This window comes from Rhinopithecus roxellana, chromosome 16 (genome assembly GCF_007565055.1).
Source record: "Rhinopithecus roxellana isolate Shanxi Qingling chromosome 16, ASM756505v1, whole genome shotgun sequence".
In the NCBI taxonomy this organism is placed as follows: Eukaryota; Metazoa; Chordata; class Mammalia; order Primates; family Cercopithecidae; genus Rhinopithecus; species Rhinopithecus roxellana.
Window position 1 is genome coordinate 94,452,574 of NC_044564.1, and position 138,664 is coordinate 94,591,237.

Here is a 138,664-nt window from a genome sequence, read left to right on the forward strand (position 1 = left end):
TTCTTATATTGATCTCTTGACTTTGGTGAGCATCTTTATTACCTTTATTATTATTTTAGGTTTTTTTTTTGAGACAGAGTCCACTCTCTTGCCCAGGCTGGAGTGCAGTGGTGTGATCTTGGCTCACTACAGCCTCCACCTCCCAGTTTCAATGATTCTTGTGCCTCGGCCTCCCAAATAGCTGGGACTACAGGTACGTGCCACCACACCTGGCTATTTTTTTAAATTTTTTAAATTTTTGGTAGAGATGGGGTTTCACCATGTTGGCCAGGCTGGTCTCAAACTCCTAACCTCTAGTCATCCACTCACCTCAGCTTCCCAAAGTGCTGGGATTACAGGCATGAGCCACTACTCACAGCCTATCACCATTATTTTGAATTGCTATCAGGTCAAACAATATCTCCCATTTGCTTGGGTTAGTTTCTGTAGAATTATCTTGCTTTTCTATTTGTAATGTATTTTCCTGTTTCTTCATTTCCCTTGACTCTCTGTGTTGGTTTCTGTGCATTAGATAAGACAAATAACTCTTCCAGTCTTGTGAGGCTGACCTTATAGAGGAGAAGAATCTCACCTATCTGTTCAGCCACCTGCCTTGGCCTCCCAAAGTGCTGGGATTACAGGTGTGAGCCACTGTGCCCTGCCTACAGTATAAGTTCTTTCATGTTTTTGAAAGAAACTGGAACAAAAGATTTTATCATTTTTTTATATTCATAGGATTTTTCTCAAGTGTGAATCCTTTCATGTTTTTTTAAGGCACTTGATATATCTGAATGCTTTCCTTATTCCTTACAATGAACAGGTTTTCTATGCAGTTTGAGTTATTTCGTGTATCTGACAGTAACTGGAAAGGCCACATTTTTTATGCTTACAGGATCTTTCTCCATTTTGAATCTGTTCACGTGTTTGAAAGGAACTGGGATAATTGAATGCTTTCCTACATTCCTTTCCTTCATTGGATGACTTTTTTTTTTTTTTGTTTGTTTGTTTGTTTGAGACAGAGTCTTGCTGTGTCACCCAGGATAGAGTGCAGTGGCACACTACAGCCTTGAGCTCTTGGGCTCAAAAAGTCCTGCCTCTGTCTCTCTGTTAGCTGGAACAACAGGTGTGTACCACCATGCCTGGCTGATTTTTCGTTATTTTTTGTACAGATGAGATCTCACTACATTGCCCAGGCTGGTCTCAAACTCCTGGACTTAAGCGATCCTCCTGCCTCGGCCTCCCCAAGTGCTGGGATTAGAGGTATGAGCCACTGTACCTGGCATCTATTGCATTTTTCATTGCATTCATTGTATTTTTTCAATTCCAGAATCTTTTTATCCAACTAAATATATTTATTATATTGAGACTATACAGAATCATGGTTAAGAACACGGACTCTGTAGTCGGACTGCTTAGATTCAAAGCCCAGCTCTGCCCAGCCGTATAACCTTGGGCAGTTTTCTTAACTTCTCTGTGCAGTCATTGCCTCAACTGTGAAATGGGATAAAAATATCTAGCTCATAGGGTTCTTAAGGGAGTTCAATGAGTTAAAATATGTTCAGCAGTTAGAACTCATAGTAAGTATCATATATATTTTTGCCATTATTTTCATGTGGATACTTATCTATCATACACAAAAGGTAATTTTCCCCTATTTTTAACTGACATGTAATAATTATACATATTTACGGGATAAAGAATGGTATTTTGATGCATGTATACAATGCATAATGAGCAAATGAGATTCGTTTGCATATCTATCACCTCAAAAATTTGTCATTTCTTTGTGTTGGGAGCGTTCAAAATTCTCTCTTCTAGATTTTGAACATATACAGTAAATTATTGTCAGTCATATTCACCCTAGAGTGCTATAGAACACTATAACTTATTCCTCCTGTCTAGTTGTAATTTTGTGTCTGTTAACCAACCTCTCTATATCCTTGCTTCTCGCCTTTAATAACCATAATTCTTTTACAATTCAATTTTTTTTTTTTTTTTTGAGACAGAGTCTTGCTCTTTCGCCCAGGCTGGAGTGCAGTGGCATGATCTCGACTCACTGCAACCTCCGCCTCCTGGGTTCAAGCAATTCTTCTGCCCTAAGCCTCCTGAGTAGGTGGGATTACAGGCACCTGCCATCACGCCTGGCTAACTTTTGTATTTTTATAAAGACGGGGTTTCACCATGTTGCCCAGGCTGGTCTTGAACTCCTGACCTCAGCTGATCCACCTGCCTTGGCCTCCCAAACTTCTTGGATTACAGGCATGAGCCACTGCACCCAGCTTATAATTCTTATATTTCTATAAGCTCAATTTTGTGCTCCTTCCCACAAATGAATGAGAACATGTGGTTTTTATCTTTCTGTGCCTAAGTTACTTCACTTACCATAATGTCCTCCAGGCTTATCCATGTTGCTGAAAATGACAAAGATTTTTATCCTTTTTATGGCTGAATAGTATTTCACTGTGTATATATATCACATTTTCCTTTTCCATTCATCTGTTAATGGACATTTAGGTTTATTCCATATGTTAGCTATTGTGAATAGTGCTGCAGTATACATGAGGATACAGGTATCCTTTTGATACACTGATTTCTTTTCTTTGGATAAATACCCAACAGCGGGATTGCTGGATCATATGGTAGTTCTGTTTTTAGCTTTTTTCAGAACCTTTCAAACTGTTTTCCATAATGGCTATACTAATTTCCTTCCTGTGATAGTGCATTCCCTTTTTTTCTGCATCCTTGCTAGCATTTATTATTTTTTGTTTTTGTGATAATACCCATTATAACTGGGGTGAGATGATATTTCATTGTGGCTTTATTTTGCATTTCCTGGACACTTATTGCAGTTCCCAATTTTCTGGTTTTTAAAAAATAATTTCAGTCTCTGTCAAATTTCTTATTTTGATCACTTCCCCCCAATTTAATGAATTGTTTATCTACATCTTCTTGAAGTTTGCTGAGCTTTCTTAAGAGAAATATTTTGAATTCTTTGTCAGGTAGTTTGTTACCTTTGTTTCTTTGGGGTCAGCTACTGGGAGACAATTGTGTTCTTTGGTTGATGTATGTCTCCTTGTTTTGTCATGTTTCTTGTTGCTTTTATGATAATGTCTGCACATGAGATGGAACAGTCACCTCCTCCAGAATTTATAGGCTAGTTTCACTATGGAAAGACCGTCCCCTATGTAGAGGTGGCAAGGGCACTTGCTGAGTGGGGTGCAATGAGTGATGCCAATCCTCAGCTATGCCAATCTTATTAGCAATCCTTCCTATATTCTCTGTATTTTTTGTTTCATTGCGTTGCTGACTTTTTTGTTTTTGTTTTTGTTTTTGTTTTTTTTTTGAGACAGGGTCTCCGTCTGTCACCCAGGCTGGAGTGCAGTGCATGATCATGGCTCACTGTAGCTTCAACCTGCAGGGCTCAAGCAATCCTCCTGCCTCAGCCTTCTAAGTAGCTGGGACCATAGGTGTGTGTCACCATGCCAGGCTAATTAACCCTTTTTTTTTTTTTTTTTGAGTCAGAGTCTCACTCTGTCATCCAGGCTGGAGTGCAGTGGTGCAATCTCGGTTCACTGCAACTCAATCTCCCGGGTTCACACCATTCTCCTGCCTCAGCCTCCCGAGTAGCTGGGACTACAGGCGCCCACCACCACGCCCGGCGAATTTGTTGTATTTTTTTTAGTAGAGACGGGGTTTCACCATGTTAGCCAGGATGCTCTTGATCTCCTGTCCTCGTGATCCACCTGCCTCGGTCTCCCAAAGCACTGGGATTACAGGCGTGAGCCACCGCGCCCGGCCCCAACATGTTTTTTTTACTACAGGGTCTTGTTATGTTGCCCAGGTTGGTTTGCTGCAGATTCTTTAATGAACCTTGAGATCTTTCTGGGCTAGTTTGGTTTGTAAACAGCTGTCTATATTTGTTTGTTTTTGTGTTTTGTTTTTTTGTGGAAGGCTGAAGGTTGGTAACTCCTATCTTGCTATCTTGGTGATATCCCCTCTCAGGCTCTTTCAAGATATTCTCTTCATGGTCTCTCTCTCTTTTTTTTTTTTTCTTTAGGGCTAGAGAATATGTTTATATGCTTCCACATTAGGTTCAGATGCCCATGTCACACATGGATGATGGGGTGTCTCTGATGTTTCAATTTATTTTCAAGCATTTGATTCTAGCACCTTTTCACAAGCCTATAGAGCACAAACAGCCTTTCCCTATATGTCATTATATTTCGATAATGCTTTATTAAAGGACAAATGAATATGCAGCTTTATTGGGAAATGTTTACAAATATCAGAAAGGACTAATCAAGCATCCTATATAAAACTTTCCGAACCTCTGGGGACGCCTGCGGAGGAGGATAAAGTATACCATACCCAGAAATCTGTAGTACATTCAAGTATCTGATACCTGCTTGGGGATAATCTAATTATTCTACACACATAGACCAAGGTTGGTCATTCTGTCAGACGATGCTCTCAGGAGAGGCTGAGCAACTTACGGGCAGCAGGCTCTCACTAGTGTATATTCCAACTGAACCCTCAGCTCCAGAACTGGTTCTACATGGGGCCTAGACCTCCTAACATCTGGGTGTCCATGAACATATGGTCACTCTTCCTCCTCTTGTGTCCACCTGGAAGCCATCTACATCCCCAGCTCCAATCTGCCTCTCATGGCTGTGCTTCTTCAATGAATTTGGTGATACACATGCTGCCTGGGGGCTTCCTCTTCAGAAGATTGGTGACTCCTAGCTGGGCCATGGAAGGGACACTACCACTGTCCTCGCTGGGGGCCATCTCTGCTGTTCTCTGAAGCTCAGTGAGGTTGAAGAACTAGCAGAACTTGAATGAAAGACACCCTGATAATATCAGCTCCTATTTGCTTTTCCCACCCGCCTCCACGAAGAATCAGTCATATATTTCTCTGTCCTCTGCCCCTGCCTCCCAGCTCCTCACATCTGTTACCGTCAGATGCCCTTGGTACCTGGTATGATATAGGTGGGCAGTGGCATCCTAGCCCTCAGCACTCGTGGCACCTACACTACACTGGAGTGACCAGGCAGCAGGATCCCACCCTTCGACCAGAGAAAAAGGCTCCCAACATCCTCTGACTCTGCCAGCCACAACAAGGCTCTAAAATCCACAGGTGCATCCCAAAGGTCCAAACTACCTTCTGTGCCTAACTTATTGCCCTGGTGAAGTAGATTCAAATATTTGATACCTGTTTGAGGATAACCTAATCATTCCACATACATATACCTGGGTTGGTCAGTCTGCCAGGGATACTCCCTGTAGACTTTCTTCCATCAGATTCACATGACAGGGACTGACCAAGGGAAGAAAGGGCCTTATACACAGAGTACATTGTGGAAAAAAAGCATGTGTGTGTGTGTGATGTTTACATATCTACAACCAAGAAAAATGTAACCAAGTCTTATTTTGGTTTATAATTAGTGGACTTTTAAAAATCATTCCATGGTACTGTCATGACTCAGTGATGGTGGTGAATGCTCAGAATTAAAAGGAAAACCTTAAATAGGGGAATTTTTGTAATAAGATGTTATTCTTGGCCGGGTGTGGTAGCTCACTCCTGTAATCCCAGCACTTTAGGAGGCTGAGGCAGACATATCACCTGAGGTTGGGTGTTCGAGACCAGCCTGGCCAACATGGTGAAACCCCGTCTCTACTAAAAATACAAAAATTAGCCGGGCATGGTGGTGCACGTCTGTAATCCCAGTCACGAGGCTGAGACACAAAAATCGCTTGAACCCCGGAGGCAGAGGTTGTAGTGAGCCAAGATCGTACCACTGTACCCCAACCTGGGTGACAGAGCAACACTCTCCCTCAAAAAAAAAAAAAAATAGTTTCTTATCTGCAAGCAAGAAACATTTTAGTAATCTGGGTGGTAGAACTGCAAGTAACTTAAAACTATTAGCCCCCTAGTTTATATTAGCTTAAAACTTCACTAGCGTAAAGAGCTGGATGTCTAACTTTTGTCAAGTTCTACTTAGGCAGTATTTCACAGATGGGGTGCAACAAATTCACATTTCATGTCATGAAATATACCCTATATTCATTTCCTAGGGATACTATAATAAAGTATCACAAACTGGGTGACTCTCATGTTTTTGAGGCTAGAAGGCTGAAATCAAGGTGTCAGTGCCCTGTTCTCTCTGAAGCCAGTTGGGGAGTATCCTTGTTTCTCATAGCTTCTGCTGGTTGCCAGCAATCCTTGACGTTCTGTGGCTTGCAAACGTGTCATTTCAACCTCTACCTTCACCTTTACGTGGACTGCTGTGTGTCAGTAACCACACCATCTTCACACCTCTGTGTGTCTGTGTCCAAATTTCCCTCTTACAAGGACACTAGTCACTGGATTAGGGCCCGCCCTAATGTCATCATCTTAACTTGATTCCATCAGCAAAGATGCCCACCACCTCTCCATTTATTTATTTATTTATTTAGAGACAGAGTCTCGCTCTGTCACCCAGGCTGGGGTACAGTGGCGTGATCTTAGATCACTGCAACCTCCACCTCCCGGGTTCAAGCGATTCTCCTGCCTCAGCCTCCTGAATATCTGGGACTACAGGCATGTGCCACCATGCCCAGCTAATTTTTCTATGTTTAGTAGAGGTGGGGTTTCACCATGTTGGCCAGGCTGGTCTTGAACTCCTGTCCTCAGGTGATATACCTGCCTCGGCCTCCCAAAGTGCTGGGATTACAGGTGGGAGCCACTGCGCCTGGCTTCCTCCCCATTGAGGAATATGATCATGTTCACAGGTCCTGGGGGTACCTGAACTTGAAAACGTATTTTTGGGGAACACTATTCAACCCACAACACACACTTTCTGATTTCTCTTGTGTAATGATTAGATCAGTAGTTCCCATCCTGGGGCTCTTGAGATTTTAAGTTTAAGTCCCTGCCATGGCCCTTATTAGACCAGATTTTTTGATACGTTACTAAGTCATCCTGAGCCTGTTTTATGTACAAACTCAATCTTTGTGTGGTTTGATGGTCTACATATGTCGTGTTTGTCAATGGATTTGGTCCATAGTAAATGTTCACTAAGAGGAACAGGCAGTATTCAGGAACGTATGTTCTGTATTAAACAGCCTAGGTTGAAATGTTGACTCCTCTTATTTGCTATGTGATCTCACCCAAGTTCCTGAATTTTGTTGTGCCTTGGTTTTGTTATATAACTCCTGGAACTGTGAGGATGGCCACGTGAGTTAATACATGAAAACGTCTTAGCAAATGCTTGGGACACATTAAAAACTCAGTAACTGTTAGCTACTATTACCTTCAAATATAACCAAGTGACAAAAGGGGAGTACCATTAACCCTCAGAAAATCAGATTAATGTTCTAGCTTTGTGACCTGTACAAAGTACTTAATTTCCCAGTTTTAGTGCCTTTGTCTGTGAAATGATACTTAACTTTTATGGCTATGATAAAGTGAGAAAATGCATGCCAAGTGCCTAACATAAAATCAATGCTAAGAAATGGTAGCTATTATTAGTAATAAAGAATTTTGCAAAAATTTCCCTTTAAATCCTAGGCGTTAGTCATATTGAATTACTTGTAGTTTCTCAAACATGTTCTCATTTTCATGTGTACCTGCTGTCTTGCTTTGCGACTCCACTGTGTTCTTCACTTGACTGGCTCCTACAAGTTCTTCAAGATGCAGGTGTTTCCTTCCCTGGAAAACATTTCCTAAAGTCTGGGGACATGTTTTCTGTTTTCCTCTATTATTGTACTTCTTATACTCTCTTTCTATTGACCTATTTTCTTCCACTATAAGACACTTTCTTCTTGTGTGACTTTCAGATAAGCTACTGAAAGTCTTGGTTTCCTCATCTGTGAAACAGGGATGTAAAAGTTAAATGAGATGCACTTGGCACTTAGGCCAATGTCTAGCACTTTCCCCAATGCCAATAACATAATTGGCAGTCAACAGGTGTTTACTTATGAAATGAAAATGATTTACGTATTTTATTCAATCTAAAAAAAATGAGAATGTGTAGGCCACACATAGGAGGGCATCCCCCCAAACTCTGATGTTAAGTGAATAAAATCAATGTCATAAAGAAGAATAGTGGTTGCCAGAGGTTGTAGAAAAGAGGGAATAGACAGTTATTGTTTAATGAATACAGTTTCAATTGTATAAGATGAAAATAATTCTTAAGATGGATGGTGGTAATGGTTGTACAACATTATGAACATATTTAATATACTGAACTGTACACTTAAAATAGTTATGACAAATTTTATTGTATATATTGTACCACATTGAAAAAAAATCAACATCACAAATGAAATTAAAACAAAGGTCATTTTAAGAGAATATTTCTCAGGCCAGGAAAGACCTGGCTGTAGCCTAATTAGTAGTGATATTAACAGTAGGGGACTGGTCAGCACGGAAACACACAGAAAAAAGAGAGTCACGTTGCCAGGGGAGATGATCAATCTGGGGACTAGATAATTCCAGTCACTTTGAAATAATTTTGTTACAAAGCAGGGGTGGTTTATCAACTTCACCATGGCCTAAAAGAAATATGCTCGTGCGGCCGGGCGCGGTGGCTCAAGCCTGTAATCCCAGCACTTCGGGAGGCCGAGACAGGTGGATCACGAGGTCAGGAGATCGAGAGCATCCTGCCTAACACGGTGAAACCCCGTCTCTACTAAAAAATACAAAAAGCTAGCCGGGCGAGGTGGCGGGCGCCTGTAGTCCCAGCTACTCGGGAGGCTGAGGCAGGAGAATGGCGTAAACCCGGGAGGCGGAGCTTGCAGTGAGCTGAGATCCGGCCACTGCACTCCAGCCTGGGCGGCAGAGCGAGACTCCGTCTCAAAAAAAAAAAAAAAAAAAAAAAAAGAAATATGCTCGTGCATAAACCTCTGAACAGGTGATCTGGTGTGCAGAGTGCTTTGGCTTTGCTGTTTAGAGAGAAAAACACTGGAAAACAGGTGGGTGTAGGTGTTGTCAATGAAAAGAAAGATTATCCTTTGTAAATTAATGAGATGGTATCCTGATTTATGCAAATGTCCCTTCTGTTCTGGCTCTGTGTATTAGGAGTAAGTTTCTTTTTCTCTGATCGACTCAAGATTGACTTTATAGGTATGAAAAATCCAAAGCAAAACCCTCAACAATCATGACCTACCAATAAATGAAATGACAGTTTAGGAATCCTTCTGGTTAGCATGTTATCACTTTTCCTCCCCCAAAACCACAACAAGGTAAAATTCATTGGTAAGCAGCAAAAAAAATTACGTAAACACTATAAACATTTTTTAGAGATTTTTAAGTCATTTTTTCAAAGGAATAATAGTAACAAAAAAAGAGCTCATAAAAAGGATTCTGAGTATAGGGAATATAATTTTAATATTCCATACTACTTATTTTTCAAAGAATATATGCAAGACTTTGAAAGTGGAATCAGAAACGGAAAAAGGACCAAAAAGAAAAAAGAGATAGTGAAGAGAATCCAGAAATAATTTGGTGGCAGGTTTTTGTTTTATTTACTTATTTTTGAGACAGAGTCTTGCTGTGTTGCCCAGGCTGGTGTGCAGTGGCAAGATCTCAGCTCACTGCAACCTCTGCCTTCCAGGCTCAAGTGATTCTCATGCCTCAGCCTCCCGAGTAGCTGAGATCATAGGTGTGCACCATCATGCCTAATTTTTATATTTTTAGTAGAGACGGGGTTTTGCCATATTGGCCAGGATGGTCTTGAACTCCTAGACTCAAGTGATTTGTCCACCTTGGCAAAAAAGTGCTGGGATTACAGGCGTGTGCCACTGTGCCCAGCCCTGAAGCAGGCTTTTAAATAAGATTGTATGGGCCGGGCACGGTGGCTCACGCCTGTAATCCCAGCACTTTGGGAGGCCAAGACGGGCGGATCACGAGGTCGGGAGATCGAGACCATCCTGGCTAACACGGAGATCGAGACCATCCTGGCTAACACGGTGAAACCCCGTCTCTACTAAAAATATAAAAAATTAGCCGGGTGCAGTGGTGGGCGCCTGTAGTCCCAGCTACACGGGAGGCTGAGGCAGGAGAATGGCATGAACCCGGGAGGCAGAGCTTGCCGTGAGCCGAGATTGCGCCACTGCACTCCAGCCTGGGTGACAGAGCAAGACTCTGCCTCAAAAAAAAAAAAAAAAAAGATTGTATGTCCATGAAAATTTCGAGGGAAGAAAAAACTTCCATCTTGTTGCAAAGATTAAGGCAGTGAAAGGAATCTGAAAAACACTGGATTATGACCAAGCTTGCCTGCTCTTAATGCATTCCAAACTCCTAGTTCCACTTTGCATTTCAATGTAGAAACATAACAATGTTGGTAACAAAGTAACATCAGACAATCCATGATAATTCTTGGGGGATGGAAGTCTCTTTTGTGAAATATAGATGGAGTCAAATGCCTTAGGAGAAGTTTTGGTCAAAGCGTGGTCCTCTACATGAGACTCCAGAAGAAATCATTCGGCTCCTTCTACTGCTGTCGTGGAAACAGGTTTCACATAGTATGGACCTTCACTCAGGTAAGTTCTGAGCCTCAAATAATTTGGGTTCCCAAAGATTTCTGCAATTGTCTTGGAATTGGCAAGTGCTTTCACTAGTTCATATTTGGCATCCTTTGAAGCTTTGTCATGCTCCACAGAGCGGTCCACCACATATTCTACAAAACCTGGACTGTTAAACATAAGTTTCTGAGCCCAGGGTTGGTTTGCAATGGCCTGAAATGGAAGGCAGAAAGAATACAATTCCCCTGAGTCAGAGTTAAGTTTGTTAGTGAGATGTCACAATATTTACAAAGAAAGCTGGCAACATGAACTTTAAAAACGTTACCTTTTGTCTAAGTAAATTCCTTCCTGAGAATCTAACTTAATAATCTTAAATACAAAAAATCTTTGTATACAAAAATGTTCATAATAGTGTGAAAGTTATAATATAAATATCTAATAATGGGAGAATGGTTAAGTAAATTATGGTATATAGTAATAAAAAATAAACATTAACAGTGTTCACAAAGAATAGGAAATGACATAGGTAAACCTTTTTTAAAATTCTACTTCTAAATCTTTTTCAAATTTTAAGCTTAAGTTTTTCAAAACCTATTACATTTTAATGAAAAAGAAGTAACAATCAAGTTTATCGTCTAGTTTTTTCCTCTCAAAATGTGTTCCACAGACAAGTAGCATCACCATCACCTGCGAGCTTGTTAGACATTCAGGATCCTGGACTCTGCCCCACAACTCCTGAATTAGAATCTACATTTTAATAGGATTCCTAAGACAAATGTTTGAGAAACTTTGGCCTGCCTCACAACCAAGCATGAAGGTAGGCAGAAATAAAAATAGTTATCCCAACCAGAAAATAGAAAATTATTTCTACAATGGAACCAACTAAGCACAGGATAAGGTAGAAGAGCAAAACCAAAATAAACCAATAATGAAAATACTAAGCAGGAGCCAAAATGGCCATCTCATACAATGACTATTTACAAGAGTGAAGCAGTCTTAAAGAAATGTTTCTGGTCAGGTGCGGTGGCTCACGCCTGTAATCCCAGCACTTTGGGAGGCCGAGACGGGTGGATCATGAGGGCAGGAGATCAAGACCATCCTGGCTTACACAGTGAAACCCCGTCTCTACTAAAAATATGAAAAGAAATTAGCCGGGCGTAGTGGCGGGTGCCTGCAGTCCCAGCTGCTCAGGAGGCTGAGGCAGAAGAATGGCGTGAACCTGGGAGGTGGAGCTTGCAGTGAGCCAAGATCATGCCACTATACTCCAGCCTGGGAGACACAGCGAGAGACTCCATCTCAGGAAAAAAAAAGAAATGTTTCTGAAGATTATAGGAATACCTGTATCCTTCAAGACCCAGATCCTGTATAGCATCCTTAGGAAGCCTTCCCTCTTTTTTTTTTTTTTTTTTTTTTGAGGCGGAGTCTTGCTCTGTCGCCCGGACTGGAGTGCAGTGGCCAAATCTCAGCTCACTGCAAGCTCTGCCTCCCGAGTTTACGCCATTCTCCTGCCTCAGCCTCCCGAGTAGCTGGGACTACAGGCGCCCGCCACTTCGCCCGGATAGTTTTTGTATTTTTAGTAGAGACGGGGTTTCACCGTGTTAGCCAGGATGGTCTCGATCTCCTGACCTCGTGATCCGCCCGTCTCGGCCTCCCAAAGTGCTGGGATTACAGGCTTGAGCCACCGCGCCCGGCCGCCTTCCCTCTTTTGTCCCTGCCATTCTCCTTATTCCCTCCCAGTCTAGGCCATGTATGCTGTCTGAGACCCCATTATTGCTAAGATTACTAAAGCGATTACTACCTTTCTATGCTGTGGCTACAAAGATAAATCAGATATGCTTCCTGCTGTCAACCAACTCTACCTAATAGGTGAGACAGGTCAATAAATAAACATTTGCAAAATAATATAACAAATAGAACACAAAGGTATAATCCTTACCACAGCTGTAATAATGTAAGTAACTATACAATTATATTTACTGCCTCGCTCCTTCAATAGGCAGGAAACTACATGAAAGGAAGGTCTTTATATATTTTCTTCACTGTTGTATGCCCTTCACTGAGCAAAAACGGAAACTCAACAAATGTTTGCTGAAAAAATAAATGCAACATATGAGAGCCAACATTGTTTAACTCAACCTTGTTAATCTGGGCAAAGTGTGCTGAAGACATACCGGAGTTAGTCCTTGACGAATGAGTAAGAGGTTAAGAAGCAACGTTAAGGAAGAGTGTTAGATACAGAGACCCCAGAAAAGGTTCAGAGACACAAACAGTTTGGTACCACTGGAGCATTAGGTGCCAGAAGTCTTATTTTCTGCGGGGGAAATAAGGATTAGGAAGACCAGGGTTAGGTCAATAGAGGATGGCAGATAAAAAGTCTGGAATTAACTGTGTTATCCCATAGCATCCTGTTCAAACCTCAAACAGCACCTAGTATCTTTTACTGAAACAATATGTTTACACATCTATCTCCCTCCTTAGTCTCTAAGGTAGCAGAAGGTAGAAACTATACCATGCACTTGTGCATCCCCAGAGATGGCACAGGCTCTGGCTCACTGTAAGTACTCAAGTGTTGAACTGGCAGGCTCCCAGAAGGACCTATGGAAGTGAATACCTACTGTAAACACTTTTAAGGCAGCACAGTGTAGTTCAGGGAAGGGTTGACCACTAATGCCACGGAAGAGCTCCAGTGGATCCCGAGATAAAGCAGAAAACCAGGATTCTGTCATCCTCAGAAGGTCATCAGTCTGCTGCTCAGACTACAGGAAAGAAAAGGAAAATCTCATCACAAAATTAACTGATCTGGAGAAAAGCACTTATTTGGAAGCCAGACACCTGAGTACTAATGGCACTCTGTCATTAATTTGTTGTGTGATATTGTCTAAGTTTGGAGGACTCTTTCTCAAATCCAGCCCAGACCTTTCCCAGTTTTCTTTGAATGTGGTTGATAAAGCAATCTCTAGAGTCTCTTCAGTTCTAACACTCTATGATTCCATTTTAAATTAAAAATGTCACTAGTCATATAATGAGGGTTATCTCCTTGTATTAAGAGAAAAATGGCATTTACTTCATCACATTTATCATGTTGATTCATACAGATTTATTTTCCCAAACATATCCCACTGTCCTTCATTAATTTCCCAATCTACTTACTGGTAAGTACAGAAGAGATGAAATTGCATCCAAACATCTAATTTTTAGCTCCACTGGGGCGTTCTTTGATTGATGTCCTATTCTCATAAGCAAGCGTTCAAAGCGAGTTCCTTTGAAGGATAACAGTGAGATTCTTCTTTATTATGGTAAAATACACACAACATAAAATTTACCATTTTAACCATTTTTAGTGTATAGTTCAGCGCTATTAAGTACATTCACATTGTTGTGCAACCATCATAACCATCCTAGAACTTTTTCGTCAACCCAAACTGAAACTCTGTATCCATTAAACAATAATTCCCTTTCTTCTCTACCCTCATCCCCTGCCAACCACTATTCTACCTCCTGTGAACTGGACTTTTTTAGGTATCTCATCTAAGTGGAATTGTACAATATCTGTCCTTATGTGTCTTACTTCACTTAGCATAATGTTATCAATGGTGCAGATTCCTCCATGCTGTAGCATGTGCCAGAATCTCATTCTTTTTAAAGGCTGAGTAATATTCCATTGTATGTATATACCACATTTTGTTTATTGATTCATCTATCATTGTTCATTGGGTTGCTTGCACCTTTTTTTGGTTGTTGTGAATCAAATGCTGCTACGAATATGAGTGTACAAACATTTGTTTGAGTCTCTGCTTTCAATTTTTTTTGGTATATACCTGAAAGTGGAGCTGTTGGATGAAGGAAATGTAAAATGCACAAAGGTTACAATTTCTCCACATCCTAATACTTACTATTTTATAGGGGTTTTTTTTTTTTTTAAAGTAATAGCCATCCTAATGGATCTGAAGTGAAAAATGAGATTTTTTTTTTTAAAGTATGCTCTCATACACTATGACCTCTACCAACCTAAACCAATACAAAAATAAGCATGTAGTCAGAGAACCAGTGACAGGCCTAGAACACACAATTACACGCAACACAGCATATATAAGGCAGAGTTATAAAACTGGAGTCAAAGGACCTGGACTTGAGTAGCAGCTGCCCTAATTTGTATGACCTTAGAAATTTTCTTAACTCCTCTAAGTTTCACCTACCTTATCTGGAAAATGAAAATGACAATAGTATGTTCTTTACAGGATTGTAAAAAGATTGTCATAAGTAAAAGCACTTAGAAAACTATACGCAACAAAAATATTAGCCGTGATACACAACAGTTTATTTTCTTTTTCTATTCTCTAATTTTTATTTTTTTGAGATAGAGTCTCGCTGTGTCGCCCAGGCTAGAGTGCAATGGCGTGATCTCGGCTCACTGCCCAGGTTCAAGTGATTCTCCTGCCTCAACCTCCTGAGTAGCTGGGATTACAGGTGTCTGCCACCACACCCAGCTAATTTTCGTATTTTTAGTAGAGACTATGTTGGCCAGGCTGGTCTCGAACTCTTGACCTCAGGTGATCCACCCGCCTTGGCCTCCCAAAGTGTTGGGATTACAGGCATGAGCCACCTCGCCCGGCCTCTTTATAAATTTTTTTTGAGATGGAGTCTCACTCTGTCACCTAGGCTGCAGTGCAATGGAGTGATCAAGGCTCACGGTAGCCTTCATCTCCTGGGCTCAAATGATTCTCCCACCTCAGTCTCCCGAGTGGCTGGGACTATAGGCATGTGCCACCACACCTGGCCAATTTTTTGTTGTTGTTGCCAAGGCTAGTCTTGAATTCCTGGGCTCAAGCGATCCTCCCGCCTTGGCCTCCTAAAGTGCTGGGATTACAGGCGAGATAATTTTCAACATATGTGTCTCAAGAATTTTAATAATTGGGCTGCATATTATTTTGTGTGTATAATTTGTTGTGCTGTTGATTCTCATGGATGTTCCATAAGAGTATCTTTCTTTTTTTTGTTTTTTTCTTTTTACAGAGTCTCGCACTGTCACCCAGGCTGGAGTGCAGTGGTATGATCTTGGCTCACTGCAACCTTTGCCTTCTGGGTTCAAGCCATTCTCCTGCCTCGGCCTCCCGAGTAGCTGGGACTGCAGGCATGCGCCACCATGCTCAGCTGATTTTTGTAATTTCAGTAGAGATGGGGTTTCACCATGTTGGCCAGGCTGGTCTCGAACTCCTGACCTTAAGTGATCCACCTGCTTTGGCCTCCCAAAATGCTGGGATTACAGGCATGAGCCACCTTGCCTGGCCTTTTTTTTTTTTTTTGAAATAGAATCTCACTCTGTCACCCAGGCTGGAGTGTAGTAGCACCATCTCAGCTCACTGCAACCTTCACCTGCCAGGTTCAACCGATTCTCCTGCCTCAGCCTCTCAAGTAGCTGGGACTACAGTTGCACAGTATCATGCCTGACTAATTTTTGTATTCTTGAGTAGAGATAGGATTTTGCCATGTTGTCCAGCCTGGTCTTGAACTCCTGAGCTCAGGCAATCCACCCACCTTGGTCTCCCAAAGTGCTGGATTACAGGCATGAGCTACTGTATCTCGTAACACACCAAAAGTATCTCTTAACATGAAATCGTATAACAAACTTTTATTTTCCTTTCTTGACATTACAAAAAAACCCAAAATTTTGTAAATACTCCCAACAACCCTGAGAAGTAGTTGTTATGCCATTTTTATAAATGAAGAAAATGAGGCCTAGAAAAGCAAAGTGAGTAAATGAAGTTCAAAAAGCAAAGTCAGGGCTGGACACAATGGTGTGGACCTGTAGACCCAGCCAATCAAGAGGATGAGGCAGAAGGATCGCTTGAGCCTGGGAGTTTGAGGCCAGCCTGTATAACAGAGAGACACTCCCAATCTGAAAGAAAGAAAAGAAAGAAAGAAATAGAAAACCCCAGGACATGAATTCAGGCCTTTTTGATTCTAGCCCATCATCTGTACCATGAAATCTAGTCAAAGAAGACACAGAGGGGAAACAGGAAACAATGTTTGGTTGAAATAGATTGGTAGAAACCTAAACAGTGAAAAGTCAAAAAAAAAAAAAAAAGGTTTTCCATAGTAATTATTAGACTTTCAGATATGAGTCCAAGGTTATGGTTAACAAGACTGCCACCCATAAAATAGTTTCTACAATGTAGTTAACCCACCAGCAAATGAACTTACATATTGAACCTCTGTCAAAAATTAAGATATCCCTGAACAGGGCCAAGTCATACTAACCTGTTTTCTGTAAAACCTGTTTTCCTTCAACACTGGATCCCAAGATTCCAACTGTGTCTACAGCTACACCAGTCATAGTGGGGTCCTGACTTTCTGTCATTTCAAAGACTTTTTCCACAAAGATAGGATAACGCTCACAGATCTGTTGAGGACTATCCATGACAGCCAGGTTTCCAAAAAACTTCACGAATCCTAAAGAGATTTACAAGAATATATTTTAATAGGGGAACAAGACAGCATGAACTGCGGGCCCTATAACTTCACAGGAATAGAAATGAACTGCAGGCCAGAAAGTGTAGAAAGGTTACAGTAGTGTGTTGCTTGGAGATCAGAGAGACCATTAGGAGATTCTGAAGGACCTGTGATGTGTGATCCTGAGAGAGGGTGTCAATGGAGCTGGGACCAGCTATTGAAGTACTGGCATATGCAAGAGGGAGAACAAAGAAAAAGGACTAGTGGATACAAATTATAGGAAGGCAAGTTTAGACTCATTACCAGGAAGAAATTTTTAAGTGGATATATTCATTAATAAATGAAACAGGTAGCTAGGTAGCTAGGCTACCTAAGGAAGGCATACGTCTCCAATTTCTGGAAGTGTTCAAGAAAGACTAACCAATACCCAGAATAGAATGGCAAGAGTAGATCCTACAATAAAGATTCCCACTCAGAGACTTGATTAATCTGTGAAACATACTGTAAATGTCATTACTAGTATTTTTATTTTTTTGTTGATATTCAAAATAAAAATATCCTAATGTTCTAAATAGCACTGATGTTTCCTGAAAATCAAAGTCAACAGTACATAGCTCCCAGAGCAACAGATTCCACCTCAGTTAAGAGGCTACAGGTATCTTTTTAAAAAAATTAACTTTCAACTGACAAATTAAAAAATCATATATCTTTATTGTGAACAATGTATTCTGAAATATGCATATTTTTAATTTTTTTTCTGCTTTCGTGAAAAATGTCATTAAATTTAAGAATTTTGGTAGGGAATGCACTGAATCTATATGGTGCTTTGGCAGCACCAACATTTTAATAATATTAATTCTTCTAATCCATGAACATAGGATATCTTTCCATTTATTTGTGTCTTCTTCAATTTCCTTCATCAGTTTTTATTTTTTTTTGAGACGGAGTCTTGCTCTGTCGCCCGGGCTGGAGTGCAGTGGCCGGATCTCAGCTCACTGCAAGCTCCGCCTCCCGGGTTCCCGCCATTCTCCTGCCTCAGCCTCCCGAGTAGCTGGGACTACAGGCGCCCGCCACCTCACCCGGCTAGTTTTTTGTATTTTTAGTAGAGATGGGGTTTCACCGTGTTAGCCAGGATGGTCTCGATCTCCTGACCTCGTGATCCGCCCGTCTCGGCCTCCCAAAGTGCTGGGATTACAGGCTTGAGCCACCGCGCCCGGCCCTTCATCAGTTTTTATAGTTCTCAATGTATAGATCTTTCACCTCCTTAAATTTATTCATAAATATTTAATTTTTTGAATGCTATTGTAAATGGGAATGTATCTTTTATTACTTTTTCAGAGTTCACTGTTAAGTGTATAGAAATGCTACTGATTTTTATGCAGATTTTGTATCCTGCAGTTTTACTGAATTTATTTATTCATTCTAACAGTTTTTTGGTGGAATCTTTATTCTATATATTAATATAACACTACATCATTTACAAACAGGGACATTTTCACTTCTTTCTTTCTGATTTGGATGCCTTTTGTTTATTTATCTTGCCTAATTGCTCTGGCTATAACCTCTTGTAATTTGTTGAATAGAAGTGGTAATTGTGGACATCTTTGTCTTGTTCCTGATTTTTTTTTTTTTTTTTTTTTTTGAGATGGAGTCTCACTCTGTTGCCCAGGCTGGAATGCAGTGGAGCGATCCTGGCTCACTGCAATCTCTACCTCCAAGGTTCAAGGGATTCTCCTGCCTCAGCCTCCTGAGTAGCTGGGACTACAGGCGTGTGCCACCATGCCCAGCTAATTTTTTTGTATTTTTAGTAGACACGAGGTTTCACTGTGTTAGCCAGAATGGTCTCGATCTCCTGACCTCGTGATCCGCCTGCCTTGGCCTCCCAGAGTGTTGGGATTACAGGCGTGAGCCACCGCGCCCGGCCTTGTTCCTGATCTTAGAAGGACCGCTTTCAACTTTTCACTGAGTATGTTAGCTGTGGGTTTGTCATACTTGGCCTTTATTGTGTTGAGATAGATTTCTTCTATACTTAATTTGTTAAGAGTTTTTACTATAAAAGAAAGCTAAAATCTGTCAAATGCTTTTCCCCACATTACTTGGTTTCCATCTTTATTCTGTCAATGTAGTATATCTTATTTATTGATTTGTGTATGCTGAACCTTCCCTGCATCCCTAGGATAAATCCCACTTGATCAGGGTGGACGACCCTTTTAATGTGCTGTTGAATTTGAATTTGGTAGCTCTAGATATCTTCTAAACGAAATCAGCTCTAAGGAAAACAATCTCTGTCCACTCCCAACCCCAACCCCCTGCCGTCAGAGATAACTCAGAAATAAAACATGCACCACCATTTCCATAGGCATCAGTGTTTCTTACCTGGCAAATAGAAGCTAGAGAAAGGGTCTGAATCTGCCCCAACGATTATATTAGAAATTTGGTCAATTACTCCTTCTTGAGCAAGATACTGTCGTCCATGATGAGTATATGCCAGTGATGTCACCATTTCTATACAGGTGGCTCTAAAATGTCAGAAGGACAAAAACAAGATTTTGCACAGGATTTGCATAGTTTATAGATTGCTCTCATACAGGTTATCTTATTTAATTCTTCCCATCATATTTGAAAGGTCAATAATCTTGGCTCCTCTTTTCACATGAGGCCCTAAGGCCTAGAAAGTTGCAGTGACTTATCTGTAATCACATTGTTATTACAGGCAGAGTTTACACTTAAATCTAGACCTTCTGATTTGAAGTCCAGTATTGTTTCCACTATAACCTAGCTGCTTCCTAAAATATTTTTTTAAATTTTGTTTTATTTTGAGATATCAAACATACACAAAAGTAATGAGAAAACAATAACCCCCCATATACCCATAACCTGATTTTATGGTTATAAAGATTTTGCTTTACTTATTTCATCTCTTTTCCCTACTTTTTGCTGAACTATTTTAAAGCAAATCCTAGTCACCCTGCCATTTACCCCTGCGTACTTTAGTATGCATCTCTGCAAAATGCTATGTTTCCTCACACAATTATAATGCCACTGCCACATATTAAGAAATTAACAATAATTCTTTGGTATCATCTCATATCCAACCATGATCAAAGCAAATAACTAAAAAATTTATTTTTACAGTTGGTAGTTGATCCTAAAGTGTTTTGACTGACCATTTACAGGGTTTTTTCCTATGTCACAAAATTTGATACAATGCTAAAAAATAATTAACAAAATTAATCGTCTCATTAGGTTGAGACACTCAAATGCACTGAAGCAATGTAACTAGTGACTGATTTATTATATGGGTTTAATAAATTCAGCCATGTTTTTTTTTTTTCTTTTTTTGAGAGGGAGTCTCGCTCTGTCGCCTAGGCTGGAGTGCAGTGGCCGGATCTCCGCTCACTGCAAGCTCCGCCTCCCAGGTTCACGCCATTCACCTGCCTCAGCCACCCGAGTAGCTGGGACTACAGGCGCCCGCCACCTCGCCCGGCTAGTTTTTATTTTTTAGTAGAGACGGGGTTTCACCGTGTTAGCCAGGAAGGTCTGGATCTCCTGACCTCGTGATCCGCCCGTCTCGGCCTCCCGAAGTGCTGGGATTACAGGCTTGAGCCACCGCGCCCGGCCAAATTCAGCCATGTTTAAAGAACACAGGACAATCAAAATCATTTAAGATAAGAAAAATCAAAACCTATATACACAAAGATAACTATAATGCTATCATAACAGCAAAACACTTGAAGCAAATCAACTGTTCAACAGTGAGGAGGTATTAATAAACTATGGAATATCAACAAAGGAACATGTGGCAGATATTAAAGGGGATTTGGGGAATAAAGGGTGGAAGAGACTGGAATTAACATTTCTTTGAGAACCTATGTCAGCCATTGTACTGCTTTCTAAGGTCGATTAGCTTAATTCTTACAATATATTTTTATTTATTTATTTTTTTGAGACGGAGTTTTGCTCTTGTTGCCCAGGCTGGAGTGCAATGGCGCGATCTTGGCTCACTGCAACCTCCACCTCCCGGGTTTAAGCAATTCTCTTGTCTCAGCCTTCCGAGTAGCTGGGATTACGGCCCCTGCCACCGCGCCGGGCTAATTTTTTGTATTTTTTTTTAGTAGAGACGGGGTTTCACCATATTGGCCAGGCTGGTCCTGACCTCCTGACCTCAGGTAATCCACCCGCCTCGGCTTCCCAAAGTGCTGGGATTATAGGCGTAAACCACTGTGCCCGGCACAATATCTTTTTTAGTTACTGTTCTGAGAGATGAGGAAACTGAGATGTAGAAAGCTTATAATAACCTGTCCAAGGCCGAACAGCTAATAAATAGTAGAGAGGTATGCAAGCCAAGTCTTCCTCATTTTGAAAAGCCCATATTCTTTTTTCTTTTGAGACAGAGTCTTGCTCTGTTGCCCAGGCTGGAGTATAGTGGTGCAACCTCTACCTCCCAGGTTCAAGCAATTCTCCTGTCTCAGCCTCCCGAGTATCTGGGACTACAGGTGCATGCCACCATGCCCGGTTAAGTTTTGTGTTTTTAGTGGGACAGGGTTTCACAATGTTGGCCAGGCTGGTCTTGAACTCCTGATCTCGTGATTCGCCCGCCTCGGCCTCCCAATGTGCTGGGATTATAGGCGTGAGCCACCACACCCGGCCTAGCCCGTATTTTTTCTATCATGCTATACTGTTGCTATTTAACAATGCCAAAATAAATGCATATGACAAAATGTTAGTAATTCAAAATGGCAGTTATCATGTGACTGCAACTGTTTAAGAGCACACAGGCCTAGGGACAGGGAACACAGTCACTTGAAAGTAGCTGAATTGTCATGTAGGGCTTTGCCAAGTTCCAGTATGTTGTCATGATGTAACTTGAGCAATTTTCTAAAGGTCCCTCCTTCAGGACACACATTAGTCATGAGATTGCAACCTGGGCAAAGTATCTAATAGAGAAAATCACAGACGTCCCAGGGTTGTTTCCCAGCCCTTCAAAAGAGGACATTTCACTTTAAGAACTCTCAGTCAACACACCTGACCAACACATCCTCACCAGTCAGCTCTCTCAGGAGCTGGGTTACCAATCCACTTGTGGTACAGTAGTTTAAAGATTCTGGTGACACAGAAGAAATCTCTACAATTAGCTGAAATAAAAAAAAAAAAACAGAAAAAAGAAAAAGGTCAAAACAGCCCTGCGCCTGATAGATCTCATTTTAAGTTAAACATAGGACTAGGTACTTTCTATAAATGAGTTTTAAAAAATCCATTATTTGTCTCTTTAAGTAGAAAAACTTCAGTGAACACATAAAAAATTACTTTGGCACAGATTATTATTATTTTTGAAACAGAGTCTTGCTCTGTCACCTAGGCTGGAGTATAGTGGCGTGATCTCAGCTCACTGCAACCTCTACCTCCCGGGTTCAAGCGATTCTCGTGCCTCAGCCTCCCGAGTAGCTGGGATTACAGGCACACACCACCACACCTGGCTAATTTTTTTGTATTTTTAGTAGCAATGGGATTTTGCCATGTTGGCCAGGCTGGTCTTGAACTCCTGGCCTCAAGTGATCTGCCCACCCTGGCCTCCTGAAGTGCTGAGATTATAGGCATGAGCCACCATGCCTAGCCACCTTGGCACAGAAATGTTCCATTATATCTGGATGTATCAGCACTTTCCTGCCCAAGCAATCATCAATCAAGTTACAAAAGCCTCAATCAGCCACAACAAACGGATTATAAAACCATTCACTCATTCAGGTATTCAGTCAGTCAGTCAATCATTCACTTACTCGTTCAGCAAGTATGTGCTGAGGTCTTACTGAGAGGTATAGGAAGATACTGAAGGTTTTTTTTTTTTGAGACGGAGTCTGGCTCTGTCGCCCAGGCTGGAGTGCGGTGGCCGGATCTCAGCTCACTGCAAGCTCCGCCTCCCAGGTTCATGCCATTCTCCTGCCTCAGCCTCCCAAGTAGCTGGGACTACAGGCGCCCGCCTCGTCGCCCGGCTAGTTTTTTGTATTCTTTAGTAGAGACGGGGTTTCACAGTATTAGCCAGGGTGGTCTCGATCTCCTGACCTTGTGATCCGCCCGTCTCGGCCTCCCAAAGTGCTAGGATTACAGGCTTGAGCCACCGCGCCCGGCCGATACTGAAGGGTTTTAAGCAGAGAAATGACACAATCAGATTTGGACTTTTTTTTTTCTTTTGAGACAGAGTCTCGCTCTATCGCCCAGGCTAGAGTGCAGTGGCGCGATCTAGATTTGGACTTTTAAAAGACCATTCTGACTGCATGTGAAGATAGACTAGGGATGATAAAAATGGATGAGCGGAGACCAGTTTGGATGCAAATATAGTAGCCCAGGTGAGTGACACCAGTAAGTTAGTCTAGGGTGGTAGAAGCTGTACTAATGAAGAAAAATGTATGGGTTTAAATAAAATCGCCACAATGTGATGACCGAATGGATATGTGGCAGGGAAAAACAGGCCTCAGAAAGAGCCAAGGTCTAATGCCCAACTAAGCAAACTGTGAGACAGGGCCAGTTTGTTGCTCTTGTTTTTTATTAGGGGGATAGGGTGGATAAGTAAGATCAGGAATTTGATTTCAGCATGAGTGTGAGGGGCCTAGAATATACCCAAGGGGCCAAGAATGAGTAAGCAGTTAAGCATGAAGGTTTGAGCTCAGAAGAAAGGTCTCAGTTGGAAGTTTACATCTGAGTCATCATCACAGATGGGAAGGGAAATCATATGATGAGTAAAATTGCCTAGGAATGAGTATAGAGTACAGTGAAAGCAGGGCTTGGAACTGTTTTCATGAGCTCCAACAATTAAAGATTCAATGGAGGATAATGAGCCAGGAGGCTGAGAAGAAACTGAGAGGCAGAAGGAAAAGCAGAATATGGTATGACATGCAAAGAAAGTGTTCTGAAGACGGAATTAAGACTGTAGAGGATTCCATTTCAAATATGTACCCTATTAATAGTGTGTGGCCTTGGATCAATTGCTCTATCAATATGAGGTTAATGATAACAATATACAAAGTTTACTACAAGAATTAAAGATAATATATGTGAGTATTTTAACATAGGGCTTAGTACAAAGCTGGTACAAATAAGGGCCATTTCTTATTACTACTACAAATTTTTTCAAGTCTGGTTTTATTATCTTCTGTATCATAGTAATTATACTGCACTATAAATATATATATACATATATATATATATAGAAAGGGTCTTGCTCTGTTGCCCAGGCTGGAGTGCAGTGGTACAGCCACGGCTCACTGCTGCTTCAACTTTCTGGGCTCAGTTGATCCTCCCACTTCAACCTCCTGAGTAGCTGGGATGACGTGCACATACCACCATGCACAACTAATTTTTAAAATCTTTGTAAAGATGGGGTCTCGCTATGTTGCCCAGGCTGGTCTGAAACTCCTGGCCTCAAGGGGTCCTCCTGCCCTTGCCTCCCATAGAGCTGGGCTGTATATGCCTGTCTCACATACTAGCCTGGGAATGCATCCTTATATTCCCAGCACCTACTGCAGGACCAAACACAGATTATATACTCAGTGAGCCATCTTGCTTTCCAGCATAAGCCAAACTGCATTCTGCTTTGTAAGCATGAGAAAGTATGCTTTTTATCTTACCTCATACACCCTGTATCGAACAATGTCATTTGTTTTCATTACACTTTTCAAATCATCCAGCAGATTGCTTTCAAATAAAGCCTCCAGTCCAGCTTGGGTTAGTGATATTCTTGACAGGGATTTGATGGCCTTATAAAGAAAGAAAATATCTCTTATGTCCCCAAAATACAGAATATTATTATCTACTTCATAAGACTGATGTGAAAATAGTGCAGGGAATGCACCTTGCTCAATGAGCATGCACTATGTTTCAGCTATTATTTATAATTGGAAAAGATGCAAGGTATCCCCCATAGAATTATGATGGATACTGTAGATATTTATATCCTAGAAAATGAAAGGGATTTACTAGTATTTACTTGACAACCATTTATTTTATACAATTCATATGAGGTTGTAAATTCCATTACACAAATCATCCATTCTAAACCTTCACCTCTCAATTCAGAAGGCCTTTCTTTATCTTTTGGGACACCAATGTCTCTGCACATTTAAGTCAATGATTCTAGTAGACTCACCGCTTTTGCTACAGATAGATTCTCTCCACCGATGCAATAAACAATTTGTTTTAGTAATTCAGCATTATTTAGAATCTCAGTAACAGCATCAGAATTTTCAACAATTCTTCCAATCTGAAAGAAAAACAATCAGAAACACTCCTCTAAAGTAGGGCAACATACAGTAAACACACAATGGTCCAATTTCCTTACTGCACAGTTATTTTAGGAGTTAGTGATCACAGCTATATATCAAGTCATTAAAAAATCAAAATGACCTAAATTCATTCAGTCAAACACACATATGGCATAGTCACATCTGTTAAAGGAAAGAAAAAAAGAAAGCAGGTAAAGAGGTAAGATAGCTCAGTGAGTGAAAACAATACAAATCCAGCTCTATTTTTAGCTACACTGACCTTGCACAAATTTTAGCCCCATTTCTTATCCGTAAAATGGGAACACAATATTTAATTCCAAGATAGTTACAAAGATTAAATGAGACCGAATAGGCAAAGCACCTGCTACAGTGTCTGGCATATAAATGGCCAGTGAATAAACTGATATCTTCCCCCCTTCCTCCAACTTTTTCTTTTCTTTTTTTTTTTTTTTTTTGAGATGGAGTCTCGCTTTGTTGCCCAGGCTGGAGTGCAGTGACATGAATTTCGGCTCACTACAACCTCTGCCTCCTGGGTTCAAACGATTCTCCCACCTCAGCTTCCCGAGTAGCTGGGATTATAGGCACCTGTCATCATGCCCGGCCAATTTCTGTATTTGTGTAGAGACAGGGTTTCACCATGTTGGCCAGGTTGGTCTTGAACTCCTGACCTCAGGATCTGCCCGCCTTGGCCTCCCAAAGTGCTGGGATTACAGGCTTTTTTTGCTGAATAAACACAGAAAAGGAAAAACAGTAGTTCAGTATCTATTGGGTAACTGTGTAGCTCCTAACATTTCAACAAGATAATCCTTAGCAGCAGCTCTTCACTCAAATAGTAGGATGCTTTGGTTACCAGGATGATAAGAGTTACTGTCTTAATTGTTGGTTTAGTGACCTTTACAATAGCATTTGATTCATCCAGTGTAACAGAATCTAAAATGGCAGAGAGCTATTTGAACACATAGGAATCTTTTTCTTTACACTAGGAGCTCCTTGAAGGAAACTAACTGGTTTTGTTAATCTTGGTAACTCTAACAGCATATGGCACCATGCCTGGCATGTAAAAGGAACTCAGTCAGTATCTGATTAATGAATGATTTAGATGGTACTTAATGGAACTTCTTTCATTAGCTTGTATCTCCCAGGTTATAGTTAGCTATGCACATTGGAATAGACCACACATTTTCCAGGAGGAGAGAGGGAGCAGGGCAGAGGGGGAGAAGGGAAGAGGGAAGGAGAGAGAGATACTATGCTTTCTTCATCTTTCTGTCACAGTACAGAACCTGGTCCAGAGCAGGTGGTCAATGTCGGTTCCTAGTAAAATTTCATACCTGGGAAAGAGTGAGGATTTTTACAGAATCATCAGGGTGAATTAGTCCCCTCTGCAGGTCAACCCTGAGGTTCCGGGCCACGTGAACTGGTTCCATAGCTTGCAGCAGTCTCTCCAGAATGGATACACACAAAGTAGTCTTTTCCCTGAGGAGATATCATAAATCTTATTAGTTCATATCCCACCCAGGTAGGAAGTAACAACCTAATAATAGCTGAAGCTTGGGTCAGCATCTCCTCCACACAGACTTCTTTTTGAAACAGCAGATTTCACTCGCCTATTAAACATTTGCTAAGAACCTATTATGCGTATTGCCTGTGCTGGGGCTACAAAGAAGAATAAGATATATACTCTAGTCTTTTTTTTTTGAGATGGAGTCTTGCTCTGTTGCCCAGGCTGGAGTGCAATGGCCCTATCTCGGCTCACTGCAACCTCCGCCTCCCAGGTTCAAGCGATTCTCCTGCCTCAGCCTCCCGAGTAGCTGGGATTACAGGGGCCCACCACCACGCCTGGCTAATTTTTGTATGTTTAGAGATGGAGTTTCACCATGTTGGCCAGGCTGGTCTCGAACTCCTGACCTCAGGTGATCCACCTGCCTTGGCCTCCCAAAATGCTGGGATTACAGGCTTGAGCCACTGCCCCTGGCCTTTTTTTTTTTTTTTTTTTTTTTTTGAGACAGAGTCTTGCTCTATTGCCCAGGCTGGAGTGCAGTGGCGCAATCCACTCACTGCAATCTCCACCTCCTGGGTTCAAACGATTCTCCTGCCTCAGCCTCCCCAGTAGCTGGGACTACAGGTGCATGCCACCACACCCAGCTAACTTTTTGTATTTTTAGTAGAGACGGGGTTTCACTGTGTTAGCCATGATGGTCTCGATCTCCTGACCTTGTGATTCGCCCACCTCAGCCTCCCAAAGTGCTGGGATTACAGGCATGAGACACTGTGCCTGGCCTGATATACTCTCTAGTCTTAAGGAGCTCAATCCAATGAAAGATATAGAAAAAAAGGCAACTGTAATCCAGATAAATGCTATAGGCTAAGACTAGAAACTATAGGAGCTTAAAAAAGAACACAGAGGGTACAAGGAAGGCTTCCCAGAAGGGTAACATCTGAACTAAATTTTAAGAAGTAGGAGTTATCCAGAAGAAAGGTGTTCTAGGTAGAGGAAGTAGCAGCACATGAAAAGGCAGAGAGGATAGTGTTACACTTTGAAGGAACAAGTAGCTTGGTATGACTGGGGTCAGAATGGGAGAGAGGTGGTGAGAAGGTAAAGGGCGAGGTAAAGGACAAGAACTGAAACTGAAAAAATGCACAGAAGCCAGACTCTAACAGGTATTTTATGTCATGCTTGGAATTTAGACTTTTTCCAGAAAATCAATGGCAAGCCATAAGTGGTTTCAAAAAAAGAAGTAAAATGACGAGATCTGATTTATAGAAATCACTCTGCACCAGTGTTAGGGGAAAAATTTTCAATTACAGGGCAGTAAATGGTAAGAGGTGATGAAGGAGTAAACTAGGGGAGCAGCAGTAAGGATAGAGAGAAGGAAGAACTATGTAAGAGAACCTGATGACTACCAGTGGTAGATACAGAAGACGTTTTCAGAACAGTTTTCTTGTCTCTTAATAGACACTACAAATAAATAGGCTAATATATTGTTAGTAGTAGTATACAATTCAACTGGTACAACTTTTCGGGTAGGTAACTACGTGATACAAATGAAAAGCCTTAAAAATGAACATACTCTTTTAATTCAGGGATTCCACATTGCATAATTGAATCTAAAATAGTATTAATAATGTTTTTACACCCAAGATAATAGAAAACATGCTATTTTCACAAAACTGGTACACAAATGTTCACAGCAGTGGAAACAATCCAAATGTCCACCAAGTGATGAATGGATAAATATGTGTTATGTGCATATAATGGAATATTATTCAGCCATAAAAAGCAATGAAATAATGACACACATTACAACATGAATAAACCTTTAAAATATTACGTTAAGTGAAATAAGCCAGACACAAAAGGCTTCCTTTTGAGAATGATTCTATTTATATGAAATGTCCAGAATAGACAAAATCCATATAGAAAGTAGATTCTGCTAGGCGTGGTGGCTCATGCCTGTAATCCCAGCACTTTGGGAGGCCACAGCGGGTGGGTCACCTGAGGTCAGGAGTTCAAGACCAGCCTGGCCAACATGGTGAAACCCTATCTCAACTAAAAATACAAAAAAAATTAGCTGGACATGGTAGTGGGTGCCTGTAATCCCACCTACTTTAGGAGGCTGAGGCAAGAGAATCACTTGAACCCAGGAGGCAGCAGTGGCAGTGAGTTGAGATAGTGCCATCGCACTCCAGCCTAGGCGACAAGAAAAAAATTGTTTCAAAAAAAAAAAAAAAAAAAAAAAAAAAAGTAGATTCAGGGATTCCACTGGTTGCCAGAGGCTGGAGGAAAGGGGAAGAGGAGGAATGGGGATATTTATAAGCATGGCTTTTCCTTTAAAAAAAAAAAGTGATTACAGGTAAAATTTACCATTTTAACCACTCTTAAATGCACAGTTCTGTGGGAATAAGTACATTTACTTTGTTGTCCAGCCATCACCATCGTCCATCTCCAGAATGTTTTAACCTTCCTAACCAGAAACTCTGCATCCATTGAACACTCCCTATTCTCCCCTCTCCAAGCTCCCGGCAACCACCATTCCACTTTCTGTCTCTCTAGATTTGACTACTCTAGGTATGTAAGTAAAAGCATACAACATTTGTCCTTTTGTGTCTGGTTTATTTCATTTAGTACAACATCTTCAAAGTTCATCTGTCAGAACTTCCTTTCTTTTTAAGGCAATATGTACAGTATCTCATCATATTTATACACCCCATTTTGTTTATCCATTCATCCCTTCATAGACACTTTGATTGCACACATGTGTTGCGTTGCTACTGTGCCTTTTAAAATTTTAGCCAATCTAATAGTGTGCAGTAGAATCTCACTGTAATTTTAATTTATATTTCCCTAATGTTGAATATCTTTTTGTGTGCATATTTACCATCTGTACTTTTTTTTTTTTTTTTTTTTTTTTTTTTTTGAGACGGAGTCTCGCTCTGTCACCCAGGCTGGAGTGCAATGGTGTGATCTTGGCTCACTGCAATCTCCACCTCCTGCGTTCAAGTGATTCTCCTGCCTTAGCCTCCCGAGTAGCTGGGATTACAGGTGTCTGCCATCAAGTCCAGCTAATTTTTGTATTTTTAGTAGAGACAGGGTTTCACCAGGTTGGCCAGGCTGGTCTCGAACTCCTGACCTCAGGTGATCCACTTGCCTCGGCCTCCCAAAGTGCTGGGATTACAGGTGTGAGCCACTGTACCTGGCCCCATCTGTACTTCTTGTTCAAATCTTTTGCCCATGTTTTAATTGGGTTATTTCTTCTCTTGCTATTTAGTTTTGAAAGCTCCTTACATATTCTGAATACAAGTCAGATATATTCTTCACAAAGATTTTTCTCCATTTGTGCATTTGTGACTTTTCATTTTCTTAACTGTATGTAAACTTCAAAGAATCTAATTTTTTTTTTTTTTTTTTGAGACTGAGTCTCATTCTGTTGCCCAGGGCTGTAGTGCAGTGGTGTGACCTCAGCTCACTGCAACCTCTGCCTGCCGGGTTCAAGTGATTCTCCTGCCTCAGCCTCCCGAGTAGCTGGGACTACAGGTGCCTGCCACTATGCCCAGCTAGTTTTTTGTATTTTTAGTAGAGACTATGTTTCACTGTGTTAGCCAGGATGGTCTCTATCTCCTGACCTCGTGATCTGCCCGCCTTGGCCTTCCAAAGTGCTGGGATTACAGGCATGAGCCACCGCGCCCAACCAATTTTGTATTTTTAGTACAGACAGGGTTTCACCATGTTGGTCAGGCTGGTCTCGAACTCCTGACCTCGTGATCCACCCACCTCAGCCTCCCACAGTGCTGGGATTACAGGCGTGAGCCACCACTCAGCCTGAAGAACAGAATGTTTTATTTTGATTAATTCTACTTTGTATCACTTTTTTTTTTTTTTAGACAGGCTCTCTCTGTCACCCAGGTTGGAGTGTAGTGGAGCAATCACAGGTCACTGTAGTCTCCACCTCAGCCTCCTGAATAGCTGGGACCACAAGCATGAGCCACCACACCCAGCTCAATTTGTTCTTGTATAGATCATGCGTTTGGTGTCATATTAAAGAAGTCTGTTTAACTCAAAGTCATACATTTTTTTTCCCTATGTTTTCTTCTAGAAGTTTTGTAGTTTTAGGTTTTATATTTAGGTCTATGATCTACTCTCATACACTGCTTGTAGAAATGTAAAATAGTATAACCACTTTGGAAAACAGTTTGCCAGTTGCTTAAAAAGTTAAATATATACCTAGCATACCATCTAGCCATTCCATTCTTATTTACTCAGAGAAAAGAAAGAATATTTTAATGTAAAGACTTGTACATGAATGTTTACAGCACTGTTATTTTTAATATCTCCAAACAGAAAACAATTCAAATCTCTAATGTTCACCAACAGGGGAATGGATAAAAAACAGTAGTACACTCATACAATGGACTACTACTCAACAATAAAAAGGAATGAACTATTTATTCATGTCACATAGCTAAATCTCAAAATAACTATGCTATGTGAAGGAAACCAAACAAAAGAATACATAATGTATGACTCCATTTATATGATCCCTTCCCCCTATGTCTGGCTAAAATAAGGGGCAAGTTCATCTATAGTGAGAGAAAGTAGATCAGTGGTTGACTGGTTGAAACAGGGAGCGATTAGCAAGGAGTGTGAGGGATCCTCTGGGAGTAAAAGATACATTCGCTATCTTTATTGTGGCGATGGTTTCATGCGTATATACATATGTCAAAACTTGCCAACTTGTACATTTTATTAAGTGGAGTTCATTGTATATAAATTATACCTTTGAAAAGCTGTTTAAAAAAATAGTGGTATGTTAAACTGCACAGTGCAGAAATTTCAGGTCCTATGTGACCTTTGCTAACGAGCCAAACAGTTAATGCTTAAAATTAGTCTTGTTTGATTTTCATGTTCTAAAGCAGTAATCTTAGGACTTAAACTTCTCCAAAAAAACCTATCAAGATTCTAACTTACACACAAGATCAGACTGTGAACCAATACACGGCAACCTATGTGGCTTAGCCAGGATAACAGCAATGTATCTGAAGACTGCCAGATACTATCCAGAGAATTATTCCCACAATTTGCAGTTGGTATCTACTCTGTATCCAGTTCTGAATTACTCTATCTTTAAATTTCCATTAAAATTGTTCCCTAAATCACTGCTCCTTCATTCAGCAAACTATCTTCCCCATGGATCTGAATCCTCAAATTCTCCCTCACTTCAGTTCCTACTGCACCTCTGCTGTCAACCTGCTGTATGACCTTTGGAAGTCTCTTCATCTCTAATAGGAAAAGGTTGCACAAGGTGGCCACTCTAAACTCTATGAGTCTCATCTTTAATTGGGCGTGTACTGCATTATGTGCTGGGCGCTAAGAGGGATGCAGAGATGAACAAAATGCGGTCACTGCCTTCAAAGAATTTACAAACTAGAAATAGACACACAGAGAACTGTAACATAAGTAATAGCATCAATTATCATTAACAGAAATAACAATAATGTCCTTTAGCAGATCTGAAGAGCAGTCATTTGCAACTGGAATAATTGAAAAAATATTTTGGAGGGGATGGCCCTTTAGTGGGCCTAAAAGGATGGACAGAATATGGACAGACAGCAAAGTATTTCAGTTAGAAGGGCTGGTATGAGTAAAGTTAAGAAAGTGCAAGTCAGGCTTAAGGAAAAATAAGGGTGCCACATGGTAGCTGGAGCAGATGAAAAAAAGTGGAGTGGAGGAAAAAGGTGAGGTTGGAAAAATAGGATGGAAATATACAGTAAAGGGCCCAAATGGCATTCTAAAAACTCACTATAGAAAATGGGAAACTGTGGGGAAAAGAAAGATTAGACTGTTACTTTGTCTATATAGAAAGAAGTACTGTATTTGAGTGGCTGTTAATCTGTGACCCTACCCCCAACCTTGTCCTTGCAAGAGACAAGCGCTGTGGTGACTCAAGGTTTAAAGGATTTTGGGCTGTACAGGGTGTGCTTTGCTAAACAAGTGCCTGAAGGCAGTATGCTTGTGAAAAGTCATCACCATTCTCTTAATCTCAAGTACCCAGGGACACGTACACTGCCAAAGGTCACAGGGACCTCTGCCTAGGAAATCTAGGTATTGTCCAAGGTTTTTCCCCATGTGATAGTCTGAAATATGGCCTCGTGGGAAGGGAAACACCTAATCGTCCCCCAGCCTGACAACCATGAAGGGTCTGTGCTGAGGAGGACTAGTATAAGAGGAAAGAAGGCCTCTTGGCAATTGAGATAGAGAAAAGCATCTGTCTCCTGCCCGTCCCTGGGCAATGGAACATCTCAGGGCAAAATCCGATTGTATGTTCTGTTTACTGAGAAAGGTGAAAACCACCTTAGGGCGAAAGGTAGGACTTGCTAGCACAATGCTGCTCTTTATGCACTAAAAAGGTTTATGGAGATGTTTACATATGCATATCAAGGCACAGCACTTTTCCTTAAACTTATGTCACAGAGATCTTTATTCATATGTCTTACTGCTGACCTTCTCCCTATGATGATCCTATTATGCTGCCACTTCCCTTTTTCTAAGATGGTAAAGATAATGATCAATAAATACTGAGGGAACTCAGAGACTGGTGCGGGTGTGGGTCCTCTGTATGCTGAACGCCGGTCCCCCGGGCCCACTTCTTCTTTCTCTATACTTTGTGTCTCATTTCTTTTCTCAAGTCTCTCGTTCCACCTAACGAGAAATGCCCACCCACAGGTGTGGAGGGGCAGGCCACCCCTTCAGGAAACCATGGAAAAGATTAGCACCAACTGACTTGAGATGTATGCTCACTGGGGTTACAGGGTGGGAAGGACTTGCTAGAAAAGGAATTTCAGAGGTAATGAGAGGTCAGACTAACACTACAGACCTACCAAGAGGGAAAAAATGAGGGCTTGACTTAAAGAGGAGACAAATAAGAGATATTTCATAGGCCGGCCCAAATAATGTTAACTAACAGACTTCATGAATGAAGAACACTTACAGAAAAGGAAGGAATCTTAGTATCTTATACTAAGGAATCTTATACTTCCCTCAGTATTTATTGATCATTATCTTTACCATCTTAGAAAAAGGGAAGTGGCAGCATAATAGGATCATCATAGGGAGAAGGTCAGCAGTAAGACATATGAATAAAGATCTCTGTGACATAAGTTTAAGGAAAAGTGCTGTGCCTTGATATGCATATGTAAACATCTCCATAAACCTTTTTAGTGCATAAAGAGCAGCATTGTGCTAGCAAGTCCTACCTTTCACCCTAAGGTGGTTTCACCATGTTGCTCAGGCTGTTCTCGAACTCCTGGGCTCAAGTGATCCACCTGCCTCAGCCTCCCAAAGTGTTAGGATTACACAAGTGAGCCACTGCTCCTGGTCTACAAAGTGTTTTTGTTTTTATTTTTATTATTTTTGAGACAAGAGTCCCATTCTGTCGCCAGGCTGGAGTGCAGTGGCGTGATCTCGGCTCACTGCAACCTCTGCCTCCCGGGTTCAAGCGATTCTCCTGCCTCAGCCTCCCGAGTAGCTGGGATTAGCCATGCCCGGCTAATTTTTGTATTTTTAGTAGAGATGGGGTTTCACTATGTTGGCCAGATTAGTCTCGAACTCCTGACCTTGTGATCCACCCACCTCAGCCTCCCAAAGTGCTGGGATTACAGGCATGAGTCACAGTGCCCAGCCTATTTTTGTATTTTTAGTAGAGACAGGGTTTCACCATGTTGGCCAGGATGGTCTCGATCTCTTGACCTGGTGATCCGTATGCCTCAGCCTCCCAAAGTGTTGGGATTACAGGCGTGAGCCACCGCGCCCAGCCTAAAAGTGTTTTAAATCAAACACTATGGATGTGTAAAAAATAAAAAGTAAAAGTTGTCCTACTTTTTTCAGACCCACTTCCCTAATAATAGTTTCTGGTGTGCCTTTGCAGGTATTTGCAATGTTATACAAGTTATACAAGCCTGTGGGGGTTGGGAGGATTGTAATCCTTTTTAAAAATTACAGGTTAAAATTATAGATTCATAAACCCTGCAATTTTCTTTTTCATTCAACAACACAGAGATCGTTCCATATCCACATACATATATACATCTACTTCAATGTCTTAAATAACTGCATAGTGTTACAGAGTAATAGCGCATAATTTGGAATCCCCTGTTAACGGATATTTAGATTGTTTCTAGTCTTTTGGTGTCACACACGATATGTTACAAATATTCTTGCATATAATACTGTAGGGTCCTCCAGTCGCCCCCTTTCTTTCTGTGTGCTGATGGAAAATCAGAGTGCCTTGATTGCTCTCTGACCTAGGCAGCAGCAGGTTTCCCTAGCAGGCTTGACCATAAACCCGGGGCCTTGAACATTCCCAGGCCTGATAAAGGTACCTAGGCTGTTGCCCAAAACACTGGAAGAAACTGGCCTCAATCCCAAGCCAAATTCCTTTAAACTCTCATCTAAACTCCATACCCCGACCCCCTCGCTGCGGACAAACCCAGGAACACCTCTTTTCTCCCGGTGTCCGTCTTGACAATTTCTGCAGCCCTCTGTAGTTTCCCCCTAAACGCTTTTGGACTGATCGCCTTGGCATTCAGTGCTTCTTTTTCTGGCATCCCAACCAGCCACATCTCGGGAAGGTTTGAAGCACTCCCTTGTGGGAACTCCCTTGCCGCTGTTTTTGGGGCGATTCCAGCCTTGGGTTCGAAAGAACAAAATAACTGCACATTCTGTGCGCGTACGCTTGCATTAAATTTTTGTAACAAGAATGAATGGATGAAAAGGCATGTGAATTTAAAATGCTGATGATTCTTGCCACATTGCCAGGACAGGATCCTTTTAGAAGAGGAAACAAATCAAGAACCTGTACAAAGAGATGTGGAATGCTCCTCGTAAGTGGACAGCTTTGCTTTTCTCCTTTAAATTCTATCTGAAGGAGAAGGCAGTGCCTCACTGCTCAGAGGCAGCGAGGCCAGGCGACGGGAGAAAACACTCTGGGGCACTCTCAGAGGCTGAACCTGAATCCCGTCTCCTGCCCTCTGAACCTGGGATCCTCCCCTCTCTGCAAATTTCGGCTACTTTCCACCTCCCCTGTGACTGGGAAAAGCGTTGTTCTTGCCCTCAACCACTCTCGTGTCCATATTTAGGGGTGCCCCTCTCCTCGGCTCAAGGTCCCGGGGTCCTCTCACCTATGGTTCTCATTAAGCAGGGAGAAGAGTGGGCCGAGGCGCAGCTCCGCCGCTTGCTCGCGAAGCTCGTTGAGCGGCACTGCCTGCAACACTGAGTGAAGAGCGCGTAGCTCCTCCAGCGGCGCTTCCAGCCTCGCTACCTCCCTCAGCAACGCCAAGGCCTGAGCCGCCATCTTGCCCCCCCCCCAACGCAGGGGCTGGCCCAGCGGCCCGGTTCCCGGGGCGCTTCCCTGAACGTCGCGAGATCTGCTGATCACAGCCTCCTTGTCCCTGAGATTGCTATGAGGCTGCCAAGCCTCGCGAGAAGTGTCCGTTAGGGCCGTGTCAACTGTAGCCAGTGGCTGCGGCTCCCTCTGTCTGGCGTCATCTAGGGCGCTGCTCAGGACATTGCGTAGGCCAGTTTTCCAGTTGGCTTACGTGTTTATCGCGTAGGGCAGAGACTTGCCAAATTCCCGGCCAGCGGAGCGGCGAGGATGGAGACTTACGGGAATTTAAACAGCCTCGTGGGCTGCTTCGCGGCTCCAAAACCAGGCTCTAGGCGGCGGCGACCGCAGCCGTTAGGGAGGCCGCCCCAGGCGGAGCGGAGGCCTGGAGGGGAATCTTGATCCTGGGCCAGACACCTGTCAAGAGGAGGCGGAGCGTCGTGCCTCCAGGAAGACTGGATGAATATTCTCCAGGAGCCGGAGGAAGGCGTAAGTAATAGGGACGTGCGCCGCCTCGTTGGTGTTGATCAGTCCACCAAGGAGAAGCAGCTGTGGGCGCGGTGGCCGTGCCTGTAATCCCAGCGCTTTGGGAGGCCGCGGCGGGAGGATCGCTTGAGCCCAGGAGTTCGAAACTAGCCTGGACAACATAGTGAGAACCCAGCCTCTATCAAAAGGAAAAAAATTAGTGCGGTGTGGTAGCACGCACCTGTTGTCCCAGCTACTCGGGAGGCTGAAGCGGGAGGCTCACCTAAGCCTGGGAGGTCGAGGCTGCAGTGAGCTGTGATTATACCACTGCACTCCAGCCTGGGTGACAGCAAGACCCTGCTTACCCCCCACCTTGGCGTCCCCCCCACCCCCCCGAAAACCAAGAAAAACCAGTGTGGAGAGTTGCTCGCCCATATGCTCCAAGCTGCTGTATACTCCCGGTAATATAAACATCGTGAAGGTGGAAATCCAGTTAACCTTTTAGGTGGAGGACCAGATGATAGAGGGCGACATCTGACTGGGAAGGCCATCTACAACCAGGCCTAATACATCCACAGGGAACCAGTAGGAAACATCTGGGGAGGACAACCCAAATAAGTATCATGGGAGCAAGGGATGGTTTGAGAACTTTAAAAATCGCTGCTGTTTTGCAACGTACCAGGTTGATGGGGGAGGAAGGACCCTTAAATGCTGAGTGGGCACCGAGTATTCCAAGCAACGGGAGAGAGGCTATGTACATCAACATGTCTTCAACGCCAAGGAGACGACCCATCTTTTCTGTGCATGCCTTCCTACTTTTGGGGCAAAAGACAAAACTCTGGAAAGCTTAGAGGAAGCTAAGGACAGGATTTCCCTCATTTTTTTTGTGGCAGTGCCTCAGGTGACAAAATGATAAAACCACTGCTGCTTTACAAAGACTCTAATCCCCCACTTGTCTTTCAGAAAGAGATAAATGTCTTCCTGTTTTCTTGTGAACACACCCAGAATTACCACTGCCACTTTATGGATTGGTTTTTTTATTTTTTTATCCATCAAGTCGGAAGTCATTTAACAGAAAAATCCAGAAATCAGAATGTTGCTAATTGTGGACGGAGGTCCCAATCACCCAGATTCATTATTCTTTGTTCATTCTAATGTTGATTGTGTTTCTCCCTCAGGAAGGCCGTAGCTTTCTTCAGCCCTTGGGTTAGGGTATAATGGAAGCATTTGGGAGGTATTGCATCAAACATATGTTTGACCACTTTGCTGACTGTATTGAAAAAAACCCTCGCCTTACTCTGAAAGAAACATGGCAACAGTACAATATTGCTGATTCTTTGGTAGTGATAAAAGACGTGATTTGTGATATAAAATCAGCCACTCTTAAGCTTGCTGGAAACTGTGGGAGGATGTGTGAATGATGATGCATTTTCCCTAGAGCTAATGAAGAAGTTAAAAAAATCTTAGTGTCTGCAAAACAGGTGGGTTTAAGATTCATTGATACAGGGAAAGTGAAATTAGTGAGCTACTCAAGTTTCAATCTTTAGTCATAACTGAGAGTCTATGTCCATAGGAAGAAGTCTTTACAGAGGAAATTGAATGCTGTCTGATGCTAGACCTCAGGCCTCACTGATGCTGAAATTGATATGGATCCTTTCCTGGATTAAAGCTTGGCTTTTAAAAAAGATTTCAATAAGTTGCTTATACCTATAAAGAGATGCAGAAGAACCTTCAAATAAAGCAAAGGACTTGAAGAACGAGAAAGAAGACATGAAGAAGAGGATGTCATTTAGGTGAAGGTGATGGATACAGAATCTGAGTCTGAGGGGAAATCTGACTCTGAATCAGGATCCGACAGGGAGCAGGACAAGATGGAGGATGATAAACTGCCAGAAGAAAAGCCTGGACCCTCTGGCATGGCACTCAAGAGTCTTGATATGTCTGAAGAAACTGTCCAAGCCATTCATGTGAAATTGAACCTTTGGAATGTAACCTTCGAAGTGAATCTGGAGAGAGTAGAGGTACCTGAGTTGAAGGACGAAGAGGTTCCAGAGACCATCCTTCCCTTGTTCCGCTAACATCATTTTCATAACTACCATCATCCTTTTCATCACCAGCCACACATCCCTATCATTTTAGTCATGTAACAAACATTGCGCTTAAACTCTGCAGGGTCCTGAGCTAAACTTGGGGACATCGGCTCAGGAAATCATCTCAGGATCTGAGGTAAATGGTCATTAACAGTTCCATTCTTATTAATGTAATAGCTCTAAAAAATCATGGTCTTGATTTTAGTGACTTAAAATATAAAGGTTTCCTTAGGACCACTCAGCCTCATTTTCTCTTTTTTTTTTTTTTTTTTTTTTTGAGGCGGAGTCTCGCTCTGTCACCCAGACTGGAGTGCAGTGGCCGGATCTCAGCTCACTGCAAGCTCCGCCTCCCGGGTTTACGCCATTCTCCTGCCTCAGCCTTCCGAGTAGCTGGGACTACAGGCGCCCGCCACCTCGCCCGGCTAGTTTTTGTATTTTTAGTAGAGACGGGGTTTCACCGTGTTAGCCAGGATGGTCTCGATCTCCTGACCTTGTGATCCGCCCGTCTCAGCCTCCCAAAGTGCTGGGATTACAGGCTTGAGCCACCGCGCCCGGCCCAGCCTCATTTTCTCTAACCATATTTCTTCTATAGATAGTAAGTTCTTCAATCACAAATGGAGGTTTTCAGAGTTTACATTGGTAGTTGACAAGAGACTACTTGCTCTTGAATGACATGGCCTTACATTTTATAAGCGGTTTTTTTTTGTTTGTTTGTTTGAGATGGAGTCTTGCTCTGTCGCCCAGGTTGGAGTGTAATGGAGCAATCTCAGCTCATTGCAACCTCCACCTCCCGGGTTCAAGTGATTCTCCTGCCTCAGCCTCTTGAATAGCTGGGATTACAGGCGTGTGCCACCACGCCAGCTAATTTTTGTCTTTTTAATAGAGATGGGGTTTCACCATGTTGGCCGGGCTGGTCTCGAACTCCTGACCTCAGATGATCTGCCCACCTCGGCCTCCCAAAGTGTTGGGATTACAGGTGTGAGCCACTGCGCCCAGCCACATTTTATAAGCACTCTTAACGTTAATCTCTGTTAATCCTCACTTCAGACCTATGAAGGAGATATTAGACCTTCCTGTATGAGAAAAATCCCCTGAAAGCACACAAAAATTAAGTAACTCGCTTGAGTCTGCACAACTAACAATGTAAATGACAGGAGTAGGCCTACAACTGATTAACTATTGGATTTTGTCAGACACTTTGCTAAGAAGTGTATTAGGCCTTTAAGAATTTCTAAGGCCGGGTGCGGTGGCTCAAGCCTGTAACCCCAGCACTTTGGGAGGCTGAGACGGGCAGATCACGAGGTCAGGAGGTCGAGACCATCCTGGCTAACACAGTGAAACCCCGTCTCTACTAAAAAATACAAAAAACTAGCCAGGCGAGGTGGCAGGCGCCTGTAGTTCCAGCTACTCAGGAGGCTGAGGCAGGAGAATGGCATAAACCCGGGAGGCGGAGCTTGCAGTGAGCTGGGATCGGGCCACTGCACTCCAGCCTGGGCGACAGAGCGAGACTCCATCTCAAAAAAAAAAAAAAAAAAAAAAAATTTCTAATCCCAGGGAATGAAACAGATAGGTGAACAGGTTACAATAAATGCAGAGACTGTCAGCTGGCAATCTGCAAGCCAGATTTGATTAACAGATGTGTTTTGTTTGGTCAGCCTACTTGAAAACAATTTTGAATTGGTTTCCAGCATTTTGCCCTCCCTATTTTAAGATACTATTTACATAAAATTTGCCAACTTAAAGTGTGCTGTTTGTTGAATTTTTAAAACACTTGTGTTACTCTTGCCACAACTAAGACATAATTCTCTTAAGCAGTTTACTTATACTTCTCTGCTCTGTATCCCTACCCCCAGAATTGTCATTTTTAAAATGAGGATACTTCACATTAAAAAGCTGGATTAAAAATTTGGAAATTCTGATTAACAGTGGAGTCCGTATTCAGAAGGGCAACAGTCAGCCATTAGCTTGCTGCTTTTCTTATTTGTTACTGCTCCCCATAGTTTATGCTACCACAAAAGTGTGTGCAGGCCGGGCACGGTAGCTCACGCCTGTAATCCCAGCACTTTGTGAGGCCGAGGTGGGCAGATCACAAGGTCAGGAGTTGGAGACCAGCCTGGCCAATGTGGTGAAATCCCATCTACTAAAAACAAAAATTAACCAGGCATTGTGGCGAGTGCCTGTAGTCCTAGCTACTTGGGAGGTTGAGGCAGGAGAATCGCTCGAACCCGGGAGGCGGAGGTTGCAGTGAGCTGAGATCACGCCACTGCACTCCAGCCTGGGCGACAGAGCGAGAGTCTGCCTCAAAAAAAAAAAAAAAGAGTATGCAAAGTGCTTTATGGGCAGAGAACTATGGGAGTATCTTTTGGATGGCCTGGAAAGAGTTCATTAAGGAGAGAAGTAGGGATTAAGAGTGTTCTAAGCCAAGGAGAATTAGAAGGGAGATTCTGGGAGGAAGGGGCCAGAGAGGCAGCCATGTGCGTGCTTCTCTTGTTTGTTTTTGTTGGTGGGTTGGGCCTCTTTAAAGTGGAAGAATTTTGTGTACGTGTGTGTGTATGCTGTGGATTCTGAAGGTTTTGTGTTATTAATAAAAGTTTATGTCTTTGGGGACATCCCAAAATTTTGATTTTTTTTAAATTGTTTGAATGGAAAGTGAAAATAGTGTATTTTTGCAAGGGTTGTAGGTCTGGTGTGGTGCTTGCATTGTTTCAAGGGTGAAGGATGTCCAGTGGAAATTCCTCCCTCTCTTTGCTGCTGCCTCCACTGTCTCTCTCCTGGTGTCCTTCTGGCAAGCCTGGCAGACCAGGCCAGGGAGGAACAAGGAGGCAGGTGGTGGGAGAGAGGTCAGTTTAGGCCCTCAGTGCCCGCCCACTAGCACCTCTGCCCATGGCTGCCATTCACTGCCATGGTGCAGCTAAATTACCTGTGATGCTCTGGACAGGCTGGGCTCATGATGCCCTCTGCCAAGCTGCCTGTGGCCCTCTGTCCTCATGTGGCCCTCTGTCCTCATGTGCCTCCTGGTGAGTGCCTCGTGCCAGCAGACTATGAACTTCTTCATCCCTAAACCCCCAGCTTCAGGACTGAGGGGAAGGGAAGGAAGGGAGAAGGCAGACAGATTTCGCTTTAATGCTACTGGGGATCTGTGCTGGAGGCAGCCAGTAAGGGCAGTGAACTGTTTAGTCCTTGGAGGCACCAGTTGGTGTCCTGCAGACTGTGGGATGTTTTTCTAATTTTACCAGGAAACTGTCACTCCCAGCTACTTGGGGAGGAGTGACTGGGCTCGATGGAGGAGGGGAAGGGGTGTCTGCTGGTGAATCCTTGTCTAGGCATCACGTAAGAGGTTATTTTCTTCTGTCTATTGTAGTTACCATCTCATTTTTCTGTAATTATCTGCGGGGCTTTGTTTTCTCATCTTGGAAATATCTTGAAGTGTTAAGGTTGGAAGTGACTACAGAGTAACTCCAGAGGTGGTGAAGGGGGCAGAAAGAACCGTAGGGGGGGGGCAGAAAGAACCGTAGGGGGAGGTCAGAAGCACAGGGTTCTAGCTCAGCTTTGCTGCTCACCTTTTGGGTGATTTCTCCCCTTCTTTGGCCTTTATTTCGTCACCTGTAAAAATCGGCACAAACCAGTCGACCTTAACTTTTTGGGGATTGTAGGTCTCCCTGAGTAGTTTTGTGAAAGTATATGCTGTCTATCCCAGAACTCCAGCCTCAATCTACCCAATAACCCCCTGAGTATGGGGGCCCAGGTCTCTGAATTTTAAATACTTGTATAGATGAGTCACATTTAGCCAGTCTGGAGACCAGTGTTGGGAAATTGAGTAGAATTTCATCCTACTATTTCCTTTATATGCCCATCCTTTCTCGTGATGTATTCTTTTGCCACAGTCCTGTGACACAGGAAGGGCCAGTGACCTTGGTCATCTTAGATTTGCCCTTGTTGATATTCTCAGGGTAAATGTCTTTCCTTTCCCCTGATGGCGTTTTTTTTTTTTTTTTTTTTTTTTTTGAGATGGAGTCTTGCTCTGCCACCCAGGCTGGAGTGCAGTGGCCGGATCTCAGCTCACTGCAAGCTCCGCCTCCCAGGTTTACGCCATTCTCCTGCCTCAGCCTCCCGAGTAGCTGGGACTACAGGCGCCCGCCTCGTCACCCGGCTAGTTTTTTGTATTTTAAAGTAGAGACAGGGTTTCACCGTATTAGCCAGGATGGTCTCGATCTCCTGACCTCGTGATCCGCCCGTCTCGGCCTCCCAAAGTGCTGGGATTACAGGCTTGAGCCACCGCGCCCGGCCGATGGCGTTCTTATACTGTCTTCTGATCATCATTGCTGACTTTGTTTTCAGCATCTCAAAGTTTCCATAACTGTAAGGCTTACTTCTTCCCTGCAGTCTTCTGTGTTTTTTATTCATTCATCGGCACTCGCCTTGGAAAGTCAGTTATCAAAATAGCACCAGTGTGTAGGGATGAGCATTGGAAGAGCTCAAGCAGAGAAGACATAGGCGTTTCTGCAGGGCTGTCCTGGGGTGGTTCTTGATGAGGCCAGCTGGGGAAAAATCTAGGTGGCAGATGTTGGCACACTATAAGAAAAAGCATCTTGTGAAAACCTTTAAGTTAGATGGACTTCATCAAGAGTTGATGAACCTCCCACCTCCAGGAGTGTTCAGGCAAATGTGAGATGCATGCATTGGACCAGATGACATGTGAGGCCTTGGTCAACTCTAGACTTGTGTATATAGGCTTGGAAAGATTTTTAAGTTTTCTCCTCAGTAGGTCACTTAGGTGGGCCAGGTTTGACAGTTCACTGAGCTCCTCTTAGGAGCATCATAATTTGGTTTTGTTCCCTTCTCCAGGTACTTTTGGGAGGGAAAAATAGAAGCCACTAACATCCTGTTAGTGAGTGAGGATATGAGCATGGGGGGGTCTGTTTTTTTTTTTCTTTTTTGAGACGGAGTTCCGCTCTTGTTGCCCAGGCTGGAGTGCAGTGGCGCAATCTCGGCTCACTGCAACCTCCACCTCCCGGGTTCAGGTGATTCGCCTGCCTCAGCCTCCCAAGTAGCTGGGATTACAGGCATGCACCACCACACCTAGCTAATTTTGTATTTTTAGTAGAAATGGGGTTTCTCCATGTTGGTCAGGCTGGTCTCGAACTCCCGACCTCAGGTGACTCGCCCACCTCAGCCTCCCAAAGTGCTGGGATTACAGGTGTGAGCCACCAAGCCTGGCCCATAGGAGGTCTTGATAGGGGAGTGAGTGAGACCATGGCCTTTTTCCAGGTTCCAATTAAAAGTTAGCAGAGATAACTGACTGAGGTGTTTCCCCACATAAGATGCCCTGGGTTCATTTGTAAGCTAGTGACAGGGCCTGGTGACCCCAGAGGAAAGCTGTCTCCTAAATGACCAGATGAATGAGCAGTGGCAGCACTGGGGATCAGGTCCTAAAGCAGCATTTTTTAGTTTTTGTTTGTTTTCATCTATAGTTAATGAAGACAGAGACTTCCAGGGTCTTCATGCTGTCCATCTGCATCAGGTTAAGGTTGGCATCTCTTCTCACTCCTTTTCCATAGGACCAGCCAAGGTACTAAGGGAATGACCTTGAAAAGCTGGAGACCTGGATCCCAGCCAGCCACCTTCTTTGTGACTCTGGGCAAGTCCCTATCCCTCTCTGACCCTCAGATTCTCCATGTGTATAATGAGGGGCTAGAATAAGATAGTTTAAACCAGTGGCCTTCAAAATGTTGGTCTCAGAACCCCTTTACTCTTTTAAAAATTGAGACCCAAAAGAACTTTATGGGTTATATAAAAGTTTACTATTTTAGAAACTAAAACAGAATATAAAAATATTTTTATTTCATTTAAAATGATAAAACCATTACATAATAACATAAATAATGCATTTTTAAGGAAAGTAATAGTTCCTAAAGACAAAAAAATTTAGAAGAATGACATTTTACATTTTAGCAGATTCTGGCTTAATAAGACAGCTGGATCTCCTCAAACATCTTTAAATTCTAGGACACTTTAAGCTCATGGTGATAAAGTCAGGTCTTTCAAAATTTAGTTTTGTTTGAAAACATCAATTTTATCATTGGCCATACATGATGTCAATTGTCTTTATTTGAGTGGTGGGCTCAATTTATTCATATTTGAGGAAGTGCCTACCTAATACTCAAGCCTGAAGTAACTATAATTTGTAGAAATGACAAATTATGGTTACTCGGACTTGAAAGTAAAATTGGTGTTCCACCAAAGAAAAAAAAAGTTTAACTTGTACTAAAACAATCAGACACGCAGTGAACTTAGGCATGTAGTAGAAATGCTTTATGTGTACTTCCTACCAGTGTTTTGTCACACAGAATATTGAAAAGGCATGTACACAAGGATTGAAATTAAAGTAGTAATTTTGCCTACTTCATCAGAGATGCTAAGTGAAACTGACTTTTTAGAAATCCAACTGTGTGGCAGTGAAGAATATAATGACAATGAGTACAGGTTAGTGTCACTGTCTCAACTCATGCTGAAGTGCCAGCAGTTTTACCTTTTTTTTTTTTTTTTTTTTTGAGACGGAGTCTTGCTCCGTTGCCCAGGCTGGAATGCTGCAGCATGATCTCAGCTCATTACAGCCTCTGTCTCCCAAGTTAAAGCGATTCTCCTGCCTCAGCCTCCCAAGTAGCTGGGATTATAGGTGCCCGCCACCATGCCTGGCTAATTATTATTATTATTTTTTGTCTTTATTTTTTGGTAAAGACAGAGTTTTGCTACATTGGTCAGGCTGGTCTTCAACTCCTGGGCTCAAGTGATCCACCTGCCACGGCCTCCTAAAGTGCTGGGATTAGAGACATGAACCACCACACCTGGCCTGTTTTTTTTTCTTTTAAACCATTAGTGCTAATGTCAACATAGTAAAAGAACAAATAACAAAATAATATTGTTATGAAAGTAGTTTTGGCCCCAAGGACCCCCTAGAGTCCTGGAGATCCCCAGGGGTCAGTGGACCTTCACTTTGAGAACCTCTAGTATAAACCTTTATCATTCTGTCATTCAAAGTGGAATTTTTGGAATTGGCATCACCTGGGAGCTTTCAAGAACTGTAGAATCTCCTGCTCACCCCAGACCTACTGAATCAAATTATAGTTTAACAAGACCCCCAGGTGATTTCTCTGCACATTAAAGCTTGAGAAGCACTGGTCTAAACCAGTGTTTCTCATAACTGCCTGCTATTATTAGCATCACTTGGACACATTTTTCAAACTACCAATTTAGGCCCGACCTCACAGATTTCGACTTAATTTGGCCAGGGCGGGGATCAAGTATAGTATTAAAAAGCACCTTTCTTTTTAGATGACTCTAATGTGGTCACCTAAATCTTCTCAGGTTGACTCTAACATAGGGCCAGAGATGCAAACCACCTATATGGATGATGAAACCTTTTCTTTACTTCTTAGGGAACTAGGATTCTGTGAATACATGGTTACATCTGGGTCTCAAACTAGCTATAGAGGGGGCCCTTATGATACCACTTCAGCAGACGTGAGAGAGTAAGGAACCATTGGTAGAGCCAGTACTGTTGAGAAATTAAAATTTTAACTGGTGAGGGACAGCTTCAGGGTTAAGAGAGTTGGACCTCCTACCTTGAAACCTGGCTCCCCACCTGCCACTTGTTCCATAGTGCTTGGAAAATATGAATACTTTCTGTACCTCAGTTGCCCCTTCTGTAAAATGGGGATTATACAAATAGGTTGTTATGCATATGGAAATAAATGTGAAATCCATATATGAAAGACTTTATCAGTCTCAGCTCTTATTACTAATGTGTTAAAAATGTCTTTGAATTCTGTATGTCCGCTTATAAAAACACGTAAGTTAACAAAATTCATTATCTTCAGGCACCCAACTTACAGAATGTTTAAGCATACATGTGAAGCAACATGTGAATGTATACATGTGCTGTGATTTATTAAGCATGTTATGGGAAGTTTAAAATACCTCATTCAGCAGAAAGGAGGCAGAGGATTATAATCCTCATTTGACAGATGGGACACTGAGGTCCAAGTCCTCATGTTTCTTCAGCCTAGAAAGTGAAGAGAACTTGCACTGTGTGACAAGGGCCAGGTGAAAGAAACAGGAGAGGAGGAGAGATTCCTGTAGACCTGGATTGTCAGGGAAGATCCCTTGGAAAAGGTCAATGGTTGAATTGGACCTTGAGGGATAGAGAGGTTTTTTTTGTGTGTTTTTTGTTTGTTTGTTTTTGTTTTTGAAGCAAGAATAGGCTTTTGATTGATCAGCAGGAGCAGGTGGAATCTAGGTGGGCAAGAGAATACAGAGATATTGGTGGGGGATTGTTTTGGGAAGCGATGTGCATAGGATAATAATAAAAAGAGTAGCTAGCATTTAATGAATACATACAGTGCCAGCTGGTGTACTGGGTGCTTTGTATACTTTGTGTTAATTAATCCTCAGCAGTCTAGTCATGTAGGGCTTTTTTTTTTTTTTTTTTTAAGGAGCATTTGAAGAAAACTAAGTGACTTGTCCATAGTCAGACAGCTAGTAGGGGCAAACTTAGAATTTGAACCCATGTCTGTAAGACTGTAAAGCTATCTGGCCTAACTGGCCACTTGTTGACAGATGGGAAACATAGGCTGGAGAGTGACAGGCCGTGGACCTGGACAGGGGGGGTGAGGCAGGTTGCAGAGAGCCTCCCATGAGGCTGGCCAGTTGGGTTTTATCACATGAGTTGATTCTAATCATAGTCACTCACAGGGCTTTGCTTTCTCTCCAAAGGCTATACATACTTTTGAAATCCCAGAGGTCTTCAGTCTCCCTGTGGGTCAAGGAGATGTGCAGTATTTAAAGTGGATTGAGGACAGCATGGAAGAGGATTGAGTGGGGAAAGCTTTTTGTGCATTCTGCTGGCTACCTCCAGCGGCTGCCTCCAGCCTTCATCAACTGCACTCTGGGGAAGAGGAGGACACCTTCTACCTCCCAGCATCTCTGGATTCCGTGTTCCTGTCGGCACAGAGGAGCTAAATGGCCTGTGGAGGCTGAAGGTCTGAGGCTCCTAAAGCTGGAAGAAAAGGCTGGGCCAGTCAGGCCAAGCAAGAACATAGGGTAACTTGTCTCTGAGTGCTTCATGGTTAAGGGGGATAAGGGGGCATGAGGGCACGAGGATGGTTACATGTAGTGACTGAAGGGAAGAGGCAGTGATGGTGAGACTTGTCATCTTGAGTCAGTAGGCCTACCTCAAGTGCCTAGGATGTAATTGCTTTGCTGCTTCTCATAGAGAGTGGCCCTAGTGACCTTGTTCACCTGGAAGAGTGTGGGATGAATGTCTCCTCCTACGGGGACTGGCAAGTGCTTTATCAAAAGGATAAATTGCTAATGGTGGCATTTCAGGATTATTTCTCCTTGCTAAAGAGGCTTTTGTTGGTCCTGAATTCTGAGGAGGTAGGACTAGGAATGGACTCCATGAACCTGTGTATGACTCAGGGAATATTAGGACTTTGGCACAGCCTCATGGGTTGGGAGTAAGTCTTGGCTCTTCCCTAGCCTGAATGACAGGTAACAGATCGTTCTGATGTTTTGTCAGTGAAGATGTAGATTCTGAGCCCACCAAACTAACCTTTTCACTTGAACATAGAAATAGCCCCAGGAATCGGACAGACCTGTGTCTTTAGGTTTGTTTCATAGAGCCCCAGGGGTTGACAGTAGTACCTTGGAGACTGCCTGCATGGGGATTTTTTTTTAAAGTGTTCTTTGTTAAAGGTTTGTAAACCACCTCTCTCAGCCAGTTTTCATTTTATACATTACTGCAGGAAACTGAACTGCATGGAGGTCCAGAAAGTGGGTAGTGCAGGCTGTAGTGCTGATAACTACTGTACTTCTTGGATCTTCGTGCTCCCAAATACCAAATGGAAGACGATCTCTGAGAGTCTTTTGTAAAGATCTTGTAGGGACTTTAGGCTGGGGCCTTTGGAAAGTTCCTGAGGATTCCAATGGAGATTTTGAGGGTTTGTCTTAGAAGAACAAAGAGAATGATAATGGTGATGTCCCTGCTTTTTACAGCAGATCATGTTGTGATATATATGCAAACCTGTGTAAAGTAAACCCTATCTAAAATGTGCTGGGGACCCAAGATGGACTGCCTGTATTGCTTCCAGGATAAAGTCCAGGATAAAGTGGATTGAGGACGGCATGGAAGAGGATTGAGTGGGGAAAGCTTTTTGTGCATTCTGCTGGCTACCTCCAGCGGCTGCCTCCAATTTCTAGCTCTGGTTTTTATAACCTTGCTTCAGCTCACCTTTTCCGTCATCATCCCCTGCATCTCCTCTCCCACGCTGGGAAATGGATGGCTCCACTATACTGTGTGATGTTATTGCTATGTTCATGCCGTCCCCTCTGCCTGGAATGCCTTTCTGCATGAATGCCTATGAAATGTTGCTGCTCCTTTGTATGGCCTGGCTTCCATGGTTGGCAGGAATCTCTTCTTTTGTGGTATTCCTGCCATCTTTGTGCATCACAGTCAGCTTTGTATTCCTAGATTGTAAGCTGCTTGAGGATAGGGGCATGTCTTGCACCTGTTTGGCAAATTGATGTTTAAAGTATTTAAATAACTAAAGCTCTCGCTACAGTACATAGTCACTTGTGATTTATGGAATTGGCAAAATTCAACTTTTTTCCTTGAATATTCTTAAAGTGAGACTAATTCCAAAGGAGATTTTTCTGTCTGTGGCCTTCATTGGGTGGTTTGCTGTTATCAGAAAGCTTTTGGTGGCCTTCCTCTTCCCTGGTGTCAAGGTTGACTGTAATAGGAAATGGGAGGGGAGAGGGCCATTTCTGCCAGGCATTGTCATAGGTTCTTAACATTATTTAACCCTTATAATGCAATGTTTTCCTCACTTTACAGATGAAACCTGAGACCAGAGAACATGTAACATGTAAAGTACATGGCAGAATTAGGATGTGAACCCAACTCTGATTCTAAACCTAATGCTCTTACTCTTTCATTCAGAGGTTCAGTCAGTTCTTTGTAGGCCATAGATCCAGAGAAGCTGCTGTAGCCAACAATAAAGTTGTTAGTTTTTAAAACATCTATGTGGTAAGTTGGTCTGGCACTTAAAAATGTATCGTTTGCCGGGCACAATGGCTCACACCTGTAATCCCAGCACTTTGGGAGGCCAGGGTGGGCGGATCACGAGGTCAACAGATCGAGACCATCCTGACCAACATGGTGAAACTCCGTCTCTACTAAAAATTAGCTGGGTGTGGTGACACATGCCTCTAGTCCCAGCTACTCAGGAGGCTGAGGCAGGAGAATCGCTTGAACCCAGGAGGCAGAGGTTGCAGTGAGCCGAGATCTTGCTACTGCACTCCAGCCTGGCGACAGAGCGACACTTCGTCTAAAAAAAAAATAAATGTGTTGTTTACTACTCACCACAGATCTGCAGGAGTTCACTGATCTCTAGGGTCTGCCTTATTGCCAACTTACGTGGTTTGGTCACTATTACAAACCGTCATCCCAGAATGATGATGCAGAGGCTAGGGCTAGGACCCAGACCAGTGTTTCCACGTGGGAATTCCCTCCCAGTATTTCTTCGGAAAGGTATGTTTTTTGAATCCATAAACCCTAGAAAAATCAGTTGAGGAAATGAGAAGTATTGTAATTATTCTGTGAATACTAACACTTACCATTATAGAGACATTACTAGTTTGAGAGAATCCAACTTCATCAAATACTAACATACTGAATTGAAGGCTATGAGAACTGAGACAGGAGTATAGCAGAGAGAAACAGTCACCATCTAATTAGCCCTACTTTTGGTTGCTGTGATGTCATTACGTCTGTATGTCTGGCCATATCAGCTGCTAATGGTGAGTTCTTGCAAATAAAATGATTTGATAAACAACCTAGCATACTTTATACAAATCTTACAAATGGTGTTCTGAGAAATAAACTTTGGAAGCAAAATAAGTTAACAGTCTGGACACGATTGATTCTATATTCTGTTTACCTTGCTCTAGGATATTCAAATGTTATATTTATTTGAATGCTATCCAATATATGTTGCCTGGCATCTTCCTGTCTTTTAAATATTCTCTGTACGCTACAGTTCTTTGTAAGTAAAAACAGGCTTAATATGTCTACTTAGTAAACAGTGTTTCCAGATACCTATGATAATGAAGAAAAGAGTATAAAGAATGAAGTATTTTAAGAATAACTTACGATTTGGGGGATTTCTGAGCATTCTACTTCCTTGTCCTTAAATTCCAAAGGTAAATGTTAGTTGTGAATTTGGAAATACTAGACTACAGAGAAGCAGGCACTCTCTAGCCTGGGAGGCCCACTGATCTTAGGAGGGTCCATACAGCTGCTTATTGTAGACCTTGCACTAGAACCCAGGTCTTTTGACACCTGGTGCCACTTTTCATTCCATTCCATTAATTATAGCCCAGAGAATAACCACCCCCTCGCCCAACTCCCATTGTGGTTTTACTCTGAGGACAGATAAAAGATTGAAGCTGATGGAGTGGTAGAAAGAAGTGGGAGCCATAGTGAATGAAGACGTTTAAGGGCAGATGTTAACACCACTAAGCCCTTCACTCGGGATTACAGGCTACACTTTACCCCTCAAACTGTAGAATTCAGTGGAATCCATGGCCTTTACCTCTCTATAGATGACCTTTTTCCTACCCCTTCACATCTCCTCTTTTTTTCCTCTCCAAACTGCCCTAGATTTAGAGGTTTATTTTGAAGTAATAATCAATCACACACAGCAAAGTCTCTCCCAACACCTGGGGAGCAGATGTGCTGGGATTATCACTGGCATTTGAAGGGTGAGAAAACTGAAGGAAAGGAATCTGACTAAAGTGGCACAGGTTAGAACTAGCAGAGTCAGGTCTAGAACTCATTTCATATTTCTAGAATTGTGTGATGATGTACTGATAAAGTTCTTCGGTGCCTGGACCTAAGTATTATAGTAGGGTCAATTTCTAAGTTCATTTTCCGTCTTTTACCTCTCAGTGGCCCTCAACTAATGTTTTTTGCCCCCACAGGTCGGGTACTTGCAAAAGATTCCATATTCTCTCTGGCAGTAGGGGTGAGAATGTTGCTGGCAGTGGTAAGAGTGGCAAGGTGGCCAGAGGACAGGGACCTGCCATTCCTCCTCAGCCTCCAGTAAACCAAGAGCAAAAGCCAGAGGCAATTCCTTCTGATACTCAGCAGCTAATTCATTACAGGGAAGACAGGTGATTGTTCAAAGGGAGCTTTTAAATCATAAAACAGACACATTAATTATAACTTTAACAAATGTTATTAAAAGCAGCAATTAAAAACCATGAATCTTTTTGAAGGTGCAGAGGGTTATAAGGTCAGTTGGCAGTAATGCAGCTATTATCTGGTATGAATGAAATGCTGGGGTGGGCAGTCAGGGTGACCTCATTAGGCCTTGTGCTATCTTCCCAGGTGGTGAAGACACCCCTTCCCCGCTTTTCCCTCTCCAAGCCCAGAGCCTCCCCAGAGCCCAGGTAGGGAAGGTCCAGATGTACTGTAACAGGATTGCTTGTCCCAGGCTATCTCAGAAGTCTGGAAAGCAGGCCTAGGAGGTTGCTGGGCTCTCTGAAGCCAGGCAGGAAGCTACAAATTGAATCCCAGGTCCCACAGCACCCCTGGGCTAGGGGCTGGCTTCCCAGCTCCCCTTCCACCTGGCCCCAGTTGGCCCCTGTGGCAGCAGCTGTGGGGCTGAGAAAGGGGAAGAACTGGGTCCAATGCCAGCTTATCTATGCCTGGGCTGTGCCAGGGAAGCAGAGGAAAGTGGGTGGGCTGTGCACAGGAGGTGAGGTCCCCCTTAAAAGGCACTGTGGGAGCTGAGGTCTAAGATGGGGGGCATCTAAACTATCTCAGGGACCCCCTGAACGCTCACAGGTAGAGAGGGGTCAGGCCTAGTAATGGAAAAACAGCTCCTGCAGGCCTGCTGCCCCACCAGTGCCTCTTGCTCTACCACCACCTTCGCCTTCCTGCTGGCGGCCTGCAAAACCAGCCAAGCTGGAGGCCACAGCAGCAGTTGGCAAGGCTGGTCCCCATCTGGTGCCCACCCTCCACGTCAAGGCACTTTTGTCCACTTTCCAATCAAGTGAGTCAGTTTCTAATATCTCTGGAAGCAGCAAAACATGAGGGGTCCTCTTCCCCCTCCCAATTTTGGTTTCCCTCCAGATGAGGCAGAATTTGAATGTTGTTCCAAAAATTCTCTTTCAAACCCCGATTGGCAAGAGCTTCCCTTTGAGGGAACTGAATGATGCAGGCCCTTTAAACATTTCAACCTATCCCAAAAAGTGATTGTCCATTTCAGGGCAGGGCAAGGGACATGAAAGAGGGTGAGTCCCCTGTGCTTCCCTATGGGACCAAAGCTGGTTGATGGGCTGAAAGAAGGGGCGGGAGCTGAGCTTTCACATTTAGTTGCAGCACTTGGGCCCTGGAAGTGGGCCACAGGAAAGCCAAGAGAGGAGCCAGCAGGCCCAGAGGGACTGTGTGCCTGTGTGTGTGAGTACACTTAGGCATGTGGTGGTGTGGCCGTGTGGGGCTGTCTGCGTGCCTGGAGCTGAAAGTACAACACATGTGGATGGAAACTTGTGGGAGTGGGTGTATATTGTCTGCTGTGTGGTGTCTAGTGGGTCTGGGGGTGGGAGGCACCAGAAACAAGTTTAGCACGACATGGTTTCCCTCCTACCACCACTGCCCAGCCCCGTCCCCCAGGTTTGGAAGGATGCCTCCATTCCAGCAAGGCCAGGCCCAGCTCTATGGAGACTGAGGGGGTGTGGCCAAAGCTGACACTGACCTCCAAAGCTGATACTGGCAGCCTTCACTCTCAGCCTGGACCCTGGTGCTGGTGCCTTCTGAGGCAGACCCAGCCCTTCACTCTTCAGATCCTCGCAGGCTTTCACAGGGGCTTTCTCCCACCCTACTACCTCTCTCCAAGGGCAGTGGGGAGTGGCAGGAAAGTGGAAGAGAACAGCACTGAGCAGCATCCTCTTATCCATCTCTCCCAGGCTCTCTCAAAGGTGCCTGTTATGTAGTCCCTGGGAAGACTGGCTGCCCCACGGGTCAGATGTAAAGGGTATCCAGCGGAGGGACAGCTGTGCACACACAGGATGTGCAAACACACCCAAAAAGGGGTGAGAGGTCAAGGCACACAACTGGGGACAAAGACCTGGGCCTCAGGAGGAAGGGTCCCAGAGCAGGGGACTCAAGGTCAGAGGAACAGATAAACAGAGTTTGAGGGGTTGTGGAGTGTGTAGAGACACAGGCACAGGGGTAATGAGCCTGAGGAGGCCCTGGAACAGAGCTGGTACAGCAGAGAGACGCAGGCCTTGGCCTGGCAGGCAGGCAGGCAGGCAGGGAGGGCCTTCTGCCAGGCACTTGCAGCTCTGTCCTGCTTCCTTCTCCCACCCCAGCCTGGAGAAAGCTGGGGAGCCTATGGCTTCTGCTGCTCCTCCTTTGGTTTTCAGGACCCCTGGCACCCCTGGGGGCTAGTCAGTAAGGGGTGGTCCCTTCCCACTCCACCAGGTACTGAACCTTGCCCTCAGGTGTGACCCTCCGAGCCAACACCTGGTACTTCTCCCCACAGGCCAACCGCCCAGCTGCACCAAAGTAGTTGGTGATAGATGACTTGAGGTGGGACAGGGATGAGTCATCTTCACTGATGCTCTCAAATGTGTGGCTGTCAATGCCTTCATCTGGCCGCTCCGGGACTGAAGCCCCCTCTGCACTGCTGTCCGAGGGGCAGCGTCCATCCAGCTCAGCTGCCCACCGCTTTGCCCGCAGGGGCATGTATGCCTTGGCTGCCAGCTTCCTCTTTCTGCTGCCCACTGTCCATCTGTATCAGGAGTGGGAGAGGAAGATGATGAGAATGAGATAGAACCATCATGGTAGATTCCTCTCCCTGAGCCCTCCCCTAGTACCAGGAAAGTGGAAGAGAACAGCGCTGAGCGGCATCCTCTTATCCATCTTCTCCCATGCTCTCTCAAAGGTGCCTGTCATGTAGTCCCTGAGATAATCTATTCTCAAGGCATAGATTATCTCACCAGATCCTCACAAGAGCCCTGTGAGGAGGGAAACTGAGGGTCCAGAGGAGAAAACCAGGTAGGGAGTGGCAGAGCCAGGATTCAAACCTATGAACGTCCAACTCCAAAGCATATGCTCTTACAGCCAGGATCCCAGCACTGCAAAAGTGCAAGAGCACCATTCTCTGAGCCTCCTGAGGCCATGCAGTGCAGGGGCCCTGCTTATCCTGCCTTGCCCCTCACCAGACTCGTGGAACCAGACAGGTCACATAGGGCTGGGGGTTAGGGACTGAAGGACCCTATACCCCAGACCCTGGATAGAGAGGCTGACAGACAGACACAGACACACACAAACACATACACACACACATATACACACAGGACAAGGCACAGATTCAGATGCTTAGAGACAGAAACTGAGACCTGAAGTGCTGGTGAAACCAAGGAAACAGGAAGAAATAGGCCAGGCATGGTGGCACACACCTGTAGTCCCAGCTACTCGGGAGGCTGAGGCATGAGAATCACTTGAGCCTGGCAGGCGGAGGTTGCAGTGAGCTGAGATCATGCCACTGCACTCTAGTCTGGGCAACAGAGCGAGACTGTCTCCAACCAACCAACAAACAGGAAGAAAGAAAAATACAGAGGCAATAGCAGAGGATACCTAGACAGATGTCAAGAGACACAGACTCCAAGACAGATCTCTACAGGTACTATACCATTGTACTTTTTTTTTTTTTTTGGAGATGGAGTCCCACTCTGTCACCCAAGTTGGAGCGCAGTGGCACGATCTCGGCTCACTGCAACCTCCACTTCCCCAGTTCAAGCGATTCTCTTGCCCCAGCCTCCTGAGTAGCTGGGATCACAGGCACGCACCACCACGTCTGGCTAATTTTTTTTGTATTTTTAGCAGAGGCGAGGTTTCATCATGTTGGCCAGGCTGCTCTCAAACTACTGACCTCAGGTATCTGCCCACCTCGGTCTCCCAAAGTGCTGGGATGACAGGCGTGAGCCACAGTGCCTGGCCAGGCATTATACTTTTAATTCTACTTTTGCAAGGGTCTCAAATATCTTAAAATACAGTGCAGCCTGAGTGCAGAGGAAATCCCTGTGCTCGACCACTCCCCATACTGCTGAGGACCAGCTGTTGCCAGACCAGCTGTATTGGAGATGGGCCCCCAGGGATTTCTGTCCCCACTCCTAAATCTTCCACCCTGCAGGATGCCATCTTCTGTCTTCCCCTCTGTCAGGCTTCTAAATAAATGGCTCTTTCCCTTAGAGACTCCAGAAGACAGGCACCATATTCAGACAGCCAAGAATCAAGGTCAGGGAACCTTGTAGTCCAAGAGGCAGAGACATGCAAGCTCATGGCATGCAGAGGCCAAAAGTGAAAGAACCTCTGGTCCAACCACCCCAGAACTGGTATCATCCAGTGGGAGGTGTTGTACAACCTTCTGCAGCAGGTGAAGCATTCCAAAGGGATGGAACCACGGGAGCCTGAATGCCTGTACTTAGATCCCATCTAAAGCCCCATGACTCAGAACCAGAGGGTCCGAGAGCCAGACTCACAATTGCAGAAGGCCAGGTACTGCCCGCTAGAGACTGAGACACATAGAATGACCCAGACACGACAGAAGTGGGAAGTGGAGGGGCTGGGAGGAATGATGGTCCTGGCAAAATGTGAACACCAGACCTCCAGGAAGCTCACCTGGAGTCATAGGAGAGGCTGGTGGAGGCAGAGCCAGAGGTGCTGGCAGCGTCGGTGGAGTCGACATCTGAGAAGAAGGTCTGGCCTGAGCTGGCACTGAGAGGAGCAAGACGGTGAGCCTGCTGGTGGCCCGGCCAGCAAGGTCCTGCCAGCCTGGCCCGCAGGGTCCCCTAACATGCATCCTTCATCCCAGTGGAGGCCCATCTTCCCACAGCTGAGCTTCCCACCACCACACCTGTCTGTTTCCTACCCAGCCACCCTTTAACCCTTCAAAGTCCAAGAAGTCAAGAAAATCTCCCAGAGCACCCTTCCCTGGTGGTGACGTAAGCACTGGTGCCAGTAACTCGAGCGTGATCCGAGGCACCTGTGCAACACTTCACAGGTCAAGAGTGCTTTCATTTGCATTATCTTTTTTTTGTTGTTGTTGTTGAGACGGAGTCTCACTCTGTTGCCCGGGCTGGAGTGCAGTGGCCGGATCTCAGCTCACTGCAAGCTCCGCCTCCAGGGTTCACGCCATTCTCCTGCCTCAGCCTCCCGAGTAGCGGGGACTACAGGCGCCCGCCACCTCGCCCGGCTAGTTTTTTGTATTTTTTTTAGTAGAGACAGGGTTTCACAGTGTTAGCCAGGATGGTCTCAATCTCCTGACCTCGTGATCCACCTGTCTCGGCCTCCCAAAGTGCTGGGATTACAGGCTTGAGCCACTGCGCCCGGCCCTCATTTGCATTATCTTGTTTGAGGAAAATAGCTGAGGACGTTCAGAGAAGTTAAGGAATTTTAGGTAAAGCTACATAGCTAGTACTGATAAGCAGGGTCTGGAGCTCAGGTCTGACTCTAAAACCCTCCTGTGTCCTCAGGAAAATACTAAATGACCTTTAATAATTTGGGAAATAAAATGATGGAAGATGCAGTTCCTGTGGAATGCATGTGGAATACAAAGGAGGGCATCTAGCTCAGCCGGGGGAGGGTTAGTGAAGCCTTCCTGGAAGAAGCAGGGTCCTGAGTTTCAGATGGGCTAGGGCAAGGCAAAGGGTATTTCAGGCAGAGGGAGCAACATGAGCAAAGATGAGCAGGCATCAAACAGCATGGTGAATGTGCACATCCATGGGGTGAGGCGGGGAGAAGCAGGAGGGGAGGGCTGGAGAAGAGGGGAGGGCTGGAGAAGTGGGGAGGGCTGTGGTGCTCTGGGAACAGGGATGTTATGCTGAAAGCTCTACCGCAAAAAGCCCCTTCAGGCAGACTCGCGCAGCAGGGATCCTTTTAACTGGAGGCTTGGCTTTCTGCTTGGTTCCCTCCCGGCCTCCAGAGCAGACTTCTCCGCTAGGTCCCTCACCTTTTTAAACTTTGAATTTCATCCAGCGTGAAGTCAAATATGCTAGCCAGGTGGTGGTTGGTGCTCCAGGCTGAGGTGAAGTCACTCTGTGGACACAGGAAGGAGAGAGGGAGGGTCAGATAGTGAGTATCAAATCCGCCTCCCACACAGGCTGCCTCCTATCCAGCCAGGGCTGCTGAGGGCTGGGCCCTTCCTAGGGTAAGACCATCACTTATTCTAAGTCCTGACCAGGGAGCCAAGTCATCCCAGTTCTAGCCCTGCCTTTATCTCTAGCTGACTGTATGACCTTCACCTCTCTGGACCTCAGTTACTTCGACTGCAAAATGGGGACAATAACCCCTGCCTTGCTTCACTCTTAAGAGATGTCAGGGCCAGGCATGGTGGCTCACGCCTGTAATCGCAGTACTTTGGGAGGCCGAGGCGGGCGGCTCACGAGGTCAGGAGATCGAGACCATCCTGGCTAACACGGTGAAACCCTGTCTCTACTAAAAATACAAAAAATTAGCCGGGCGTGGTGGCAGACACCTGTAGTCCCAGCTACTCAGGAGGCTGAGGCAGGAAAATGGAGTGAACCCCAGAGGCGGAGCTTGCAGTGAGCCGAGATGGCCCCACTGCACTCCAGCCTGGGTGACAGAGCGAGTCTCCGCCTCAAAAAGAAAAAAAAAAAAGATGTCAGGAAGTGCAGTAAAATTAAATAATGCTTCTAAACCGCAAAGTGCTGGGACATGAGGCATTGCTAGGATTACTGCCCACAGGGAGGGGGCTTCAGGGAGGAGGTGGGCTTCAAGGAGGAAAGAAAGTGCTCTGGAACCCTGGTTCCAGGCTGGGCTCTGCCACTTTGATGAGTGGTCTCAGGAAAGTCACTGCCCCACCCTTCCCTCAGTGTCCCTACCTGGACAGTGGGGACAAGAATATTACCTGCCGTTGTACCCCAACTTTGGGTTCCTGGGAGAACTTGGGGGGAGATAAAGCAGGGGTCTTGGAGTGCCTGGCTTAGCTGTAATAGGGACTGGCTTCTTCTTTAAGGGACATGAGAGAGTTCTCTGGGCCTGGGGGACTTAGTTTTTGACACAGGAAGCCCTAATATGTGCTGACCCTGTGTATGAAAATGGAGAATAAGAAAACAAGGAACTAACACTGGGAATAGCATCTTCCAGCAAAAACTTTGATCTTTTTCTTCTATAAACTCGCCTTTTCTGCTGCTGGAATTCGTGAGGCAACAAACTGTGGAGACAGAAGAGGGAGAAGGTGGCCCCGTCAGAGCCTGAGGGCTCTAGGGTGGCCCAGAGGGAGGCGCCGCAGGGGCGGGGGTCACAGCAGTTGGGGAGACAGGCTCTGAACACAGCTGCACCTTCACAGGGAGGCCTGGGGAGGAGGGAGAGTCCTTGGGGGCAGTAGGGATGGGAGGGTATGGAGAGGGTATAGTGGGCAGAAAAAGAAAAGGTGCCTCCCCAGGCACGTACATCCAGATGCCCGGCCCCCCCAGTGCCAGGATGAGGGGGCTCAGATGAGCCAGGAGAGGGAGGGACCCCTCACACACACTGCCTTCCCCTTCACCTCCTTGCCCAAGTCCTAATCCAGCAAGGCTGGGTCCTCAGATCTGGCTTTTCCTCCCTGCGAGGCAATGAGGGGACTGTGGTGGTGAAAGGAGTTGGGGATCTGGGATCTGGGATCCTGCTCAGCCACTACCTAGCCCTCTCAGGGTCCTACAGCTGGGACTGGCTGGGTGCAGGTCCTCCTTGCTTGCTTGGAAGCAGAGAAACCAAGTTTGGCGGCAGCCCTGGCCCCTGGGTCCCCGAGCACTGACCCAGGCTTGCTCTTTCCTCTCTTACGCAGCTCAGAGGAGGCGCTGTTCTCATTTGGCAGCAGTCCCTTGTCAGGCAGCAGCTTCCCTGGTGGGTTGGGTGGGACGCGGATGCGCAGGCGGAAGATGCACTTCTTCTTCTTGATCTCCTTCCCGCAGAGGAACCTGGGGGGTGGGCAGCGGGAGGAAGAAGCTCTGGAGTCCATCAGTTCATCCTCCTGGGAAGTGGGGTCAAGCATGACACAAGCCTCTCTGCCTCCCTGGACCCAGAGCTAAAATCCAGATGCCTCTGGAGATGCTGATTTCCCCAAAGCCCATGGGATGCGGGGTTCCAGGTAGAATATGAGAACACAGCTGGTGCCTCCTCCCTGTGCTTCCTCCTGCACGAGTATGGTTCTTGCTGCTCTTCTCCCTTTTGTTTGCCTCAACCAACCCCAAGGCCACCTCCTGCAGGAAGGCCTCCTCCAGCTCACAGCGGAACTCCTATGATCAAGATACTGGAACCTATTTCATTCTGTTCTCTCGTTTCCCCAGGAGACTGAAAGCAACACTGACTGGGCTGCCCTGTGGCTGAAGAAGTGACCCAGACATAGCCCTACCCTCTTTAGTACAAGAGGCCCCCTGCCATCCCAATGGACAGTCCTCCAATAGAAGGGCAGGGGACCTCTTGTACTGAAGAGCAGGGCTTTGGGCCCTAAACCATGAGAATGTGGAAGAGAGAGTGGGTAATTCTGCCTAGAGGTGTCTGGAAGAGTTTCAGGGATGAGGACCTTGTTTTATTCCCCACCATGACCTTAGCACCCAGACAGGCCCGACATAGAACAGCAAATCAATGAATACTTGTTGATGGAACAAATGAGTAAAAAAGACTGAAGCGCATCCTAGGCAAAGGGCAGAGCATAAATAAAAGTGCCAGGTGGGAAACCAAGGGCTCAGGATGGCTGGCACCCAGGATACAGAAAGCAAAGGGACAGTGGCAGAGGACACGGGCACAGCCTGGTCTTAAAAGGCCTTGAGTGCCAGGTTCAGGAGCCTGGGCATGCCTCTGTGGTGTGGTGAAGGACGTGACCAGCTGTGTGTACTGAGAACTCTAGATGGGAAGGCAGGGGCTGAGGGATGGGTCAGGAGGCTGTAGCCCACCTCAGATGATACACCCATCCCTCAGTGCCTGGCCCATAAGGCCTAGATGTCTAGAGCAGGAGGGGCCCTCAGAGAGCAGGGGTGCAGCCCCCCCCCAGAGCTGAGCCCAGTACCAAAATGTGGCAGGCTGCTGGGGTGGTTGGAGTGGCTGTGCAAAGGAGGTGGGGTGCCCCCTAGATCTTGGAGAATGGAAATGATTCAGAGAGAAGGGGAGGAGGACCCAGGCAGGGAGCACAGCCTGAGCAAAGGCTATGAGGTAGGAAGAAATCTCACCTGTAGATGGCCCCACCACGCTCCCTCCCCACCCTGCACGCACCGGCTTTTGTAACTGTTCAGAGCATTGAGGAGATGCGGTCCTCGATCTGTCACGGGGGTGCTGGTGAGCTGTGGGAGAGCAGGCCAGCAGGACATCAGACCCAGACACATGGCGCATGGGGAGGCCCCAGCCCCTACTCCCTCCCTTCCATCTCCTGATGCTTCTGAGTCCTCCAGGTGAGGACCACTGACTCACTCCAGGATCTCAGATAAGCCTTTTCACCTTTCCAAGTTCATTCCCATCTGTAAATGGAGAGAATACCTCCTGACCTAACTGTATTGGGAGCTTTAAAAAGTCCATACCCTTGACCCAGTAGTGATACTCCATGGAATCTATCATGGAATCTATATATCTGCAGATACAACATGAAATGGGAACAAAACTTCATATACAAAACAGTGGCATTGTTTCTAATGGTGGACGAATGGGAAAGAAACTGTCCAACAGCAAGGAAACAAGTAAGCTATGGTAGAAACCAATGCAGCCATTAAATTAGCCGGGCATGGTGGCGGGCGCCTATAATCCCAGCTACTCGGGAGGCTAAGGCAGGAGAAATGCTTGAACCCAGGGGGTGGAGCTTGCAGTGAGCCAAGATAGCGCCACTTCACTCCAGCCTGGGCAAAAGAGCGAAACTCCATTTCAAAAAAAAAAAAAAAAAAAAAGTTTAATGAAGATTCTAATAATACGGAAAAGAATAATGTATACTAAAAATAAGATTATTTAAAATTGCATATACTGTATCATTTAAACCATGAAACAGAAAAAAATATTCATAGAAGAGAGTCAGAAAGGAAATGTACCTATGCATTAGTTCTAGTGATTTCTGGGTGGTGTGATACGGATTTTTTAAAAAGTATACTTCCTTATACTTTTTGGTACTTTAAAGATTTTTCACCAGGAATATGTACAATTAAAAAAAAAATCAGGGCCGGGCACATGGCTCACGCCTGTAATCCCAGCACTTTGGGAGGCTGAGGTGGGCAGATCATGAGGTCAGGAGATCGAGATCATCCTGGCTAACACAGTGAAACCCCGTCTCTACTAAAACTACAAAAAATTAGCCGGGGATGATGGCGGGCACCTGTAGTCCCAGCTACTCGGAAGACTGAGGTAGGAGAATGGTGTGAACCCAGGAGGTGGAGCTTGCAGTGAGCCGACATCGAGCCACTGCACTCCAGCCTGGGCGACAGAGTGAGATGCTGTCTCAAAAAAAAAAAAAAAAAAAAAAGGCTGGGCGCGGTGGCACAAGCCTGTAATTCCAGCACTTTGGGAGGCCGAGACGGGTGGATCACGAGGTCAGGAGATCGAGACCATCCTGGCGAACACAGTAAAACCCCGTCTCTACTAAAAAATACAAAAAAAAAACTAGCCGGGCGAGGTGGCAGGCACCTGTAGTCCCAGCTACTCGGGAGGCTAAGGCAGGAGAATGGCGTAAACCCGGGAGGCGGAGCTTGCAGTGAGCTGAGATCCGGCCACTGTACTCCATCCAGCCTGGGCGACAGAGCGAGACTCCGTCTCAAAAAAAAAAAAAAAATCAGAAAAAAAGTTACTAAAAACCAACTCTGTGTGTATCTTTTAAGGTTTTATAATATCTTTTTTTAAAAAAAATTATCAAACACTGTAAATGAAGATGTTAATACATAAAATGTTTTGCAAAGCATAAAGGTTATTCTTTTAAAATTCCTTTTCATCGAAGAAGGATTTGGGGCAGTCTATAGAGAAGATGCCTCACTCTGTATGTGATGGAGGGGATTATAAGGATGTCATTAGGGAAAAGAAGACACAGCACCCCCATGGGAGTGATTAGGGATCACTGGCTCCAGCTCTGGCTCAGCCTCAAAGCTCTGCTGACCACAGGCAAGTCACTCTCCAGCTCTGACTCTGAAGGTCTCCGTTTGTTACTTCACTCCATGGATCTGAGGCTCCCAGGCCCCTGGTGACCCACTATTCCGCATAGGATCAGCAGTGGGCAGACCCACTCCATGTTGCATCCTAGCCAGGAAATCTGGAGTGGGTCAAATACTCAGCAGAGAGCTGTGTTCCAGCTAGACTTGATCTAGGGCCTCAGCTCCCCTCCACTGAGCTGCGAAGGCCCCAACCTGCCCACTGCCAAAATCTGGGACTGGGAAGGCCCTTAAAGGACACAGGCTCAGAGGCCTGGACTCAGGGATGCAGCAACTCAAGGGTGAGAGTTGAGACCTCCATCCTAGTCCTGCACTGCGTAGCCCTGGGCAAACCTCTCTGTCTCCTGCCACTGACATCCCACAACCCCGCATACCTTGCCAAGCTGCAGGAGTTCCCAGTGGTGGTTGACAAAGGCCAGAATCTCCTCAAAGTCAAAGTACTTCTTCTTGCTCTGTACCCCCAGATTATAGAGGGCCAGGTGAACCACATCCACCCTGGGCAAGGGGGCAAGGAGGTGGGACCAGGTGAGGTGGCAGCCTGCTCAGCCAGCGTCACAGCTTTCTGGGTCCAGGCTGAGAGACAGGGGCAGAGCTGGGACCCAGTAGCTGGAAATGGAATCGTTCCAGGAGGGAGGAGGGAGGGGAGAAGCTGGAAGGAGCAGCGGTCAGTTTGGACTAAGCCCCACCCTCTCACCATCGCAGGGGCAGCCTCTCGATGTACTCTGGGCCCTGGTTACACACGGAACAGAAGAACAGGTAAAACCTGTGGGTGGGCAGAGAGAGGGGCCTATGGTGGGAGGGGCTCGGACACCCCCCAGTCCAGCCCCCTGATCTCCTCACTCGCCACCTGCCTTCCCATAATCTTCTCACTCCCAGGGCTGTTGGCCACTGGGGGGCAAGGACAGAGCAGGACAGGGACTAAGAGATACCCCATATTCCTTCTAGCCCCTGCCCTCAATCCCCTCCCCAGTTCTTGCCCTGAAGCGTGGCTGAGTTCACAGAGAGTGAGCTGAGCTAGGTTGGGCTGCCATGGTCACCCTCTTCCCCTCAGAGACAGACACACACGCAATCACAAATGACATGAGACACCAACCAAAAGATGCATAACATCAGGTTTGACATCCATAATGACTCCATTAGCTTAGCTCCATCAGCTAGAAGCCACGTTAAGTCGTCCATTTCCCCAGCGGCTTCCGTAACAACCCTGGGCAGGGCTGGCGCAAAGACTGTGTCACCCCTTCTTCCCCAGACACTTAAGGGACTGGGGCATAGGGAAGGCAGGCATTTATCTAAGGTATGCCACAAATCAATGGCAACTAGGGATGTGGCCCAGAATACTTCTTTATTGCCTCCTGGCCCTGCATAGCTGGGAGATCCCCTACCTTGAGCTGCCTCCATTAAATAGGTAGGCATACATTGTCACAGACCCCCTCTTGTCTGGAGCCTGGCAGTCAACCTGCAGGAGTTGTTGCTGCCATCCCTGCCCCCTCCCTACCACGCCCAAAGCCCAGTTGGACCAAATTAGCACCTACCGGTCTCCAAACATCATGGGCTCATTGAGGCACTGGGTGCAGGCCTCGTGGAACCACTGTCTGCACCGGTAACATTGCAGCATCCGCAGGTACCATCTGGAGAGACAGAGGAGCCAAGGTCAGCCAGAACCACACCCCCAGTCAGGTATGAGCTTTGGCAACCTTTCCCAACTTAAATTTGCCCTCTACTGGCAGAAAGAGAAGATAATTCAGTTACTGAGCACTTAGGCTGTGCCAAGGGAGGACCTGGGAGGTGGACATATACTCTCATTTGACCTCACGACCTGGTAAAAGATGGGACACTGTCTCCATATTACAGATGAGTCACAGGTGAAATGGCTTGCTCTAGCTCACTCAGAAGGCAAGTGAAGGATGATGACTCAAATTCTGGTCTCCCTAACTTCAAAGGCTGTGCTCTCCTTGCCATGCCACAATGAAGCCACCATTTCTGGACTTGCTGCTTCCCAAACACTGCTGACAGGGAAACGTTTGCCTTGGAGACTACACAGGAGAATAATGGTTTCTGTCAGCTGCACGGGGGCGAGACTACAACTGGCTTTTCTCACCTGCAACTGTATCTGCTCTATCATGGTCATCCAATAACTATTCATGGAATATGAAGAGCAAAATACTCAATGCTTCATTGACACATTGTCAGGTGAACTCCAGGTTAAAATGCAGATTCCTTGGTCCACTGCAGACCTATTCAATCTTTGGAGAAGCCTCTGGGATGCATTTTTAACAAGCATCCTGTGCAACCCTGCCCATAGGTGTTGAGAAGCACTGCGTTAATGCAAGAAAGGTTTCCATAAGCATTTCTCCATCTGACAATACTTGGGGAAGCTCATAGGCCTGAAGTTAAGGTTAAACCCATTTGAGAGATGAAGTACTTCAAGCATTGCCAAGTTACCCCGCTGGAGCTTGGGGCTGGGATTCAGGACTTCAGAGGGTCCTGAAGGCTGAAATTCCTGAGGCCAGAGACGCTACCTCTTACATCTATGGTTCCTTCCACAATGCCAAGTGCACTCAGCCCAAGGGAGCAAGCTCAGCTGCCATGGCTACATAGGGACCCAGGTCGGCAAGGAAGCATCAAAGACTCTTGCAGCAGAGCCAGGACAAGAATTCCCTCCACAGTGGTCCCGACATAACATGCCCTTACCCCCGGCCCCCTACCCCTGCCTGATTGCACATCTCCAGGGAAAACAATCTTTCCTATTTTTGGAGACAGGGTCATCTTGCTTTGTCACCCAGACTGGAGTACAGTGGCATGATCACGGCTCACTGCAGCCTCCATCTCTCAGGCTCAAGTGATCCTCCCACTTCAGCCTCCTGAGAAGTTGGGACTACAGACAGACATGTGCCACCGCGCCAGGCAGGAAAAGGATCTTAATATCTTACCAGCAGCCGGTTCCACTGACTCTGACGGTGAAAAGGCTATCTTGACTTTCATGCATTAGTACCACCACTACCACCAGTAACAGCTCACATTTTTTCCAGGGTTTACCAAGTGCCAGGCACTATGTGAACCTCTATGTGAATTATGTAATTCACGCTCTGCTCATAACCACCACATGATGGGGAAACTATTCAGAGAGCTGAGGCTCAGGGATTGCACAGCTGGTAGGCAGCAGGGCCAGGACGTGGACGTCCAGGGAGGATTCGCACTATGTCCGGCCCAGGCTCTTAACCACACTTCAATACTTCCTCGTTTCCTACGGAGCTCCAAGGAAACACTTCTGCCCTCTAGCCCTGCTCCATAGTGCTAAATGCCACGCGCAGCCCGGCCCTCTGTTCTCCCTTTCAGGTCCCGCCCCCTCGGGCCCCACCCCGAGGCCTCCCCTTCGGGGGCTGCCCCTTGAGGCCTCGCCTCCTCAGGTCCTGTCCCCGAGGCCTTACTATTCCCTCCTCCCCACCCCGCCCCTCCACAGGGTGCTTCTCAACCAGCCCCCACCTCCCTGGCACCCTGCTTGGGCTGTCGTAACCCGCCAGGTCCGCCTCCCGAGACCTCGCTCCAAGGTCTAACCTTCCGGACCCGCCCCTCGAGGCCCCGCCCCCAGGTCTAACCTGCGGAGTTCACTTCCCGAGGTCCCGCCTTCAGGGCCAATCTTCCGGGCCCACCCCTCGAGGCCCCGCCTCCGTAGCGGCTGACACCCCAGTCCCGCCCCCCGAGGCCCCACACCCGCGGCTGACACTCCAGGCCCGCCCCTCGAGGCCCTGCCCCCACAGCACAGCACGCTGGGACCGCCCTCAAGGTCCCCGCCTTGGCTGACTGACACTCCAGGCTCGCTCCCTATGGGCGGTCCCCACCGCCGATTCTCGGAGACCTGCCCTGCCGCCCGGGGGGCCCCGACACCCTGCCTTACTCTCCGGGCCCGCCGCAGTAGCAATAGCATTGCTGCTGGTTGGTGCGGTGGGGCGAGTCCCACTCGAGCTCTTCGGGCTGGTAGGACAGCACCATCTTCACGGCCTGCAGCGTCCTGGCGATGGCGCCCTTCTTCAGCGCGCCGCCTTTCTGGGGGGAGACGAGGGCCCCAGTCAACCACCAGGTTCGGGTGGACCACACGAGTCAGGACACGGCTGTCTATCGAGGGAAGTGCTGCCAGGGTTTGGGGGACCCGCAGATATTCCAATGTAGTCAGAAAAGCAAGAAGTTTTTTCTCATTAATTCCAAACCCATCCCCTCTATCCCAGAAGGAACTCCGTTGATAACAGAATTAAGAGTAATAAGCGCAATAAAGGCAACAATTACCAACATGTATTTACATGGATTTTCTTTTTTAATAGTAAAGTATCATTTATTGGTCCTGTTATTCCCGACACCAAACCCATCTCCACTTTACAGTTGAGGAAACTGAGGCTCAGGGAGTCTACAAATCCTGGCCAAAGACAGTGGCAGAGGTGCTGTCTGTCTCCAAAGCCCAGGTGTGGCCCTTCTGCTTGGAGCTCAGGCTCTGTGATTGGAGTCTCTGGGCTGCCCCACTGGAGGAGGCAGGAGAGGCAGGGACTGGGGAGGATGAAAGGCTCACCCGCACAGCCAGTGCGAAGATGCAGCGTCGGCAGAACCAAGGTGTGAGCAGGGGCTGGTCGGCACTGCCCGCTATGGGGATGTGGCACTGCTGGTGGTAACCTATGGCAGAGGAGGGGGCAGTGAGTGCCCACAGGGACGCCGTGGCCCAAGGCCAGTTGGCCCAAAGGAGGCAGGACTGGGAAGGCTGAGGGAAGTCCTAGGAGCTCTGCCTGCCAGCTGCCGGGAGTCTGGCTGCTGATGCCCACCAAGGTGGCCAAGTCAGTGTCCAGGCTGGGAATTAAATGACAACATTGGCCAGTTGGAGCGGGGAGGGGGGGCACAGGAAGGTCTGACTTCAGTGCCTGAGCCCCATCTTCCCCACCCATCCTCTCCGTTTAGCAGGGCCCCAAATTACATACACCATCATACCCTCCCAGCTTTCCCCAGGATCTCCTCCCGAGCCCTCACTCACAGCAACTGGCCCCCTTTCACCCTGGAGTGCCAAGAGAAACAGGAAGCCAACAGAGGCCCCAACAGGCTGGAGCAGTACCTATCAGGGGCCAGTGCGTGGGGACCCATAGGTTGGGGCCTTCTCAGGGCCCTGCTCTCTCCACTCACCCAGGCCACACTTCCCGCAGATGAGGATCTCATTCAGCGGCCCTGATGTCTTCCCCAGGCAGATGTTGCACTTGGGCTCCTCTCCTGGAACGCCGGCTGAAAGAGAGGCCCTCGAGGGTCAGATCCAGCTCACAGGAATGAGAAGTTTTATACTCACTCTCCAGATGCCCAGCCTCTACTGTCTGCTAGGCCTAGCACTAGGACCCACATGCCACCTCACTGAATCTCCCCAACCACTCTGAGATGCCTATCATCATTACCATTCTAAAGATGGGGAAATTGAGGCTTTGAGAGGTTAAGTCCCTTGCTTAGCTAGCAAGGAGAGGGTGGGATTAAACCCATGGCTATCTGACATCAAACCCTTTGTTCTTTTGACCACATCATGCTGCCTCTCCCACCTTATTTAACTTGTTTTGTTAAATTGTCATTAAATAATTTTTTAAAACTTTATTATGGGATAATATACCTTTTTTGTTTTGTTCAGATGGAGTCTCACTCTGTAACCCAGGCTGGAGTGCAGTGGCATGATCTTGTCTCACTGCAACTTCCGCCTTCCTGGTTCAAGCAATTCTCCTGCCTCAGCCTCCCGAGTAGCTGGGATTGCAGGTGCATGCCACCACGCCTAGCTACTTTTTATATTTTTAGTAGAGATGGGGTTTCACCATGTTGGACAGGATGGTCTCGAACTCCTGACCTCAAGTGATCCGCCTGCCTTGGCCTCTCAAAGTTCTGGGATTACACCCGTGAGCCACCGTGCCCAGCCTAGAAGTTATAATGAAACTCCATCTTTTCATCACTTATGAACTCATGGCCAATCTCGTTTCTACTATATTCCCACCTACTTCTCCTTCCTGTAATTATTTTGAGTCCCAGATACCCAATAGATTTTCCATAAATATTTCAGTATGTATTTCTGAAAGATCAAGACTCTTTTTAAAAAACATAATTACAACACCTTTACTGCACGTAAAAGTTAACATAATTGCTTAATATCATTAACAAATTCAGTTAATTTCTCATTTCCAATTGTCTCTTAAGTACAAATGCCTTAATACTTTTAAGTCTGTTCTTCTGAATCAAGGTCCCCAAGTAAAGTCCATACATGGTGACTAGCTGATGTTTTTAAAATTACTTTTAATCTACAGGTCCCCTCTCCATCTCTTTCTTTACGTTTTATTTTGGTTGAAGAATAAATATGTTTTTATGTGTGAAAGGTTTGTACATATACATTAAACACATTTTGATATGTGTTTCTGTCTTCTTTCTCCAGCACGCTGAAAGTTTTGTAAGGGTAGAAATGGTATCTCTTCAGCCGGGCACAGTGGCTCACGCCTGTAATCCCAGCAGTTTGGGAGGCCGGGGTGGGCGGATCACAAGGTCATGAGTTCAAGACCAGCCTGCCCAATATGGTGACACCCCGTATATACTAAAAATACAAAAATTAGCCAGGCATGGTGGCGTGTGGCTGTAGTCCCAGCTACTCGGGAGGCTGAGGCAGAAGAATCGCTTGATGAACCCGGGAGGCTGAGGTTGCAGTGAGCCGAGATCATGCCACTGCATTCCAGCCTGGGTGACAGAGCGAGACTCTGTCTCAAAAAAAAAAAAAAAAAAAAAAAAAAAGGAGGCTGGGCACAGTGGCTCACGCCTGTAATCTCAGCACTTTGGGAGGCCGAGGTGGACAGATCACAAGGCCAGGAGATTGAGACCATCTTGGCTAATATGGTGAAACCCCGTCTCTACTAAAAATACAAAAATTAGCCGGGTGTGGTAGCGGGCGCCTGTAGTCCCAGCTACTCGGGAAGCTGAGGCAGGAGAATGGCGTGAACCTGGGAGGCGGAGCTTGCAGTGAGCCAAGATCACACCACTGCACTCCAGCCTGGGTAACAAAAAAAAAAAGAAAGAAAGAAAAAAAAAGAAATGGTACCTCTTCATCTCTGTATCCCCAGGACCTCACAGAGTGTGGCATGTAACAGGTGTTCCAAGACATGTTTGTTGAATATATGGCCAGGCAGGAACCTTGCCTCTTATTCCTAAACATGCTCCCAGGAAGGTGGTGTCCACAGTGCGTCTCAGTAAGTCCTCACTGGCTTAATGAAGCAATTGATCAATAACTACAGTGGTGTTCAACCTTATGCTCTAATCTCGGGAGATACCGGAGGGTCGCCATTCTGCCCAGAAGGGGCAGTTCTGGCTAGGAGACAAGCCATTCTTCAGCCGATCACTGTGGGTACCTCCAAGGAGCCTGATATGTAGTGGGCCTCCACAGGAGGTCAGCTAAGGTGCATGGTCATCTCCATCTAGCTCCTTATGCTTTCAATAAGGGGGTAAACCAGGAGAGGAGATCCTCATTGCTTTGGATATTTATATGATACATTTCAGGGGTTGGAGAGGAATCGGTCTGCACTGGCCACAATTTCTTGGAGAAGGGGGCAATTTGAAAGCTTTACTAACTGGCTGGGTTCTGCAGCCTCTACTTGGCAGGCTTCTTGGAATCATCTCTTACGGTAACAAATTCTTTTTTTTTTTTTTTTTTTTTTGAGACGAAGTCTCGCTCTGTCGCCCAGGCTGGAGTACAGTGGTGCAATCTCGGCTCACTGCAACCTCTGCCTCCTGGGTTCAAGCAATTCTTCTGCCTCAGCCTCCTGGGTAGCTGTATTTTTAGTAGAGACGAGGTTTTACCATGTTGATCAGGCTGGTCTCAAACTCTTGACCTCAGGCGATTCACCCACCTTGGCCTCCCAAAGTGCTGGGATTACAGGCATGAGCCGCTGTGCCCAGCTGGTAACAAATTCTTGAGTAACAGCTTCTCTAAAACCAATAGCACTGAGCTAACCATTTTACATGGATTAGCTCACTTAAGCCTCCCAACCACCCTATGAAGCCAGTAATTTCACTTCATCTTTCACATGAAGAAACTAAGACTCAGAGAGGTCATATTACTTGCTCTGCAAATGCAGCTAGTAGTGGCAAAGCTGGTCCAAGGTCTACCTGACCCTAAAACCTGCTTCTTCCCCCTCTAGGGGCCATGTCTCTTCTTCTGTTAGAGTATAAATGGCAAACATGTTTCTCCTCTCATGCCAACTCTGATTGACAGGTAGTAGCTGCTTGGGGCTCCACGTTGAAAGCACATGTGTTGTCAATGGCTACTGATGTCTGTTGTGTGTATAGGAAGGGAGAATGGTGGCAAAGATGGCCCTGACTTGCCATCTCTGTAAGGGAGAGATGTCAGCTTTCTGAAGGCAGGGATGGCACCCAACCCAGATTCCTTTCAGCCCTGAAAGCTGGTCTAGCTCCATCCAGGCATGTCCAGCTTCACCCTGCCTATCTCTGCTTTATTGTTTTTTCTCGCATTCCTCCGGGCTCCTTGCCCCGTGGAGAGGGCTGCTTCCACTAGTTTTATTCATATGTTAAATCAGGGATGCTGTGCTTGTATCTAGAGCTGACAATTCTGATTACCTGGACACGCCCCCTTTTCTAGCCCAGACTGACCCAGAGCTTTGAGCAGCTGGAGCTATAGTGTAGCCAGGAAGCAAACACAGGCCTGAGGCCCAGTCTGGCCCTCCCAACACCTCCCTGAGCTACCTTCCCCACCTGCCCAGCCTCCCTCCTGGGGTATGAATCCTCAAGGGGATGACTGATGTCCTAAGTACCTTCCCAAGTCAATATACAACCAGATTAGATCATCATCACAGGGGGGCTTGGGGTTCATGGACAAGGGCAGATGCCAGGAGTAAGAGATGGAAGGAGAGGAAGAAATGAAGGCAGCAGAGGAGAGAAGACGTGGCGAGGGTGGGGGCTACCTGAAATGTTAGGAAAACTCACCATGCTGTATGTCCTTCCATAGGACCCAGTATTTGGAATTATCTTCGAAAGTCACGAGGCAGCTTTGCTTAGAGCTGCTGACCTGGGGCACGGATAGGAAGGAGCAAGTGAGAAAGGGTTGGGGAAAGCCAACCTGGAACATAGTCTTTCTCCCCCATTTTTGTCTCCATATGCTCCAGAAAGCAGGGCTAGAAGGGAAAGGAGGATGGCAGTTCCTGGACAGGGTGTACTCCTTGTACTCCTTGTCATTGGAGTTGCACAGCCAGGGACCCATGGATGAAAACTTGGTCAGAATGTTGAGGACAGAAGCACAAGTCAGATGCTCCTCTGTGATCCTCTCGAACCTGACTTTTTTGCTTTGCAGGCTCTCAGAGCACCTTTCTAAAGAACAGATTGGATGATGCTGACCCTAAGGATGGTTGGTGCCTGCAAGACCAGGCTCTGGCCCCTCCCACCACCAGCTTTGGGCATGAGGGACAAGAAGGGAATTCCCTGGCAATCCCCCTGCCCCCTGGTCTGACAGCCAGGCTGGAACATGAGCAGAGAGATGCTGAGCCTGAGAACAGGGGCCAGAGAGGACAGGTTTACCCTCTTGATCTTCCCGAGGTAGTACAGGCCATCTGTCCACCGGCACAGCACATACTGGCCCTCCGTCAGCTTGGACATCAAGTCTCTGAAGTTGTTCTTGACCTTCGCCAGGGCTCCCTTGTTGGGGAGGTGGCTGGTGGCACCATAGGAGTCCCGAGTCCCTGGATCCAGAGCTCGATTCTCCATCAGCTTCCCCTGACACTGGGAGAGACAGAACAGGGTTTTTACTTCTTGCTTCCCTGCTTCAGAAATCCCATTAGGGGAAGGAAGGAAACCACCATTTCTGTACACTGTGCTATAAGCCAGACTTGTTTATTATCTCACTGATTCCTTGTGGCCATCCTATGAGGGAGATATTATTATTCACGTCTTACAGATAGGGAAACAGGTGTGTCAAGGAGAAGAGGCTGATGGGCCAAAGGCAGAGCCATGGCCCATACCACACTGTCTTTTAAAGAGACTGGATCTCTCAACCCACACAGAACAAAGTCCCCTACCCAGCGTGCCTGAACCACTCCCTGTTTCAGGAGGCTGAGGTTTTATTCCTTAAGCAAACACACTCCATGTGCTCTGGATGGATGATCTTCTCCAGGGGAGCAGCTGGGTTTTATTTTTACCCCCAACCCCTGCAACCATCCCTACCCAGAGATCTGTCCAGAGAAAACTCACCTAGAAAGGAAAACTGGGTGGCTTGTAACTAGTGTAGCCTGGGTCATCTGTCTTTTGTAATCCCCCCTTCTGTTCTAAATTATGAGCTGATTGAATGGAAACTAATTCTGGGACATTTAAACCCACTTATGCTTTCACCCAGATACACATTTGCTCCAAGCAGTGAAGTCATCCATCCCCATGCCAGCCTCTCCACGCCTGTCTCTCACTATCCTAGTCAACGTCCAGTTCACCCATCGATTTCTCTCTCTCCCTGCTAGTGGCACTGCCTCCATGCATCTCAAACTTCTCTAAGCAATGAGTTGCGACAGCAGGCCATTTTAAGTGCCATGATTTCTGGTTTTCCAGCTCTAGCTTCCATCCTCCTGCCCTGGTCTGAGTTCAGGCCTCATCTTTTGCTTGGGCCATTCATTCATTCATTCATCACTCAGTAATAGTTTCCTGGGCCTTGTGCTCACCTCCACTAGGCATCTGGGGCGGGGAACGGTACTACCTGCACCCAGTGCTAAACAGGTCGCTCCTGCATTCCTGCTTCTCCACCGGACTCATCCGCAGGGCCACCAATGTCCTTCCAGAAACCTTCTGGGGCTCCCCACTGCCCTCACTGGTGCTCAAAGCCGTCCCTAACGCCCCCTCCTTCCCTGCTGGGCTCACCTGGTTCCATGCCCCTCCATACACTCTCCACTACAGCCACACACAGCCTCGCTCTTTCCCCGAGAGCCTACTCGGGTCTCCTCCTTGTGGCCATGGCGCTGGGCACCTGGTGTTATGACTATCTGTTCACAGGGAGAGAGTCCAGTGCCTGTTTCTGCGTGGTGCCTGTGTGTACTCCTGTGAGACTGGGCAGGATGATGTCTACGGAATTGTGCCAGGGAGTGTGTGAAGCTAAGTACGAGTTTACGTGCGGGGCGCTGGGGCGAGCCGGGCACTGCAGTGGTCTCGGCTCCCCAGATGGTGGCGTGGCCACGACCCTCTCCACCCCCACTCCCATCTCCTTTCTCTCCAGCGCAGAGTGCACAGGCTCCCGCGCAGGGGATTCGGTCTGAACCCCTGTCCTCTCCCTGCCACCTGGCTCGCCCGGCGCTGCGAGGTCCCCGCCCGCCAGGCCTGGGGCCAGGCCGGGGCCGCTGCAGGTTCACAAACTGACACTTCCTCCCCCGCTGCGCCTCTGGGAGCCGGCCGGGTCGCCGCACCCGCCTCCACCCTGGCCGGGAGGGGGCCCCCGGGTGGCGCCCCCCCAGCCCCCGCCTCCGTCCTCCCGGAGCGGGCCCCCGCGGGCTGTGATTGGCTGATTCAAACCCATTTGCAAAGAAATGCCTGTTTGCGGGTTCACGTCTGCGTCCAGTTCAAATCCGCGGCACCGGGAGCGCGGGGCCGGGTGGGGGCAGGAAGCGAGGATGATTCATGCGCCGGGGCCTCTCCCAGGGCGGCCGTTGGCTTTTTAAAAAGGGTATTCAGGAGGGGGTAAAATGCTTGCAGAAGCACCCCCTTCGGGTTCAGCGCTCCTCTCCTCAGTCGCTCGGACGCCAAGCCTCCCCCATCCCAACCCTGCTGCAGCCTGACTTCGGACGTGAGCGAAATGCCAAACGCTCGTCCGTCCTTCCCCCACCCCGACAGGAAAATTAAAGATCGGGGGCAAGGAAGAACGACCTGTCACCCACGCCCCCCGGGGCTCGGGAACCGGGGTGGGGCCCCTTTGCCCCGCAGGTACCCTGCACGCCCCGTCCCTACCCCCGAGCGCCCCGCTCCATGGGAGTCTCACCCCCCGGAGGCGTTCGGGCCGCCAAAGTTCAGGGAGATTTCGAAAAGAGAGGGATGAGGGCCGGGAGAGGAGAGCGTGGCGGGGAGTCCGCCCAACAGCGCAGAACTCACCGCGAGGCTGCGTGTCCGCCGGTCCCACTTGGAGTCTGGCCACCAGGCGCATCGGTGGCGGAGGCGGCTGCGCTCGGCCCGCGGCTGCCCGGCCGAGTGTCCGCCCGTGGGGCCGGGGTCGGGGTCTCGGCGGGGGCGGAGCGGGGCGGGGGCGCCGCGGGGAGGAGGGGAGGCGGCGGAGGGAGGGGCCGGGGCGCTCAGGAAGGGGCCCCCCGGGCGCGGGGCGCCATCTTTTTCGCGTTTTCCCGCGAATTATTGACGTCCCGCTTATGTAATTAGCGGGGGCCGCGCCGGCCTCGCCATTGGAGCCCGCGGCCGCCGGGCCCCGCAGCGCAGCCCGCCCCCGCCCGCCTCGCGGGCGCGCATCCTCCGCGGCCACTTTCCCGGACCTGGGCCCCCCGCCGAGGAGCGGCCACACCGCGGCGCACACGGAGACGCCAGGCAGTGCGCATGGCGCACACTGCCGCTCGCACACTTGTTGAGGAAACACAGCTCTGCGCGCAGGCACCGGCGGACCCTGGCACAGACACACAGCAGGGCGGCGCGGACCCTTGGCGCAGACACGCAGACACAGACCCAGGACGGCCAAACGGGCCACACAACAGCTTGCACTCACAGCACAGGCGTTCGGCACAGAGACACAGCCCAAGCGTAATGTAGATACACAACACACAGTGCACAGCGCACAGATACAGGTCAGAACACACCGCAGCATGTACAGGACACACACCACAAAGAGAAGTACTGTACACACCAGCCATAGGCGTAGATACACAAGGGGGAACACACTGTACACAACAGAGACACAACAGAACATGCATGTAAGGTAGACGGACATAACACATAAAACCACAACGCAAGAACAACACAGGCAGGCAAGAGACACAAGTTTCCTGAAAAGGGGGCATTCAGATAGGTTGTGGAAATAGGTTGGTGGGTGTGCCAGGTGGAGGGAATTTAGTGGGCTAACAATGCAATTTTTAAAATATGGGTTAAGAATATCAAAAGGCAATTCACAAAAGAGGAAACCTACGTGGCCGAAATAACCCCAAACAACAAACTGCATAGACACAGTGCACAGAAATACATGGTACAATCGCAAATATATGCCACACGCATAACACGTCATGTAAATAAAGGGCACACAATGAAAGATAACATGCACAGAGTCATACGAATGGCAGATCGAGGCAGTGGGCAGAGCTCCAATCACAGGGTCCCTGCCCTGGGGGGGAAAAGGCAGACACGGTCTCACCAGACTCACTCTTGGGGGAAGGGGGGAAAAACACTTACCAATAACCCCACCCCCATCCTTGCCCTCAGTCCACGGCGCCCACCTCTGTGGCTACCATCCCACTCTGCAGACACCCCCACCAGACAGGGATGTGTCCTTTCATGGGTGTGGCCTGTGGCCTTCCCTGTTCACTGTCAGTTGCTCACTCTGGGCCCTCTGCCTCCTGGCCTTGGAGCATGATCTGTGCTGCCCCCCACCTCACCTTCTCAGCAAAGATCCAGGAATCCTCTCACCTCCTTCCTCACTTCCTTCCACTCCTTGATCCTCCTGCTCTCACCTGCCTCACTGCCCCGTTCTGGATCCTGGGCCTCAGCAGAACCTAGCACTGCCGAGCACCTGCCTGAACCTGGAAGGAAAGCCTGGGAGCAGCCTCATGGCACAAAATCTCCCAATCCTGGAGAGCACATTTCAAGTCCCAAAGGAGCCCTAGGATTGTTCTGCCCAGAGAACGTGTGTCCAACGCGGGTAGGGTTGATGATGGGAGCAGAACACTCCCACTAGCTTCTAAGCTGGCTGGGTCTGCCTTCAGGATGCTGGGGGACAGAGATGACAGAGGGAAGTGCTCACCTCTGAGGCTATAGGCCAGCTGCACCCACTACTGACCATGGGAGCCTGAGTGTGTCACTTCAACTCTTTTTTTTTTTTTTAAACAATTCTTACTCCCGAGACTTTAACTCTTAAGCCTCCGTGTCCTCACCTAAATAGGGTTCTTGGGAAGGTTAGAGTTAATATATGCAAAGCCCCTGGTGCCTGGTGGATGTGCAGTAAGTGATCATTGTGTTAATACTTTGTTAAGAAATTCTGTGTTCAGAATCTTGATGGCCCCACTGTGTGGGACTAGAGCACGGGGATGGGAGACACACAGGTGGATGGGAGACAAGGGACCGGCAACCTTGTGGAGGAGGTGGTGTTGATGCATAAATAAATAAGGGGATTGTGCTGTGAGCTGCACATGGAATTGAATTGTCCTGGCTTCAAGTCCAGCTCTGCCTCTGAGCCAGGATGGGGTCTTGGGTTAGCTAGACCCTCCTACACCATGTTTCTTTATCTGTTTAAAAGAGGGTAATAATACTACCCATCTCGTGGGGCTGTTGCATAAATGCTCAAATAATACAATGAAGGAGCAGGTGCTTTTGTAAACTAAAAAGTTTGATACCAAAATAAGAAGTTAAAACACTACAGAACAGGAAATTATAAATGCCACGAGAAAGGTACAGTGTCACCAGTGATTGTTTAGAGGCAACTCTAACTTTGAGTTGAGGAAAGAGAACAAGTTTCCCAGAAAAAGTAGCATTCAGTTAGGTTGTGGAAACAGGGAGGTGGGTGTGCCAGGTGGAGGGAGTTTAATGGGCTGATCAACGATCCAATTTTGAAAATACGGCTTAAGGATATCAACAGGCAACACACAAAAGAGGAAACCTAAATGGCTAAAATAACCTAAAATGTGAAAAGATGTTCAACCCCATTGGCCACGTGAGAGATGCAAATGAAGAGAACTGTGATACACCATTACACATCCACCAGATGGGCACAGTAGTCAAGTCTGTCAATACAGGGGAGTGGGAGGGTGAGGATGTCGCACGGTGGGAACCCTCAAATGCCTATGGAGATATGAACTGGCAAAACGATTTTGGAGAACAGTTTGGCAACATGTAAGAAAGTGGAAGACACTCATAGCTACAATTCAATGACTCCACTCCAGTCATTCAGCACATAATTGTGAAAATTTAGAAATTAATGAATTATCCATGAACAGCAGTCCAGATAGGCCAGGCAAGGTGGCTCATGCCTGTAATCCCAGCACTTTGGGAGGCCAAGGCGGGTGGATCACTTGAGGTCAGGAGTTCGAGACCAGTCTGACCGATATGGTGAAACCCCATCTCTACTAAAAATACAAAAATTAGCTGGGAGTGGTGGTGTGTGCCTATAGTCCCAGCTACTTGGGAGGCTGAGACAGGAGAATTGTTTGAATCTGTGAGGCAGAGGTTGCAATGGGCAAAATCGTGCCACTGCACTCCAGCCTGGGTGACTGAGTGAGACTCTGTCTCAACAAACAAACAAACAGACAGCAGACCAGATAGATTAACTGTGATCTAGTCATACAATGGAATAATATACTGGGAGTAAAAATGAACTAAGTCTGTAGCCTCAACATAGTTACACTCTAGGAAAAAAAACTAACATCAAGATGTGGCATAGGTACAGTGTGACACAAATGATACAAAATGTTTCTTAATGCATTCAGCTGGGCCCCGTGGCTCAAGCCTGTATTCCAGCGCTTTGGGAGGCTATGGTGGGAAGATCGCTTGAGGTCAGGAGTTCAAGACCAGCCTGGACAACATGGCGAAACCCCATCTCTACTAAAAATACAAAAGTTAGCTGGACATGATGGCATGCACCTGTAGTCCCAGCTACTTGGGAGACTGAGGTGGGAAGATTGATTGAGCCCAGGAGTTTGAGGCTGTGGTAAGCCATGATTATACCACTGCACTCCAACCTGGGTGACAGGGAGGGACTTTCTCAAAAACAAACAAACAAACAACAACAACAACAAAAACCCAAAGAAATACAAAATGAGCTATGTAGATATTTTGGGGCTACAGACAGGTAGTAAAAGTATTGAAACATGCATGGGAAATGAAAGACCCCAGATTTAGAATAGGGTAACCTTTAGGGAGGGAGAGACAGGAATGAGATCAGAAGGAAGAACACAGGGGGTTTAATTCTATCTGTATGTTTTATTTCTTAGAAAAAATATTAAAATCTGAGGCAAATATGACTAAGTGTCAAGATGTAACAGAGCTGGGTGGTTGATCTATAGTTCTTTCTGATCCCTCTCCTTCTCAAGTCTAAAACTTTTCCATGTTTGAGATATTTGGTGATTTTAAAGATGGAAGGGGCAGGAAGCTATGAGGAGATTGCAGCAGAGGAGATTTTGATGATAGCATTGCTTGTTAGGTGTGCAGGGTGGTTACAGTGCACAGTGTCCCCTCATGCATGGGACTGATCACCCTTCTCATTTGTTTGTTTATTTATTTATTTGAGACGAAATCTTGCTCTGTCGCCCAGGCCAGAGTGCAGTGGCACGATCTCAGCTCACTACAACCTCTGCCTCCTGGGTTCAAGCAATTCTCCTGCCTCAGCCTCCCGAGTAGCTGGGATTCCAGGTGCATGCTACCATACCTGGCTAATTTTTGTATTTTTAGTAGAAGATGGGGTTTCACCATGTTGGCCAGGCTGGTCTTGAACACCTGATTTCATGATCCACCCGCCTTGGCCTCCCAAAGTGTTGGGATTACAGGTGTGAGCCACTGCCCTTGGCCCACCCTTCTCTTTTAAGGCTTGTCACAGCTTGGTGAGCCAGGTGTGGCAGGCATCAGGTCCATTTTGCTGGGGATGAAATGGAGGTTTGGAAAGGTGTAGTGATATACTCAGCGTCACACACAATAGAGAGTCAGGGCTTGTCCCCTCTGCTTAGCAGTGTCTCAGCACCTGTCTGTCTGAGGAGACCACCAAAGGGCCAGAGAGCCCTGAGAGAAGGTCCCATGCCTCCCAGTAACCCATGCTGTTCCTTCTGCTGTGCTATTCTATGTTTTCTTTCAATTAAGGACAATTTGGAAAATGTCAAAAAGCATGAGGAAGAAAATAAAAGTAACTTGTGATTTTCACTGTTACTTTTAAAATCAGATTTATCAAAGTATGCTTCACACATGACAGATTCACTTGTTTTAAATGTACAGTCATTATTTTGAGAGAGCATCATTTTCTTTCAGAAATACTTATTTGAATACCAAACAAGTTAGCCTATATGAAAGTGCTCCACAGCTGGGCACAGTGGCTCATGCCTATAATCCTAGCACTTTGAGAGGCTGAGGCAGGAGAATCTCTTGAGCCCAGGAGGCATAGGTTGCAGTGAGCCAATATTGTGCCACTGCACTCCAGTCTGGGTGACAAGAGTGAAACTCCATCTCAAAAAAAAAAAAAAAAAAAAAGTGCTCTACACAGAAAAGGATTTTCACAAATATGAATAATTATTATTACATAATTTTTGAAAATAATTATTATGCAGGTGACAGGTTAGACGAGCTCATGTTCTATGGCCTGAATTTGGGGGTTGGTTTATCATGTCCTCAGCATGGAGGTACAGAGAGTTTTCAGATTATAGTAGAAAGCATGGTTATTAACACCAGTTTTAAAAAAAATGTTTGCCAGGGTCAGGCTGTGACCTGTTGGTGTGGTTGTGGCCTTGGTTAGCTGCCAAGCTATAAACACCTTTACCTGTGGCTTTTGTGGGGAAATGAGAGAAGTCTGCCTGCCTCCTCTGTGAACCCAGGGGGTGCAGAAAAGAAAATGGAGCCTTCACCAGACACTGGATATCCTATTTCCCTGCCTTGCCAGCTTGCTATGGAACCAAAGATCCCTTCCCTTGTCTAAATTTTAGTCTCCCCATCTGTTAAAGATAAAGTGGTGGTTTGTTCACCCTTTCAACATAGTGCATGTGTGTAAGGAATCATGCTGTAGGCAGGTACCATGCTAGGAATGACAGGTGTGGCATGAAGATGAATAAGATGCAGCCTTTGACCTCAGGAAGCTCCTGGTCCAGCCGGGCATGGTGGCTCATACCTGAAATCCCAGCACTTTGGGAGGCTGAGGCAGGTGGATTGCCTGAGCTCCGGCATTTGAGACCAGCCTGGGCAACATGGTGAAACCCCATCTCTACCAAAAATACAAAAAATTAGCTGGGCATGATGGCATGCACCTGTGGTCCTAGCTACTTGGGAGGCTGAGGTAGGAGGATCGCTTGAGCCTAGAGGCAGAGGTTACAGTGATCTGAGATCGCACCACTGCACTCCAGCAGCCTGGGTGACAGAACAAGACCCCGTCTCAAAAAAGACAAAAAAAAAAAAAAAAAAAAAGAAGCTCCTAGTCCAGAGCTAGGAGGTGGGACTAGGGGGACAGACAGATTGATAGATAATTGTGGGAGGGTGTCGAGAAAAGGAGAGATCAGCTCTGTGCAAACCGCAATGACCTCTAAGGTGTCTCTGACGGCAAAATTATTCGATTCTATGAAGTCAGTCTGAGCTTTGTTTCTCCTTCACTGGGTAAGCTAGGATAGGTCACTTCTCTAATCAGGGCTTCAGATTGCCTCACTGATCAATGTATGAAGTCTAGAACAAATGAGTTGCTCCCAGTCATTCTTCATAAAGGATGTTATATAAAGATTTGACCCATCAAAAGCTACACTGACTATTTGAGAGATATTTTGTCTTCTTGTTTTTATCAATTAGGTCTGCATACTACATTCAATTAGAGATTTTTGGGCCGATGTGATTAAAACAGTGTGATCATAAAAGACTGACTTAGATAGACAGATATAGTTATTAGAATTCTTGCCAAAAGTAAGGACACTGGGTAATTTGTCAATCTATGCCATTTTATAGCAGATACTTCCAGAGAAGATTAAAGCTATCTTTAAAGTTTTCCCCACATTGAAATACAGAGGAGCCATTTTATTAATGAATTCCAGTATTTACAAGGCATCTTTTCTGGGATCAAGCAATCCATGAGTTAATCCATGTGAGGTGGCTGAGCTCCTGGCCCCAAGCTGGGTGTGTAGGAGAAAGAGAAAATGTATGAGAGCTGTTCCCCAGGAGCCAAGGCTCTTGCTGGGCATTCCATGAAGGACAAGATATAACCAACTGCCCAGGATATAGCCAGAGGAGAGCAAATAAGAAGAGAGTGGATACAACAGCGTCATTTGTATGATTCAACTAGTATAGATGGAACTAAAGTTTGAACCCAGTTGATATGGTGTATTCAAAAGCTAATACCAGACTGGGCATGGTGGCTCACACCTGTAATCCCAGCACTTTGGGAGGCCGAGGTGGGCAGATCACGTGAGGCCAGGAGTTTGAGACCAGTCTGGCCAACGTGGTGAAACCCCATCTCTACCAAAAAATACAAAAAAAAAATTAGCTGGATGTGGTGGTGCATGCCTATTATCCCAGCTACTCCGGAGGCTGAGGCATGAGAATCACTTCAACCCTGGAGGCAGAAGTTGCAGTGAGCTCAGATAGCGCCACTGTGCTCTGGCCTAGGAGTGAGACTCTGTCTAAAAAAATACGTAATAAAAAATATAAAAAGCCAATACCAGCCGCTCCTGTAAATCCCAATTACTTGGGAGGATGAGGCAGTAGGATCACTTGAAGCCAGGAGTTCAAGACCAGCCTGGGCAACATAGCAAGACCACATCTCTACAAATAAAAATAAATTAGCTGGGGTGGTGACATGCACCTGCAGTGCTAGTTACTCAGGAGGCTAAAGTAGGAGGATTGCTTGAGCCCAGAAGTTCGAGGATGCAGTGAGCTATGATTACATAACTGCACTCTAGTGTGAGCAACACAGTGAGACCCTGTGTCTTAATGGAGGGGATCTTCCAAGTTAAGTTGCCCAACTTCTCATTTTCAGATGGGGAAACTGGTATCTAGAAAGCAGGCAAGGTCGGGCGCAGTGGTTCATGCCTGTAATCCCAGCACTTTAGGAGGCTGAGGTGGGCGGATCACGAGGTCAAAAGTTTGAGACCAGCCTGACCAACATGGTGAAACCCCCATCTCTACTAAAAATACACAAATTACCTGGGCATGGTGGTGTGCGCCTGTAATCCCAGCTACTGGGGAGTCTGAGGCAGGAGAATGGCTTGAACCCAGGAGGCGGAGGTTGCAGCAAGCCAAGATCTTACCATTGCACTCCGGCCTGGGTGACAGAACAAGACTCTGTCTCAAAAAAAAAGCAACCAGGAGAGGTCTGGCCAAACTCACGCAGGAAAGACTCGTTCAAGGTCAACTTAGGTAAATCAGCACATGAGCAATAAGTGGGTCCAGGCCTCTGCCCCTCCCCTGCCCAGAGATTTATGCCATGCCACTTTTATCAGGTCATCAGCAGTCCTCTTGATTTTTTTATTGCCAAAATTTATTTTAAAATCCTTCTGTTTGAGTGTTCTGTGACATGTGACCTTCTTATGAATTTCAGGGGTAATCCTTGCCTGGATGGAGGAATGCCTAAGTGACCTTCAGGACCTCTTTCAGCTTGGAGAAGTGGAGATTCTGTTGCCAGAATTCCATGGTTCTTTAAAGTTAATCTTCACTCTTTTACAGCTCTCAGAAGGAACTCTCAGGTCTGGCCTTTCTCTGTTGTCTGTTCTCCTCCCTGATCTTCGGGCTTAAGTTGGGGCAATATTTCCAAGAGGTTTTGCTGGGACCATTCAGATCTGTGTCTTAGAGCTGCTTCTTCTAAGATTACATTCAAAATCCCAGATGCCTCCCCCCACAGAGGAGAGGAAACATCTGGGCTGGAGCTGCACAGAGGGAGCCCAGCTGTGTGGGACATCCCTTGGGATAGGAGCCTGATGAGCTGAGAGCTTTTCATTCCAGATGTGGTTCTGACCATCAGGGTCTTGGTCTCACTCATGAGGCTTTGGCAGGCCCCAGGTATGTGTGTGCAGGGAATCTGAACAGTCAGCAGGCAGGAAAGAGGCTCTGGGGAGTTATATGTGGCTGGTGGGGTGGCAAGCAGACTTTGTATGGACATCAAACCCAAAATAGAGAGATACGAAAGCAGCTAGACAGAAAGTGGGTGGGGGGAAGCATTGCAAGGAACAGAGCTCTGCAGCAAGGAGTTTGGTCTGTGCAGGTCACAGGGAAAGCAAAGAAGAACATAGGCTCAAATCGTGAGTCATTTATTCATCCTTCACAGCTAATCACAGCATTCAGCCGTGCACTCCTGGTGTGACTATGGAGTTCCCTTCCACAGCCAGATGACCCAATGGCAGCTGAGTGTTTCCCACTCCAATGGTTGGTTCACCCAGTCCCGTAGTCACCGCCCTCTGGCAGAGGCACCACTCTGGACTGACCTCTCTGTAATGGTCAATTTTATATGTCCACATGACTAAGCTATCATACCTAGTTATTTAATCCAACATCAATCTAGGTGTCACTGTCAAGGGATGTTAGAGATGTGGTTAACATTTATCATCAGTTGACTTTAAGAAAAATACCCTCGAGACCAGCCCGGCCAACATGGTGAAACCCCATCTCTACTAAAAATACAAAAAATTAGCCGGATGTGGTGGCGCACACCCATACAGCTACCCGGGAGGCTGAGGCAGGAGAATTGCTTGAACCTGGGAGATGGAGGTTGCAGTGAGGCAAGATTGCCCCACTGCACTCCAGCCTGGGTGACAGAGTGAGACTCTGTCTCAAAAAAAAAAAAAAAAGAAAAAAAGAAAAAGAAAATTACCCTCACCCTCGATAGAGTGGGTAACCCACAGCCAATCAGTGGAGGGTCTTAAGAGTAAAAACTGAGGTTTCTGGCTGGGTGCAGTGGCTCACACCTATAATCCCAGCACTTTGGGAGGCCGAGAGGGGCGGATCACCTGAGGTCAGGAGTTCAAGACCAGCCTGGCCAACATGGTGAAATCCTGTCTCTACTAAAAATGCAAAATTAGCCAGGCGTGGTGGTGCGTGCCTGTAATCCCAGCTACTTGGGAGGCTGAGGCAGGAGAATCGCTTGAACCTGGGAGGGGGAGGTGGAGGTTGCAGTGAGCTGAGATCACGCCATTGCACTCCAGCCTGGGCAACAGAGTGAAACTCTGTCTCAAAAACAAAAACAAAAACAAAAACTGAAGTTTCCTGGAGAAAAAATTCTGTCTCAAGACTCTAGCATTAATTCCTGCTGAGTCGCCAGCCTGCTGGCCTGCCCTATAGATTTTGGACTTGCCAGCTCCCACAATCATGCAAATTAATTTCTTAAATACATCTGTTTATGAACAAACATATATATATATACACACACACACAGAGATGGTCCCTGAATGATGAGAGCTTGCCTTATGATTTTTTGGCTTTACGACAGTGCAAAAGCTATGCATTCAGTAGAAATCATACTATGATATTTGGTAGGTTAGGTATATTAAATTCATTTTCCACTTACGATATTGGAGAAGCCCCATTGTAAGTGGACAAGCATCTGTATACATACCCAGTGTATCTCCCATTGGTTCTGCTTCTCCAGAGTCTGACCGACCTACCTTCCTTCACAGTCCCTGAGAACAGAGTTTGTCCCCTGAGCACCTAATGACACGTGTGCGGGTCTTTTGACTCCTTGTCCTCTTGCAATTTCCCACATGTGTGTCGCCCAGGCTGGAGTGCAGTGGTGCGATCTCAGCTCACTGCAACCTCCGCCTCCCTGGTTCAAGCAATTCTTCTCTTGCCTCAGCCTCCCAAGTAGCTGGGATTACAGGCATGAGCCACCACGGCTGGCTGATTTTTGCATTTTTTTTTTTTAGTAGATAGGGCGTTTCACTATGTTGGTCAGGCTGGTCTCGAACTCCTGACCTCAAATGATCTGCCCACCTCGGCCTCCCAAAGTGCTGGGATTACAGGGATGAGCCACTGCGCCTGGCCCAGCCTCCTTCTTCACACTTATCCCCTTAAAAAGCTAGCAGCTCCCAGATGGGAATGGAATTGCAGGGAGAACACGCTTGGTGGCAGTTCGAAGAGCTGAGAGGTATGGAACCCAGCAGTGAGCCGTCAGCTTATGTCTGCTTTTCAGGATGCAGGCAGCAGCCTGGATAGCTGGGTCTATCTGCTGTGATAAATCTTAGGCCTTGGCAAGAGAAGCTATGCCAACCTTTTCATGGCACCCAAAAACGGTTTTCCTGGGAAGAAACTACTTGGTCAGTGTCCACAGCACCAGAGGAGATGGCTATTTCCTGCCTTCTCTGTAAACAGGATGGAGACCTAGGACCTTGTATCAGTTGGAATTCTTGATTATGAGCAACCAGGACCAACTCTGTCTATCCAAAGCAAAAGGGGAACTTCCTGGAGGGTAGTGAAGGTACACAGAATGAACAAGAGGCTGGAGAACAGGCTTGGACAAAGGGCAGGACCAAGAGAGGAATTCTGGCCAAAGGAAGACTGCAGGCACAGTCTGATCCAGGGTTCTCTACTGAGGGTGAGTGATCTCCAAGGGTCCCCTCACCACTCACTCAACCCAAGAATGAGTATCTGATTGGCTAGTGTTGCATTTTCCATGTGCCTGTCCACTAGCCAGGCAGGATAAGATGCCGTGGAAGGATTTAGCTCCACTAGGATTTCACAGTGATGGTGGCCATGGGAGGTGGGTGCTAGTTTTATCCTTCCTCAAAATGGGGAGCTCCTCCAAAAATGAACCAGAATTTTAAGGTGGGGGTGGATGCTGGACAGATCATAAGTGACAGCAAAACCTCTTGGAGCTATTACCCAACTTTGGCCAATAACAGATGAGGCCAGGCACAGTGGCACACGCCTGTAATCCCAGCACTTTAGGAGGCCGAGGCGGGCGGATCACGAGGTCAGGAGTTTGAGACCAGCCTTGCCAATACAGTGAAACCCCGTCTCTACTAAAAATACAAAAATTAGCTGGGCGTGGTGGCGGGCGCCTGTAGTACCAGCTACTCGGGAAGTTGAGGCAGAAGAATCACTTGAACCTGGGAGGCAGAGGTTGCAGTGAGCCGAGATTGTGCCATTGCACTCTAGCCTGGGTGACAGAGCAAGACTCCATCTCAAGAAAAAAAAAAAGGACCAAGGTAGCCTGGGCGCAGTGACTCATGCCTATAATTCCAGCACAGGAATTGGGAGGCTGAGGTAGGAAGATCCTTTGAGCCTGGGAGTTCAAGGCCAGCTTGGGTTACATGACAAAACTCTGTATCTATGAAAAATTTAAAAATTAGCCTGGTGTGGTGGCAGGTACCTGTAGCCCCAGCTACTCAGGAGGCTGAGTTGGGAGGATCAATTGAGCCTGGGAGGTTGAGGCTGCCTTTGGCGAGCCATGATTGTGTCGCTGCACTCTGGCCTGGGTGACAGAGCAAGACCCTGTCTTGAAAAAAAGAGAGAGAGAGAGAGGAAGAAAGAAAAGAAAGAAGGAAAGGAAGGAAGGAAGGAAGGAAGGAAGGAAGGAAGGAAGGAGGGAGGGAGGAGTGAGGGAGGGAGGGAGGGAGGGAGGGAGGGAACAGGAAAGTAAGGAAACAGACACATCCCGAAGCCCTAATCAAAAGAAAAAAAGAAGAGAGAAAGAAAGGAAAAGTAGAGAGAGAAAGGAACATTACTCCTTCCTCCCTCCCTCCCTCCCTCCTCCTCCCCCCCTCGAAATAGAGAAAAAAAACCCACAGAAGAAAGAAGAAAGAAAGAAAAAGAGGAAGGAAGGAAAGAGTGGATAGGCTCTAGGATCTGGACTGGACTTGCACTTAGAATCTGGACTTGGATAACCTAAGGTCAGGTTCTGCCATGTATTAAGCAATGTGGATAATAATGGCACCCACAGCTCACAAAATTGCATGTGTAAACACTTTGTAAACTATAAAGTATTTTGAGCCCTGGAGGGCAGTGGGGATGGGACCATCATGCCTCAGGCAGCTTCTCATCTCAGTGCCCAGCTCAAGACCTGGCACCCAGTAAATGTCCCGTAAGTGTTTGCTGAGTGAATGGATAAACAAGTAATTATTATCATCATCCTTCTAACTTGACCATCAGCTTTGCAGAAGAAAAACAGGCAGATGCTGTTGGACCCTGATTCAGCTTTTGCGAGCTGAGGCCTCACAAATGAGCCTGCTTTTTTTTTTTTTCCCTGTTAACGCTTTTGACGTTTTCATTTTAATATGTGAAACCTGGCTACTTGTCTCAGGGAGAGTTTATGGAAAAAAAGCTTCCAGCTGGCTTTGGGCAGCCCATAAAAATGTACTGAAATGTCTAACTTTGACCAGTTAGAAATTAGAAGCTGTTGGGGGATGGAGACTGGTGACGCCACTCGCCCTGGTGAGGCCACTGAATTTCAGTAATTAGCTCTCTGGGCAGGAGGACGCGCTCCTAATTCCTTCCTGGTTCCGAGTTAAAGGATGAGGCCCTGAATCTGTTAAAGAGAAACCACAGCTTTCAGATAACAAACACATCTTTAACACACGCAATCTTTGATTCAAATAGTTTCAAAGGGCATGGGGGAGGGAAGGGTTTTTGTGAACTTTAACTGAAGCAGCTCATCAGAGTATCAGCTCTCCAAATCCTATCCCTCCCTCGGCTCAAGTCTGACCTCCTCCAGGAAGCCCTCCTTGGTAACCCCAGCCCATCACAGGTTTGTTCATCCACATGACTCCTTGCTTTAAAACTCTCCAGAGGGTCTGCCTAGCTTCATGGTCAAGTTCAATCTCCTTAGTTTGGCATACAAGGCCCTTTGTGATGTGACACCTTCTCACCTGTGCAGCCTCTTCTCCTACTACCCACCCTCACCCTTTAACCCAGGTGTGACAAACAACCTTCACCCTTCTGTCTGGAATTTGGGCCTCAGAGCCTTGGACTGTGTCTTTGCCTTCATGGGGATTTTCCTTCCTCTTCTTCATGTGGTTGGATGGTCCTTATTCCCAGAACTCACCCCAAGCCTCTCCTGCAGGGGTGGGGAGAGATTGAGCCCCCGGGGCTGGGTTAGGTATCCCTGCTCATGCCCCAGAGTGCCCAGGTTTCTGCTCATCACACTTACTGTAAGGATCTATTTACTCACCTGTCTCTCCCCTCCTCTCCCCTCCCTTCTCCTCTCCTTCCCTCCCCTCCCCTCCCTGAGGAACTTGGTCCAGCTACAGCCGATATCTAGAGAAGGTATTGGCCTAGAGAGCCTTGCTCAATCTTAAGCCCTCACACCTGAAGTACTTTGGGATCACCCCAGGAACTTTAGCATGCTGATGCCTGTGTTCTCATCTTCAGAGATTCTGGTTTGATTGGCCTGGATGTGGCCTAGGCATGGGGTGAGGAGTGTGGGTTGAAAAGCTGGTTCTAAGGTGTAGCCCAGTTGGAGTGCCACCATAATTTACAGCACGCGACTCAAGACCCACCCAGCCACTTAGAGGAGCTGCACTCCAGGCACTTCGGGGAGTATAACCTTGAACTCGGAACCCCACCATATTTGCCGTATTTGTTGTGTTGGAAGAAAACTATTCATCTGTTTATCTGAGTCAGCAGCACTGAGCAGCTGTACAGTCCCCCACAGGCCCCACCCAGTCTTCCGTGCTTGTTAGGAGAGACGGAAGCATCACAGTCACCAGTTAGAAGGATGCCTGGCAGAGCCGCATCCCAAATTCAAGGAGCCAGACGGGGGACCCTGTACTATAAACAAATCTCCTGGTGATCCTCCTGCACACAAATGTGCCAGGGCTCAAAACATCCTAAAACAGGCTGCAAACTCCCGACGCCTTGCACAGCCAGGTAGGAAAGTTCAAAGCAAAGAAGGGCCTTCAGGGGACCATCGGGGGACTGGAAAATGACTGGCTCTAGCAAATTCTTGTCCTTTGGGAATGTGGGCCCCATGTTGTCAAGTCCCTCTTTTTTAAAAAAGAGAATGCCAAAAATCTGAATTTTTAAAAAGGTGAAACTTGTTTAAAGTTGACAACTAATTCAAGCCATTTAAGTACAAAGCTCAGGCCAAACAAAACTTACCTGGGACCTGAATTTAGCATTTATTACCAATGTTTGCAGCAAACCCCACACGTGGATGAAGCTAGAGGGTGGTGTGCTTGCCTGGCCTTGTCGAGGCTCTCTCTTTTCTGAGCTGTTTTCCTGCTATGGGATTTGGGCCAGCACAGAGTGGTGTGGGGATGGGGGGGGTGTTCAGGGGCGGTACAGGAAACAGCCCCTAAGACTTGTGCCGTACGTGCAATTGGGAGGCTGTTTGGGGACATTGTTCCTTATGTTTAACAGTGTTCTCTTCATGCCAACTCTCTAAAAAAAATACTTCTCGGGTCTCAGGCCTAATAGAGTTTTGATTTGCCTCAGCAATGCTGTGCCAGTGTCTTATGGGCACTGAATTGCATGGGATCAAGTTTCAGCTGCTAGAAAGGTCAGAGGACAATCTGTGGCCTGTCCCCATGGCATATAGGACCTCAAGGTCTGCACTTGTACACCTGTCATTCCTGGGTTCTTCTGACCTTTCCAACTTCTGTTTTTCATTTGATGCTTGTCACATGACCACTCCTGTAAAATTTTATTATTGTATATCAAATAAAGAAGTGCTTTCTGAAATAAGGCATACTATAAATAAATAAGCCCATAAAAATAGTAAGTGCTCAAAAAAGGGTTATTGAATACATGACTACTTGAATGATTCATTTTGTGGTTGCACACAGGGCCTTGCACAGAGCAGGTGTTCAGGAAATGAGGGCAGGATGGTAGAGTGGAAAGCAGCGGTTTAGAGATGGAGAGACAATAGCCCTGCCATTTCCTAGTGACTGGGACCTTAGCCAAGCTGTTTAACCTCTCTTAGCCTCAGTTTCCTCATCTGTACAATGGGGACAATCTCAGTGCCACCTTCTCAACGTTGCTGGAAGGATTGAGTAAGATGATGTAATGTGCCTGGCATGTAACAGGCACTTAATAAGTGGCAGCTGTGATTATTTCAACACCAGAAATACCCTTATCTATGAATGTCATTGTTAAATGACTTAGTAAATGCAGTAATATGTGCAACATAAGTGAGGACACTCTCCCTTTGCTCAAGTCAGCTAGAGTATAACAGAGAAGCCACATGGACTCATTGGGTCAATAAAATGGGAGGCCTTCCAGAAGCTCTTGATTCCCTCAGCTCCTTGTCCCAGGTCTCTGCTCCCCTCCACACCAGGGCCCCTCTGATTACAGCAGTGATGGCGGATAGCTCCCTGTCCGAGTGTGACCGCCCCATCACTCCCCTCTCAGCATGCTCATGTGCTGAAGACTCTGTCCTGCTCGCCCCCATCATCCAACTCTCTAGCCCTAGCCCTACCCCTGTACATTCCCTTTCTGGAAGCCTCTGGCAGTTTTCTGCAAGCTTCCCAGTCCCTTCCCCAGCCCTGACTGATCCCTCTCCTGGTCACCACTTAAGTGAGCAAATTCATTTTTGAACTGTTCCATGACCTTTTGCTTGACAGGTGCACACATGCTTTAGAAAGTGCATGTCAGGCGGTGCACAGGAGAGGCACTCAGAGATGACTGAAGGTAGTGTCTGGGGCTCACTCCTCTGAGGGTTGGACACCAGGCAGAAAGTCAGGAATGCAACCCTCTAATACTGTCACAGGGGAGAAAATACATCATATAGATCCCTGCGATGGAAGGTGGTCTATGATGAGTTGTAGGTTTCCCTAAAGGCCTAAAATTTATTCACAAGAGACACTATTGCATAGAGCAGTGGTTCTCAAAGTGTAGCTCCAGACCTGGAGCATCAGCCTAGACTGGGAGCATCTTATAAATGCAAAATCTCTAGCCTCACTCCAGAACTACTGACTCAAACGATGTGGGGCCCACCCAGTGCTCCCAGTTTTCACAAGCCCAAGGGTGATCCCATGCAGGGCCGGTTTTTGGACCACTGGAATGGTGGATTCATTCTAAACCCGTCACCTCATCTGTCAACAGGGACGACCCTCATCATGGCAGTGGCTTCTGGAAGGGCCACGAGATGAACGTGGGAAGCCTGCCTGGCACGTGGCTGGTGCTGAGCCACCATCCCCGGCGACCGATCACCCACTACCTTTGGAGGGTCAGCTACCGCCTGGCGCTGTTCTGTGTCAGTCCATGGAACCCAAGATAAGGGCTCCAGCAAAAAGGAGAAACAGGATGAAGATCAGGGAAAGCTGATTTGAAACTTAGGCTGGGGCCCTGAATGCCAACCTTAGGACCTCTCTTTGCCTCTGCCTGCGGCGGAGGCTCACGTTTCCATTACTTTTCTGTAATACAACAAAGCAACGGAATCCCAGGGATTCCGGCCATCCCGGGGGCACCTCCCGGGTCCACGGCGGGGCAAGCGCTTCTTCCACGATGCCCCCAACCCGCCTCTTCTGCTTTGGCCGCGCTCCCGCGAAGGCCGCGGCGGGAGGCCCCTGATAGGGCGCACAGGCCCCGGCTGCCAACAGAAGGCCGGGCGCGGGCCAGGAGCCGGCGCCTGCGAGCCAGGGCAGCCCCGCGCGTTTGGAATGCGAGCGCCGCTCGATGCGTTCCATATGGCGGCGGCGCGGGCCCACCCGGCCATCCGCGGCTCCCTAGCCGGGCGCCCGCCCCACAGGTTCTTGTCGGTCTCCCCGACCCGCCTGGGCGCTGGGGTGGGGACCACGGATTACCAAGACTAGCACAGCGCCGGGCACGTAAGAGGCATCTGGAGGCTTTGATGAATGAATGCTAAATACACGATTACTGGTAGAAGGCGTAAGAGAGTCGGCTCCTTAAATAACCCAGCACACAGTCCCCCAGCCTCGGCTCCACCAAACATTGCTGGGAGCCTGCCATGGGTGAGGACCTTCTTTTCTATCTGTGTAATCCCAGTGCCAGGTTCCCGACTGGTCGGGGACTTTGTTCTCCAGCTTTGCTCAAGATGACAGTTGGGCTCAGAGCTGGTGATGTGACTTGCCCAAGGTCACACAGGTAGCAAGGAGCAAGTCGGGATTTGAATCCGGGTTAAAGGACTCCACGTCCAGTACTCTCTTTCTACCCCAACTCCAGTGGGAGGGGACCCTGCTGAAACCTTAATCTACCCTGGCCTCCCTGGAAGTTTTTCTCACTGGAATCCCGGAGTTACTAAGACTTATAAAGTACAGAACTGTCCCCTTAATCCTGGGTGTGGTGGCTGACGCCAGTAATCCTGCCACTTAGGGATGGAGAGGTGGGAGGATGGCTTGAGCCTGAGTTCGAGACCAGCCTGTGCAACATAGCAAGACCCTGTCTCAAAAAAATACAAAACTATGCCAGGGTGACAAAGAGAAATTCTGTCTCAAAAGAAAAAAATAAGATAAAATAAGAAAACAAAAAACAAAAACAAAAACCCCAAAACAAAGCATAGAACCCCCCTAGTAAGCTCTACTCTGCCTCTCCCAGGGTTTTGAGCTTCAAATTTAAGGACAAGTGATTGCCTTAAAGAGAAGTCTGCGACTTTCATGTTGCATTTATCTAATTAGCTATAATGACTCTTTTTTTTTGTTTTTTTTTTTTCAGTCAAGGTCTCACTCTGTCACCAAGGCTGGAGTTCAGTGATGCTATCTTGGCTCACTGCAGCCTCAACCTCCTGGGCTCAAGTGATTCTCCTGCCTCAGCCTCCCGAGTAGCTGGGACTACAGGCATGCACCACAATGCCCAGCTAATTTTTTTGTATTTTTAGTACAGAGGGGGTTTCGCCATGTTGGCCAGGCTGGTCTTGAACTCCTGACCTCAAGTGATCTGCCTGCCTTGGCCTCCCAAAGTGCTGGGATTACAGATGTGAGCCACTGTGCCCGGCCAAATTATACACTTTAAGTGGGTAAATTGTATGGTGTGTGAATTGTATCTTTAAAAGGCTATTACCAAGAAACTCCAAGCTCTGCTGCTCCTTACTAGCCATGTGACCTTGAAGAGTGACCTCACTTCTCTGAGCCTCAGTTTCTTTATCTGTAAAATAGGCAGGATAAGAGTAGCTGCCTCAGGAGGTTGTTGTGACGTTTTAAGGGAAGGAATTATGTAACTAGTTAGCATGGTACTTGATATACAGTAAACCCTTGATAAATAATAACACTAGCTAGTGTTTACTGAGGGTTCACTCGTACCCGGTACTCCGCTAAGCTCTTAGGTCCATGATCTCATTTAATCCTCTAACCACTCTCATGCCAATTGTGTAGTGGAGGAAACCGAAGCTTAGACAGATGAGGCAGGGATTAGAACCCTGAAGTTTGGATTCTGAACCATGAGACAGTCTTGGTTTTCGTGTAGTTTTGTTTTTATGTTTGTATGACTCTTTTAAATTATTGTAACCCGCTTCATTTGAAGATGTTGGGCTGCACACCCTGTAACGAAGTTTCATTTACCTATCTACCTCCCTCCAAATCGATTCTTTCCCTTTCTCTTGTGTAGAATACTTTATAAGGTATCAAACACCCCCAGTGAAAGGCTGCACGAGACCTGGCATCTGCCCAGAGTGTAGTGGGCAGGGCCCACAGCCCACCCCTGTGAAGTGTTAGGCCTTTGGGAAGAAGGCCCAGGCTAGATGACTTGCTTCCAAGCCCCGGCGCTGCCATCTCCTAGCTTCTAGAGACCTCCTCGCGTTGGTCTCTTCATCTGCAAATATGCGGATTACGATCATATGCACTTGCCAGGGATGTTGGGAGCTTTTGCTCACAGGCTCTCAGAGGCCCCAGAGCCTCACAATCGAGTTCTCCTGAGACCCCCATCGGCAGGGAGATGGCAGTCCTGGGGCTGGCCCACGCCCAGCAAGCTCCCCAGCCAGCTGTGCTGAGGCGGCAAGTGCTAAAAATAACAGTCACGTCTTGCAGGGACATAGGCTGGCCCAGAGGCAGATGGGAGTCGGGGAGGAAGGGGTAGGGATGCTTACGCACCACCAGGACTCTCCACCTGCAGTGTGCCGATGTGTGGGTGTGTATGGGGGATGATTCCTTTACCTAGTGCAAGGCCCCTAACTACAAAGGAGCTTGGTTTCAGGTCACATGGAGTGGATTGTTCCCTGCAGCCAAGGCAATGAAAAAGTCCTCTAGTGCTGTCCGGTGGAAATATTGCATGACCTGCATATGTAATTTTAAATTTTCTGGTAGCCATATTAGAAGAAAACAAGAAGCAGATGAAATGAATTTTAATATACTTTATCAAAACCTTTTTATCATTTCAACATGTCATCGATATAAAAATATGAATGAAATATTAAATTCTCAGCCAGGCACGGTGGCTCATGCCTGTAATCCCAGCACTTTGGGAGGTCGAGGAGGGCAGATCACTTGAGGTCAGGATTTCGAGAGCAGCCTGGCCGACCTGGTGAAACCCTGTCTCTGCAAAAATACAAAAATTGAGCCGGGCGTGGTGGCGGGCCCCTGCGGTCCCAGCTACTCAGGAGGCTGAGGCAGGAGACTCACTTGAGCCCAGAAGGCAGAGGTTGCAGTGAGCTGAGGTTGCACCACTGCACTCCAGCTTGAGCCACAGAGCGAGACTTCATCTCAAAAAGAAAAAAAAAGGAATATTAAATTCTCTTTTTGATACTAAGTCTTTGAAATCTGATGTATATTTCAGACAGAACATCTCAATTTGGATCAGCCACATTTCAAGTGTTGCGTGAGTTTCCTGTGGCAGCTGTTACACATGATCACAACTTAGTGGCTTAAAACAGCACAGATGTATGATTTGGTACTTCTGGAGGTCAGAAGTCTGCAAAGAGTCTGATAGCTAAAACCAAGGTGCTGGCAGGGCTCTGGAGGAGAATTCATCCCTTGGTTTTTTGGGTTTTTTTTTTTTTTGCTTTTTTTTTTGAGACTGGAGTCTCCCTCTGTCACCCATGCTGGAGTGCAGTGGTACGATCTAGGCTCACTGCAACCTCCATCTCCTGGGTTCAAGCGATTCTCCTGCCTCAGTCTCCCGAATAGCTGGCGCGCACGACCATGCCCGGCTAATTTTTGTATTTTGTATTTTTAGTAGAGATGGGGTTTCACTATGTTTGCTAGGCTGGTCTTCCTCACCTCAAGTGAGGCTGCCTCAGCCTCCCAAAGTGCTGGGATTACAGGCATGAGCCACCGTGCCCATCCCATCCCTTGTCTTTTCCAGCCCAAATTCCATGGCTCATGGCCCCTTCCTCCATCTCATCATTGCAATCTCTGCTTCTTTTGTCATTCTCTCTTCTCTGCCCCAGACCTTCCTGACTCCCTCTTGTGATTACACTGGGCTCATCTAGCTAAACCAGGGTAAATGTGTCATCTCAAAATCCTTAATTTAATCACATCTGCAAAGTCCCAGGAAAAGTAGCATGTGCACAGGGTTCTGGGGTCAGGACGCAAACATCTTTGGAGGGCTGTTATTCAGCCTACCCCTCCTGCTGACTGTGGGCCGAGCAGGGCTGTCCTATGGAGCTGCAAGGAGACCCCTGGGCCAGAGGAGTGGGTACCAGCATTAGTGTTGAGTTTCTAAAACACCTGACTGCAAGTCAAACAGGGATTAGGTTGTGCATAGTAACAACCTAACATGCTATTTACACAGGTTCCACACCAGTGGGAGGAAAAGGGGTGTATGATCTTCTTCCGGGCGCGAGAGACATAGGATTTTGTAGAAACAGCCTCGGAGGTGCACGGTGCCCAAGTGAACATTCACTCATTATGGCCTCCTGAGTGTCAGGCTCTCTGCTGTGTCTCGTGGCAAGGGGTGAAGAGGCTATGGTTCCCGCCATCTCACAGTCCAAGAGTCATTTTCTTGGCAGGGTGATGGAGGCCTAATGAGGGGAAGGGACTCACTTCAGGTCAGATAGTGATTCAGAGGCAGAGCCAGGACTAATGGGAAGAGGGTGTTAGGGCCTTGATTTATGGCTGCCTTCCTTGGGCTGCAGGCCAAAGGTTAAGATGATGGTAATGGTAGCAGTAGGAATATTAGGTACCATTTATAAAGCTCACACTACGTGGTTTCTGCTGAGTTCTTGTCATGTGTTGGCTTGCTTCATCCTCACAACACTTCTAGGAGGTAAGAGTTTATCATCGTCATTTTACAGATGGGGAAACTGAGGCACAGAGAAGTTAAATAACTTGCCCAAGGTTACACAGCTGCTAAGAGACAGAGCCAAGACTGGAACTAGACTGTTGGATTCCAACTCATGTGCTCCTGACTAAATGCAGGTATGAGGCTGGAGGACATGGTCTTAAATGACTGGCATGTACTGACCCAGGAGATGCAGCTCATGGGGTGTGGGGAAGCAACTCGTGGCCCTGGGAAGGCAGGTGGGGCCAGCTTCTAGCCCCCCATGAAGCAGGGACCAGGGCTAAGAAAAGATGTTCTTAAGACTCCCAGGGAAAAAGGGCCTCCCTCAGGCCCTTCGTGCCCAGATTCTGACATGGCCAGTGTGGAAAGAAATCACTTGTTTTAATAATATTGATACCAACAAGTTACAGGGTGCAGTGGGAAGGGCTGGGAGCTGTGGTCAGAAGACCCAGTTTCTAGGCTAGGTGCGGTGGCTCATGCCTATAATCCCGGCACTTTCGGAGGCCGAGGTGGGCAGATCGCCTAAGGTCAGGAGTTCGAGACCAGCCCGACCAATATGGTGAAACCCCGTCTCTACTAGAAATATAAAAATTAGCCAGGCGTGGTGACACACACCTGTAGTCCCAGCTACTCGGGAAGCTGAGGTAGGAGAGTTGCTTGAAGCCAGGAGGCGGAGGTTGCAATGAACTGAGATCATGCCATTGCACACCAGCCTGGGCAATGGAACAAGACTCTGTCTCAAACAAAACAAAACAAAACAAAACAAAACAAAAAAATACTCAAAAAACAAAAATGACCCAGGTTCTAGGTGGGCTCTGCCTCTTGGCAGCTGGGTGCCCAAACAAGTTACTTTTCTCCTTGAGCTCCTCCTTTTCATCCATACACACGGAATGGAGTCCTTGTTGCTGGAAGGAGGGATCCAACTGCCCCATAGGACACTGGGAGGGTGGGGGCAGTAGGTAGGGTGGAATGGCTCAGCCAACCTCCTCCCCTCAGAGAGAAGTCCCAGGCCACCACAGTCAAGTCAGCCACCCACCAGTGACCTTGCCTGGCGGCTACTTTGACCTCCCTGCTTGGTCGACTGAGACAGTTATGACAACCTTAGCACTGTACACCCAGGTTTTCCAAGGAGGAGAATGCCTTAAGATGGGTGGGGGTCAAGAAAAGGACTGAAAAAGAAGAAAGCCATGGCCCAGATGATTGGAACATCTGGTTCTCTAAATGGTCCCCTAAACCCAGTCTGTGCCACATGAATGTGCTTTGTTTAAACACACACACAGGTCCCAGATGCCGAGGCGGCAAATGAGACTCTGAGGCAGGAGAATCGCTTGAACCCATGAGGCGGAGGTTGCAGTGAGCCAAGTTCCTGGGAGGGTCACCAGCTCAGCTGCAGCTCCCCTGACTTCATCCTACCCCTTCCCGGAGGCCCATGTCAATCCCACCCAAGTGGCCCCCCAGTGTGGAGCACTCCAGGCAGGGGATGTCTCACCTGGAGAGGGGTCTTGGAGAAGAATGACTGGCAGCTGGTGCAGAAGGCACACTACGTCTTGTGTGACTCCTTCCTGCCAACACACAGCAAGAACTTAGCACAGAAACTACGTGGTATAAGCTTTAAAAATAGCACCTGATACTACTACTGCTACCATTGTTGTTAGCCACCGGACAGCACACCACCGTGGAGGAAGCTCCTGGCTGTGGAGGCTGTGTGACCTTGGGAAAATTGCCTAGACTCTCTGAGATTGTTTGTTTGTTTGTTTGTTTGTTTGTTTTGAGATGAAGTCTCGCTCTGTCTCCCAGGCTGGAGTGCAATGGCACGATCTCAGCTCACAGCAATCTCCGCCTCCTGGGTTCAAGTGATTCTCCTGCCTTAGCCTCCCAAGTAGCTGGGACTACAGGCACCCGCCACCACACCCAACTAATTTTTGTATTTTTAGTAGAGATGGGGTTTCACCATGTTGGCCAGGCTGGTCTTGAACTCCTGACCTCAGGTGATCCTCTGCCTTGGCCTCCCAAAGTGCTGGGATTACAGGCATGAGATACCGCGTCCAGCCCTGAGATTGTTTTTTCATCTATAAAGTCAGGAAAATGATACTTTCCTCTGAGGTCCATTATCGGTATTAAGTGTGATACTTGCAAGAAAAGCATATGCTCAACAAATGAGTGCTATCATCATTTTATCATGGCTATTTAAACACATTAATGTGCAGTCTGTTCATAACTAAAACTGGACCTCACAGCTGATAGCTGGTTTTTTTTGCTTTTTCCACAGTATTATGCTGCTTCTAGTCATGAATCAAATCACTGGACTTAAAGGTTTGAACTTGGCATAAACTGATCTTGATTCAATTCCTGGCTCCTGGTGCTTGTGTGACCTTGGGTGAGTGATTTTTTACCCCTTGAAGCCTGGGTGTTCTCTGCTATAAAACAGAGATGATAATAATCACACCTTCCTGATGGGTTTTTAATGAGTTTCATGGAGCAACGTAGGTAGAGCCTGCAGTGCTGTGTCTGGCACTAGGTAAGCACTCCATGATTGTTTAAGATTCTCTTATTCTGGCCAGGCTCGGTGGCTCATGCCTGTAATCCCAGCACTTTGGGAGGCCTAAGGCAGGTGGATTACCTAAGGTCGGGAGTTTGAGACCAGCCTGGCCAACATGGTGAAACCCCGTCTCTACTAAAACTACAAAACATTAGCCGGGTGTGGTGGCAGGCGCCTGTAATCCCAGATACTTGGGAGTCTGAGGCAGGAGAATCGCTTGAACCCATGAGGCGGAGGTTGCAGTGAGCCAAGATTGCACCACTACACTCCAGCCTGGGTGACACAACAAGATTCAGTCTCAAAAAAAAAAAAAAAAAAAAAGATAAAAAGATTCTGTTATTCTTACACTGCCACCCCAACAATGGACAAAGCAAGCGGCTTCTGCAGTTGGCATCCCTACGACAATACGGTGAGGTTAGAATTTTCATTCTCATGGCAGAAGTAGAAGCTGAGACTTACTGAGCCTCTGCTCCCGAACTCAGCAGAGGAAAGTGTGGATGCTGTTTGTCTCGTTGGGGCTAAGCTGCTTTGAATGCAGAGGCTGTGTTATTCTCCCCAGCCCAGGCTGTAAGTACAGTGTCCTGCCCACAAGCTTCTACATCCATCAGCTCCTCTAGTCCCACAAGGCAAATCCCCTCCTCACTTCCCCCAGGGTGAGCCCCAGCATGACACTGGTGCAGGACACTGCCCTTCCGTGCCTCAGTTCCTCCATCTAAAAACAGTTGTGATAATTTCCGCCCTGGCGTTGGTATCAAAAGACCCAAGTGTGAATGCTGAGTTGGAGAGGCCTTGAGCAATTGACTTCATTTTCTTTTTTTTGAGAGAGAGTCTTGCTCTGTCACCCAGGCTGAAGTGCAGTAGCGCGAGCTCGACTCTCTGCAACCTCCACCTCCCAGCTTCAAGTGATTCTCCTATCTTAGCCCCCTGAGTAGCTGGGATTACAGACATGTGCCACCACGCCCGGTTACATTTTGTATTTTTGGTAGAGACAGGGTTTCGCCATGTTGGCCAGGCTGGTCTTGAACTCCTGACCTCAGGTTATCTGCCTGCCTCAGCTTCCCGAAGTGCTGGGATTACAGGCATGAGCCACCGCGCCCGGCCTTGACTTCATTTTCTTGGTTTCTGTGTCTTTGCTTGGAAGAAGGGCTAATGGTAGAATGTGATAACAGGATGTTAAGTGAAAAGGGAGAGCCCCAAACAGTAATCAACATGATTCTAATTACATTTTTAAAAGTCGATCTATATGTATGTGTTTGTATCTACTTTCTCAAAAATACAAAGAAAATCAACCAAAATGTTCCCAGTAGTACTCTCTGGACACGGGGCTCATGGGTGATTTTTGCCTTTCTTCTGTATATGACTTTTGTACTTTCCTAGTTTTTCTTTTCTTTTCCTTTTTTTGACAGGGTCTTGCTCTGTCACCCAGGCTGAAGTGCAATGATGTGATCACAGCTCACTGCAGCCTCCAACTCCTGGGCTCAAGGGATCCTCCTATCTCAGCCTCTTGAGTAGCTGGGAGTACAGGCATATGCCCCCATGCCCAGCTAATTTTAAGTTTTTTTTTTTTTGTAGAGACAGGATCTTGCTATGTTGCCCAGGCTGGTCTTAAATTCCTGGCCTCAAGCAATCCTCCCACCTTGGCTTCCCAAGTGCTGGGATCAGAGGCGTGAGCCACTGTGCTCGGCCTAGTTTTTCTATAACGAGTATGTGTCTCTTACAATCAGGAATTAGTAATGGAAGTCAGAAATAATAGTTGCCCTTACTGCCCAGGGTTGCCTGAGGATTGCCTGTGGACACCCGTGAGGTGGCCTCTGTGAGCAAGCTTGTGTGGCACTGACTGTGCTTGCCCTGCCCTCCCGGGGTGCTGCCAGCCTGGCATCTGTAGGTCCTACAGGACTTGCCCTTTGGCTGGGGGCAGAGTGACCAACTGCTTCTATGAAGATATGATCTCATCAAAGCTGAAGATTTCACCCAGAAGGGAGAGGAAGGAAAGAAACTGGAAGCAAATACCTGATTTTTCTTTCTTTTTTTTTTTTTTTTTTTGAGACAGAGGCTCGCTGTCTCTCCCAGGCTAGAGTGCAGTGGTGCGACCTCAGCTCACTGCAACCTCTGCCTTCTGGATTCAAACAATTCTCCTGCCTCAGCCTCCCGAGTAGCTGAAACTACAGGCATGGCCACCAAGCCCAGCTAAGTTTTTTGTATTTTTAGTAGAAATGGGGTTTCACTATGTTGGTCAGGCTGGTCTCGAATTCCTGACCTCAAGTGACCCACCTGCCTCAGCCTCCCGAAGTGCTGGGATTACAGGAGTGAGCCACCATGCCTGGCCGCAAATACCTGATTTCTAATGCCAGTCCCATCCCTGCCCCCTTGGGCCAGGCACTTGGCTTTTCTGGCCTTAGTTTCCTAATCTGTAAAAGAGGATTAAAAGTTGCTTGCCACACCGTTGAGGGAAGGGGTTGCATGTAGCCACTCGGACCCTTGGCTCATTTGGATTAGGAGTCAGAGAAACCAAATAAGGAGTGCGCCTGGCGTATGGTCAGACCCAGGGAGCCGGCAGCACCTGGTATTCTGAGCTCCCTTCAGAGGCTGTTCCCTGCTGAGGATCAGAAGTTCCTTCCATCCAGCAGGAAGCAGGGGAAGGTTCTGATGCCCCAGTCAAGTCTGATTGGCTGTTAGGGGCAAAAGGTGTGACTGGAGCACTGACAAGGTAGGTGGAAGCAATAAGTTGTAACACCCCCTCTGGCTTGGAAAGTTTTGCTTCATCAACTACAGCTGGAACCTCCTGGGGCAAGGCAGAAGGGGCAGAACAGGGAGGTCTCCTACTAAGGGGCTGTCATCGATGTCCTGAGACATTTGTGAAGCTTCTGGTATACACAGCGCAGACAGAGGTTCCCCTGAGAAGCTGACTGTCTAAAAGTGACACAAACCCTCTTCCCTGGTGCCTGTCCCGGAAACGCCCGTCAGAAACCTGAATGGCTTCCTGTTGCCAACTGAAGCAGTCCTCACCCTGCACATTAGAACCCCCTGCGGAGACTTCATCCTGATGCTCAGGCCTTACCACTTACGGGGGTGAGATTCTGTCGCTGGTGTTTTAAAAAAATCTCCCCAGCACCTTTGGGAACTGCTGGGGGTGGGGGACCTACTGAATCCACCCAATGAAACAGTGGCTTTGCCTGCATCTTGTCTCCCCGACCCTTGAATCACCTATAAAAGATGCGATGATACACTTAACATAGAGCTTTGTTGGAAGAGAAACCATTCAATCATTCAGCATCTTAAATTATCGTCTCATCCTGCTTTCAATAGGCCCAGGGGTTACCAGGAGGTGCTTTCCCGGGGAGGGGGAGGGGCACTGCTGCATCTGATGCTGTCTACACTCCAGTTCATCTGACCCTTCTGCCTCCCTCCTCCATCCTGCCACACAGACCCTGCCCTCGGCCAAGACTGCTTCCCATTTTCAAGTTGGTACGCTTCCCTTTTCCCCATCCTCTGCATTTCAAAATATTCTCAGGCTGAGTTTAAATGCCACTTCTTCCCTGAAGCCTTCCCTCCTTCACCCACTGGGATTCTGTGCTTTCTCTAATCTTCTCTTACTCTGTCATAATGATCCTATGTGCTCATTTCCTCCACTGAACTGAGGGTTTCTTGAGGCCAGAGTGCACATCTTGCCTTTCTCCCTTCAATGTCGAACACAGTTAACAGATCTAGGTGTCAATGAAACTTTGCTGAAAGAATGGCAGCATCTCATGCTCTTTGAAGAGGGTATGTATCTCTTGCCATCAGAAATAGACAATCAAAAGTGTAGAGTAACAACTGTTTCTCATGGGGGCTTGTTCTACAAATCCCCCTTGAGCTCAACACTCGGTGAGTAGGGATCCAGAGGTTATTGCTAGGACATCAGTTTCAGGGCCTAGACCCATCACTCGCTAGGCCAGACCTTCATGTGTGACGTCCAGCTGCCAGCGGGAAGAAGTCAGTCTCCACTGCCTCCACAGTCTCTGCTGCCACACTGTCACAGGTGGGAACAAGAAAAAGCAGCCCCAGAATGTTTGCTGCCATTGTGCATGGACGATGTCATTGCACATAAAAGCACTAGTGCTCCATTATTGCGATTGGGGGCTGGGTGTGCTCCTGCGTGTTGGGGAAGCTGAGCGCCAGGCCCAGGGTGGCAGGTGCCCTGCGGGCCAGGTGAGTCCAGCAGGGGTTATTGAAGGTGAGTGAGGAGCCAGGAGGGCAGGAAACTCCTGAATGTTTCCAGAAACCCTGTAGCTCTAGGACTTGCCTGGGCCAGGAGGCCTAGAATTAGAGACTTTCTGGGCTGGAAGGAATCTTAAAAGTCTTCAAATGCAACCCCCAATTTGAAGTCTCAGTAGAGCCCTCTGGGTTTGCTTGTTCACCTCCAGTGATGGGGGACTCAGTCCAGGCCTGGACAGACTGCATTCACACTGGCACCCCATTCCTTCCACCCGGTCCTGTTTCTGACCCTGGACAAAAAGGGCAGGCCTGTGTCCAGGTCTCTCTGGTGGCCCTGCAGAGATCTTCCCAGCTCGAGAGCTTCTTTGCTTGGGTCCTACGGTTCCAGACCTGGTTCCATTTTCTTCCCGTCTTGGTGACAATCCACCTCAACATTCAGGGCCAGAGTGGCTCCCTGGCCTCCGGGTGTTGCATTGTCCGTGCAGAGGGGAACAGCTCTGCCTGTCTCCTTCTGGACCCTTTGCCTTTGTGGGCCCAGCCCACGTCCTGCCATCCTAACCGTATGGCCAGCCCAAAGTCGACCCCTCAGTCTTGCTCAGATCGTGCCAACCTTCGCCCATCTTTGTGCCCTGGGGTCTTGGGTGCCAAGGGCAGGGCATCACAGTCCTCTGGCCAGCTCCCGTCTGAGTTGGAGCTCCCTCAGGAGCCCCGCCCACCCTAAGTGCTGGTCTCCACGATGCACTTGAGGAACATCGTGTCGTCCTTCACGTAGGCATGCTTGGGTGACTGCAGTTTGTTGAGGGGGAAGAAGAGTGGGCAGCCACTGGCCACGTTGGTTTCACTCTGGGGCCTCTGGAAGGACGCCGAGCTTAGGTCAGGCCGGAAGGCATCAATGGCGTGCTCACGGTTGTTCTGGTCCAGCAGCATGAAGGTGACCTGCAGGGAAGGGACAGGTGGGAGATCAGGCCCTACATTAGCAGCACAGCTTGGAGGCCCAGGCTTGGGCTCAGAGCTGTGCTCCACACCTACTGCCTGTGCAGCCCCTCGGACCCTTGGCTTATTTGGATTAGGAGTCAGAGAAGCCAGGCAAGGAGTGCACCTGGCATATGGCCAGACCCAGGGAGCCGGCAGCACCTGGTATTCTGAGTGCACTTCGGAGGCTGTTCCCTGCTGAGGATCAGATGTTCCTTCCATCCAGCAGGAAGCAGGGGAAGGTTCTGATGCTCCAGTCAAGTCTGATTGGCTGTTAGGGGCAAAAGGTGTGACTGGAGCACTGACAAGGTAGGTGGAAGCAATAAGTTGTAACACCCCCTCTGGCTTGGAAAGTTTTGCTTCATCAACTACAGCTGGAACCTCCTGGGGCAAGGCAGAAGGGGCAGAACAGGGAGGTCTCCTACTGAGGGGCTGTCATCGATGTCCTGAGACATTTGTGAAGCTTCTGGTATACACAGCGCAGACAGAGGTTCCCCTGAGAAGCTGTCTAAAAGTGACACAAACCCTCTTCCCTGGCACGTGCCCCTGAAATGCCCATCAGGAAGTTGAATGGCTTCCTGTTGCCAACTGAAGCAGTCCTCACCCTGCACATTAGAACCCCCTGCGGAGACTTCATCCTGATGCTCAGGCCTTACCACTTATGGGGGTGAGATTCTGTCACTGGTGTTTTAAAAATTTCCCCAGCACTTTTGGGAACTGCCGGGGGTGGGGGACCTACTGACTCACACCCAGACCAAAGCGGCACACCCGCCCTGCCCCACCTGTTTCCCCACACCTGAGGTCTCTATTCTTGACACCCTCCACTCATGCAATGCTGCTGTTCACCCACAGGAAATGCCTGTCCCCCAAATCTGTCTACAGGAATTGTGGGGTTTTGTTTGTTTGTTTGTTTGAGACAAAGTTTCACTCTTGTTGCCCAGCTGGAGCGCAATGGCACAATCTTGGCTCATGGCAACCTCTGCCTCCTGGGTTCAAGCGATTCTCCTGCCTCAGCCTCCCAAGTAACTGGGATTACAGGCATGTACCACCATGCCCAGCTAATTTTTTTTTTAGTAGAGACGGAGTTTCACCATGTTGGTCAGGCTGGTCTTGAACTCCTGACATTAGGTGATCCACCCACCTTGGCCTCCCAAAGTGCCAGGATTACAGGCGTGCGCCACTGTACCCGGTGAAGAATTTTTAATCGATTGTATTTTTTAGAGCAGTTTTAGGTTCACAGCAAAATTGAGCAGAAAATACAGAGTTCCCATATACCTCCTGCCCCCACCCAATGCACAACCTCCCCGACTATCAACGTCCCCCGCAGAGTGGTAGTTTTGTAACAGTTGATGAACCTGCATTGACACATCATTATCACCCAGAGTCCACAGTTTACACTGGCATTTACTCTTGGTATTCACCTTCTATGGGTTTTGACAAATGCATAAGGACATGTATCCATCATAACAGTATCAAACAGAATAGTTTCACTGCTCCCAAAATCCCCTGTGCTCTATTCATCTCTCCTGGCCCCTATTCTTGGACAACCACTGATCTTACTGTCTCCATAGCTTTTGTTTTTGTTTTTGTTTTTGAGACTGAGTCTCACTCTGTCCCCCAGGCTGGAGTGCAGTGGCACGATCTCGGCTCACTACAACCTCCACCTCCTGAGTTCAAGCGATTCTCGTGCCTCAGCCTCCAGAGTAGATGAGATTACAGGCACACAACCCAATGCCCAGCTAATTTTTGTACTTTTTGTAGAGACAGGGTTTTGTTATATTCCCCAGGCTGGTCTCGAACTCCTGGGCTCAAGCACTCCACCTGCCTCGGCCTCCCAAAGTGCTGATATTACAGGCGAGAGCCACCGCGCCCGGCCTGTCTTCATAGCTTTGCCTTTTCCAGAATGTCATATAGTCAGAAGCATTCAGAACGCAGTCTTTTCACATTGACTTCTTTTTCTTAGTAATATGTGTTTAAGGTTCCTCCCTGTATTTTCATGGCTTGATAGCTCTCTTCTTTTTAGCACCGAATAATATTCCACTGTCTGGATGCACTACAGTTTATTTATCCATCCACCTACTGAAGGACATCTTGGTTGCTTCCAAGTTTTGGCAATTATAACTAAAGTTGCTATAAACATCCTTGGGTGGTTTTTCTGTGAACATAGTTTTCAGCTCCTCTAAGTAAACTCCTTTGAGTCCAAGGAGAGCAACTGGCTATATTGTTTGGTATGAGTATCTTTGGTTTTGTAAGATACTGCTAAACTGTCTTTCCAAGTGGCTGTACCATTTTGCATTCCTACCAGAAGTGAGTGAGAGTTCCTATTGCTCCACATCCTCGTCAGCATTTGGTACTGTCAGTGTTCCAGATTTTGGCAATTCTAGTATGTATTAATATGTAGTGGTACCTGCTTCCTTCCTTTTTCCTGAAAATTCTGCTAGTTCAGGCTAGCCTCACGGCACCTCCTCCCAGAAGTTTTCCTTATTTGCCCCATGATGTGAAGGGGGAAGAATAGTGGGCAGCCACTGGCCATTCATTCCGTCCCTTCCTCCCTTTTTCCCTCCCTCCCTTTCTTCCTTCCCTTCCTCCATTTCTCTCTCTCTCTCTTTCTTTGAGGCAAGGTCTCACTCTGTCACCCAAGCTAGAGTGCAGTGGCAAGGTTATGGCACACTGCAGCCTCAACCTCCCAGGCTCAAGCAATCCTCCCACCTAAGCCTCCCAAGTAGCTGGGACTACAGGCATGTGCCACTACGCCCAGCTAATGGTTTTTATTTTTAGCAGAGATGAAGTCTTGCCATGTCTCCTGAGCTCAAGCAATCCTCCCACCTCAGTCTCTCAAAGTGCTGGGATTACAGATGTGGGGCACTGCACCTGGCCATGAATTTTATTTCTATACAACCTTTGGGAAGATTCCAGACATTTTAGCTCCTGGACTCATGGAACTGGAGGGAGCCCTAGTTACTAGATCTGATTGTTTTATAAAAAGGGAAACTGATAACACAGCGAGGGTGGGGGACTTGCCAGGTCACATGGCCAATTCATTGCCAAATCAGGACTAGGACTCAGGCTTCCATACTCCCCACCTTGCCCCATCACCTCCACGCCCATACCTTGTTCCGGAAAGGCCACGGCAGCAACGCATCATACTCCCCTCTCATGATCACGATGAAAAGCGACAGGTGGGTCCTCTTTCCAGTGCCATCTCCATTCAGGTACAGCCGCAGGCATAACTTGTAGCCATACTTGCCAGTGTAGAAGGCTGAAATGCAGAAGCCACAGGCAGCTGGGAAGTGCGGGACTTTGCAGATGTGGGACTGGGATCCAGCGGTCAGGCATGCCCAAGGTCAGTGGCTCAAAACCGTGAAAGATGGGGTTAGAGCCCGGCATTCTTCTCGAGTAGGGTGTCAGAGAGGAATGGGCTCTTGGGGGTCATCTAGCTAAGTGTTTGTCAGCTGGCCATCCAAGTCATACACTGCCGGGCCCCACCCTCAGAGTTTCTTACTCGGTAACCCTGGGGTGAGAACTGAGAGCTGGCACTTCCAGCAAGTTTGCAGGGGGTGCCAATGCTGCTGGTCCTAGAACCACACTCTGAGAATCACTGATCTAACCAACCTATGTTTTACAGTCTGGAAACCAAGCTGAGAAAAAGACAGTGGCCAGTTACCATCTCACAGTGTGTTGGGGACCCAGCAAGAATGAGGGGCCAGGCTTCCTGCCTCCCAGCACTGGTTTCTTTCTGCTGCCTATGCCAACTGGTTGGGGTCCCCTGGAGGCTGGGGGTACATGGGGTTACTCACAATTCTGCCAGCCATTCTCAGGTGGCAAAACCCTTTGAGGGCTGAATCATCCCTGGTGAAGATGCACAGAAACCCCCTGGGCAGCTAAAGGGGCCATCCCATGAGAGCATGTCCTCTGGCAGAGCGCCCTTCTGGGAGAGGTTGACTGGGGACATGAATTGGGGGCAGGAAGGAAGGGGGTGGAGGGGCACAGGCTGGCAGTCTGACTCATCTCTGCCCATTACGTTTTGGTAGAACAGGAAGCTCGAGGTACTGCTTGCTTTTTCCCTCTTTAAAAATAATCGAGGGAAAAAGGTCTACAAGTAGGGCTCGAGACCGCCCCATGAAGAGAGCTGTCCCAACACAGCAGGATGAGTGCTGCTCCTGCAGGAAAGGGGTCCCAGCCCTGCTCTAGGAGTGTGACACACTCCGCTGCCTCATTAAAAAAATTTTTTGAGAGAGTCTTGCTTTGTTGCCCAGACCAGAGTGCAGTGGCACCATCATAGCTCACTGCAGACTCAAACTTCTTAAGCCATCCTCCTACCTCAGCCTCTCAAGTAGCTAGGACCACAGGTGCAGGCCACCATGCCTGGCTAATTAAAACATTTTTTTGTGGAGATGGGATCTTGTTATGTTGCCCAGGCTGGTCTTGAACTCCTGGCCTCAAATGATCCTCTTGCCTCAGCCTCCCAAAGTGTTAGGATTATAGACATGAGCCACTGCACCCAGTCTGCTGCCTCATTTTTGCCCAAATATATGCATTGTTATACTAACAGATATCATTTAGTTAACAGAAACACTTGCCAAGTAATTACTTTATGCAAGACATTGTGCCAAGTCCAGGGGCCCCAGAAATGAGTAAGAAATGAGTAAGACACTCATTCACATGCTAACTGCAATCGTACACAAGTGCATGTGTCTTACTCAGTTCTCTAATCTTATTTCAGACTGTTGGCTCTCTGAGGCCAGGGGTCCCACGGTATTCACTTGTGAAAATCATCATTCACATCCATCTCGTCTGCACACACTGTGGCCCACAGCACACTTTCCTTCACATCCCAAACCCATGAAGTGGGTAACAGTTTTGATTCCTATTTGCAGAATGGGACTGACATTCAGGGAGGAGAAAGGGCCTGAATGTCAGTCAGCCTGGGCCACTGCTGTGTGTGGCTGTGAGCCACAGGGCAGAGCATGGTTCGCCCACCAACCTCAAGGTCCCAGCACCCAGCATGGTTCCCGGCCGTGGCGAGTGGCCTGAAAGGGCACTGGCCTAAACTGGACACAGCGTGGCTGTCACAGAGCTGGCTGTTTTCACTGCTTGCTTCCTGGGTCCTGTGGGGCCTGTTTCCCAAGAAGGTCTCTGTGCCTCTGGGAGGTGTTACCTGGGGAGAAGAGGCTGACGGTCCTGCCACAGGCCGACTCATGGCACCGCCTGGTAACATTGGTGATCTTCCACAGGAAGGTGCCATCGAAGGAGGCCTCCTCCATGAGGCGCAAGCTCTGCTCCAGCTTGCCCAGGGCCTGGTCTTTCTGGGCTAGGGTCTGCTGCAGCTCCACCACCTGTAGGGAAGACTGTTCAGCCAGGAACACCAGAACCTGGCTTGGGGATGGAATGGGAACGGCGGGATGTGGAGATTGATCTGCCCCAAAGGTGCTTTCCTGACCACGCCTCACTCAGGCCTGAGTCTGCATCTGAATGTGCTGCCCTCTGCCTGGCCTTCCTTTTCCTCATCCACCAGGAATCCAGCTCATATGGCCCCTCATCTGGGAAGCCTTCAACCACTATCCTAGCTCAGTTGCTCTGTTTCAATATGTTCTTACAGAGCCCTTACAATGATTTTATGACACGTACTTTTCTGCCTTACCTACCAGATGGTCTCCTCCACTGAAAGCTGGGCCCATGCTCATTTTGTCTTTGTGCCTGTGCCTTGCATAGTGCCTGGTATGTAAAAGTAGAGCTGGGAAGTTTGTGGGTGAAATGAGGATATAATTGTGGCTTTCAGGGAGGCTGCCTTTTAATTGGAGCAAGAGTTACATAAATAAAGGCTAAAGCCTCAGCCACTCCAACTCAGAGCCTGGCCCTTCTAATAGCTTTCCCCAATAAAGTGGAAAGAATACAAATTTATTCTTGGGTGTACTCAGGTAGGGAAGCCATGAATGGAAGTGAGCATCCTTAGAGAAAATTTAATCGTTAACTTTACTGATGGGGAAGGTCCTGAGAGGGAAAGTGACTTGCTCAGACCCACAGGGCAGGTGACTCTGAGTACCTGCTGTCATGGTAACTGTGAATGGTGAGGCAGATAATGGTAATGGTGAAGCAGGAACTAAAACCCAGGCCTAACTCAATATGAGCAATGATGTAACGTTACTGCAAAAGAAGCAATATTAGAATGGTGATTGGCTACATTAAGAAAAGTATAGGCCAGGCGCGGTGGCTCATGCCTGTAATCCTAGCACTTTGGGAGACTGAGGAGGGTGGATGACGAGGTCAGGAGTTTGAGACCAGCCTGACCAACATGGTGAAACCCCATCTCTACTAAAAATACAAAATATTTAGCTGGGTGTGGTGGCACGAGCCTGTAATCCCAGCTACTCAGGAAGCTGAGGCAGGAGAATTACTTGAATCTGGGAGTGGAGGTTGCAGTGAGCCAAGATCGTGCCACTGCACTCCAGCCTGGGCGACAGAGCGACACTCTGTGTCAAAAAAAAAAAAAAGAAAAAAGAAAAAAAAAAAAAAGAAAGAAAGAAAAGAAAAGTATAAGCTGTAGAACAAGGGAGAAGACAGCCCTGTTGGACCAAGAACTGTGGCTAAGTGGATTATCTGGAGTCAGCCTGGGACCACACTCCAAGCATACTTCTGTATGCTTCTTTGGAGACTGAGCCAGATCATAGGAGGGCAATGTGAAGCAGCATGCTCTGAGGAAAAGGTGAAGGCGCCGAGGCTTTTAGCCTGAAAAGCGAAGCACTCAGGTAGGACAGAATCCGACTCTCCATCCCTGAAGGGCTGTCATGGGGACTAGAAGGTGGATTTGTCTGTGGGCTCTGAGGGCCAGGGCCAAGAACAATGCAGGGAACAGAGAGGCTGATTTAGCTCAGTATAAGGAAGAGTGGAATATGTCCTGCACTGGATTGAGCTGCTCAGGGAGGTGGTGTCTTATCACAAAGGAACCGAAGCACTGGATGGGAGGCTGTGACCTTGACTACAGCTTCCAACTCAGCATTCTTCCTGGAAGGGTGTGGGATAAAGGGGAGATATGTTTTGAGGGAGTGACTGCTCTAAGCAGGATGAATGATTAGTAGGAAGCCTGTCTGCTGCTCTGGAGACAGGATGGGGCTCAGCCGGGCTTGAAGGCAAACTTGCCTCCCACACTCACCCTCTGCTCCAAGCTCAGGATGCGCTCACGGTCCAGCTGGCTCTGGTGGATGGAGGTGGCCAGGGCCAGGTGGGAGGCCTCCACCTCCTTGTTGAGGACAGCAACAATGTTCTCAAACACACGCAGCTTCCCTTCCAGCTCAGCCAGAAGCTTCTCCTTCATGAAGTGCTGCAGGGCCAGCTCCTCCTGGCTCTCGGAGCAGGGTGCCCGGTAGCAATCGACCTCCAGGTCCCTCGCCACTTCCACGGCTGCCTGCAGCTGCAGGTCTGACAGGTTCTGCTCTAGAGCCATGGGCCCAGACTCCAGGCCAGAGGCCATTCGGGTCTTCCACTGTTTCATGAACCCCAACAGCAGGTTTAGGTGGGAGGTCTGGGAGGTGACCTCATGCTCTTGCACGGACTGTGGGCTTCCCTGACAAGAGAGTGGGGCTGATTAGTGAAAACAGAGGTGGAGTGAAGACAGGGGAGCAGTGGAGTGCCCTGCTATCAAAGGTCACCAAGGAAAGTCAGATTCATTCACCCAGCAAAGAGGAGTGGATTTCTGTACAGTGGGAGGGATTCAGAGGAAGACCCTGGCATCAGACATGCCCACGATGAGCCACATGCATTGCAGCTTCTAATTCTGCCCTGCCCTGGAGCGCAAGGATGATTCAGGACCATGGAGAGGGGCGGCAGAGGTGGGGGTCGTTTTAGTGATGTTCTGCGGATGCTTGGGTGAGACATTAAGAAGAACCTCCCTGAGTACTATGATGACTTAATAGTAGGCTCTGATGCTTGGGAAAGTCATTAGTACAAGAGACATCTGGAAGATGAGTGGACTGATGTTACAGGAAAATTCTGGAGGGGCTGCAGTGGGGAGACCTGGAGGTCTGGAACTGCAGTGGACAGATCTCCTTTCTCACACTCAGATGCTTACCTTGAAGGAGCAGCCGACACCTGCAAAGGGGCACCCAACTCCAGCCTCGGCCACCTCAGGATGAGCCTGGAAATAATAATCACATCACTGAATGTTATAGCAATCCCTGTGGCTACCCCGGGGGCTCTCTTCAATGCACCAGGATCCACCAGGGTAGGAGATGGCTTGGGCCACATGACTTTGCACATGCTGTCCCCTTTGGCTATCTCCTTTCCACCCTTCAAGATTCTGCCCTTCCATGACCTTCCTTCAAAACAGGACCTAGGCCCCTACTGTGATCCTGAGCAGCACTGCTATTTCTCCTTTCAGGGCACAGTCCACACAGCTCCGTAATCATCACTCACTCTCTGGTTGCCCCAACTGGTCAGGGAGGCTCTGTGAGGGTCATGGCTGTGTTCCCAGTGCTGAGGGCAGTGCCTGGCACAGCTGAGACACTCAGAACACACTGACTGCATGAGTAAATGCCTCCCTCCTCCTGAAGTCCATGGGGAATCTTGTGGTCACAATTCCCATCTGCATCCCTCCTTGGCCATCTATCCTAGACTAAGTTGTGTCCATTCAGCAGAACTTTCCCTTTCAGATAATGTCCAGCCCGAGGGAAGTGACACAGGAGGGTCTCAGTGCTATTACAATAGCAATTTGACCCCACTGTTAACCTATTTAGGTCTGAAGCATTTACCAAATGCTTTCAAGGCCGTAATTCTTCCTAGGGCTCCTCACAGCATGGTGGGGAAGAGAGGGTGGGTTTTTATTCCTATTTTACTGATGAAAAAACTGAGGCTCACAGAGGGGAAGGGATTTGCCCAAGGAGGCCGAGCTGGGAGGCAGCACAGCCCCAGGGCCCCTCCCACACACATCACTGCCTCTTAACAGGAGTCAGTCCAGGAGAGAGGGGAGAAAAGTTTTTCCAAAACATATACAGTCATGCAACAGGAATATGTTCTGAGAAATGTGCCATCATTGTGTGAACATCATAGGATGTATTTACGCAAACCTGGATGGTATACCCTGCTACACACTGAAACTCAGTGACAGTCTATTGCCCCTAGGCTACAAACCTGTACAGCACGTGACTATACTGAATACTGTAGGCAACTGTTAACACTGTAAGTACATGTGTATCTAAATATATCTAAACATAGAAAACGTACAGTAAGAATACAGTACTATACTCTTCTGGGACCATCGCTGTATATGTGGTCCGGTGTTGAGTGTTATATGGCACATGACTGTATCTTCATAAAGGCTTGTATCCAGAATATATAGAGAACTCTTACAATCTAATAATAAGAGACAAATGACCTAATAAAAAATGGGCAAGGCCAGGCTCAGTGGCTCCACACCTATAATCCCAACACTTCGGGAGGCTGAGGCAAGAGGATTCCTTGAGGCCAGGAGTTCAAGACAGCCTGGGCAACATAGTGAGACCTCATCTCTACTTAAAAAATTTTTAAATTAGCCAGGCTTGGTGGCATACACCTACAGTCCCAGCTACTTGGGAGGCTGAGTTGGGAGGATCGCTTGAGCCCAGGGGTTCAAGGCTGCACTGAGCTATGATCACATCACTGTACTCCAGCCTGGGTAGCAGAGAAAGACCTTGTCTCTCTTAAAAAAAAAAAAAAAAAAAAAAAAAAGCAAAACAACGAACAAATACAATCTATGAAAGTATCTTATAAAGTTAAATCATACTTCATACTTATACAATAATTTACTTATAAACCATACTTATAAAGTTACCCTACAATGCACACATTTCACTCCTAGGAATTTACCTAAGAGAAAGTAAAACATATGTCTGCACAAAGGTGTGTATGTGAATGTTCGTGGCAGCTTTGTTCAAAGCAACCCAAATGTGTCATCAACTGGTGAGCAGATAAACAAATTGGTCTATATATACTATAGAACAACCAAATGGAATTAAATACCAGCATAAACAATAACATGGATGAACCTCAAAAACATTGTGCTAAGTGAAAGAAGTCAAACACCAAAGACTACATACTACCTCTTTCCATTCTTAGGAGCTTCTAGCAAAGGCAAAACTAGAGTGACAGTAAGTAGATCAGTGGTTGCCTGGAGCTGTGGGTGGGGAGGGGATTGACTATGCAGGGACACAAAGCAGCTTTATCCCGTGCAGAAACGTTTGCCACTTGACTGTAGTGGCGGTCACGTGATTATTTATATTCTTCAAACTGTATACTTCAAATGAGTGAGTTTTATTGCATATAAATAATATCTTGAGTCTATAAGCTCTTTATTTATTTATTTATTGAGAGAATAATCTCATGGAACCACGTGAAAGGGGATTTGGATGAAAGCAGGAGAGGACAGAGGTCTTTCGGACTGAGTAAATACAAAAAGCCACACTTATTATTCTTCAAAAGTAACATAAGCAGAGAGCTGTAGGCTTAATGAGTACAGTTGGTTTGGGACACAGACAGAACACAGCCCAGCAAAGGCCACCCTACCCCCGCCCCCACCCCCCAACTGCCCAGGGCTTCAGGGACAAGTTGTTCCCAACAAATAATAGAAAACAGATGTTTTATGGAAGGCAGGCAGAGGGCGGCCTTGGCAGGGAGACTGTGCTGGCTTCAGGAAGTCTGTGGTGATGAAACCTCCCTGAACATGTAGCTTTTGACATGTGAGAACAGCGGAGGGAAGATGCTACATGTGGACCTGGCTCCTGGGTGAACACACTTCGGGAAGCCTCTCAGGTCCCACCACTCCCTACAGGTCCATGATTCCAATCCTCTGTGGTTCTAAGGGTCAAAGCTTGGTGGGAGAGTCATAAAAGGGATAAGAAGGTGAAAATGATCGAGCTAAGAGTGAAATTCCAGACATCACCCCGCAGGTGGAGGGGATGTGTCTTTCAGCAGCGGAGCCGTCCTGGTGTTGTGTGAACAGCAAATGCCTGTTTCAGGAAGTGAAATGCTATTCAGATGTAGGGACATCCTTTTGTGATGTGTGCCCAGATGTGGACTGTGATGCTCCTTGAATGGTTGCTGCAGAAAGGGGCAGGGGTGACTTGAGAGGGTTTCGGAGGCTTCTCTGTCATCATTATTCATTCCTCAGAGTGCACGCAAGTTCAGGGTGTGGCCTCTGGAGCCAGCCTTTTGGGGTTCAGAGCTTGTTTCTGTCACTTCACATACTAGCTTTGTGGCCCTGGGATAGTTATTAACTCCTCTGTCCTGCAGTTTCCTCATCTGCAAAACGGGGATAATAATAACATCCCCCTTACAGGGTTATTGTGAGGATTAAATAAGATAATACATGTAAGCACTGGTATTAGTTACCTATTAATGCTGTAACAAAATATCACAAACTTAATGGCTTAAAACAACACAGCTTTATTATCGTACAGTTCTGGAGGCCAAGGGTCCTAACATGGAAACGTCAGCAGGACTGCGTTGCTCCTGGAGGCCCAAGGGGAGGATGGCTTCCTCCCTTCCCCAGCTTCTCAGGGCTTCCTGCACTCCTTGGCTTCTGGTCCCTTCCTCCATCTTCAAAGCCAGCAGTGGAGCATCTCCCCATCTCTCTGACTCTCCTCTCCCTCTTCTGAGGACCGTTGGGCCGCCTGGATAATCCAGGGTCACCTCCCCATCTCAGAATCCTTCATTTAATCATGTCTGCAGAGTCTGTTTCGCCATTGTTATAGGCTCAGCACCCCCCACCCAAATCATATGTTGAAGTCCTAACCCCCAGTATCTCAGAATATGGAGACAGGGCCTCTAAAGAGCTAACTAAATTAAAATGAAGTCATTGGGGGCGGGCCCTAATGCAATGTGACTGGCATCCTTTTAAGAAGGGGAAATTTGGAGAAGGACCACATGAAGACATAGGGAGGGGACAGCCATGTCAAGGCAGGGAGAGAGGCCTTGGAGGAAAACACTCGCCAATACCGTGCCTCGAACTTCTGATCTCCAGAACTGCGAGGAAATACATTTCTGTTGTTTACACCACCCAGTCTGTGCACTTTGTTATGGCAGCCCTGGCAAATGCACAGAGCCATGTGAGGTCACATACTCACAGGTCCCGGGGATTCACATGGGGACATCTTTGGAGGACATTATTCTGCCTAACACAGTGTTCAATAAATATGAGCCATTATTAGTAATAATAATTATTAGTATTGAAATTATTCAGTACTACTACTGAATACTTGTTGAATACTACTACTATTAATAACTCTAAGAATACTAATTGTAGTAATATTAATACTATTACTACTAACTACTACTAATACTATTACTATTACAAATACTATTATTAGTATTACTACTAATTAGTATTCTTATTCCTATGGATTAAGCACACTGCCCCTGGGACATCCCCAGTCCCAGTTCTCCAGTGGCTGTCATATACATGTATCTCATTTAATCCTCACATCATAAACTCTTAACAACGAATTCTCTAAAATTCCATTTTCCCACTGGATCTCCTCAAGGCGGTGAGGAATATCCCGAAATGAACAGGACCAAAACGTGTTTGAATGTTGTCCCATAGGATCCCCGTGACAATCCTCTGAGGCAGGTGGGGCTGGATTAGTGTCACCTTAATACCAGCAGAAACAGAGGGAATGGCTTAAGGTCACGCTGAGCTTGTGAGTGGAGGAGGTGGGTGCACCTGTGTGTTCTCCCCCATGGTTGTAAGCCTCTGCAAGGGCTCACTGCTCTCCTGGCACTCATGTAGACACTGTCCCATCAGATCCTCACAGCCATGATGGGGAGGCTGGGGCTCTGAGGTTCTGCTTCCCTCGGGTAGGTGGAGAAGCTGAAGCCCAGGGATGATCAGTGACTTGTAGGAGGCAACGGGGCAGGCGAGGGCAGCCCAGGAGCCTGGAGTCCATGTGCAGGCTCTGTCCTCCCCACCATAGTGTCCTTGCCTGGGGTGGCCTCATTCGAAGGCCAGGGACCAAGGAGACAGGAGAGGTAATCAGGAATCAGACTGCGTTGCAGGAGAAGAACAGAGGATGTGTCCCGGGCCAAACCCATCTGGTGTCACAAGTGGCCCCTGTGTGAGTGGCCTCACTGCTTGCAAATTGCTAAAAATAAAGTGTGCAGTGGAATTTCCTCCAAGGAGGAGACAGAAACAGAGAAAACAGATTCCCAGCCCTGAGGGAACACTCGTTCTTCTGTCTGGGTCTGAGGAGTCTCTGCGTGTGTGGTGTTTCCGGTCACCCCGGCTACCCAGGCCCTTTGTGGTGGGGTCACAGTGGGCCCTAGCGGGAGGCCCCATTTGGAGACCCGGGGCCTCCGGGAATTTGACTGTTAAGAGGGTGCCGGGAGCATGAGTGCCACCTCTGCAGCACCTGCACAAAACAAAGAGGATCTGAGCAGGCCAGGCACTGCCTACCCCCACACTGGGCTGAGGTCAGAGATGCCCAGAGGGGCTGCTTTGGCTCAGGTCTCAGCTGGTGCTGAGGGGGTGCTCTACATGGGGAGCTCGGTCAGCCTGCCACTGTCAGCCCGTTCCTGCCCTCCTCTGTAACTGGGCCAGTTTAGTCTCTGTCAGCCTCTGCTCAGCTCAACTGCCGCCTCCTCCAGGAAGCCCTGCCTGATTCTCCTGGTTGAAAGTAGTCTTGCCCATCCCTGTTTTTTCCATAGCACTTGGTGGACTCCTGCACTAAAGTCTGACTGTGTTACTTAAGCAGGTATGAAACATTTAGGGGAGGATTCCTTGTGTAGAGGCAGCATAGAGAAGATGCCACCATCTCAGGAGCCATGAGTTAGAGCCTAGCTTTGCCTCCCACTTGCTGTGTGACTTTGGTCCAGGCACACCTCCTCATGGAGCCTCAAAATATTACCTATTGGTAAAATAGGGCTATCACCACCACCCACCACACAGAATGTCACAGGATCGGGGCGATTACGGATGAACACTGTCAAACTCAGAAGTGTAAGGTTTGGGGGTTTATTCCCAGGTATCACACTCCAAGGAACACAGATAAACAGAAGCACATTTACCCCAAATGCACAGAGACTGGCGAAAGACTGCTCAGTGTCTTTCCACGGAGGCAGGACTGACTCCGGGGACAGGGGGCTGAGTTGCCTTTTGTGACCTCAAGGGAGACAGATTTCAGCTCAGTACAAAGAAAGAGGAGAATGTTGCATCCATCAGAGCGCCCCAGGGTGGGTGTGGTTGTTTCATGAAGTAATGAGCTCTTTGCCATTGGAAGGACATGGAGCTACATAGCAGGAATCCAGTACAGAACAGAAATTGGACTAGACAGCTTAAACTTCTGTCATTTTCTGACTCTAGAAAAATTAAGGCTTTACTGTGAGCTATTGGCATCAGATGTCAGCTTGCCTTTGACCTTCCTGAATGGGCCTCACGGGGAAGAGAGTGGGAGAAACTATCCCATTGCTGATCCTCAGCAGGCAGGACTGAAGCTTTTTATCTCCCAGCCCCCCCGGCCGTCCCCTCCTTCACTGTCACTTCTACAGGAAGATCATGCGAGGCAAGTATCAAGTCTCTAACTAGGTCAACATTAATCCTTTAATATCCGCTTCTTATATCAGGTAATCAGTCCATGGCTCTGGGCACTTCTTCGGGAGATAATCATCTAATGAAGTCAGAGGCTGAGGACAAACTGATAAGCAGATGGTGTGGGAAGTGTTTGCAAGGAGGGCTGGTCCTCAGCCCTCTACCCCGCCTCCATTTCCCAGGTTGCCCTACATGTGCAGGCAAACGTAGGAATTACCACACATGCAAAGTGTTGACTTTTCATCAGCCATTTTCCTTTGTTCAAAAGTCCCCCAAAGTTCCCACTGGGGCAAAAGTCAGAGGAGTCCCTGGTCCTTCCCCTATGTGACTTTGTGTAGGTGATCAGACCATGATTACCACCCCTCCCCACCCCAGCTTTTCACCAGGAGTCCATGACTCCACGAGGTGGGGAAGCCAGCAGGGAGGGGAGGGGCTGCTGCCTCTCAGAGGTATGCCTGCATTAAAGAAGCCTTCTTTGCTCGCAAATACAGGCAGCTTCCTCTCCCATCCTATAGCCTGTTAAGGTGCCTATAATTCTACCATGAATCATAGTCCCTTCATTTGGCTCAAGGCAGCGAGTATCAAACTGTGCTCTGCAGGGCCCTAGGAGTCCCCAGAACCTCTTAGGGGCTGGGATAAGAGAAAGAAATGGGGCAATTAACAGGCCAGGGCTCCAGGCTCCCCCTCCATCAGAATGTTTCTACTTTCATCTGATTGAAAAAGATGAAAAAAAGCCATTGGATTAGGAGATATTAAAACATCTATGTGATCTAAGATTTACACAATAGATGTATATTAATTTTGTTAAGAGGAAAAAATAAAACAAGCTAAAAACAACAGTCCTAGAGTATTCAAGCAGGTAACAGCCTTTTGCAAGTGAGGCACAGTGGCCCACAGAGAGTTGAGGGTCTGCTTGTGTCTCACAGCCAATCCACCAGGAGCCAAACAGGGAGGCTCAGGGAGTTACTCCATGGAGCAGTGTATCATATTAACTCTTACCATGTTGCAGAGTGTAAAGTTCCAAGAACATGCACTTGATCCTTACTCTTACTCCCTGAGGGCCTGCCGATGGAGAGGCTGCTGAGAAGCAGATGGGAGAGTGCTCAAAACCAGCTCTGGGTGGGAGAGGAAATTCCCCTGAACTCTCTGAATGAGAAGGGCCAGCTCAGAGAAAGGAGAAGGAGGTGTGGGCACTCGCCTGCCTCTGGTCCAACGGTAGGGGGATAGCTGCCCTGCCAGCACTGCTATCATGGTCTCCTGGAAAGGCCTTGCAGAGCCGGCTTAACATCCTCATTTTACAGATGCAGACACAGGGCCTGGGAATTGCTGCCAGTCGAGCAGAGAATTATGCAGAACTACCCTTGGACATCAGGCTCCTGATCCCTGGGCAACAGTTTGCTGCAAGAAGAGGGCTTTGGCTGAAAGGAGCCAGGCACCTCACAGTGGAGGTAGAGAGGGTGGCTGAGCAACGAGACTCCTCTGCAGGTCTCAGGGCCCCATGTGTAAGCAAGAGGATTTGATTTTGAGCAGTGACTCCTGCCTGTTTGGATTCGTGGACCAATATGAGTGTGTGTGTGTTTTTTTTTTTTAAATTGAGACATTAACAAAGAGATTGCCATCTTTTTAATTTTTCTTAGTAAAGGCTTTACCAAAAACTATCATCTATTATTACATCCTCTCATTTATATAGACACGCATAGGACAGACACAATTTCAGAGTAAAGGTTGGTTTTAGAAATGGAAAGAATTCAGTTTACATAAACTCATTTATAGAATTGCCTTATTTTTATCATTTTGTCATGAGCTGGAGGGAATGGATCAGTTCTGGATAGCACGTGGGAACCTTTGAGCAGGACATGTAAACTATGAGGGTCCTTCCAGCTTGGGAGGGTCAGGGTTCTAACCTGCAGCTCCTGAAACTGTCTCTGGCCTATCACACTTCCAAATGTGTCTCTTATTCCTAGAAGCACAGTTTGGCAGAGCCCAAGAGGTGAGCTGATAACGGTCTCTCCCTGCCTAAGGGCAAACAGAGGCAGGCAGAACCATCTAGTTGAGGAGTTTGCTAACTTTTTTGTAAAGGGTTGGATAGTAAATATTTGGGCTATGAAGTCTTTGTTGCAAGTACTCAATTTTGTATAATTTTCATGTGTCTCAAAATATCTTTTTTTGTTTTTTTTTGAGACAGAGTCTCATTCTGCTACCCAGGCTGGAGTGTAATGGCACAATCATGGTTCACTGCAGCCTTGACTTCCCTGGGCTCAGGTGATTCTCCTACCTCAGCCTCCAGACTAACTGGGACTACCAGCACGCGCCACCATGCCAGGCTAATTTTTATATTTTTTGTAAAGATGGGGTTTCACCATGTTGCCCAAGCTAGTATCAAACTCCTGGGCTCAAGCTCTTTGCCCACCTTGGACTCCCAAAGTATTAGAATTACAGGCATGTAATTCTATGTAATTCGAATTCTAACACTTCAGCATTACAGGCACATTTGTCATTTACCAAAGGGTTTATATTTGTCATTATAAGAACTTTTTTGATTATTATTGATTGGGCCTCATAACAATTCTGTGACGCAGAAAACATCTTCACAGACAAGCAAGCTGTGGCTGGAGAACATCAGCAGTGCACCGGGCCACACAGTGAGAGACTGGCCTCACAGCCTCAAGAATTACAGGTCATTACACATGGCCTATCATTCTTCTGATCTTTTCAACCATTTGAAAATATAAAAACCACTCTTGGCTCGTTGCTCAGGAGGTGGGCCAGATGTGGCCCATGAACCGTAGTTTGTGGACCCCCGGTCTGGACTGTTCTCACCCTAAGTCTATTGCCAGGTGGCTTCAGGCAAGACACTTCACCACTGTGAACATCAGTCTCCTTACTCTTTATAAAGTGAATTCAATCTGGACTCGGGACTAGTTGGGAGGTGCCTGCCAGGGGCAGAGTGCACAGCTGTCTACTTGGCCTCAACCTGGAAAAATCAAGACAACCGACAAATGCTTTTCCGTGATGTACCAACGTACCCTCTCCAGAGTTCGAAGACGGCTTCCTGGGCTTACAGACTGGAGGTCTTCCCCTCTGCATTTGGGGCAGATCTGATCCTCGCCGTTCCTGGGGAAACATGGACAAAGCCTTGGAGAGAGGCACTACAGTTCCCTGCACCATCCACTCTCCTGACAGCTCCAGAAGCCTCAAGTGTCAGCAGGTTGGGGATCGTGTATGTCCACAATCCCAGAGCCACAGTTCCTAAATTGCAAAAGTGCCAAGCATCCCACGTTTTTTTAGTAATTTGCAGTGAGCTTCCTGGGTTGCCAAACCTGCCCTGACTGCACTGACCAGAAGCTATTACAGCCCTTACTTACCCCACTTAGTGTGAATATATACATATTTCATTGCAGAAACATTAATGTGCTTGATTACAGGGCACTGCCCCATTCCCTGCCAGAATTACATAATGCCCTTTCCCAAAAAAATTCTGAATTACAAAACACATCTGATCTCAGGGGTTTAGGCAAGAGATTGCTGACATGTGACTATACTTGCTCTTCTCATTTGGTCCTCCATTTGGTTTTGGTCTCATATGTTTAGTAATTACAGAGGATCATGGCCTATTAGAACAAGAAAGGGCCTCAGAGAACATCTGGCCTGGAGGTTCTTAATCAGGAGTGGATGTCAGATTCTAATGGGTAACACCTGGGTACCTGTGGATTTTTGTTTTGTTTTGTTTTTTTGGGGTTTTTCTTTTTTGGAGACAGGTCTTACTCTGTCGCCCAGGCTGGAGTGCAGTGGCGTGATCTCGGCTCACTGCAACCTCTGCCTCCCAGGTTCAAGTGATTCTCATGCCTTAGCCTCCTGAGTAGCTGGGATTAATGGGATTACAGGTGTGCACCACCACGCCCAGCTAATTTTTGTATTTTTAGTAGAGACGAGGTTTCACCTTGTTGGCCAGGCTGGTCTCAAACTCCTGACCTCAAATGATCCTCCTGCCTCGGCCTGCCAAAGTGCTGGGATTACAGGCATGAGCCACTGTACCTGGCCAGCACCTGCGTTTTCACAAAGCTCCTGGTGTCTCTGACCTGTTACTGAGATAGTCCATTTTACAAAAGAGGGAATGAGGCCCCAGAGGGCATGTGGATTAGTCAAGGTAGAGTGAGTCAGGAGCACAGCTGAGTAGAAGTTCTTCAGGACTTAGGCCTCAGGCCTCGGCCCTCCAAATTCCAATCAGCTCCCTCCTCTGCCAGGTTTTGGAAGGAGGGAGAGGAGAAACCAGGAGATCCACCACCAGAGCCTGAGCTGAACCCTGACAATCAGCTTGATGGTAAAACCAGACAACCTCTGCTCCTCCACCCTCTGGTTGGCCTTTCCACAGTCACAGCCTCTCCTCGCTATTCTCACAGCCTCCTCCTTTGTCATCATGTTTGAACTTCTCACTTGCCTGATTCAGCTTTCCCACCTTCTTAAGCTGTAAAACCTCAAACAAAAGGTCATCACATGAGGCAGTTTAAGGGCATGTTTGCCAGGAAACTGACCAAAGCTGACCTAATCTATTAGGTCTCAATGTCCTCATTTGTAAAATAGGATCATAATAGTATCCACCCCCTAAGCTGTGCTGAGGACCTGAGGGCAGAGCATTTGGCACACAGTAGGCACATAATTGCTTAAAGAGGAAGGTTGATGATAGTACTGATGTCATGCCTTTCTGGGTTAATACTTTAAATATCATTAAATACATAAATATATATCGATCTCTTTGTCCCCTCCAAAAGGGTTCCCAGCAAACAGTCTGAGGTGATGAGCAATGCTGTGGAAGGAGAGATATTCGTCTAACAGTTTGTCATTCACCAAGGGGTTTATATTTGTTACTATAAGAACTTTTGTGATTATTATGCATTGGGCTTCATTAATAATTCTGCTACGCAGAAAATAGCTTTGCAGACAAGCAAGCTGTGGCTTAGGGACATTAGCAGTGCCCCAGGCCACACAGTGAGACTGGCCTCACAGCCTCGAGGCTCTCCTCGGTGTGATGGCTTTCCCCTGTGGGAGCTGACACCTTTCTGTGGCTTCCTCTCCTTCCACCATAGCCAGAGGGGCAGTGTCAGGGAGTGTGAGAAAAGGGTGTGGAAACTGAGGCCCAGACAGGAAAAGTCACCTGCTCGAAGTCACAGGCTCCTCTGCCCCTCACCTCCCATCGGGGTACCTCCCTGGCACCCACTTTCTGCCCACCCTCCACTCCTCCATCACCTCACCTCAGGTTCTCAGAGAGACAGCCTGTACAGCAGAGAGCCCTAGGCTCCTTTGGGTCCTGGCAGACGGTGGGAGGGCACCCAAAGGGGAACTCATTCTCATCAGGGGCCGGGCGTGGGCTGCTGCCTGAGCTGGATGCCATCTCAGGGTCCCAGGCTGGCCAGAAGTCCTGTCTAAGTTCCTTCAGGACAGGGGACCAGCCCTGTGGAGTCCTGGCCTGGGCCTCACTCTCTGGTGAGTAGGAGCTCTGATGACTTTATCTTCTCTCTGGCTTGTGTGGTTCAACGTCACAGCTGAGTCACAGCAGGGATGGAGCAGGAATTACCCTTTGTGGTGATAAAAATCCCCTGGATGGTGACTGAAGGCTTTAGGAGTGTCCAGTCATTTTTTTTTTTTTTAGAGTGAGAAAAAGCAAGAGAGCAAGTCAGAGAAAATGACCCGTGTCACAGACTGTCAGAAAGCACAGTGAGAGTTCCCCTGGCTGAGAATCGCAGGCTGCCGCTGGCTTCCCCCACCTCCCTGGGCACATCGGAGGAGAAGGCCATAGCTGGCCCCTGGTCTGTGTTCTCTGGCACCTCTGAGCAGCCTGGAACTCTCAGTGGGGGTGCTCACCTTCCTGGTGGAAATCCCCAGGGTGTTGAAGGCAAGTCCAAAATTTCAAGTTCTAGGCACTTTTGCTCTGCTCTGTGTGGAGTGTCTGGATGATCTCAAAGAGAAGCCACTTCCTCACAGTGGGTTCTGATGACCCCATCTGTAAAAAAGAAGTCGCAACAGGTGGCCTCTAGGCTGTAAGATTCTGGGACCCTATCTTGCCTGGGACTGAGGCAACCAGAAGGAACAGGAAAGCCCTGATGAAATCCAAGGCCTTAGGACCACAGACTCCTCAGGGCCCTCCCTGCACCACCCCACTCAGGAAGTCATAGGTGGCTACATGCTCCGGTCAGGTGCCACCACTTTGCTGCCTCAAGGAGAACAAAGCACTAAACAACTACAAGATCATGGTAGCTGGTCTCAGCAGCCAAGTGGGACATAGATCCACGTTTGCAGGAAAAGTGCACCGTAGAAACGATGGCTCCTGGCATGTGTACTGTGTGCTGGGCAACAGTTTCCCTCCAAATCCTTACAGCAACCTGCAAGGAATTCTTCTGCAGCTGTATATAGGGTCAGAGAAGCAAGATGCCTGGTCCAAAGGCACACGGCCTCTGGTGGTGGAGCAGGATTCACTCCAGGGCTGTGGGGCCCCAAGCTCTGTGCGTGTGATCGCTGATGAAGATCAGAGTACCCAGCTCTTGTCTCATCTATTAAATGGAGAAGACGATCCCTACACATCTTTCCATCGAGTTCGGCTGCTACAGAGGTTTTGCAAACTTTCACATTGGTTTCAGATCATGGGTTTTGAGGTCAGACAGAGCTGAGTTGAAATCCTGGGTCCACTGCTTACTAACTGCGGGCCCTGGGACAAAGTCCTTAACTTCTCTGAAACTCAGATTCTGCATCTGTAAAATGGGACAATAATACCTATTTCACCCAACTGTTGTGATGACTAAATGAGATCGTGGATCAAAGTGTGGTGTGTAGCCCACGTGAAGTACTTGAAAGACTTTGACATTTGGCTCAGATGGTGACTACAGGTCTTCCAGCTCCTCAGAGAAAAGGATGAAAGTGGTACATTATGCTTACACTGTGTTTTCACATCTATCTACTGGAGCCTCACAGGTGGGCACTGCAGGTCATCGTACCTGAGATACATTAAACTGCCCACCTGCCCTGGTGTAACACCGGGGCTGCCACAGGCTGGTGGCAAAGAGGGCACGGCATCTTATAGCCACAGTGTACATCAGGACCTTCACCCCCATAGCAAACGACCTCCAGGCCTGCATCAAGACCATGAGAAGACACTCCCTTTAACTGTGTACCCCATAGGTGCAAACTTTCCAACAGCCCTACCTGTTCCCTCCTTCCCCTGGGGTTTGGGATAAAACAGACACCAAAGACTTCTCTCCCCATCTGTGGGTCCCTTCTCTCCCCTCCGGCTTCAATATCACCCTCCCTACCTGTTCATTCCCACGGGCATCAAAATGTGCCCAAGCTGCTCTAATAAGAAAAGGGAAAAAGAATTAGTACTACTTTTGGGTGCTGTGTTATGTAATTTTACAGACATCATCTCATCTAATTGTCACTCTATGAAGCAGGTATTGCCATCATCATCCCCATTTTAGAGATGAGAAAACCGAGGCACAGAGAGGCTAAGTGACTTGCTCAAGGTCTCACAGCTAGTGAGTGGGGACTCCTGAACCCAGAGCCAGTTCTCTAACCACGCATGCTTTTACAACACTCTATTCTCGTCTCCAATTTCTACATCTACCGTCTCCTCACTTAATGGTAGAACCCCTAGAAAAGATTGTCTACACAGGCACTTGGATCTCCAGGGAATCATCTCTCCAAGTGTATATGAATGTCGAGGACGTCAAATGCCCTGGGCCCTTCCCAGTCTCTATCCAACCAGCCCTTCTGCCAGCACCTGATCGGCTCTCAGCCCTTCCTTCCGGATTCCCTTCCTTTCCCCGGCTTCCCGCATCCTCTGGGGGGAATTCCCTCTGCGTCTCTGGTGGCTCCTTATTCGTCTCCTTGACCCCTTTCTCTTCCACACTGGGCCTCCATCGGCTCCATCCACGAGGAGTCTCTCTGTGCCGCGTGTCCCCATCTCCCACTCGTCCTTCGGGGCGCCCCTGCACTAGACCCCACTCCCATGGGAAGTCTTCGTGGGCCCCACGATGAGGCTGGGCGCCCCGCTCTGTGATTTCTCGCGCCTGCCGGCGCCAGCACAGCCCCCGCCGCCCGGCTCTGCAGGCTGGGTTGCCTGTTTGAGCCCCCAGCCCAGTCCGTGATCCCTCCCAGGGCGGGGAAGTGTTGCGTCGCCACCTCAACATATCCAGTTGCGAGCGCAGCGCTAGGAACCAGGCAGCGCCGGTGCCCGCGGAAGGAGGAATGAGCCGCCGGGGGGCTGGGGCGCCTGCGGCTGGGCTGGGGGCAGTGAGTCCAGGGGCCGGCTCTGCAGCCGAGGTTCCACGTCCACAGCTGCGCCAGGGGAGTCCCCGCTTCAGCTAGGGGGAGCTGGAGCGGGACGTCCGGGACAAGGAAGGGGGCCGTGGAGCCGCCCTGCTGTCCTGGGGCAAGGGTGCAGGGCAGCCAATCTCGTCGCCGCCTCCGCCACCGCCTACCGGCGGCCGGGCCGGGAGCTTCCGGTGGAGTGTGGAGGACGCAGCCGCGCGGGCGGAAACCTGCAAGGCAGGGCCGGGGCGGGGGACTGCTGCTCCGCGGGCCGCCGCGGGCGTGGCGAGCGATCCCCATGCGGGGAAACTGAGTCCGAGGGCTGGGTCTGCGGCGCCACGAGCACTGTGCGCCCAGTTAACTGACACGCGTGCACGCCGCTCCTCCGCGTGCGGGGCTCCTGGCACCTACTGCAGCAACTGCGCGTATTTAGTGCTCAGTAAAATGCCCCCTGAAAAAACAAACACGAACCGGGAATTGGAGCCCCCACCCTGGTCCCCTGCCTGCCTGAGATCCGAGTAGTGAGGTGAAGAGCAGTAAAACCCAAGTCTTACCCTTCTTGGATTTCTCCAGAAGATCCTAGCACAGTGCCAGGCTCTCGCTTATTGGGTTGGAGCAATCAAGTGATAGTACTTGATAGTACTTGATCAAAGTGATAGTACTAAGTGGTTCCAGGCTCTGTGCTTTCACAAACTGAGTATTTTAAGGAACCGTTTCTGTTTTCGTCTAAACACACACACACACACACACACACAGTGCTAAATCCTTAAGAATATATTAATCAAAATAGTTACGGAAGTTAGTGTTGGGGTAGAATTTTAGATTAAAAGCTACACAACCTTTATTTTTGCGAACTACCAATTTGACAAAGGCTCCTTCTCTGTCAGATGTCTTAACATTGTAGGACTGATGGTGGAGGGAGGGATGAGACTCCCCACCTTGTTGGTTTGGGTTTAACACCTCAAAAATCTCTTTATGTGTTAGGGTCCTTTTTTTTTTTTTTTTTTTTTTGAGATGAAGTTTCACTCTTGTCACCGAGGCTGGAGTGCAATGGTCCAATCTCGGCTCACTGCAACCTCTGCTTCCCGGGTTCAAGCGATTCTCCTGTCTCAGCCTCTTGAGTAGCTGGGATTACAGGTGCCCGCCACCACGCCCAGCTAATTTTTGTATTTTTAGTACAGACGAAGGTCTCACCATGTTGGCTAGGCTGGTCTCGAACTCCTGACTTCAGGTGATCCACCCACCTCCACCTCTCAAAGTGCTGGGATTACAGGCGTGAGCCACCGCACCTGGCCTAGGGTCCCTTTTTATGGCCCGACTCAACTAGATTGTAAGAGCAGGGAACGATCTTTTACGTGTTTATTTTTTAACCTGGCATGCCTGTAAGTCTCTCACTTATTGGAGGCAGAGCTGCTGTCCTCCAACTTCCACTAGACAGGCGGAAGCTGTGGGACACAGGGTACCCTAGTCAAAGGGGGACCTCAGGGGTCCACCTGGGAGATGCTGCTTGTGGACAAGCAGAGGATCTCAGGGGCCTCTAAGAGAGAATGTCTGCAATCTATGGGAAGTTGACCAGATGTGGCCTCTGTGGGGCCTTTCAATTCTGGGGGAAAAGGATTCAAAGAATTAAGTGTCTGAATTAAAAATTGATGGGCTGGGCGCGGTGGCTCACGCCTGTAATCCCAGCACTTTGGGAGGCCGAGGTGGGCGGATCACGAGGTCAGGAGTTCGAGACCAGCCTGGCTAACACGGTGAAACCCGTCTCTACTAAAAATACAAAAAATTAGCCGGGTATGGTGGCAGGCACCTGTAGTCCCAGCTACTCGGGAAGCTGAGGCAGGAGAATGGCGTGAACCCGGGAGGCGGAGCTTGCAGTGAGCCGAGATCATGCCACTGCACTCCAGCCTGGGCGAGGGAGGGAGACTCCATCTCAAAAAAAAAAAAAAAAAAAAGAAAAAAAGAAAAAATTGATGGACTCTGAGTCAATTAGTCTGATGGTTTTCCCATCATCAGAAAACATTTATTTATCTTTGACCTTGCCTTTTCCTGGGTGTTGTGAAGTTAGAAATAACAATTCTAGCAAAAATTTGGGAAGAAATCTGGAGTTATTTGTTGAAGGGAGTTTCTAAGTCTAGTGATTTTTCCCTAACTCAACAGATTTCCAGATTTTAAGCAAAAAAACAAAGCACCTCTGAAGTTATTTGAATTCTAGGCACCAAGCAATCCCTGGGGTTTTTCTAGTTGTTTATGGGACTGGTCACTTTGAAGGCGCAGTGGGGATTTCAATTTCTGATGGAAGTGCCAGTGACACTCATAGTCAGGGGACGTCGTTCAGGGGAAGAGCTTGGCAGATGGATCCTTTGACAGGGACATGCTCTAAGATGCCAATGATGAGGAAGACATTGATACTAGCCAGCTCACTGCCTCTCTTTGTCATCTGTAGCTACCCATGTGTCCTGTTCTAAGAGACCAATTTTTCTGTGTGGCAATTCTTTCTTTCATGGACTCTGGAAACAAAGACTCTTCCAAAGGTGGGCACACTGCACAAGGGCCTTTTGAAGAAAAATTTCTCAAGGATTTGGGGCCTATAAAAGCCATTCTCCTCTGTCCCACCCACCCCTTCCTCTCTGCCCTAAGCCAGTGTAAGTGAAAAGAGCAGGCAGTCTGACCTCACTCTCTTCATGTGCCACATCCTGTTTTCAGATTAATGAGCTCATTTGCTGGAAATTTACCAAGGGAAATAGTTTAATTTTGGAAAGTACCAAAAACTTATCTGTAGTCATTCGGCTTCATTTGGGGGGCTCTTGAAACGGAGGGGCATCACCGGAGGACCTCTGAATGCCCAGGGAGCAGCAAGGCAACAGAAATTGAAAGCCGAGCCCAGTGAGGCTGAACCTGACTCAGAAAGGAAATAAAATCTTTTGGAGGCCACTCATGTCTACCCAGTTGAATTTTTTTTTTCTAAAAATAACTTTGAAAAGAGAAATAGTTCATCTGGCCAAGGCCTCATATCTGGTGGTCTGACCATGGAGCCATAACTGAGGAACAAGAACATGAACACAGGGAAGTGGGCAGTGTTTGAGCCTCCACCCTCTACCTTCTTGTGCACGTATTAATATGTTTGGCTTGTTCTAGGAGGCACGGAAAGGCTTTCAGTCTCTAGTTTCGCCCCAATCCCTTAGCAAACCGACCCTTGACATTGAAGTTGCCTGCCTAACCTAGTAGCCTTCTGAGCTTGTGGCTCCTGCAGCCAGGGGGATTCTAGATAATCACAGATTTGCACGCCATTCTGCATTGGAGATGATGAGATGATGGAACACAAGTGATGTGCACCCTAGACTTTGCCTCTAAGCATCCAACCATGTCCTGGCCTGCACTGTTTCCCAGAGTAGAGATTTATAATCCATTCTAAGCCGAATGAATGGAACACATCAGTGAATCCAGCTGGCTAAAGGCAGCCATTTGGGCAGGCTCCTGTTTGTCAACAGCCCTTAAAATGTGGAGCCCAGAATGGTTATCACTCCCTCAACCCCAGTGAGCGCTTTGGTGCCTTCTTCTCATTGCCAGCAGCATGCCTTGTCTCTGTCATACGTCTTGTGTTCAGTAAAAACAATTAGTGAACAGCTTTCCTGTTAGCATCATCTTAATCTGCTCTGATAACTTCTGATTCCTGAACCAGGAAATTTAATTAAACAGATGATTACAAGCTGTCAGCAACCTATCAGATTAGAAGACCAAATGGTACTGGGTTCTTCAATCCAAATTCAGTATCTCCCTTTGGTACATTACATAGAACTGGTATCAACAACAAAACAAAGAAATAAAACATGATCTTATAAAAATGATAGCATAAGACGTGTACTTTTTGCTATGGTCTGATGATTAAAAATGTCCCAAATTTCCTTCTGTTAATCTTCATCTTGGTTCTTATTACATTTATAATAACTAGCAATTTTTAAAATGTGCCTGTTTACAGGTTTTTTTCTTTCTACCACAGAATTATGAATACATGAAATTGAAGGAATATATGAAAATGTGTATTAGGAATATATGAAATTAGATGAATTAAAACCATGAAAGTAAAGCTGTATCTGATTTCGTTGTTGTTCCCCCTGGCATAGCAGGATGCTAGGTACATAGGAGACATCAATAAATATTTATTCAATAAATGACTAATATGCAAGACACTATTAATACAAATTTTTACTTATGGTAATAATAGTTAATGATTATTTCCCCACCATCAGAAAACATTGATTAAGTATCTTCAACCTGGCCTTTTCCTGTGTGTTGTGAAGTTAGAAATAGCATTCTGGCAAAAATTTGGAAAGAAATCTGGGGTTGTTTGTTGAAGGGAGTTTCTACGTCCAGTGATTTTCTCTATCCCAAGAGATTTCCAGATTTTAAGAAAAGAAACAAAGAACCTCTGAAGTTATTTGAATTGTAGGCACCAAGCAGACCCTGGGGTTTTACTAATTGGTTACGCACTTTGAAGGCGCAATGGGGATTTCAGTTTCTGCTGGAAGTGCCAATGATACTCATGGTCAGGTGACGTGGTTCAGGGGAAGACCTTGGCAGATGGACCCTTTGATAGGGATATGCTCTAAGATGCCAATCATGAGGAAGACATTGATACCAGCCAGCCTACTGCATTTCTTTGCCATCTCTGGCTACCTATGTGTCCTGTTCTAAGAGACTGGTTTTGCTGTGTGACAATTTCTTCTTTCATGGACTCTGGAAACAAAGACACTCCCAAAGGTGGACATTCTGCCCCAAGGCCTTTTTCTGGGCTATGGAATTATTACTCTTTCTTCATACTCACCTTTGTGAGGCTTGGGCTCCCTGGCCACTGGCTAGTACAGAACAAGAATAACACGGTGTCCGAACTCTACAGCTGTTAACATCTGGCTGAGGAAGGGTACAGTGTGGAGGTTCCCATCTCACTCTATCTTGAGGACTCAGCCTGAGAGAGAAAAATCAAGGAGTAGGGAAAGCTGTTACTCAGAAATCAGATCTGCTCTGATGTTGGAGGACTGTGGGGGAAAGTTCCTCCCATCCTTGAACGTTATTTTTCTTACCTGCAAAGTGGGAGAATGACTTCAGAGGAATCCTTCAGCATGAACGGTTTAATTCTTTAAACTTTAATCATTCAAGCCCTGGTGCTGGGGAAGGGGCACATTCTCCCACCTGTACTTGGGGTGGTACCAGGAACCCCTATAACGGATGTTGGAAGCTTCCAGTAGAGGCATGGTCTTTTTGGACTCCAAACATTTTGTGTGTTTTCTTTTAAGGGAAGCTATGTGAAAAACCTCCTCTGATGGATTTTTTTCAGAGCTCAAGCCAGGCGAATTCCCAGCACAAGCCAAGGCTTGGGAGCAAGAATATGTAGCAGGAGCAAGAGGTTAAGAACCAGGGTACAGCCCTCACTCTCTCAAATAATGCACAGGCTGGGGGCCAGGAGGGTTGTGAAAGTGGAGTTGATGTTTGCTCATCTCTTCTGACCTCCCAGTCTTACAAAAGGGGAAATGGGGGCCCAGACAGAGAAAAACTTGCACAGTCAGTCCAAGGTCCAGAAGTCTCTTCCCCTGTGTTCTGGTGCCCTATTATCTTAAGACATCTTAGTAATAACTCTGTTCTTTTATTCCTGCATTTGTTTCTCCCTGGATATGTCTCCACAGACTGAGTTTCCTGAGGGCCAAGAAGCAGGGCACAGACATCTCTGTAGGCTCCTTTATGCCTAGCCTGCATCTTATACACAGTGGGGGCCCAGTAATGATATATTAAGAGGGACTTCTTTACTGTCATAAGAGGATTCAGGGATACTAGGAAATATTAACCCTACCTTTCACACCTGTGGGTTACCCAGATGTATTTAACAAATATGTGTTTAGCTTCTACCATTAGCCTTTTCACAATTTTTTTTTTTTTTTTTTTTGAGATAGAGTCTCACTCAGTTGTCCAGGCTGGAGTGCAGTGTTGTGATCATGGCTCACTGCAGCCTCCACCTCCTGGGCTCAAATGATCCACCCACTACACCCTCCCAAGCAACGGGGACTACAGGCCAGTGCCACCATGCCTGCACCACCATGCCTGGTTAATTAAAAAAAATTTTTTTTTTTTTTTTTTAGAAACAGGGTCTCACTTTGTTACCCAGGCTGGTCTCAAACTCCTGGGCTTTAGTGATCCTCCCGCTTCGGCCTCCCAATGTGCTGGGATTATACGCATGAGCCACTGTTCCTGGCCCTTTTTGTAAATTTTAAAAAGACTTCTAGCATATATATCTAGCAACACTTTCTGGAGATCATTGTCTTAATCATTTCAGATCTGTATTTGTAACATTTTTAAATGCAAAATCGAATAGATAAGAAAGGCCATTCTGTCTAACTGCCATCCTTGGTTACTATCTTCTGTAACCAGTGTGCAGCTGCACAGCCAGAGAGCTGTGGGTAGGGCCCATGGCTCTCTCTGGCCCCTGTGATTGCTGAAACTGGAACTGCTTGGGGAGCCCTGAGGCCCTGGCAGCAGCTCTTGCTCAGTCCTGCTTCTCCTTTCACAGGGAACAAGTCTACACACCAGCTCTCCTGAGCAGTCTTGGAACCCCTCCAAGGACAGCCCTGGACACTGGCCAAGAGGGAGGGTGCCCCTGGGAAGGACATATCTATCAGGAAGCAGAGACTGTGGCAGGCAGACACTCACACGCACATGCTCGCAGGATGGCTGGCTTATCCAAGATTTCAAGAGAAGTTGGAAATCTGGATTTTTATGTGAAAGTCTTGATTTTTAGAATACCCTATAAGCCAAAAAATAAACCCAAACCAAATGAGCATCCCTACGAACTGTGTCTGTGGGCCACTATTTGTGACCTCTGGTAGAGCTTGGCACTGCATAAACACAACGAAAGCAGATGTGTGAACGTGCCCACATGTAACTCACCCGGGCTGTTCACATTGTTCATCCAGATGTGGACCCTGCACACACATAATAGAGACCTTCATTGGACATTGACACACACAGAGTATCTCCTGGGATGTGTTTTTAATATTTGCACTTTCCAGCTAAGGAGATTGAATGTCAGAAAGATCTCTAAGATCATGTCAAAATCTAGGCTGCCTGACCACAAAGCCAGTGTTCTGAACTGCCGCACAAACCACCACCCAGATGCCTGCACTCTGAATTAAAATTGCCTGTTACTTTGCATCCTTCTCTAAACTAAACTTTATGAATTTAGAGACTCTATTTCATTTGCTGGTGCATCCCATCACCTGGCACTATGCCCAGCAGAGCACAGAAGGTGCGTAATATGTACTGGTGGGACTGTACTCACAGGCTCATACAAACGTGTACAGACAGGGCACATGTAAACCCACACAGCCCCACCATGCTGAAGAACACGTGCACACCGACGTTCCCACATGCACACCGCCCACCTCCATCTCCCACCCCCAGGGCATTGGACCCTAAGCTGGGGCAGCCCAAGTTTCCCCTGCCAGCCCCCTGCCAGCCTTGCCCAAAGCCTTCAGAAATAGTTCCCTGGAAATCTTGAGGAGGCTGTGGAGTTCTTTTTCCTAACTCAGGAGACAACTCAGCAGTTTTGTTTTTCAAAGTCTGGGACTCATAAACCTGGAATCCTTTCTTCATTTTTTCCACTAGAATTTTCCTTGGCCTGTTGCCTTCCCCCGGGGCCTTGGCTAAGAGGTTACACTCAGAGCGCCCTCTGCCGGACACTGTCCTCCCAACCTTGTGGGCAGTTGCAGATGGGACCTGCCCCAGGCTGCTTTACAGATGGGAACCTAAGTCAGACGGTGGTAGTGGGGAGGGGTTAGAGGATACTGGACCATTCCAAGTGTGTGCCAGTGTTATTACTAGTAAGGGGTCTTTTGTGATTTTTTTTTACAATTTTGAAAATAAAAGAATAAATAGCTTCCAGAGCTCAGATGAAGGCCCTCTGCTCTCCCAAGGGCCTCTGTGTGGGGCAGATGACAGAGGTGTGGGAAATCACCTCATTCAGCTTTATCCTTGGGTCTCCATCACATTTAATAAGTGAGGAAACGGAGACACAGAGAGACTTTGGGGGAAGAGGTGCGAGGACTATGTATTGAATGGCTGCTATGTGGAAGGTATGCTTACACATCTCTATCATTTCATCTTGGCAAGTAACCCTGTAGGGTAGGTGATTTTGTTTCCATTTTACAGATTACAACATAGAGGCTCAGTGAGGTCTCTCAAGGTCAGAAAGGGAAGGGGAAGAGCTAGGATTTGAATCCAAATCTTTTTCTTGGCTTTGTAGCCTCCTGGATTTTTTCCATTTGGCTGCAGGTCTGAGTTCAGTGGGGCCCAGGGTGGAGCCTTTATGGCTGGACTCATCAGAGGCCAGGGTTCCTTGGCCCTGCTGCCCAGAAAGGCAAGTCTTTCTCCTTGTACACTTCCAGAGAGCAATCTTTGGGGGACACAGTCTTTGGGGGACACAGGGAAATGGGTCAAGCAGCTCCACCAGGACTCAGAGCTGGGAATAGGCTCCTGGGACTGGCAGCTATGCCAAGTCCTCTTAACTAAGAGTAAAAAACAGGATCAAATGCCTTTATCAACCAAACACATGAGAGGCTCCAAAGGGCAGGGTTTTTTTTCTGGGAAAGAAAGCAGGTCCTGAAAGGTTTTTGTTTTGTTTTTCTTCTTAATGGGACACTACGTTTCACCAAGAGTTAGTCACTACCCTCCCTAATCCATCCTCCATCCTGTAGCGCCATCCAGAAACTTTCAAAACGTCTCAGTTCCTGCAGGAAAAAATCCAAAGCCTTTATCTTGTTCACTTTTGGTCTGGCTTGGCCTTATCTTCCACTTGCCTCATTTAAGCGAACTGCTTAAGGGCCTCTGTCTGCGCCTCCCTGGAGTCCCACTGCTGGGTGTTTGCTCACATTACTTCTCCTTTCAGAAATCACTTCGTTTCGGTGGATCCAAGCCTTAGTCATTCTTCCAGACCCGGCTCAGAGGCCATCTTCTCCATGGAGCCTTCTCCACTGCAGGCAGCGGAAATGATCCTGCCTTGTACTTGTCTTATGGGCACATGCTGTATTTCCCCTAATAGACTGAATCCCTAAGAAACAGTGTTGGATTCATCTTTGATTCTCTTATATGGGTATGAGTGTGTGTGTGTATGTGTGTTTGTGTGTGTGTGTATGCACGCACATAGTCACGTCAATGGTAGTTTGAGAAGGGGAAACATGGTGAGCTTTGTCTCATGATAGCATATACCAGTCACCCAAGAAATCTTAACAACGAGATATCAGCACCATTTTAGACAAACAAGACAAAGGAGAGGTGGCTCTGCTCAGATCAGCCTCAATTCCTAAAGTTGCTGTGGGCAAAGAACGCTGTTCCATGGACTAGAAGCAGGCCACGCACAAGAAAGCTGATGTGAAAGGCCTCTTAAGTTTGTCCAATAGCAAAGGGTGACAAACTGAAGGTATTGCTGGATTCCTAGGGTGGCAGAAGGAATGAATGATGGGATACAGTGTGATGCAATGAACATGGAATGGCGAAAAGTCTTCAGAGATTGGGGGAGTGGCCAGGCATGGTGGCTCACGCCTGTAATCCCAGCACTTTGGGAAGCCAAGATGGGTGGATCACCAGAGGTCAGGAGTTCAAGACCAGCCTGTCCAACATGGTGAAACCCTGTCTCTACTAAAAATACAAAAATTATTCCAGCATAGTGGCGCACGTCTGTAATCCCAGCTACTCGGGAGGCTGAGGCATGAGAATCACTTAAACCCAGGAGGTGAAGGTTGCAGTGAGCTGAGATCATGCCATTGCACTTCAGTCTAGGTGACAGAGCAAGACTCCATCTCAAAAAAAAAAAAAAAAAAAAAAAAAAAAAAAAAGAGAGAGAGATTGGGGGAGTGTCTAAAAAGCCCATGGACATGCCCATGAAAGAGTCCACTTTAAAGCCTTTGAAAGCCATCTTATGGTAGTACTGATCAAGTAAGCTCTTCTGCTCCTGTTTCTTCTGCCTTTCCTCCCTACCAATCCCTCTAGTGCTGGAGAGGTCAGAAGTCACAGCTTGCACAGCAATGTGAATATACTCAATACTACTGAACTGTACACTCGGGAGTAGTTAAGATGGTAAATTTTATGTTATGCATTTTAAATTTATTACAATCTTAAAGAAAGAAGCAGCCACACTAAGCAGCCCTAGTAAGCTGAGAAGGAAAGTCCAGGGAAAGAAGCAGCTGCCTGTGACACTACTCCCAGCTATAGGGGTCCCACCTGCAGCAAGCCTTGGTTGGGAGGGAAGATTTTATTTTAAATCAAGTTGGGAATTTTGCTTTTGTATGGGACTGAACATCTAATTTATGAATAGAGTTATTTGGTGACTGAAGTGATCACAGGACTTTTTAGTTCCTAAGAGTGATCACAACAGTCATAAGATGCTTGAGTTTTCCTTAAAGGGCAGAGAAAGAACATCTCTCCCTTGCCTTTGAATAAATCTTTATAGGGAGCTGGAAGACAAAATAAAGTTGACTTATGGTATGGTGAGTCTTATTTACTTAACTTAGCAATTACATTTGCTTTTGTAAAATGGGATGTCTTCTTCCATTATATTTTTCTAATTGGTGTTGTTTGCCTCTATCACATCTTCCAAAGCAACTAAAACCCTGGGCTTACCTCAGATAAAGGCACTTAACCATTACCTGAAAGATCAGCTGGCTTCAGGCTTTAAACCCTTAACTGCTCGGTATTCTCATGTCCACAGGTTGAGGGACTCAGTATCAATGTGCCTTTGTTGTAAATTCTTATATGACAGTAAAATTATGGTTCTGATGTTTTATTAATTGTCACAGACTTTAATTTACACCTCCCAAGAGTCAGGTCTTGTGCTTAGGATACAGGGAGGAACAGCATACAGCCCCTATCCGCCAGGAGCTCACAGTGGGATAGAAGGCCATGATAAGCAATCAATGAGAAGGCTGTGAGTGGCAGGAGCTCCAGCACAAGTGTGTTTCCACAGAAGAACTTACAGGAGCTTGTCCTGAGTGTACCCTTGTTGCTGGTACTATGTCTGGCCCATGATAAGCTTCCTGCTTCAGGCCATGTGCTTCCAGGAAGACATCCTTGTTTATTTCTATGTCTACTCTGATTGCTTCTTTATCATCTCGGCACTTTGCAATTCAGCCTTGTGTTCATTTACCCTGGTGCTGCAAATATAGGGAACATACATAATGCACAGGATATTGACATGCTGTGTATCTCAGGGCACTCAGCAGAGTTGAAGCTGTGATTGGAACCCATAAAGTTTATCATTTGCTTCT

General features: G+C 47.2%; 3 protein-coding genes and 1 long non-coding RNA gene across 14 annotated transcripts; 1 reads left to right on the forward strand and 3 right to left on the reverse strand.

Moving 5' to 3' along the window:
- Window positions 1-10,021: 10,021 nt before the first annotated feature.
- On the reverse strand, window positions 10,022-36,453 carry PSMD5 (proteasome 26S subunit, non-ATPase 5). The gene is made up of 10 exons (XM_010372019.2): window positions 35,883-36,453; window positions 26,540-26,684; window positions 25,076-25,189; window positions 24,558-24,686; window positions 21,961-22,070; window positions 19,312-19,454; window positions 16,744-16,935; window positions 13,636-13,745; window positions 13,101-13,241; window positions 10,022-10,698 (listed from the first exon to the last, which is right to left on the reverse strand). The coding sequence occupies exons 1-10, from the start codon at window positions 36,053-36,055 to the stop codon at window positions 10,441-10,443; spliced, it is 1,515 nt and encodes a 504-aa protein (XP_010370321.1). The 5' UTR covers window positions 36,056-36,453; the 3' UTR covers window positions 10,022-10,440.
- LOC104669129 lies at window positions 36,201-50,599 on the forward strand. Its single transcript, XR_748943.2, has 2 exons — window positions 36,201-38,776; window positions 47,413-50,599. It is a non-coding gene; the product is annotated as an uncharacterized LOC104669129 (long non-coding RNA).
- A 1,277-nt stretch (window positions 50,600-51,876) lies between these two features.
- PHF19 (PHD finger protein 19) lies at window positions 51,877-76,309 on the reverse strand. 7 transcript variants are annotated; one of them, XM_030919106.1, is made up of 15 exons: window positions 76,285-76,309; window positions 72,451-72,651; window positions 71,863-71,944; window positions 68,041-68,136; window positions 67,442-67,542; window positions 66,779-66,927; window positions 64,416-64,511; window positions 63,578-63,646; window positions 63,258-63,378; window positions 60,980-61,047; window positions 59,527-59,688; window positions 58,856-58,943; window positions 57,720-57,805; window positions 56,390-56,485; window positions 51,877-54,497 (listed from the first exon to the last, which is right to left on the reverse strand). In XM_030919106.1, exons 1-15 carry the CDS (start codon window positions 76,300-76,302, stop codon window positions 54,155-54,157), a joined length of 1,776 nt encoding a protein of 591 aa, XP_030774966.1. In that variant the 5' UTR covers window positions 76,303-76,309; the 3' UTR covers window positions 51,877-54,154. The 7 variants fall into 7 exon arrangements, with proteins under 7 accessions (XP_030774966.1, XP_010370322.1, XP_030774969.1 ...); XM_010372020.2 differs by lacking the exon at window positions 76,285-76,309 and adding an exon at window positions 74,992-76,192; XM_030919107.1 differs by lacking the exons at window positions 68,041-68,136; window positions 71,863-71,944; window positions 72,451-72,651; window positions 76,285-76,309 and having other exon boundaries at window positions 51,916-54,497; window positions 66,779-66,923; window positions 67,442-67,536.
- Window positions 76,310-102,573: 26,264 nt separating this feature from the next.
- Window positions 102,574-132,199, reverse strand: TRAF1 (TNF receptor associated factor 1). 5 transcript variants are annotated; one of them, XM_030919954.1, is made up of 9 exons: window positions 132,184-132,199; window positions 124,923-125,061; window positions 124,313-124,675; window positions 122,090-122,177; window positions 112,581-112,646; window positions 111,666-112,076; window positions 109,674-109,851; window positions 107,626-107,774; window positions 102,574-104,479 (listed from the first exon to the last, which is right to left on the reverse strand). In XM_030919954.1, exons 3-9 carry the CDS (start codon window positions 124,450-124,452, stop codon window positions 104,261-104,263), a joined length of 1,251 nt encoding a protein of 416 aa, XP_030775814.1. In that variant the 5' UTR covers window positions 124,453-124,675; window positions 124,923-125,061; window positions 132,184-132,199; the 3' UTR covers window positions 102,574-104,260. The 5 variants fall into 5 exon arrangements, with proteins under 5 accessions (XP_030775814.1, XP_010370324.1, XP_030775813.1 ...); XM_010372022.2 differs by lacking the exon at window positions 132,184-132,199 and adding an exon at window positions 127,916-128,038; XM_030919953.1 differs by lacking the exon at window positions 132,184-132,199 and adding an exon at window positions 127,233-127,503.
- Between the last annotated feature and the right edge of the window lie 6,465 nt (window positions 132,200-138,664).

Bases quoted from the DNA above. Each gene is read 5' to 3' on its own strand.
- PSMD5 (XM_010372019.2), bottom strand. From the start codon at position 36,055: ATGGCGGCTCAGGCCTTGGCGTTGCTGAGGGAGGTAGCGAGGCTGGAA. The intron at 16,936-19,311 runs GTAAGAAACACT...AAATCTCTTTAG, and splicing joins CTCTAGCTTCTATTTGCCAG to GATTCGTGAAGTTTTTTGGA. The intron at 13,242-13,635 runs GTAAGTAGATTG...TCTTTCCTGTAG, and splicing joins CATCTCTTCTGTACTTACCA to TCTGAGCAGCAGACTGATGA.
- PHF19 (XM_030919106.1), bottom strand. The intron at 64,512-66,778 runs GTAAGGCAGGGT...CTGTCTCTCCAG, and splicing joins TACTGCGGCGGGCCCGGAGA to ATGGTACCTGCGGATGCTGC. The intron at 54,498-56,389 runs GTGAGCTTCCTG...CTCCTGATACAG, and splicing joins AGCCTCTCCTATGACTCCAG to ATGGACAGTGGGCAGCAGAA.
- TRAF1 (XM_030919954.1), bottom strand. From the start codon at position 124,452: ATGGCATCCAGCTCAGGCAGCAGCCCACGCCCGGCCCCTGATGAGAAT. The intron at 112,647-122,089 runs GTACGTTGGTAC...TATTATTTCCAG, and splicing joins GTCTTCGAACTCTGGAGAGG to GCTCATCCTGAGGTGGCCGA. The intron at 109,852-111,665 runs GTGAGTGTGGGA...TCTTCCCTACAG, and splicing joins TCCTGAGCTTGGAGCAGAGG to GTGGTGGAGCTGCAGCAGAC.